The sequence below is a fragment of the Amphiprion ocellaris genome, chromosome 6, assembly GCF_022539595.1.
Source record: "Amphiprion ocellaris isolate individual 3 ecotype Okinawa chromosome 6, ASM2253959v1, whole genome shotgun sequence".
NCBI lineage: Eukaryota > Metazoa > Chordata > Actinopteri > Pomacentridae > Amphiprion > Amphiprion ocellaris.
This window is the reverse complement of record NC_072771.1, coordinates 12,113,315-12,257,493: the sequence shown is the minus strand read 5'-3', so window position 1 is coordinate 12,257,493 and position 144,179 is coordinate 12,113,315. Positions and strand designations below refer to the sequence as shown.

General features: G+C 39.8%; 7 protein-coding genes across 9 annotated transcripts in view; 1 reads left to right on the top strand and 6 right to left on the bottom strand.

Annotated features, from left to right (window-relative positions):
• The window catches only part of bicdl1 (BICD family like cargo adaptor 1), a 26,486-nt gene extending 26,222 nt beyond the window's left edge, over positions 1 to 264 (top strand). The window contains exon 10 of the mRNA XM_035947197.2: positions 1 to 264. This exon is cut by the window's left edge and continues 4,417 nt beyond it. The gene's annotated coding sequence lies outside the window, so the exon portion shown is untranslated.
• A 3,409-nt stretch (positions 265 to 3,673) lies between these two features.
• rab35b (RAB35, member RAS oncogene family b) lies at positions 3,674 to 15,041 on the bottom strand. The gene is made up of 6 exons (XM_023268110.3): positions 14,729 to 15,041; positions 12,375 to 12,425; positions 12,152 to 12,275; positions 7,168 to 7,292; positions 6,840 to 6,964; positions 3,674 to 6,048 (listed from the first exon to the last, which is right to left on the bottom strand). The coding sequence occupies exons 1-6, from the start codon at positions 14,778 to 14,780 to the stop codon at positions 5,920 to 5,922; spliced, it is 606 nt and encodes a 201-aa protein (XP_023123878.1). The 5' UTR covers positions 14,781 to 15,041; the 3' UTR covers positions 3,674 to 5,919.
• A 1,550-nt stretch (positions 15,042 to 16,591) lies between these two features.
• Positions 16,592 to 52,776, bottom strand: gcn1 (GCN1 activator of EIF2AK4). The gene is made up of 57 exons (XM_023268100.3): positions 52,722 to 52,776; positions 51,760 to 51,862; positions 51,603 to 51,666; positions 51,355 to 51,486; positions 50,942 to 51,050; positions 50,591 to 50,689; positions 50,201 to 50,335; positions 49,892 to 50,069; positions 49,725 to 49,799; positions 48,934 to 49,062; positions 48,801 to 48,851; positions 48,619 to 48,717; positions 48,275 to 48,448; positions 48,026 to 48,178; positions 47,836 to 47,928; positions 47,652 to 47,727; positions 45,290 to 45,449; positions 44,896 to 45,085; positions 44,648 to 44,772; positions 43,544 to 43,722; positions 43,332 to 43,425; positions 43,126 to 43,239; positions 42,832 to 43,030; positions 42,585 to 42,737; positions 40,085 to 40,266; positions 39,735 to 39,815; positions 38,855 to 38,998; positions 38,495 to 38,619; positions 37,934 to 38,123; positions 37,772 to 37,842; positions 37,184 to 37,349; positions 36,894 to 37,088; positions 36,451 to 36,697; positions 36,173 to 36,294; positions 35,806 to 35,920; positions 35,284 to 35,463; positions 34,399 to 34,619; positions 34,241 to 34,309; positions 34,018 to 34,156; positions 33,734 to 33,930; positions 33,129 to 33,271; positions 32,917 to 33,034; positions 32,559 to 32,774; positions 32,258 to 32,422; positions 29,513 to 29,674; positions 29,330 to 29,422; positions 29,093 to 29,236; positions 26,284 to 26,553; positions 25,968 to 26,081; positions 24,896 to 25,126; positions 24,563 to 24,756; positions 23,759 to 23,873; positions 23,280 to 23,376; positions 22,780 to 22,928; positions 21,567 to 21,677; positions 20,250 to 20,468; positions 16,592 to 17,237 (listed from the first exon to the last, which is right to left on the bottom strand). The coding sequence occupies exons 1-57, from the start codon at positions 52,737 to 52,739 to the stop codon at positions 17,112 to 17,114; spliced, it is 8,013 nt and encodes a 2,670-aa protein (XP_023123868.2). The 5' UTR covers positions 52,740 to 52,776; the 3' UTR covers positions 16,592 to 17,111.
• An 8,160-nt stretch (positions 52,777 to 60,936) lies between these two features.
• vamp5 (vesicle-associated membrane protein 5) lies at positions 60,937 to 68,221 on the bottom strand. Its single transcript, XM_023268107.3, has 3 exons — positions 67,951 to 68,221; positions 65,073 to 65,216; positions 60,937 to 62,677 (listed from the first exon to the last, which is right to left on the bottom strand). Exons 1-3 carry the CDS (start codon positions 67,951 to 67,953, stop codon positions 62,531 to 62,533), a joined length of 294 nt encoding a protein of 97 aa, XP_023123875.1. The 5' UTR covers positions 67,954 to 68,221; the 3' UTR covers positions 60,937 to 62,530.
• A 21,044-nt stretch (positions 68,222 to 89,265) lies between these two features.
• On the bottom strand, positions 89,266 to 99,864 carry LOC118470511 (uncharacterized). The gene is made up of 3 exons (XM_035949679.2): positions 99,447 to 99,864; positions 93,680 to 93,847; positions 89,266 to 91,617 (listed from the first exon to the last, which is right to left on the bottom strand). The coding sequence occupies exons 1-3, from the start codon at positions 99,462 to 99,464 to the stop codon at positions 91,435 to 91,437; spliced, it is 369 nt and encodes a 122-aa protein (XP_035805572.1). The 5' UTR covers positions 99,465 to 99,864; the 3' UTR covers positions 89,266 to 91,434.
• A 1,435-nt stretch (positions 99,865 to 101,299) lies between these two features.
• On the bottom strand, positions 101,300 to 115,480 carry vamp8 (vesicle-associated membrane protein 8 (endobrevin)). 2 transcript variants are annotated; one of them, XM_035949674.2, is made up of 4 exons: positions 115,294 to 115,480; positions 114,069 to 114,131; positions 107,869 to 108,036; positions 101,300 to 103,541 (listed from the first exon to the last, which is right to left on the bottom strand). In XM_035949674.2, exons 2-4 carry the CDS (start codon positions 114,075 to 114,077, stop codon positions 103,356 to 103,358), a joined length of 363 nt encoding a protein of 120 aa, XP_035805567.2. In that variant the 5' UTR covers positions 114,078 to 114,131; positions 115,294 to 115,480; the 3' UTR covers positions 101,300 to 103,355. The 2 variants fall into 2 exon arrangements, with proteins under 2 accessions (XP_035805567.2, XP_035805565.2); XM_035949672.2 differs by lacking the exon at positions 114,069 to 114,131 and having other exon boundaries at positions 115,294 to 115,476.
• A 2,737-nt stretch (positions 115,481 to 118,217) lies between these two features.
• Positions 118,218 to 132,090, bottom strand: ncaph (non-SMC condensin I complex, subunit H). Of its 2 annotated transcripts, none has more exons than XM_055011110.1 (18): positions 131,962 to 132,090; positions 129,525 to 129,747; positions 129,352 to 129,442; positions 129,043 to 129,135; positions 128,346 to 128,463; positions 128,084 to 128,235; positions 126,486 to 126,675; positions 126,244 to 126,326; positions 125,377 to 125,570; positions 124,585 to 124,730; positions 124,123 to 124,229; positions 123,060 to 123,179; positions 122,357 to 122,464; positions 121,028 to 121,171; positions 120,675 to 120,785; positions 120,411 to 120,487; positions 119,781 to 119,856; positions 118,218 to 118,581 (listed from the first exon to the last, which is right to left on the bottom strand). In XM_055011110.1, exons 2-18 carry the CDS (start codon positions 129,740 to 129,742, stop codon positions 118,522 to 118,524), a joined length of 2,088 nt encoding a protein of 695 aa, XP_054867085.1. In that variant the 5' UTR covers positions 129,743 to 129,747; positions 131,962 to 132,090; the 3' UTR covers positions 118,218 to 118,521. The 2 variants fall into 2 exon arrangements, with proteins under 2 accessions (XP_054867085.1, XP_054867086.1); XM_055011111.1 differs by having other exon boundaries at positions 131,957 to 132,079.
• Between the last annotated feature and the right edge of the window lie 12,089 nt (positions 132,091 to 144,179).

Sequence of the window (144,179 nt, the reverse complement as noted above, 5' to 3'; positions counted from 1 at the left end):
GCCGCCGTGGCTTGAGTTTGTGTCGCGGTGGCAGACAGACATGCCATTGAGTGTTCTTTTTGTTGCTTGTTTCTACTCAGTTGGACGTTGATTTGGAATTTAGTGCTCTTGGTGGGCTCATTGTGCTCCATGTGAGTGCTTCCATTCACCTCTGACAAACGGCACTGTTTCAGTGACAAAACGCTTCAAACTATTTAAAATATTTATCATGCAATTTTCTTAGGATTTTTTTTTCTTTTGTACAAATAAATACTTTGCAATCTGCTTGTCTCCATTGATTTTGCCAAGAAATACTTTGAGGTTCTCGCAGTCAGGCAAGCTGTGTAGAAATTGAAGATGTTTCTGCTGAAATATTAGGAAACTAATAATCTGATCAAGCATCTGAACAAGCAGAATTCACAGAGGCCCCAGAGGACAGACATTCATGGTTGCCAGGTGATGAATCATCATGACTATGGTGAGAACTGGCTTCTCTTCTCGGCCTGTATAAAGTTATTTGTGGTGTTGCGATAAATGTGTCAGGTTGGCATAAATTTGCTAAACATTAATTCTCTCCCCAGGATGAATTGTATTAACTGCTGTTAAATGTGTAATTTGTCCAACATTTTAACTTATGACCAAATACCTGCACAACTAGCCTCAGCTATAATTACTTGCAAATAAGCAAATGCTGGCATGCTAAATGAAAGAGCCCATATTGTTATGCTTTATTGGTTTTCCCATTTCCTTTAGTATGTCATATTATCTTTGTTTATAGGCATGTAAAATGTCTGCAAAGTTACAAAGCCCCATGGGTCTTAAAGAGAAGCTTAAAAGAGTTAAAGCACTGTTTTACAGCCTCAAAGAGCTTCTTGCTGCACAGTACACTCTTTATTCCTGTTTATACTCATTTTAGAAGTGATGACATTAAATATAATGCTTCTCCAGCCAACACTATAAAAGAAGTGTTAAATCCAGAAAATTAAAGTCACATTATTGTTTGATCAGATATTTCCTAATCCCAGTCAGGTTCCATCTCAGTCTTAACAGACAGAACACAACAAAAACATTAAATACTACTAATGAAAGTCAATGCACAATACAGCTATGGCCAAAAGTTTTGAGAATTACACCAATATTGGTTTTTACAAAATTTGCTGCTTCAGTGTTTTTAGATCTTTTTGTCAGATGTTACTATAATATACTGAAGTATAATTACAAGCATTTCATAAGGGTCAAAGGCTTTTATTGAAAATTACAGTAAGTTTATGCAAAGAGTCAATATTCGCAATGTTGACCTTCTTTTTCAAGACCTATGCAATTTGCCCTGGCATGCTGTCAATTAACTTCTGGGCCACATCTTGACTGATGGTAGCCCATTCTTGCATAATCAATGCTTGGAGTTGGTCAGAATTTATGGGTTTTTGTTTGTCCACCTGCCTCTTGAGGATTGACCACAAGTTCTCAATGGGATTAAGGTCTGGGGAGTTTCCTGGCCATGGACCCAAAATTTCGATGTGTTGTTACCCGAGCCACATAGTTATCACTTTGGCCTTATGGCAAGGCGCTCCATCATGCTGGAAAAGGCATTGTTCATCACCAAACTGTTCTTGGATGGTTGGGAGAAGTTGCTCTCAGAGGATGTTTTGGTGCCATTCTTTATTCATGGCTGTGTTCTTAGGCAAAATTGTGAGTGAGCCCAGTCCCTTGGCTGAAAAGCAACCCCACACATGGATAGTCTCAGGATGCTTTAGTGTTGGCATGACACAGGACTGATGGTAGCGCTCACCTTTTCTTCTCCAGACAAGCTTTTTTCCAGAAGCCCCAAACAATCGGAAAGGGGATTCATCAGAGAAAATGACTTTACCCCAGTCCTCAGCAGTCCAATCCCTGTACTTTTTGCAGAATATCAGTCTGTCCCTGATGTTTTTCCTGGAGAGAAGTGGCTTCTTTGCTGCCTTTCTTGACACCAGGCTATCCTCCAAAAGTCTTCGCCTCACTGTGCGTGCAGATGCACTCACACCTACCTGCTGCCATTCCTGAGCAAGCTCTGCACTGGTGGTGTCCCGATCCCGCAGCTGAATCAACTTTAGGAGACCGTCCTGGCGTTTGCTGGACCTTCTTGGGCGCCCTGAAGCCTTCTTCACAACAATTGAACCTCTCTCCTTGAAGTTCTTGATGATCCGATAAATGGTTGGTTTAGGTGTAATCTTAGTAGCAGCAATATTCTTGCCTGTAAAGCCCTTTTTGTACAAAGCAATGATGGCTGCACGTGTTTCCATGCAGGTAACCATGGTTAAGAGGAAGAACAATGATTTCAAGCACCACCCTCTTTTAAGCTTCCAGTCTGTTATTCTAACTCAATCAGCATGACAAAGTGATCTCCACCTTGTCCTCATCAGCACTGTCACCTGTGTTAACGAGAGAATCACTGACATGATGTCAGCTGGTCCTTCTGTGGCAGGACTGAAATGCATTGGAAATGTTTTTGGGGGGATTAAGTTCATTTTCATGGCAAAGAGGGACTTTGCAATTAATTGCAATTCATCTGATCACTCTTCATAACATTCTGGAGTACATGCAAATTGCAGACATAAAAATGAGGCAGTAGACTTTATGAAAATGAATATTTGTGTGATTCTCCAAACTTTTGGCCATGGCTGTACACAGGTACTGAACTAACATTCTGAGAAGGATGACCCATGCATTTCTTTGTCACTATGCTGTCATTACTGCTCTCAAATACATAATTTCTTGCCATTTTTTAGATCAGAAACTTTGACTTGGAGTAAAATCACATGTGAAACTAATACCATTAAATGTAACTCTGAATGCAGCAACTAATGTGATCAGCTACAACTATGTTTGACAAGTCAAACTGTCAGCTGTGAGTACAGTCTCTTTGAAATCCAAGGTGCTTCGGTTAGAAGATAAGTGGCTTATTTTTGCTTTGGAAGATGTTTCTTTTATCCAAGAGTCTTCCTCAGTTCTAACAAGTGGGGAGCTCTAGGTATTTACTGTCACCCTCAAATCAAATGACCTGGTAACTACCCCAGAATCACACAATCCAACGTGTTACTGGTTGTGAACCTGCCTAGGGATCCTATCACATCTAAGTACTTGAAAATTTGTATCCTTGGCTCCATTTTCTGTTTAGAACTGGAACAGCCCTTTCTAAAAAAAAAAAAAAAAAAAAAAAAGTGGGGGGTCGACGGTGTCACTTATCAGGTGCTTATAAAGCAGCCTTGTGATCTGTCCCCAGACAGTTCCACCACCATTAACCCCAAGTCACACGAGTTTAAGATAAGATAAAGTTCTTTATTTCTCCCCACTCCAGGGGAAGTTTCACAGCAATTCACACCTTAAGAAGTGATTTAGAACTGAAGAAGCCTCTTGAGTAAATAAAACATTTTGAAGAAACTGAAAAGAAGCACAGTCGCTCTCTACTGAAGCTCTTAGGATTAATCTAGTTTCTTTGAAATGTTCAAATGACACTCAGCTATGCTGACAATGCCAAACCAACCAGGGATGAGGTTACCAGTGATTTGTGGAAACTGCTTAGTTCAGGATGAGATTTGTTCCCTTTTACTGTGAAGGACTCGTGGCTGCTTATGAAGTAAATGAACCTTCTTCTCATAAAACACAATTAACTATATATGACCAAAACAGGAGCAAGAGATTTTTCAGACCAGTGCACACTTCCTCCCATACAATTTTATTCACAGAAAGCCAAAAATAAAAAGACACAGGTTTAAAAATGAAATTAGGACCAAGTCTTAAATCACTGACAAATAAGCTCAGTCATTATGTGTCAAATATTTATTCCTTTAAAACGTTTATTACTGATTAAATTCATGTAGGGAAAAATGAATAGTACATCTTTTTCTCCAGTGTACAGCAAACCACAGCTGACGAGTGTGTTTCAACCCTAGCACACGGCGCATGTTGAACACATGCACAGTTTGGTGTGCTATTTTTGTGTGTATGTTCTATATTGAATATAAACACACAAATATATTTATATATACATACACATAATGAAGAGAAATCATAAAGTGTGAGATTTGATACCATTTTTTAGGCCCTTGAACTCACAGTTACCTCTTGAAGCATATCAGGATCCCAAACTGGCTGCCAGAATGTGCCCAGAGGATGAAAACTAAGTATTTCCAACAGAAGTTTATGTAATCCTCTCCATTTACTACTCTCCCAATTCAAAATAAAGGATAAAAAAAATGTCAGTAAAAGACACCGTGTGCTGCTTCAGCCTCTATGACAAACTCTGGCGGTGCTCATGGAGAGGGAGAGGAGGCCAAGACCAAACACGCTGGGATCCAGTGCTGCAGTTCATCCCAGTTTGTTCTTACATTAATAGTCCGACTGTCTGCCACGCTCTCATCACGGATGCCAGAAACACTGTCCAGTAACACTTCAGTTTGAACAGGTAGTGGGGGTCATCACAGAGAAAAGCAAAAGAAAAGAAAAAAAAACACAACATAAGACTTTAAACATCAGTCAACTGTTGAGAATATTCTGCAAATTTAAAAAAATTGCAGCAAATCCACGACAGTTTGGATACTGAATGCACCTTTTAAACACCCCTTCAAACAAAGTGTTACATGCACAAAAACAAAGGCAAAAACCACAGTTTGCTATTGATCAGGGGACATGGCCACCGATGATTACAAGAAGCCACTTTCCAGAGTAGGAACTTCCTTGCGGCCCTTGATGCAGGAGGTGAGTCTGTTGCTGTGAGAGGTGGTGGTATGTGGGTGTTGAGGAGAGAAGACTAGATAAAGAGAAAGGAAGCACATCCTGAGGACTCAGTAGGATCCAATCCGACCCTGATTCACACTGCCTCTTAGCCAATTAGGGACCAGTATGGCAACAGTCCAATGAGAGGCGCCGCTGAGCTCCTGATATTTTTTTTTATTCAATAATACTGGCAGTATCATTGTTTCAAAAAAAAAAAAAAAAAAAGGAGGAGGAAAAAGTTCAAAAGCAAATTCTGAAAGCGTAGTAAGACTGCAGTGAATGGCACAGTCACAGCTTGATGTCCCAGAGCTCCAAGAGGGATTCAACTGTTCCGCTGCACTTACAACAAAAAAAAAAAAAAAAATCAATTAATGTTGGCTCAGCACTACTGGGAGTTAGGAGAGAGAGGGTGCAAAGCTTGGCAAAAATATAGACAAAGAAAAACATTACATGAGAAGTCACCAGTTCAGTCCATCGGATTAGTTGCTAAAGGTTGTCTACCAATCATCATCATCCGTGTGATTCCTTTCCCATCAAGTCAAATAAAACAAAATCTAGCAGTTCATGATCGGTTGGGGTGAGCCGTGGCAACACAGGTGTCTGAAATGTTGAAACTGCAGAGAGGTGGTGAGACCTCCACTCTCACTCAGATGCCCGTTCCTTTAACCAATTCCCAACCACACAAACACCCCCTCCCCCTACTCCACCCCCCAAAAAAATACAACTAGAAAGAAACAAATCCAGAAAGTGAGCCCTCCTCCTCAGGCGCAGAGTCAGACTCGACTCTGAATGTCCCATGTGCAGTGGAATGAGAAGGAGAGATGAGACACTGGTGGATGAATATGGGGATTATGTGGTTATAAATCTGAGCATCATGGCGGTCAGTTGTCGGCTTACAGATCCTTTAACAAAGGAGGACCCCAGGTCAATAGTGCCCATCTGCTGAATTCCAAATAAAACTTGATCTGACATCTAATAAAATCTGTACATTTTTTTTTAAAGTCTTCATGATTAGTTTGTCCAAAAGGGACATTTTATCCATTATTTTTTTCTTTAAATCTTTCACCGTATATTTATTAAATCTTTATCTGCTCTTTAATTTAGATGCTCTGAGTCCCATCGTGTGTGTGTATGCATTTGTGAAGAAAAGAGGCAGTCAGCCTTTTGTGGATGGCTTCGAGTTTGCTAGCAGCACTTTTTCTTTCGTTTACTGTTCCGGGTGAGTTTGACCACGTCGTTTTGTTGCTGCTGCTGCTGCTTGGCTAGCACCTCCTTCTTGGCTCTTAGCACTAGCTCTGTGATGCAGTTGAACATCTGCAAAAATAGCACAAATCAACGATGAGCAGTGGTTGCATGTGAACATTGCGGTTTATGAAATGTATCAGTTTTTTAAACTCTTTTCAGACATGAGATATTTAACTGAGATATTGCTGCTTCATCAGTCTGTTCAAGTGACGACATTATTCATGCAGACATAAGTCACTTTTATGTTTATGTTACTCATGGCTGTATTCAGACAAACCCAGCACAGTGAGGAACACAGCCACAGTGACACTTGTGAGTACGTTGTTTCCAGTTTGTTTGGTAAGCTAAGCCAAATTGTAGCTCCAAATTAAAAAGACAGCTACATAAGTGAGGAATCAATCTTTCAAGCTGACTCTCAGAAAGTAAACAAAAGATACAAATCACATCAACCAGTCAACTAACATAACTCTAAGTCAACAAAACTCTAAAGATGACCTACTTCCAGCTTTTCAACATTCATGATGTTAAATTGGGCATAATTTGAGAAATCGTTGTATTTTAGATGGCTTATAGACCAGTCATCTCATTCATTAATTGAGAAAACAATTTGCAAATTTATTGATAATGAAAGTATGCTACAGTAGCAGGGTTAAAATTTATTCCTCATGAATGTTTTGTGCAATGAGCAGCTGTATGTTCAGCATGCTGACAGCCTGTTGATCAGCATCCAGACATGCTGCCTAATTTAAGCCTTCAGCTTAACTTCTCTGCATACCTGGCATGTCCAACAAACTACTCAAACTACAAATGCATCAGTCTGCAAGCAGCCTGAGGCTGGAGGTATTGGAACAATGATTTACCTCTTCAACGTTGATGTTCTCTTTTGCACTCGTCTCAAACAGGCTGATTCCCATCTGCTCTGCAAATTTCTGTGCATCAGTCGTCTCAACCACCTTGGAGTTGGGGTCGTCGTTCTTATTTCCCACTGAAAAGAAAAAATATTGCCAATGTGATGCAACCGGGCTGCCTTGTGTCAAAACAGAGCAAGGACGGATTCTTCACACTGCTTGCAAATAAAAAAAAAAAGAGTGCATTGGAGAGAAGTAAAGAGGTTGTTTTAAAGCCAAAGCAGCCAAGGTGAAAAGACTATCTGGACTTTTTAAACACATGGCAACGGAGCAAACTCACCTAATATTCGGCACACGTCGTCACAGTTCTGGTTGATTTCATGTAACCATCGTTTAACGTTGACAAAGGACTCCGCACTCGTGACATCATATACCACTATGACCCCATGCGTTCCCCTGTAGTATCTAAAGATGAAAAAAGAGAAACACAGTCAGTCTTTCATATTAGTGCTTCAATAAGTCAAAGAAATTACAATTTTATTAAAAACTATAACCACATATTGCTTCAGCTGGAACATCTTAACACTACATGTTGAGATTCTGAGTGCACAAAAAAGCAGAGAATTTGAAACCGATAGTTAAAAGTAATGCAGAAACAGCTGAAATAGCTGAATGCAAAAGATAAATAGTAATTAGATAAGTCATTTATAAATAGCTGAAACTATCCCAATTTTTACCTACAACTAAAATCAACAAATAAATAGTTGAAATAGCTAAAGCAATATAATGCCTAATGAATACATAGTAAAAATAGCAAACCAGTAGTAATAGATTAATCACAGAAATAATTTGCTAAAAGGAATGGATAAAGGAAACAGTTGGATAAACATAACAGATGAGTACTAGAAATAGCTGAAAGTAACTGAAAAATAGTGGAAATAGGTAAATAAAAAGTATAAAGTGAAGATAGTAAGCTAAGTGAAGGTACAACCAGAACCATTTTAATCCATCTGATTACAGTTTACTTATCCATTAATATATCATCAACAGCGATTGGATACTGACTGTAAAATCAGTTGAAATTAAGACATCTGAAACATGACAAGTAATGCTATTGAAGGGGCAGTTGAGTGCACCCTGACAATGCTGTTGGATACCACTGAAGTAACTAATGCTGATGTCCAGCAAGAGGAGACAGATCTCAGGTTAGAGGACACACAACTTAATCATCTCAAATGTGCAGATATATATTTAACTATCCAAACTGAACCAATGAACTGTATCAAAAGGTAACATTGTTGCCAAGTAAAATGATTGCTACAATTACGCAAAACTGAAATACATCAGCACAGAGCGTGTGACTGAAGAAAAGGAGGGAAAGCCCACAAAACCAACATCTGCCCCACACAGACAACTAAACCAACTTCAAACAGTGGCCAGACCCCAGAAAGGGAGCATCCCCACTGTAGCTACACTGTGCCAAACAAACACAAAGAACCTTTTGTCGGGCTCACTATGTGTGTGCGTGTGTGCGTCAGTGTTTCTGCCTGGCGTGACAGTGTGGGGATACAGTGCTGTTTGGACATGTCCCCAATGTGCAGCATTAATGGGCCACCAGGCAGCAGGGGAGGATGGCTGTGTGTGTGTGTCTGCTCAGTGCACATGAAGAGAAAACATTTAACTGCCAAACACACACAGCAGGCATGTGGGGCCCCACCTGATGGCACCTTTTCTGCAGTAAAACTCTGCAAAAACAGGGCAGTAAAATGTTAATATGCTGGACTTTTCACTGCAAAATCATCATTCAAGGGGCTCCCTGGTGGCCTCAGGGTTTGACCATGTAATCATGATGCTGTTGGCATGAGTCTGACTGGGGAGCTTTGATGCACAACCTTGTGTTCCCCTCACCTCATTTCTTTTCTGTCGCTATAGTCTACCGTAGCCAACTGTGATTTTCCATAATTTTATTATAAATTCTTTTGATCACAACCTGAAAGCAACACATTCTTTTGACTTTTGCGAATGAAAATGATAATAAAAATCCTTTGAAGCTAACTAGAAGAACACTAAACTGATGATTTAAGAGGTGGATTTTGTTGTGTTGTGACTTCAGTAGTCCTGATGTAGACATGAGGCTGATAGCTGTAGGCCTGCCAGAGGTGCAGGGTCTGACTATGTCTACTACCCAAGGCTAGGCCTGAGCAGACTGAGCAGGTCACTGCACATTAACCATCTCCACTCTGAAAGTCGTTTAGACCTAATAAGGCACCACGCCACTCTACTTCAGCAGAGCGAACAAACAGCCTAAACAGGCTGCCTGCTTGGTGGAGGGATTCCTGCAGAACAACTGGCAGCACATTTTTAAACTAGGGTGGAAAAAACACTCCCCAGGGGCTGAAGCAGCAGCATTGCCAAGGATTTTACACTTTCTGCATGATTTGGGTGTTCTGATTGTCCTTGCCATGGTAGTGCTGGTACACAATAACAACTGTCAATCATGCCCTCCTGGTCTTGTTTGGGACAATACTCTCAAGGCTTGGATAGTGACGTTTGAATAAGCGGAGCCGCTGTCTGCTCCAGTGAAAGTCAAAAAGAGGTGAGTAGGTAACATGACTGCAGTCTGAGCTGTAGGTCACATCAGTGTTGTTTCCCTCAGTGCTGCTCAGATACTTTCTTCTCTACCTGGTGACTGACTGCATATTTATACACACCTCTTACTGTACTCTGATGTCGACACGCTCCATGTAAACGGCATGATAACTCAAACTTAAAGACCACATTACAGGAATGGACTACATAAAGAAGGGGAGTGAAGTCTCAATGTCCAAGTACCTTAAATTGACCATTCTTTCTATTGGCCAGCAGGAGGCAATTAAACTGGCTGCAAAAAAATGTACCCTGTGAACTTGTAGATAACCTTTTCCTAATGATTTCTTATTCCCAATCACTAGTTCCATGTCTCCTTCAATACAGTATGATCCTTTTAGAGTAAAACTGACAATAACGTAAGGTATGCTCTATGGTGGGGCTACCTCGTGATTGAGAAGTTGCTACCATGGGGAAATGTCTATCAGGATAGCGGTGTAGCAATTTGTATTCATGCACTTGATACGATTTAAATAGCCCTGCACTTGCTTTCAGGTGTTGTCTGTGTTTTTGTACCTAAAACCCTAAAAGCCTGCAGTTTTTCTTGTAGGTACATATTGATTTCAGTCTGTTATTTTCACTAGCCAAAATTAGCATCCTAATCAATATCACAATGAATGTACAGCTGCACCCTGCTGAGCAAATTAGCTAGCTAGTGTTAGCATTAGTTAAAAATTTAGCGTTTTCTTTATCACCAGTGTCTGACCCTGCTTGGCTGCTAACCTGTGTGGGATTTAATCCATGTCGTAAGGTATTGGTAGCTTTTCAGTTTGTTTTGTTGTTCTGATACATCTCCTCCCTACATCCACCCTCTTGTCTAATTATAGTCACTTTTGGCTCCAAAAACCAGGACAGCCAAAATGCCAAGCTGGAGGCTTTCAAACAGTAACTGACAAATTAATGGGTGAAGTCAGCGCTTACGTCTGCTTCTGTTATGCAGTATTTGATTCCAGCTGGGGACTTTTGACGTAGTGAAGGACACGGGTGGACAACAACACACTTCAACACCTGGAGAAACCCTACACTGAACACAGCAAAGGACATGCCATTTGTTATCATTGCTACTATTATTTAAAATAATATACAGTTTGTCTATTGTGTCAGTGAAGTTTAAAAAAAGACAGATTTTAAGTTGTTCTAATAATATTTTCATATTAACAAAAAAGAAAATGACTGAGTTACCAATCCACAGAGACTACATCAACCTATGCAGCTGTGGATGCAATGGTAGTGACTATCTGGTGAACACTGTGCATCGTGCAGCTGCTAAACCCTCAGATAAAGGTAGACAACACAAAAAGCAAGCTTGTACTGCATTTACATTTTTCAGATGGAATGAAATATAACTCTAATTGAATGTTATCTGTTTGCTGTGTAGGAAACTATTATGTAGCCATGCAGAAAGTACTGAGCTTGAAATATCTCTGTCAAAGATAGACCATACAGTTTGTCTATCCAGAAATGTCTCAGATACTCAGGGCAATCTAAAAACATCAGTGAGTCTCATGACTAAGACGGCAAAAGACATAAACATAGATACCATTTAATGCTGAGAATGTTTTTGAAAATTTGAGGATCACATTCATTTTGCATAAACTGCCTTTCCTCAGCCAGCAATCTAAAAACTGGCCCCTGGAGGTATCTACTGCTGCGTCTTTAAACCTTACACAAATCTAATCCAGAGTCGTATTCATTAGCATTATGCTGCAAGCTGTATGAGTCAAAGAAAATGCAGTGAGCTTTGAAAACTTGTCCAAAATGGAAAATATTTCCATTGAAGAGCAGTGAGCAGTTGCTGGTTGGATTTGTGTTGCGACTTAGATGAGGACAAACTGAACAGATAGTTTAAAAAAATCACTTGGTAGCCAGATTTAGCTCACGGGCCTTGTGTTGAACACATTTGACATCTGTATTCCTATTAGTGGGCACGCTTGGTGTTGTACTGCAACCTAAAACAACAATATTGTCAGTTGATTAAGTCTTAATGCCAGTGTGAGAAAATCCACTATGTCTGAATCCCAGATTTAGAGGATAAAACCAGTCAGTTTTAATGTTTTTATTGACATTTTCAAAAAAAAACAACAATAAAATGATCCTACTAACAAGTATTGTTTATATACCATGATATGCTTGTGTCTATGTGTCATAAAATTGCCTATTTATGCACTGTAATACTTTTTGTGGAGCAATGGAGGTCTATGGCAAAGACAGTCAGATAATATTCATTGTGTTTAGTGTATTTAGGTGAGTCGTTGAGAAAAGATAAGGATTAAGAGCAGTGTTTTCTTTTACAAAGGCATGGAAGCTGTAAGGCACATGGATGCTATGCAACACTGGACAGCAGTGTGACATTCACTACAAATATAAGAGGGCAAAGACGCCAAGCCGCCTCCGTCATGTGTCACTACAGTATGCGACCAGGAACCTCCCTCTCACATCTGTAATTAAGATCTGTGGGGAATTCCACCCAGTTTCATAGAGCAGCACTGGCTTACTCTAGCTGTCTGCAAACTGCTTCCTCAAATAATACCTAATCTGAGGACCGCAATAAGCTTTTCTTGGTTTCAGAATTGATTGTTGAAATGAAAAAAAAAGAGCTTCAGCTGAGAACCTCACATGAATGTGTGTGTGTGTGTGTGTGTGTGTGTGTGTGTGTGTGTGTGTGTAGATCTACTTACGTGGAGGTGATGGTGCGAAACCGCTCCTGCCCTGCTGTATCCCAGATCTGTAGCTTCACCTTCTCCCCATTGATCTCCACTGTCCGGATCTTAAAGTCCACACCAATCGTGGTGATATAGCTACCTGTAAACACATGTAAAACAACACCAAAAAAAATCAGCTTTAGTGAGCAGCAACTGAAATGCAGAAAGTCTTGGATTTAGCTGATATAGAAACACGCACCTGAAAATGTGTTGTCTGCAAATCGCAGGAGGAGACTGCTCTTTCCCACTCCTGAGGAGGAAACAAGCACACAGTATGAGATTTACAGTAGAACAGGTTTTCAAAATGAAAAATATATACAGCCAGAAACAAATGGGCATTGCTTGTGACACTTGACTTTTAGCTTTCAAACTACATTTGACTGAGGAGTTTTGGGGGGTTTTGTGCATGACGATAAAGCCACTTTCCACAGGGTTTTCGTTTCACACGTTCTATTCCAGTTAACCCCGAGCAAGATGTGATGTCTACAACCAAGGAAGGGGACTTCAACCTGAACAGTTGCTCTAATCCTTGTGTACCTAAAGATTTAGTACTTCAAGTGATGCAAAGTTATACCTGTTGCACAGTGCATGGTAAGGGATTTAAGGTAATCAAGGCTACATCCTGCATGGTCATTTGGATGACGCTTGTAGCAGCAGAACAAATAACAGCAACTGAGAAGGCAAGGGTGACAGCCAGAGAGGGAAGGTCACAAGTGGAACAATTAGATCTATCTGGGTTCCTAACATAATCACATTCACTAGTCACAAAACAGACAAAAGAAGAGTACAAGAAAGAGACACAGCGAATGGAACTGAAAAGGAGGATAGTTGAGAGGGATCAGTAAGATGTCTTCAACTGATTGGCTGTCAGGGTACAACTGCAAGTTAGGAAGTGATTGCTGCCTGGCCTGGGTGGGACTCAACCTGCTGTCCTGTTACTTAGCTTACCTATTGTGTTATTGTCATCTCATGTTTGATTGGTCCCTACATGAAAAGCTCTTAGGCTCCTGTGATCTCCACACTACAGTTTTGTTCAAACAAACAATAACCAAAGCTTCAAAGCAGAAGACAGATCATCAGCATTAATACGCCATGCCATCCAGGAGCTCAGCCAATAATCACGTCTTTAAGAAACTAGAACACTCACAGTATCAGTGAGAAAATCCAGGACACCTCCACTGTCAGCCTTTGCTACCTGAAGCTCGAGTGAGTACGTATCAATGCTACAAGATTCTTTACAGGCCTCATCGAGGAGTGGCAGTAAACATCTGATGCGTTTAATGAAATGCTTAACAGAGTTTCATGTTACACAATTGAGCCTATGTCAAAACCACTTTACATGAGCAGACGTGCTATTGTGACATGGCTTGGAGAACCAGCGTGAGGAAGAGAATGATTCTTAGCAGCAGATCTACATGCAGTTGAAGAGGGGAAGAAGGTCAGTGCATCTTTCCCAAACAACCTCTCTGCAGCAATGCAGGCAGTTGTACTTCCATGCTGCAGCTGAAGGGACACAGCTCCCTGTGTGAGATGCAGTGAAGGGCTTGCTGTGCTGCCTTGTCCTCTACTGTGAGCAGCCAGCTGATGGGTAGTGCCAGGATTGGGGCTGTCAATGAATGCAAAGATCATTGCTCACAAAGACTGAGGGTGGAGTAGCATCAAAAAGGCACAGTTTCAATTAGATACAAGAGGAGCAGCTCTTATCACGTCTACACAGATCTCTGTTATGCATCTACCTGTAGCTGTGACATTGCTGAAGGTAACCACGTAGTCAATAGCCTTGAACCTCAACAGCTGACAGACACATGCACAAAATTAGGTGATACGTCAGCTGGTATTACTATTTTGTTAGTCTTACTTTAGTATAGTTTGAATGGTGGGTCTCAAACCAGTGTCTGCAGTGCAGCATTCCTCCACTAACAAGCAGCTAGGACTTTCATGCTAGACAGCTAACTGAATAACAAATTCCACTGCAATAACTTCACCTATTTTAGCTAACACAACGGACTTAAAATCTTTATCTTACTTAGACAGGCGTCTTACAATACGAGCTTCTCGGTCCAGCAACCGATAAGTATCAGTTTCTACATAGCCAAGCCTGAAAGTCTACTGTTAGCCTAGCTTTCAGCTAGCCAGCATAACATAGCTAACAGGGGACACAAACAAGAGGCTAAAATTACAAGAGTACTGGTACCCCGGTAATGCTAATGAGGTTATAGCGTGTGTTTTGTTATGGACCAATGACTAGCTGCTCGAGCAAAACAACAACAAGATCTTGAAAAGGCAAATGCTGAAGCTCTGGAGGCGGTATCCGGCCTCATCGGCTGACATGCCCAGCCCGACACACAACCTCCGCCCTGTCACTGACTCCGAAATATGGCGGTGTGTACATTTCACTAATATTTCCCGTGCATATAATAAAAATTAATACTCAATAAACGCGGCAGGGTAGTACACAGCGGGGCTAGGGGTGTACTTCTACTTCTCCCCTTGTAAAGAAAAAAAAACACGACAAGGCCCACTTCCCGTCCCGCATCCCCGGCGTCGGCTTACCGCTGTCACCGATGATGAGCAGCTTGAAGAGGTAATCGTAGTCCCTGGCCATGCCGGTAGCTGGTGGCTCTCCCCCGCCGTGTGCCGCTTCTTTGCTCGGTTTGCTGTCCGACTCCCTCGGCCCGTAAAAAAAAACTCACCAGCCCCCAAAACCCCTTGTATGAATGAAACGACCACTACCGATGCTAGAAACTGTTAGCCACCCGAGCCGGCGGCGTTTTTTCTCGGGGTTTTGCGGCGTCAGCAATCCTCTCCCTCCGCTGCAAACAGCCGGAAACTCCGCTTCCTTCTCTAGTGGAGCTGCACCCAACTGTGACCCGGCCTCACTGCGCAGGCTCCGGCTACAGCATCGCCGGCCCGTCCCATTGATGAACACTGCGCTCAGGCTGCTAGAGGGGCAGCAGACCTGTGGCAGCCCGCTGATTCACAACATCCACAACACAGGATCCTTCACATTTACTTAGGAACCACTCTGCACAAGCTAGGAAACACTACACTACACACTGATAACCTCCAGCCATGTAGCATGGTAATTTATCCTTTTATTACCACTAATAGCTCTAACAGTACTTCAAAGGTAATTACAAAAGGGTCCCTCAAGGGTCTATTTTAGGGCCGTTTTTGTTTAGTATCTATATTAATCTTTTTCCAGTGTGTCCAATGTCCAAATGTGCACTGATGTCTTAATAGTTTTAGTAGAAAGCAACTGGAATTCTTTTTGATTCTTGAAGACTGTTCATCTCTTATCGATGACGGTTCTTTACCTCTGTAGACACTTTATTTGTTAGTCACCTAGTTTAAATGAATTCATTAGATTTAGATATTACTGGGGCATATTTACAGCTTCTTCTTTAAGTGTGTTTTGCCCAGGTTTAATGCTGTGGCCCAACAGTATTTTCCTGATAAGGTATTTATGTGTGGGTTTTTGGCCTTCCAAGGGGTCTCTTGGATGAGACAAACTATCTTCAAGAATCAACAAGAGAAGTCCAGTTGCTTTTTACCGAAGCTCTTAGGATGGCCTGTAAGACTGAGAATCTACACAGACATATGCTAATATACTGTCATTTTTACCAATGAACAATCTGAAGACCATGATGCAGCCAAAAAACAGCAGAGTAAAGGTGTGGAATTGGTTGGCTGATTCATGTTTGAGACTTAATAAGAAAAACAGTGTGCATATATTTTAAAGTGAGGGACAATAATTCAGCCATCCTGACATCTTAAACATTGGTGAGGCTATCGCACCTGTGATATTTGATAAACATCTAGGCATTACCTTTGACACAATCCTGTCTTTCAAAAACAAGCCAGTAGGGTCATTAGTAATGTTAAATTTAATCTAAATGATCTCAAGAGCGCGAGGCACCAGTTGTCCTTTCTGCTGCAAACTTTTTGGTACACAAGGTGCTTTTCCCCATCTGTCTAACTGCATTACAGCCTACTCACAGGCTGGTGTGAATCAAGGTGCTTAAGCTTGTGTACCCTTTAAACAAATCCTTAAAGTACTACACAGAAAGCCAAGAGATCAATACATTTGTGTAATCTTCCATTTAACTTTGACACTTGCGATGGATAAATAGAGCATGTTAAAAAAGAAGTGAAACATTAGCAACATTAAAAAAAAATCCTTCAGAATTTCGGGGTCAAATGCTGTTTTTTTATAAAACAACTATTTGACACTGCATGAGGTCTGACACAAATGTGTGGTTTATCTGTATATAATCTGCACATTTCTATCAGCCTAAGACTCAAATACCAGAAGGTAATCACAAAGTTAGAGTAACGAAGTAATGATGAGTGATGAAGTTTCAGTGAATCTTGACCCAATCCTTAAGAAAATATCTTTCCAATAGTTCACACACATTATGAAATCAAGATCTTTTTATTTTGTACTGCCTTTTTACAACTGTATCACTGACATAAGAATGATTTGTATTCTTATAAGAGGTTGCTTTCCCCAAACAACTAGCTCTCGCACACAAGGTTGAAATAAAAGTTAAAGAGAGGAATACTCTTTCATTACAGAGGCAATGCTTGAAATCAGCTTGGTAAAATAAGTAGCAAAACATTGAAATATCAAAACAAATTTGGCATTCCTAATGTAGCTCAATGCAGGAGAATAACCTGCACATCGCAAGATAAAATAAAACAAATTATAAATTGGGCTTAAAGGCTGCTAAAACAAAGATGTAGAATGAGAAAGAAAACAAAAAGAAATTTGTTGGGGAATACAGTATGTAGGAAAACCAGTCAAAACACTACTCATTTCAGCCTCAGCTGTGCTGAGTGTGTCTGGGGTTCTCATACACGGGAGATTTGTTTAATGTCAGTCAAGCTTCTGTTGACTTCTGCAGATGCCATTTTACTTTTTAGTCCCACTCCATCATGTTAAGATGGTGTCATCGATCTCTTCATTGGAGTCTGGAAGGCTGGCGATTTTCTTCAAAGACCGACGGTGACACTCTGACAGCAAGTCGTTACTTGCAGAGTCCAGAATGGCAGTGATAGTCTGCAGAGTAGAGGTAAAAGTGAGAAACAATATCTTATGAAAACACATATTTGTGAGCTTTTCAGAAATACTTTTCTTAAATGCTGGTGCAATGCCATGTGTATTTATGGAACCAGCATGCTGATTTGACATGGACAGTTTTGACAAAGCATTTTTATCTTAAGCCAACTTTTTATACAGATTAATGATCGGTATAAAAAGTTCTATAATGAACGATCACACGAGTACTTTTAAATCACAAACCCGGTGAGTCTGATGTCGGTACTTCAGCAGTGACTGTTGCTCCCGGCAAACGAGTTTTGAGTTTCAGAGATGACAGCAACTCTATGGGTCTGACTCGTGGCGTGGCAGCACTTTTTTGCTGCTAGTTGCGTGCATGAGTTTTTTTTAAACACATGGTACAAAGGCAAGCACCAGGCTCCTTCAGTTTTTTGCACCAGCAACCAAAGGGCTTGTCATCTCTCTTTAACTCTTCCAACCACGCGAAACACCATTTATTTTTACTCCTCCAAGGAACACGGCGGAATTATGTGACAATCAGCGTACGTTTGTCCTTCCATCTATTTGTCGGTACACAACATTACTCAAAAAAGCTGAATAACGGATTTGTATGAAATCTTCAGGGAAGGTCAATGATGCGGCTTATTGTCTGGATCCATGGATTTGTTAAAGATTTCTGTATCACTGTCTCACTATAACCATGACAACAATGGACTCACTTGCAGCTGGATCTCAATGTCTTTCTAAGACCCGCCCCCATCCTAGTTCCCATTGGCTAGTGATAGTAGTTTGGTTGAGAGCAAAGGCTGCGTTCCCCTCATTCGATTGGTAGACGAATCTCGACTGGCAATGTAGTTCTATCTTTCTTTTTTTCGAGCCAAACGCCGGCGTCGCATGCTGGAAATCTGGCATGGTTGTTTACACGCTTCATGACGCAGTTTGATGATGTGATCATTTGCGCGCCGGTAAATGTCGGCCGGATCCAGGCATTATTTTATCGGTTTTCATGATAGGCAAAAAAACAACAACAACAGAACGATATTGCCCGATAATACATTTTTATGCCAATATCAGGCCGATAATATTGGCCCACCGATATTATCGGCCTGATATTGGCATAAAAATCCCTAATTTTAAGTTTAGTCTATCTATCAGCTGTATTTATTGAGAGGTTTAAACTAATGTGCAGATCTCCAAAACACACAAAATTATTCTTACGGTGGGACGCAATCTAAAAAATGATCTACTTAATTAGAGGCTTTGTAATTAATTAATTGCGATTAAACACATTTTTGTCAATAGTAATATTTGACACAATAAACAAAGTTTTTCAGTTCAAATAAATTTTAGTTGATGACTGAATCGATGATTAGACATATACATAAACTTAAACAAAAAAAAGTTTATGTATCATTTATATTTTTCTGTGCATTTTTCATCTGTGTACTACATTCACAGGTTACTACAAACTCAAAGTGTAATTATAACATTTTAAGACTTTTTGTAAACTCAAGCACTTTCAATGCCTTGAAAAGTGGTCTGTTATGGAATGTCTACACCGTTTGCAGGTAGCAGGACTGTCGTAGCTAACGTTAGCTCTGGTGCTAACAGCAACATGTTTTACATTGAGGTGATATTGTAGGCTTGAAGTCCTGTGGGGATAAGAAAGCTCAAAAAACCTAGAAAACTCCCTCAGAACAGAAACATAAGCGGTAAAATAGAACTCAGTAATGAGGAGCTCCACAGTTCTTGTGGATCACTTCAAAATTTCTTTTAGGCATGCTTGATGCGAGGTGTTTCCAGGAGGGTGGTGGGAACGTTGCTCCAAGTGGTGAAGTAGGGTTCATGAAGGGCATCCTCTGTCTGGAACTGATGTCCATTTCTGTACACTTCCTTTGCCATCCATCCCCAAATGTTCCCAGTTAGATTTAGATCAGAGGAACACACAGAATGGTCCAAAAGAGTAATGCTATTCTCCTGGAAGAAGTCCTTTGTCAGGCTGGCATTGTGAACTGCAGTATTGTCCTGTTGAAAGACCCATTCATTACTGCACAGACGAGGCCCTCAGTCATGAGGGATGCCTGATGCAACATCTCCACATAGCCAGCCACCGTTTGGCGCCCCTGCACACCTGAAGCTCCATTGTTCCACTGAAGGAAAAAGCACCCCAGATCATGATGGAGCCACATGGAACACATCTCCAGTGGGATCTCCTTGTCATCCAGTAACGGTAGAAGCCATCAGGACTGTCAAGGTAACATTTTTTCTGGTCAGAGAATAAAACTTTCTTCCACCTTTCAATGTCCCATGTTTGGTGCTCCGTCCAAAGGGGCAATTTCGTGGCGTTGAAGGAGATATGGACATTGAGGACATTTTTTGTTTTTTAAGCCCTTTCCTCGTAGATGCCGTCTGATGGTTATTGGGCTGCAGTTTGCACCAGTAAGGGCCTTAATTTGGGTTGAGGATCATCCCACGTCTTGACGGACAGTCAAATGGATCCTCCAGCTCGGTGCTGGTGAAAATTTTTTGGGTCCACCACTTGACTTTTTGTTCATAACAATCAGGACCTTCAAGAAATTCAAAATGACTTCCTTACTGAGTCCAACCTCAGCAGAGATGGCACGTTGTGAGAGGCCTTGCTTATGCAGCTCAACAATCCTGCCACGTTCAAAGACAGAAAGCTAGGTCATGACAGTGTGAGCACCTGACAGGAAATGACATGGAATCCAAACTTTTGCGCAGATTTTGGCTTTTAAACGCTGTGGTCTTAAACTTTTGATCAGCTGACAATAGCATCCTTAAATGCAGTTTTCAATAAATTGCCTGCTCCATTTTTTTTCCCCTCTCGCTCCCATTTCTTCTTTTTGCATTTTGAAGCTCTACTGAGAACCTTCTCAAGAACCACCAGTGCAAAATGCAATTTCTTGCAATTTTTCAACTGGTCTTAAGATTTTGATCAGGAGGGTATATAATGTCCACGTTGAAATGAGAGCAGAGAGTCTGTAGCCTCACCTGCATAGTGTCCTCTCCCTGGCGCAGTCGTAGCAGGTTAACGATTGTGTGTTCGCTCTGGGCTCTGACACTGGTGTTCTTGTCCTTGGTGTTGTCCAGCAGGCTCTTCAGCAGCGGCTTGATGAGACTGGCCTCCATGGACGGCGATGGGTCTTTAAATACCCACCACAGCACCCGCTCAGACACCAGTCTGATGTCACTGGACTGATTCTGAAGACACTGCAGGGTCACAAAGACAACACAAATCACAACACAACACCTCCACCTCCTACTCATAGTTTAAAGAGGTTCTTATTAGGGGTTGGCCAATATTGTTTTTCAGGGCCAATACAGATTAATAATAGTAAAGGAGACTGATTATGGACATCTGGAAGGGATATACATCTGCACCACAGGTTTGCTGAAATACCTTTACTTATGTTTTATATGTGTTTAATTAAAAGAGAACTTTTCAACATCTATCCCTTATTCTATTACTTGTGGCATGTACTGAGACAGCGCCGTGGGTAGGGCAGTGCTCGAGACCACAGATTGATGACTACAGAAAAAGAGAGGCGGCTGCATTAGAATCAAAACAGCATATTCCTCAATAAATTAATTTTATTGGAAATCAATCAGGACACAGTTTCTACAACTATTGCAAATTTATGACTACATCTGAGTGAGACATCTATATGGACTCACTGAGCCGTGTCTTATATGGTTTCTGCTGCCCCAATCACAAGAGAGGTGATATCTGTGGTGTATAACACCTCAGAGTGCAGGTGTCACATTGATGCAACAATATAATTTCTCCCTATAGGCTCGAATGTGTTTTTACTATCTTGAACTTGAATATAGATTGAGTAAAAGTGAGTTGATTAAATGTTTTTTTTTGTTATTGCCAAACTTTCTGGACTACTGACCTTGAATAAAAAATCTGATAATGACCTGAGAGTATTACATTTGAGAACCTCTGATGTACTGTACTCACTGGCTAGACAGTTACTTTGTCTTTCTGCCCTTTTGTGCTCGACTTGTAACTATTATACCTTCATCAGAAGACAAGATTGAAGAGAGCTGTGAGTGAAACTGCGATATAGCCAAAACAAGCTGCAAGACACTGAAACATTCCAGAGTTAAACACATTTGAGGATTTAATTAATGAATTTTAACTCCTCTGCATAAACCTTAAGTATGTAAAAATTGAAATCATGTTTCAACACTATGATATGCAATATCAGATACAATGAGTGCTGAGATCTTTTCAGTGACTTATTGATACCCACTCCCTCTCCTGTACAAATACATTCAATGAAACTGAATGCAGTAGTTTACCTTAACAAACTGTGTGATGATGCGTTGGGAAACACTGCTGCCTCCCTCTGTTCTGAACTGATGCCTCAGCAGGAATCCCATACCTCTGATCCCACTGGTAGCAATAGGAATCTGAAAGAGGAACAGAATCTGAATTTGTACTCACATGGAGGACAACGCAAGAGAACAGAGGAAAACATGGGACTGTAGTCTATAGTATATATGCTACATACATATGTACATCATAAACATTGGACAAAATACTCCAAGATTACTTTCATTTTTAATTTCTTATAAATTTTAGGCTACACCCACATTGACAGATGATTTTCAAACTTTTTGAAATGTAAACAATTAGTGTGGGTCTCTGTCAAAATAACGTTTTTTATTTAGTATGTCAGAAATAATCTCTGTCCATACAAGCAGGCCTGTAAGTACATATCACATGAAGTAGAACCTTTACTGAGATTCACACAGGTTGATGTCTTTGTTGTGGTCTGGAAAAGAGTAACGTGATATGGGTATGACGAATCAGTGAAGGAAAAGTAGCGACTAATACGAGACAATCATAAAGTCTACATATTTTTTTTTAACCAGAAGCCTCACTTTCAGCCTGTTCAGACAAAAATGCAATTCCAAACGTGGTCATGGTGTTCCCCAAAGTTGTAAGGGTCCGAAAACATTTGTGTGGCCTGAATGGTTGACGTAAACATATCGAAAGTTATGAGTTTTAAAAAGAAGGACCGTATTAGTAAGGACATAGCCTTAGATAGATTAATAAGAGAAGGATAATAGTGAACAGTATCTGCTGCACTTTTTTTGGTCACAATGGTGTTTGTGACCACAATGGTGTCTGCAGCATAAATACAAAGGCAACAGTCTGCTATCTTAGCTTTGCATATTGACAAACAGGGAAAAACAGCCAGTCTGCCAATGTCCAAAGGCAAAAAATCTACTTACCAGCACTTTTAAAGTTCAAATATTATTATGTTTGTTTAATTGTAAAAACATACACATTGTAGTTTAACAGTGTCTTGAATTATTTCATGGCCAGGAGTTGTGACTTCCTGAAGGGTTAGTCTTACTCTGATGTTGCTGTGCAACCAACAGAAACTCCAGGAAGTCAAAACTCCAACAACACAACTTGCCATAAAACCACAACACAATTCCCAAAATGTCAAACTATTCCTTTAAAAGCAAGTTTTAATGTGTTATGAAGACACTTTCTGCTCACCCTGTCAGCAGTGGCACTGGCCAAAATTGTCTCTGTCACGGTGTCATAGTAGTCCTTCTCACACAGTTTCTCAGGAGCTGATTTGACAGCTATGGCAAGAGCCAAACTACGACCATGACGCACCATCCAGTCCACACCAGACACATCCGCTAAAAGCAGGTAGAAAATTCATTAGCTCACTGTCACTGATGCACAAAGAGCAGCAGACAATGCAAAACATATCACTGACAGGAAAAGAGATGCTTTCATCACATTAAGTTGCACAAATATATAATGTGAAGTGTGCTTACAAAACATGTTTGGAAAATGGACATGAAAAATAAGGTTTGTGTTTAAACTGAGCAAAAACATATACATTAAAGAGCTAGTGTGTAATCAGGTCATTTGCTGTAATAAGTAGCAATTAGGTGTACTAATGACATTAAAACTTACAAGGCAACAATATACACACATAATTGGCTGAACTCAGAAAAGCGACAACTTTCCAGATAACTACTAACCCAAGACATGGTGAAGTAACACACTCTTCAGCTCCTCCTCTGACAGGAAGGCACACAGCTCACCAACACAGCCGGCGGAGGCCATACGGGTTGCATCCTGCATGCACAGACACACAGACACACACAGACACACAGACACACACACACACGTTACACGCAGACACACCAATCAGACAGCGACAGGTTCTGTGTCATTTATTCTCAAATTGACAGGCAGGCTCAAAACCATCTTTTTAGAAAACCACATCCTCTCTGCCTGACTTCCGTTTTTTTCTACTGTGATCACAGAGGAAACTACACTTCTGAACAACTCTCTGTGACATCTTCAAATGGCAATAAATGTATGCTGTATTTCCGTGGTAAATATTTAATGTATTCACTTGCAACTGTAGACCCTGGGGTGGGAAAATTGGTGTGTTACTGCCTATATAAAAGAAGATGTTTCAGCTCTACTTGATGCTGAAAGCCATCTGTCATACCTCATCATGTCCCAGCATGCCTAGTAATGTGGTGGTGATGCTTTTGCGAATGGCTGGGTCCACCTTTGATCCGGCCCCCTGGATGACAAACCTTAAGGCTTGGAGCATAGTCTCCCTGAAAACACAATCATAAGAATGACAACCAGACACCCTAAAAACACATTTCATGGATTTGAAGAAAAAAAAAACCTAATCTTATGCTAGATTTTTGAGACAAAATAAATTTTTATTTTTGAATGTTAAAAAAAAGATCAACAGATGAAACATTTTTGGGGTCAATTATCTCCCTAAACACAACCTTGCAGAACTGACAGGTAGCAATTAAAAACTAAATTTGTCAGTGCTCTCTGCTGGACAGCTGAAGTAATGGAAATACTATTTTAGATGAACCAAAACATATTTATCAGCTGTTTGCCTGTTTTTGCTTCTGAACATTTTTACTTATTACATTCAAATTTCCATTTAACATTATGGGGTTCATATTTGCATCCTTTTTTTCTCCCTGTGAGTGGACAAATTAGCTGACTTCATACTCACATCCTGCAGACTACTGGCTGACACCTTTTTGTTGCTTGTGACATTTAAAACAAAGTAATGTCTGATACTGTAATTTTAAGCTGGAACAGACTTTAATTTGCCTTGTCAACTATTGGTCCTGTGTCTTTAACTGTGGATATAAAATGATGTTGCTATCACTATCCCACTCTCAAACAGAGAACGCATATTGAATCCCATTCTGAATTGCCATTTGGGATGATTGCTGTTGCTTATTTCACACTGAATTGTAATGGATTGAGTGCACACCTGACTCCAGAGTCCTCGGCATTGCGAATCGCTGACAGTTGCTCTGTGAAGAGTGGGTCGACCTTGGTGTGGATGGAAACCAGCTGACCCAGAGCCTCGGCGGCCCTCAGTCTCACTGCACGGCTTGAATCCTGCAGGGCCTTCAGGAAGGTGGTCTGCAGTTGTGGCAGGAAGGGCTTCAGAGCGATGCCCACCTGGAGGAGGAGTACAGCCCAGAGTTCAGAGCCACACAACATGACATGGCCTCCCATCTGCCATTTTGATCATTTGTGGAGAGAAATGATGGTGTGTTTGATAATTCAGGTGTTCCATTAGAAATGTGCAGCTATAGACCTTTGCCAGCAGCAGGGTGAGAGTCTCCAGCAACGCGGTTTTCACTGTCCAGGCAAAACGGTCTCCCAAGATACGAATAAGAGGTCCAGTAATGTTGACAACAGACGGTCGGAGAGCCTCAGGAGAGGTCAGTTTAATCACACCACCTAATGCTTTTGCTGCCTCTTCTTTCTGCTCAGGGCTGCCAGTGAGGACACCTTCTCTCAGGACCGGCAGGATACATGTTACACCCTATACAAACAAAGAAAAGAACATAAAATGACCAATAGGGCTGCAACAAATTGTTATTTCCATTACTGTAACATGCCAACGTTGTATGTACATCAATACTGGTGTAAAAATGCCTGCTATGAATTCACAGGGCCCAAGGCAATGTATTCAAATTAAACACACACAAACCCAAACATACTACATTTACAGTGGTATGCACCAGACATTAGCAGCATAGCCACATATTTGTGAAGCTGGATCCACAAATGGCTTTAACAATTGATTGATTATAAAAAAAAAAAAAAAATAAAAATTTTAAAAAACTGCTGTTGATTAAATGTGTTGCTAATGAGGCCTTTGTCAAGGCCCTGGGAATCCTCAGTTTTGACTGATTGTGGGGTAACATTAGTGAATACATTTAAACAAAAGAAATTAGCAAAGGAGATGTGTTGGACACTCAATTCAGCTGAATATAGAAGGATGTAGGAGAGGACTGTTGCTGGCATTCTTTGCCTCTGCATCATTCATTATAGATATGGAACATTCCTGTTATCAGGTATCAAGCAAAGCTGTAGTAGAGCTCATGTCAAGGCCTTTGAACAAACAAACTGAAAGGCCTCAGCATGATTATTTACTATTGAACTATGGTTCCCTAAAATGTGAACCCAACTACAGTCACATACTGTATGTATTCTTTTCACAGTATTGCAGTATTGTCAAAGTAAAGTTGTAGTCATTTGACTCAGGAGCTCAGAAAGAGAAAGGGGTGTCAAAGGTCAAAATACGAGAGAGCGTTCACCATCCTGCAGTAAGGTTACTGTGTTTATAGTGTATAGTGCAGTGGTTATAGCTGCCTTCGTACCTTCTTGGGTAGACAAAAGCCAGGCAGATGCTGACCCTTCACGTCTGCAGCTGCTGATCTAATGTCTCGATGCAGATCATCGATGAGAGCCAGCTGGCTGCTCGCATCCAGCTTCTATAGAAGAGATCAAAACAATACTTACTTCACAATCATCCTTCAGTAAAGAAAGAAACAATCAATCATTCAATGTCCTAAACTTTACCGCTCTCTTTGCACCATATCTTGCATTTATGAACAGTGAAACGATGGTATCTTTACAGTAATGATACAATCAAGACAAATTTGTGTAGAGTTACTAATTTTAATATCAGCACACCTTGGTGATGGAGTTGATGGTGTCCCAGCTCTGTGACAGCACCTCTGGGTTGGAGTCATTAAGAAGGCGAATGAGGCCTGACAACAAGGTGCGTGTGTGGGCACTGTAGTCCAGGCGGGTGCGAGCAAAATAGGCGTTGAGAATGGTAGCAGCAGCCTGTCTAAGGCCAGGGTCGGCTCCTCGTGTAGCCTCCAGCAGGTCCTCTATGATGATCCGCTGGCCCACTTCATCCTCCACAGAAAGGATCACGGTCTGACAGCTGCACAACTCCTGAAGTGAAGGTAACACAGTATCTCAATAAAATCATGAAAACACAACAGCAGTACACACAGAGCAGATGAATAAAAACAGACCTCATGATGACTCTTAAGAGGCAAAAAAAAAAATAAAAGAATGTTTAGCCTTGCTTTGAAGACATCAACTGGATGCAGACAATCTCATACTGAGTGGGAAAGTATTCCACAGTTTAGAGTCAACAACGAGCAGGAGTGAGGAACAGTGACTAGCCAGCAGACGGGAGAAGGGGTGTCATGAGAACAGATAATTCAATACCAAATTGACGCCAAAATTCAGAAAATGTGATGATACTTGTTTATCTCTTGTCAGTACTAGACAATAACAATAATATGATGAATCAGGCAGCAGATGCAGCAGCATGTCTTCAGTAACAATTAGTGACTCAGATGGTCAAGGACACATTACAGAGAACAAAAAATAAAATAAAGTCTGTAGGACAGCATTCTTTCATGTAAGTAATATAATAAAAAAATCAGGAATACAGCCATGTATCATCATTACATATCACTAAGTCTGTGTTTCCCCTGAGGTCCTGGAGCTATACTTCTCTGATCTGCAGGTGCTGGCCTCACCAACCTCCAAAATGTTTATTTTTGTTTGTATTGTTCATCTGCTCTCCATCTGCTATCCTCCTATTCCCACCCCAACCACTCCTGCTACCCGCCTCCCCTTGCCCCCTCATCTCCACTCTCACCCTAACCGGTCGAGCCAGTATCGAGAATCATGGAAACTCAGTCTTGGTGTTTGTAATTCAAAATGCAACAAGCTACTGCTAACAACTGCTGGGTCAATTCATTCATCGATTTTTGACACCAAGATTTCATGTATGGGAAGTTTTTCGTGACATGAAGTCCAAGGCAGTTGATTGTAGTGTAGGAGTACTTTGCTGAGCAGAAGATTAGGAGCAAGAGGCTTTTTGGCATTCGGCATGAAGTTCAGAAGGGAGTTAAAACAGCATTGATAATAAAATTTCAGTCAAAGTTTGAGTATCAATGGAGGGAGATCATATATTTTGCAAACCCAGATCCCAAAGGAAACATACACTATATTGCCATAAGTATTCGCTCACCCATCCAAATAATCAGAATCAGGTGTTCCAATCACTTCCATGGCCACAGGTGTATAAAATCAAGCACCTAGGCATACAGACTGTTTTTACAAACATTTGTGAAAGAATGGGTCGCTCTCAGGAGCTCAGTGAATTCCAGCATGGAACTGTGACAGGATGCCACCTGTGCAACAAATCCAGTCGTGACATTTCCTCGTTCCTAAATATTCCACAGTCAACTGTCAGCTGTATTATAAGAAAGTGGAAATGTGTGGGAACGACAGCAACTCAGCCACCAAGTGGTAGGCCACGTAAACTGAAGGAGTGGGGTCAGCCGATGCTGAGGCACATAGTGCGAAGAGGTCGCCAACTTTCTGCAGTCAAACGCTACAAACCTTCAAACTTCATGTGGCCTTCAGATTAGCTCAAGAACAGTGCTTCAGCAGAGAGCTTCATGGAATGGGTTTCCATGGCCGAGCAGCTGCATCCAAGCCATACATCACCAAGTGCAATGCAAAGCATGGGATGCAGTGCTGTAAAGCAGCCGCCACTGGACTCTAGAGCAGTGGAGACGCGTTCTCTGGAGTGATGAATCGCGCTTCTCCATCTGGCAATCTGATGGACCAGTCTGGGTTTGGCGGTTGCCAGGAGAACCGTACTTGTCGGACTGCATTGTGCCAAGTGTAAAGTTTGGTGGAGGGGGGATTATGGTGTGGGGTTGTTTTTCAGGAGCTGGGCTTGGCCCCTTACTTCCAGTGAAAGGAATTCTGAATGTGAAGTATATCAAGACATTTTGGACAATTCCATGCTCCCAACTTTGTGGGAACAGTTTGGATCTGGCCCCTTCCTCTTCCAACATGACTGTGCACCAGTGCACAAAGCAAGGTCTATAAAGACATGGATGACAGAGTCTGGTGTGGATGAACTTGACTCGCCTGCACAGAGTCCTGACCTCAACCCGATAGAACACCTTTGGGGTGAATTAGAATGGAGACTGAGAGCCAGGCCTTCTGGTCCAACATCATTGTGTGACCTCACAAATGCGCTTCTGGAAGAATGGTCAAAAATTCCCATAAACACACTCCTAAACCTTGTGGACAGCCTTCCCAGAAGAGCTGAAGCTGTTATAGCTGCAAAGGGTGGACCGACATCATATTGAACCCAATAGATTAGGAATGGGATGTCACTTACGTTCATATGCGAGTCAAAGCGAAAGTGAGCGAATACTTTTGGCAATATAGTGTATATAGGAAAAATTAAACATGATCTAATATGGAGCATTGCTATACACCACACCAGTGTGGAAGGCAGCAAAGAGGTGTAAAAGAATTGTGTGTTTTCACCAAAATACAATCACGAGACGTTTGTTCAGCACGCTAATAAAGGTCAATAGAGCATGAGGAGAGAATAAAAACTCAAACCAACAGAAGCAGTAGTAATTACGGTTGTGAATGCTGGTTTTACCTGTGCCTCATCCTCTGCTCCCAGCTTTCCTTTAAGGGAGGACAGCAGGGCAGGCAGGATGACCCCTAGGTGGCGTGTCAGAGCGTCTCCAGCCACAGCAGACAGGAAGGCCAACACTCGGGTGTTCACAGGAGGAGCAGTCAGCTGGTAGGGCCACAGCAGATATTTACTTTAGAGACACAGCTAGACACAATGAAGATCTAAAAAAGACAGACACGACTAAAGTTGAAGTGTTACCTTTGGAACCAGATAAGGTAGCACAGAGCGGCTCTTCACCGCCATGACTTGCTTCAAACCATCCAAAGCAAACTCAGCTGTGTCCTCATCATCCTGTAAAACACATTCAAAGTGTTATAGCCGAGATTGGAAACTTGAAGTCCAATATGGATTTTATTCTATGTTGTATCCTCATTCCCTCACCAGCTGTTTGAGCAGGGTCGGCAGGATGTCATCCAGGGCCTGGTGGCCGATTGTTGCATGGAGCTGCTCAAAGGTCTTGGCTGCAGCCTCTCGAACCTCCTCGAGAGGGTCACAGAGAGCCTTCCTCACTGTAGGGACCAGTGACTCAGAGAACACAAGCACCTACAATACAAATATAGCAGGCGTTGACAAAGTTTGAAGTCTGTTACAATTCTCCGACTTCTGCCCTAAAAAAGGTCTAATCATGATGCCACGAGACTCGTTACTTCTGACTTGCTAGAAAAACTGAAAAATTTAACAGACATTTTGTACCTAAATTTAAACCTCAACACCCAATATTTTTACCCAATACTAACATTTGAGATTTTCAAATTACAAGATTGATGTAGAAGTTAGATACAGGGTAATCAACAAAGTAGCCAGAAGTTTTGCCTCACTTTTAAGACATTGTGTGTGGCATTTATATTCAAAAAGTCTAAAGTAAAATATAAGATTTATTTTAAATGGCCTGAAAACCGGAGAAATTCTGTTCTATAAAAAAAAATCAAAAAACTGAGATAAATTTTAAGTAGGGATGTGCGATATTGGCTTTTTTGCCGAAAACCGAAATGCCGATATGGTCCAACTCTCAATTTCCAAATCCGATATCAACCGATACCGATATATGTGGACTTGGAAATAATTCCAAACCACAGACATACTGTTAGTCAGGCACAGCAAGCTTGTTACTGCAGCCACACTTGCAGGGCTTAAAGTGAAAAATAATCCAAAATCTGAACTTTTTTGCTTCTGAGTAGGGGTCAGGGTACAATCTAGGTAATTAATAAGAAATAAAGATATTTGCCTTCAGAAACTCATAATGCAGATTATAGTAATACTAAAAAGGTCAGTAGGTGGTGGTAGGTACTCCATCTGACTACAGCATGGTCCAAATATACTATTTAGCAACTAACCAGTAAACGACATGGAAAATGGACATTGATTCACCTTGTTACAATATGTGCACCACTTATTCTGAAATATAACTATGTAAACAGCTACAGCGCAAAACAATAAAAATAAATAAAAATATAGTTTGTAACAGCAAACTATATTTCAGTTCAAACAATAACAAAAACAAAACAAACTAGTAAAATAGTAACAAAAACAAAAAACATTAAAGTGCTCTAAGAACTGGTAACCTAAATAATCAGACATAAATAAGAAAATACAAAATGAACAAATACAGTTTACTACAGACAACTACAATTTCATTTTTTAAAAAAATCATCACAAAAAAAAGGAACAAGCAAATGAAGAAAAATGTCCATGCTCTGACTAGTGGCTTCATCAATATCCAATGAAAACACACAATTTTTTGAGCTTTTCAGAAATACTTTTCTTAAATGCTGGTGCAATGCCATGTGTATTTATGGAACCAGCATGCTGATTTGACATGGACAGTTTTGACAAAGCATTTTAATCTTAAGCCAACTTTTTATACAGATTAACGAATGGCTGACATCTGGCGAACGACAAGCCGTGTTCTGTAATGAATGAGCACATGCGTACTTTTAAATCACAAACCCTGTCAGTCTGATGTCGGTACGTCAGCGGTGACTGTTGCTCCCGACAAACGAGTTTTGAGTTTCAGAGCTGACAGCAACTCTATGGGTCTGACACGTGGCGTGGCAGCACTTATTTGCCGCTAGCTGCGTGCATGAGTTTTTTTTAAACACACGGTACAGAAGTAAGCACCAGGCTCCTTCAGTTTTTTGCACCAGCAACCAAAGGGCTTGCCGTCTCTCGTTAACTCTTCCAACCACACGAAACACCATTTACTTTTACTCCTCCAAAGAACGCAGTGGAGTTACGTGACGATCAGCGTACGTTTGTCCTTCCGTCTATTTGTCAGTACACAACATTACCCAAAAAAGCTTAATAACGGATTTGTATGAAATTTTCAAGGAAGGTCAGAAATGACACAAGGACCAACGGATTAGATTTTGGCAGTGATGCGGCTTATTGTCTGCATCCATGGATTTGTTAAAGATTTCTGTATCACTGCCTCACTATAACCATGACAACAATGGACTCACCTGCAGCTGGATCTCAATGTCTTTCTAAGACCCGCCCCCACTCTACTTCCCATTGGCTAGTGATATTAGTTTGGTTGAGAGCAAAGGCTGCGTTCCCCTCATTCCATTGGTAGACGAACTCGATTGGCAATGTAGTTCTTTCTTTTTTCGAGCCAAACACCAGCGTCACATGCTGGAAATCTGGCATGGTTGCTTACACACTTCATGACGCAGTTTGATGATGTGATCATTTGCGTGCTGGTAAATGCCAGTGAAATGCAGACATTATTTTATCGGTTTTCATGATAGGCAAAAAAAAAAAAACAAACATAACGATACTGCCCGATAATGCATTTTTATGCCAATATCAGGCCGATAATATCGGTAGGCCGATATTATCCGACATCCCTAATTTTAAGTTTAGTCTATCTATCAGCTGTACTTATTGAGAGGTTTAAACTAATGTGCAGATGTCCAAAACACACAAAATTATTCTTAATTACATGATTGCAGATTTGAATTGTGTGAGCAGCATTAGGCTTCTGCTTCTTAATAAAGAAAATAATTAAGTATTTAGAGTATCTCCTCTGTAGTGGGAACTATTGTTATTCTCATTTAGTCACACTTGTTATAATCACTAACCCCAAAGTGAAAACAGAAATGCCGTTTCAGCATCTGCATGACTCACTGCATCTTTGCTGGTGGACTTCATGATCTCACTGAGGCCAATGCAGACACCCTGCCTTTCATCACTTTTATCAGAGCGCAGTCCCTCCTCCAGGATGGGAATGATCTCAGGGAGAATCTTCTCTCCCAGCTTCCTCACCAGATCACCCAGTGTCCGAGCAGCGATCTGAAACCATGGCGGCATACAATGTCAATATAAGGCTCTGAGTGGGTACTCACATCAACAGGACAAAACAAACATTGCTGCTGCAAACCAGGGATCATAAAAAGAAAGTGGGTTACAAAGTGGAAAGAAGTAATACCGTTCTCTTGTCAGGGCAGGTAGAAGCCAGGAAGCCTAACAGGAGAGTGAAGAGGGTTGGGAGGATCTCTCTCAGAGTTCTGGGAGTGTTGGACACCACGATCTTCCAGACGTGGAGGGAAGCCTGTCGAACCACCAGCTGAGTATCTGAACGGCCCATATAGAGGCCTGAGAGGACTCGGTTGCGACGCTCAGCACCCAGAGCAGAAATAATAGCCTTTGAAGGGTGAAAGTCAAAGCTCAGCAACATATAAATACTTTTCAAAAGCAGACCACAACAGTGTGGTCTGCTTATGAAAATTAGAATACAGAAAATTAATTATAAAAGGATTTCTTGAAGAATAGAAGTGCATTTATACTTTATTGGATGCAGCAGTTCCAAAGTTGTCATCCTCTGAGGCGGTCTCTGTGGTCATCTTTCCTGTTACTCCAGAGATATGGAACAGCAGATCTCCAAGCAGCTGTACAGAGCTGAACCTGAAAATCAAGCAGTATGAATCCACAGTTAGTTAATTTAAGAGTGGTATTTTTATTCAATTGTAAATATAATACTGTTCATCTCTTATCTGACCTGATTCTCCACAGGTCATCAAACAGGCCTTGTTCTAGCTCAGGAAGGAGCAGTGCAATGGCAGTCTCAGCGTACATGCTGATGATTCTCTGTCCAGCTCGCAGTGCCGTGTCTCTGACATACTCATTCTCATCAGCCAGAGCCTGGTGTACAGGACACACAGTAAGGAGTTAAACCCAACTTTCAGATAATGATGTGTTTAAAACCGCCTTTTGCGCAACGAATACCCAACATTTTGACATTTCAGTGGTGATCAGCATGAAAAAAACATTGACAATGCTAATAATGTTTAGCTATGGACAGTAGTGGTTTTAACCAGTGCAGTGAGCGGTGTGGAATACACAAAAGAGATAACTTTGTGTAGTCTCAGTTGGCAGTAAAAAATTGTCCATACAGCATAGGGAAGAGAAAAACTCTTTGGTGTGGTGTTTCACGTGGACCAGAGCAGCTATATAATAGACTACAGGAAAGGGAAGCTCCCAAAAAGCATAATAAGGACTCTTGAAAATGCATGCCTATAATAGAGATGCACTGGTTTTATACGTCATGTTAAGACTGAAAGCTAAATGGCAAAAAACAGCAACACCATTGTGAGGCACGAGTACCTTGAGAATGCAAGGGATGATGGGTCCAACGTAGGGAGTAAATTTATCTCCAAAGGTGAGAGGCAGGTAGATGAACATCATGATGTAGCCATCTCTGACGTGGGAAGCAATGTCTACTTTGCTGGCAGTCTGCACTACATCTGGCATCAGCTTATCCAGCTTCTCTACTCCCAGTCCAGCCATCACCTCAGCCAGACCTGAAAAGACCAAAACACAAATCAGCGTGTCAGTTGTTGGATGATATTAAGCACAAGTCAGACAGGACAAAGTGGAGAGGAACAGACCTTGTGCAGCTCCAGAGCGGTCCACAGAGCTCTGCTCAGAAGCCAGCGTCTCCATGAGCCATGGCAGCAGGTCGTCAAAGCAGGATTCACCCATCCCCTTCACCATGGCACCCAGAGCTTTGGCTGAGACTGTACGTACCTGGAGAGGGGAAGGAGGATGTGCAGTTTCAGCTTTAAACACACATATTACTACTGCGGCACTGTTTATCACCAATAAACACACCTCAGGCACTGGGTCCAACAGGGAGGCCTTTAGTCCAGGAATAACACTAGGCAGGTAGGGTGACAGATCCTATAAGTAATAAAACAAAAAACACCATTTAAAAAAGGCAAGTCTTTGGTATACACTGGTTAGAAGAATACTTAGCTAGCTCTGATTACCTTCTGGTCAGTAAGGGAGTACATGTTGCCAATGATTTGAGCGGCCATCTTGCGAGTGTCAGTGGAGCGGTCTTGGAAGGCTCTCTGAACAATTGGCATGATAAGGGCCAGGGAGGGAGCATCGATGAAGTGTACAAACTTGGTGTCCAGCAACGTCTGCAGGCACGTCTGGGTCTTCTTGGACGGATCGGTGAGAGCGTCCAGCAGGATGGGGGTGATGGCTGAGAGAAGACCAAAGACAGCTGTTCAAATACAACTATACCAAAGAAGAACATGGTGTGAATAATGCCTGGCATTGTCTAGATATATAAATTTCTGGAAACCCTGCATCTAGACATTTACAGAATTTTTCTCAAAATTAATACCGATTTAATAAAGATGTGAATTTTTACTGCTTTCCATTATATAGTACAGACGATCACTTTAAAATTTGTGAGTATTAACAGAAAAATTACAAAGATAGGGAAAACAAGCCTTTCTCTGGCTGAATATCTTAGTGTTAAAAAGAGTACACAAATTTAGCAAACACAGATATCATGCGATTTTGGCATGAGATTCTGGTAAGTTAAACCAGTAGCAGCTAGCTGAAAGCAGACATGAATAGTGGTAAAGTGACACCATGTGAGAACATTTATCAGACTTAGATTTGTAAAAATGGTGAAGTTCCTCTTTTTTTCTACAACTGACAAATATGAACATTGTAGATATAATTCTGTAAGAATTAGAAATATGCATACAGTCCCCTAAAATAAAAATAAAAATAGAAATAAAGCATAATCGCAATAAAACACATTTAGCTTGTTTTCAAACCCCCTTGAGTCGATAATAGATGACAGTTTATGTGCAACAAGCCTTCTGTGGGGGCCCTATGATTGAGTTACTTACCCAGGATTTCAGGGTTGCGGATGACGGAGCCAATCTGCCGGAGGGCCTGCTGGCCGGCTTTCTGCACCTTCACATGGGAGTCAGTCAGTACCTCAGTCAGTTTTGGCACGATGCTGGGCAGACAGGAGGACAACTGCTTGGGTGCACAGTAAGCCATGGCACCTAACAACTCCACCGAGCCTGGAAGAAAGAGAGGGGTGAGTCACAAAGAAGCTATAGTATGATGGGAAAAGTGCTTTGATCGTGATTGCCATCAATTCTGTATATAAATGAAAAAAAAAGAATTAACAAGCTCCACACAGCTGTTGCAACAGCTCTAAATTTGACATCTATAAACTATTCTTCAATCAGTAGGTATGTAGAACATATAATATTAAATAGTGCACATACTAGGGCATTATTTTCCTTAGCTTTCTAAACAATACCCCAACATGCCAAAGAACTGGTATGACCAAATAATTTTCCATCCATCACCACATTTGAGAGCTGCCTGGGAAGCCTGTGCTTAAAGGTGTTCCTCACCTGCTTTAGTTCTCCAGGACTCCTCCTCCAGGGCTACCAGCAGAGAAGGGAGGACCAGCTTCACTCCGTGGGCACTCAGGTTCCTCATAACAGCTTTGGCACAGTCGTCTGCAGCCTGGTGTGAAGAGCAAGCAGTGGGTTAAACTTAACATGAGGACCTTACTCATTTTTATACTGAAATTCTAGGATTAAATACATGTTACACTAACCCAGCTATGTTTTAAGGTGCATAGAACAAACACTGGATTTTATAAAAAGGCTTTCAGCAAAACATTACATTTCTTATAAAATGCATTTTACCCTCTAATGAAAGTGAGATATTGGCACAGGAGAGGCAGTGGATGTGGGATATAAGCTGTCCGCATACCTCTCTGACATATTGGTTTCCATCTCCAAAGCAGAGCAAAAGGTGTGGCAGCACATGGACCACGTATGGCTCAAACAGCTTCCCCAACATGTTACACAGCATCTCAAAGGCAAACAGTGCCCCTGCAAGAGGAAAAACAGCTGGTCAGCAGCTTCACATTTTTTGACCACCCTCAAAAATGACTTCCTGTAGCTGAAATTTTGAGTGTGGTCTCTTGTAGGTCACGTAGTCTCACAAACGCAGTATCTCCATTAACAGGTAGATTATTCCTCACTGACCCTCCCTCCGTCTGAAGTTTTTCTTATCCTGGATGGCGTCCGTTAGTGTGGTCATGATGTCCTGCTGTTTGAGTGCCAAGATTCCGAGACCTTTGACCAATCCAGCCAGTCCATACGCTGCTCCCTTTCTCTCTGCATATTTGTCGCTCTCCAGCAGCAGCTGCAGCAGGTTTCTTACAATCCCTGCAGCATCCTCCTTGATGGCAGGGACTAAAGGAGGCAAGCAGCTGGCCACAGACTCCTGGACCTATTTGGGAATGACAGAGAACATAAAATATTGTAGGAAATTGTTCATGTCTGTCCAATCAAAGGGATGAGAGAATAGTAATGTAAATGTCACAACATAGATCTGTACAAACAAGGTTATAACAATAATTCAATCTATCAAACGCTGAGCACTCACAAGGTGACTACGTAGTGGGGAAGCAGGATGAGTTTCTTACCTGCTGTGAAGGTGTAGAGAGTGCAGTGATGAGCTTGGCCACAATGGGTTTTACTTTGGGGTCATTTTTGTCCAGATGTTTGGCCAAGGAGCCCATGAGAATAACCACACTCTGACGAACAGAGTCGTAGCTGGCATCCTGCGGTGCATTCTTCAGAAACTCCTCAAACACTGGCAGCAGAGAGCTGACATTGTCCTGACACAGAAGAGCAGAGGTACATAAGGCACAGGTGCAAGTTAAAAATGACAGCTGGTCGAAAAAAACAAAACAAATAAAGAAGCGAGTAGTACCTTTCCATGTGTGTTGAGTGCTGAGAGGGCAGCATCCAGCATGCAACGCCGCACCTCAGTGTGGCGGTCATTCAGAGCATCAGGAACAAAGAAGAGGAAGAGAGGGGTGACCTGGGATTCATCCAGGTACTGCGACAGCTTGTTCAGAGCTAGAGCAATGCCACACCTGACAAAAAAGTGTGGAAAAAAAAAAGAGTTCAGTGCACAGGAAGGAACACATGCAGCCATATTTTATTTATAAATACACAAAGTTGATGTATCTGGTATTTCCTGCAACAATATTTCAAAACAATATCTGATTTTGAAACAAAACATCGAACGTATTGCCTAGACTATCTGAACTGTATAACGTAGTTAAAAATTACACATTAAAGTAGCAAGATACCTCTCTGAAAAACACCTTCCAGGCTTTTGCTGTCACCAATATTCCAGTTTTTCAGCATCTTACGACTTCTTGTTCAAACTAATCCTGATGTTATGTAGTTAACTCTGCTGAGGCCTACAGAGTAACTTTAGAGACTCCTTCGTGGCAGGTAAAATAAAAGAATGTGATGTATTTAGAATTCTCTCAGACCAAATCTCTCTTACCTGGCCTCCCACTGATCAGGTGGCGCTTCAGAGATAACTCTGCCCAAGGCATCCAGCACAGGGGGTGGCCTCTTTAGAAGAAAAAACATTCTTTGCTTATGAAGCTAAAATTCATGAAGTAGCAGGAATCTATTTAAAACTGAGCACAGTACACAATCTTACATAAAGTTTCTGATGGTAGAGTTCAGTGAGCTGGCCGAGCACTGTGGCAGACTGGTCTCTGTACTGGGACACGGCACTTGACAGAGCATCTGCTGCAGCAGAACGAATAGCCTCCTCGTGGTGAGTGACATCTCCAATCAGCAGGGAGCAGAGCTCAGGGACCAACTCCAGACCCAGAGACTCCCAGAGCCTGAGGAGGAAGGGCAAGACAAGACATCGGTTCATCTGCTGACATAATGATACTATTTTTGTTCTTCAAAGCGCAAAAATTAAAAGAAAAAAAACAAACAAAATAGAACAGTTAAAATTTCAATATTTAAAAAAATGACATGGTTGGACAGTGTCATGGTGACGAGTGAGACTGGGAACATAAATGTGTTCTGAAGAACAACAACAAGAAGCTGGGAACCTGGAATGTGCTGCAGGTAAGGATCTGATCAATGTAAAGAGACACACAAAGGAAAGAGATTTTCAGACACACATATAGTGACCAGTGAGTTTTAGTACTAAGTGAGGACTTAACAAGAGGAAGAAGGGAGTAAGAGATCCCATATTACATACTTTTCAGCCAAAGCTCGTCCCTCCTCCTCAACATCAAACCTGGAAACCCAAAGTCTGCGCAGTAAACTCATTCCGCTCGCCTCTGTGCTGTCTGTAGGAAGGGCAAACTCCATCTCCAACAGCCCCTGAGCACAAATAAGACTGGGTGTTATTATACATGACAGAGCAGGTCATGTATAGTCTATACACATTTTTGTGAGTTTATTAAAATAGTTTTTAGTTCATAAAACCTGTAGAGAAAACGGTCTAAAAAAACACACAAAATGTGCTGAGTTGTCCTGTCTGGAGAACATCTGTTTAATTATCTGTGGGATTGGTCAAGCTTCAAAAAATGTCAAAATTAAACGATGCAAGGCTCACCCTGAGGGCAGCATCCCGAACAGAGAAGCAGGGAGACAGCAGGGCGTCGAGCAGGGCGTCAATCTCTAGCTGCTCTGCTACAGTGCAGCCATCTCCTCCTCCAGCACTGGCAGACAGAGCTGTCAGGCACTGAGATGCCAACACCTGAAACACAGTGTGAAAAGTCTCACATCACAGGGCTAAGCAGCAGATCTGTCATCAGTGTGACTATATGCAGTTGTTTTAGGTGGGGGACAGAAAAACAGAGGGAGAGAGAGAACCAGACTAAAAACTGATTAGGAGGGTGAAAAACCAGCACAACAGTAAAGAAGTCTCAAAGAAATTACTAGGGCTCTATAGTCTCCTGGTTAACGGGTTGTCAATGTGTGGTCACCTGACCAAAATTCTCAATGGTCGGACTAACCGTGGTGTTATTTCTTTATGTCCTTGCAGGATTAATGTGTTATTTTTGGCAATGGGTTGAACTGACCGTCTGTATATTTTCTGAGTCTGTTATTAGAATTTCATAGAACAAAACAGCCAAATATAACGTTATCAGATTTAGATGATTTTAGATGCTACAAATACTGGCTTTGTAAATTCACAATTGATTTACGCTAATAAAGCTAGCATGGAGAGTGCACTCAGTACACATATGTAGACAACGTCCAGATTTTTCTTGCCATGCAACTGATCGATTGGTTGAAGACAAGGCGCAGTTTCAGTCAACCAAGAAGTAAATAGAGAGAAAGGATTTATTTAACATAAGAAAGTAAGGATGATGCATTAACATATGCAAACAGTATTTGTACAAGCATACATAGGCTGCAATTAATCTGCAAATTCACTCAATCAGGCCAACAGCAAAGAAAACCAAATGTCTGTCAACTCTGTAGTTTACCTGGAGCCTCGGCGTGGCTGTTGAAATAACTCTGGTCAGTAGCAGCAGCATGTTGACACGTGGAAGCAGCTCTGGTCCATTCTAAGACAAGAAAACAAACAGTAGATGAAGTAAACTACTAAATAAAAGGGAAGTCATCTCTAATTTCAATGTAATTTCTTCTGGCACCCAAGAGCTGGGCTTAAGAGCCGTCAATCAGATGTGAAAACACAAATGACAGGTGTTTAAATGATTCATGAGAAAACTAATTTTAAGACTACAGAAAGCCCTCCAACTACAACAGCATAAATAATGCATTTTACATCTTTATAGGAAAGTCGCAGACAGAAAATGGAGATGGTTGTCTGTACCTCATCTATGACAAGGTCATCACTGTCTGTGTCGGCCCGAAGCTGGGAGTGTTCGTTGATGACCTGCAATGCTCTGATCATCAAGTTCTCCGTCTCCTCTGTGCTGCCTGAAGACTCCCTGAGTGTTGCGTTGAGAAGAGGAAAGCAGAAGGAAAAAGCAGGAGCCGAGAGTGTGGCCACATCTAAAAAAAAAAAAAAAAGGTAAAAACCACAAAGACAGTGGAGAGCGGTGAGTAAGCCTGCACTGACACCAATATTTTTATCGTAGTGACCTGCATCATTTCTGACTTGAGACTTAAGTTAATTTTCAGTGTCAAGCTATTAACATGTCCTCTTCTGTTCCTTCTGCACAGCAAAAAAAGAAAATCTCACAACATCTTCAGGGTCATATTGCCTCAAAGTTTTCACCCGACATATTGAAGAGATATTAGGTGAACACAGTTTTTTACATATTCTTTATAGTGAGTGATTATATTTGTCCTTGCCTTTACTGTGACTCGTATTTTTTCTGCTTTTATTTGTATTCCATGGATTTTTCTCTCATCAATTGTTGTGGAATTGTGACTGGTATTTGAGATTTGGCTACAATTTTTTGAATGGCTACTTGTAGCTTTCAAACATGTTAGGGCTGCACATTTAATTGAATATAAGCCAGTACCTCCAGGAATTTGCGATGCTGCGATCGCACCAATTCAGGCAAATTCAACCAATCTCCGCAAAATTCTGTGCGACCTTGCAATTTTGTCCAATCACCACAACTTTTCCGGAATATTGACCAGCCTCCCATGAGTTCCAACAATCATAGTAGTCCTCAGCGCAAACACAATGCACGTACATCACCGAATTCACGTCCTTGTTTTTGGTCTGAAGATGCAGACATGTCCCATTCTAATGTCTCTTATTTACCAACAAAAATTACTGCTGAAGACCGTGCAAAACAATTAATTCCCTGATGTTCTTCACCAAAGCGGAGGTAAACTGTTTTGCACCTATGTAAAATTGTGGTGGAATCCAATAAATAAATAAATAAATAAATAATCGATTGATTAACACTTTTTTACCATGAAACATATTAGGAGAATGGCTGAAACAAGCGGACCACAGACCAGACAAATCACCGTCACGGAAGCTGTTGCATTCAGCTCTGTTGGAGCACTGAAAGAATGAAAGTGAGTTACATTAATTACTCCACCAAGGAACGCAGTGGAGTGACGATCGGCGGATGTGAATCATTTCCCTGTTAGCGACATTACTCCAAAACGGACAAACAGATTTGGATGAAATTTTCAGGGATGGTCAGCAATGACACAAGAACCAAGTGATTACATTTCGTCAGCGATGCGGCTTATAGTGTAGATCCACAGCTTTGTTAAGGATTTCCCATTGAGGTAGCAGCACAGCGTCTGATAGCGGCATGGTAACCATGACAACAAGTGAACACTACCTCAGCGGCCTGCTGATGATCACATGATTGGATCCTACTACAAGTCCACCGTTGTGGACTTATCGGAAATGATACAGGGAACAATTGATTAAATCGTGGGGGGGTTTCTGAGTCCCATCAATTTTCCTTAGCACAAGGTCAGGTAATGAACAGTCTTGGTGGAGTACTGCGTTCTCTGAGTGCTTTTCTTGTTAACTGACGTGACAAGCCGTGAATGTGTGTGTGAATACGTGTGTGCAAGGATGTGAAATTAACTTTTTAAGCCACTCACAGATATGTTCAAATATGATACATTCAATAGCAAATGATCATTTTTTGTCTTAAATCTACGAACCACTTCATATTAAACCAGTATCCGGCTGCTGCTAATTTCCCACCATGGTATGCCAGCTTATGGGTAAATGGGTGGGAGCCTTAAAGAACTAATTTCGGAATAAATATTGTCAAATATAATGTTAAAACATGTTCTAAAAGCTGAAAAAAAATGCAACTTTTTAGAAATTGTTACTGTCTCCTGCAATGTCATCGCAACTTTCATCGCAATTTTTTAGAAAAGCTACCACGAATTCAGGCATTTTGGCCGCAACAGTCTCAAAAAACGCCTGTAAAATCCTGGAGGGACTGATAAGCCATACTCAAGATATTAGCTTACAATTAAAAAATTAACATGACTGGTTGTAATGTTGCTGTTTAAAATGCCCATCTCATAGAAACATGTGTAAAATATAATATATACTTTACCACTAGGAGATTCTCAGGTGAAGAAGAACCTTTTTAAAGTTTTAATTCTTTTACTGGCATCTAGGTCACTTCAGTTTCAACCTATTCTTTTCCATGATTCCATTTCATATGCAACTTTCTACCAGGTGTACTTAAGAACAGATAACCCTTTAATTCTATTTTTCTTAAAGTGGGAAAAAACAAACAATGGAAAATATGTCATCATTAGCAAGACATTGGTAAACCATTCAAAAAAAGAGACATAAAATGCATGAAGCAAAACCGTCTTTGCTGCTACAGTTGATATAAACTGTCCAAATCCATAACTGTGCTCACCGCCAGCTTTGCCCTCTCTTTGTGGGACAGTGTGGTTATGCAGCAGCATCACAGTGCGGTGGGCTGCTGTGTCCAGGTCCTCCTGTTCCCAGGCCTTGTCCAAGTCACACTCAGGCTTCAGTAACCGTAAAGTCACATGACCCACAAGTACAGCTGGAAGGGAAACAAAATAGACAGAGATATTGAGTTGAGATGCCAGAACTACAGCTATGTTGGTAAATAAAATACATCAAGAAAAGCCTTGTACCAAGATGTTGCAGGTGTTTGGGCATGAGGCACACGCCGATATCCAAGAAGACCTGCTGGACGCACGGAGCAGCCAGAGGGGAGTGGAGCAGCGGCATTAAGACCTGGAGGACCGCGGGGAGCTCCCTGGTGATTTCAGCTGGTCTCTCTATCAGGATGGCTTCCAGCAAACCCACCACGCTCTGCAGCTCTACATCCAGCTTAAGACAGCAGGAGGTCAACAAAGAGAAATTAAAAACATCCCATATCACGCACTCCATTTTAAAGAATTGATTTTGTGGACTTGGTTTTATACCCCTTGAAGTCTTTTGCGAATAGCAGATTCCTTCTCCAGCTGGATTTGCATCATTTCCTTTTGTTTGCTGGTCAGCTGCACCTCATCTTTGATGCCTTTTTTCTTCTTCATCTCCTGTGAGATTAAATAGAAGGCAAAATATATTAAAATGTATTCTAGACATTAAAACCACTAAAAAAACAATTATTCTGACAACTTCAATCTACCTCCTGTAGCTCCAGTTCAATGATTTGTTCCTTGTAGGAGTAGGCCTTGTTCTCTCTCTTCATGTTTACTTTCTTGGTGTTTTCTTTCTGGGCACTGCAGCAAGTTTACAGGAGAGAAACAGAAGTAAATAAATGACAAACGGACAACAGAAAGTTCTGGAGATTGCTGCTGAGTTTGGAGGTCCACACAGGTAAAAGTAGCAATAGGTTACCTCTGGATGATGCTGTTGTCATACAGTTGTCCCTCGGGTGTCAGCATGATAGCGTACTCCTCCCTAGTGACCTGAAGCATAGCAGGTCGGGAAAGCCCTTCGATGACATGACTGATCACCCGTGGTAACAGCTTGTTGGGGGAAAGGCCAGAGAGGGCACCGACTGCATTCTTTACCGCCTGAGGAGGAACAAGTCATCACTAAATATTCAGAGCTGTTTTCAGACACTGAATATGTAACACTGGTGCTGCTTGTGCGTTGCTTGTTCTGATCAACTGTAACATTTGTTTCATTCAGTTGGGTAAGAGTTGACGGAATAAAGAGTGAGACACCTGGTATGATTGTAATATTGCGACTAAATTCAAATTTTTTTTTAAACCCTTTTGCACATTTAAAGTATTTTTATACTGACCTAATATAAAAAAGCAAAATCAGTTCATTTGCAGTTTTTCATCAAAAAACGTATTTTCTTTTAGTGTAAGACAGATGCATTTAATTTCTCTCTTGGCATATTTAACCATGTTTTGTTGTAGTCTTTTAGTTATTATGTTGGTACTTAATTCAAAGAGCTAGCATGTTGCAGTGCAGAAATGCAATTTGTGTATCTAAGTTTATTCAGACATGGGACCAGTTTTTAAAAGTGCTAACTCATTTTTACATCTGGCAGGTACATCAAGCTAGATGTTTTGTTTTATTTAAGGGGGGACACTGCAGGTAAAGAGGGCAACATTTTTGAATAATAGATATCAGCACAAGACTTCTCCAGTTGGTTACTTATATTAAGGCAGTTATTTTTTGCATGACAACATTTTTGAATATTGGTAATGCCTAAATAACCATGTGTTTATGTGCATTAATGTCCAGTAGATCGTATTTTAGACATTTGCCTTCTCTTCATTTGACAGAGGACATGTTATGAATGAAAAATCTCAAAAGTGGCTAGTGCATGAGAAAAATATTCTTGCCTGTAGTGTCTCACTAGAAGCCTAATTTGTTTCTACTAATTTTCTATAAATAGCCACAGATTCTTTAGGGGTGTCAACAAAGTACATAGTGTGAATATTCTGTAACTACAAAAAATGAGGCTGTGTGTTATTTTCAGACCTGATTGTCAGCATTGACCTCCAGCAGATGTGGCAAAATCACCTCCAGATTCTTTTCTATGAATTCTTCAGCTTTTATGTTCATGGAGGAGAGCAGAATAGGCCAGAGGCCTGAGCGAGCTTCAACTGAAAAAGATACTAATGGAGTGAGTAAAATATCAAACATTATACAATACAAGCAACACACTATTCCAACAAACCCCAGGGTTAATACAACTATTAAAACCCTGGACTCATGTGTTTTCCTACCTATAGATGGATGATGAGTGACTATGAGGGTCTCCATGGCCAAATTCTCAGCTTCCACAGGATCGCCCCACTGACTGGCAGAGGAGCAAACAACACACAGTGCATCCAGCAGGACACGAGGGTGAGCGTAGCTACGACCGATTTCAGTCAGCTCTCCTGACTCTGACACCAGGACGTCCTGGGGTAAGACCTGACAGTTTTCAGACAAACAGAGAAAGCAATGAACTCATTCTTTCATTCTGAAAATGTATCATCTGCAGTTACTTGCAAAAGAAACTAAGAGAAACTTAGCAACTGGCCCTCAAGACTGGATATGCACTAAACACTACAAAGTACAATATGCTACAGTGTTTCAGTAGATGTAGAGGGCCTGAACTGAAAAAGCAGTCAGTACTTTGTGTTTGTTGATAACCACACGGAGTTCTCCCAGAAGGCCGTGGGCAAGACTGGATCCTCCCAGGGAGGAGAGCAGCTTCCTGATCATCTGCTGTGCTCTCTTTCTCACCCGCCAGCTCCGAGACAACAGAACTGCAACCGTGGCGTGATGATATATCCTACAGAGTGAAAAATGGAACAGTCATTAAATCACATCTGATAATTAGAAGAATCTGTAATAAATACGCAAACTGTGTGCTTCCTGCACAAAAAGTACACTAGAGGCTTTTAAGTTGAAACTTTAGCCCTCAGCAGTGCACATGTGTAACTACCCAGTAAACATTACAGTTCTCCCTTCATTTCAATTTTCTTGTGTTCTCTCCTAGGACAGAACCTTCTATTCACAAATATACAGGATATTAGAAATCTACAATATATAAAATAAATCCACAATATACAATAGACCAATAGTAGAAATCACAACATATACAGTTGATACACTGATTTTAGCTCTATCACACAGCAAACATTTAAACATACAGTACAGAAGTTTCAAATCACACAATAATCAATGTATTGTATTTATATTGAATATAAGGACATTTTCACCAGCATTGTTATTTCATGTATTCCAGCTTATTTATACAATGAACACAATGCTTCAGGTATTAGCTACAGGACCATTTACAAATATGACAACCTGACGTCATGATCTGACCAATAGATTGAGAAAAGTATAATGGTGTCAAAACTGTCACTCCTATTATACGCCCTATAGGCCTGGAAAAATGACCAACGCTCAGAGCATAAAAGACGATGCACAGCTCCGTATCTTCAGTTTTTCTCGGGGTGTTATCACTGCTAAGAATTACTCCTGGATTATTGTTGACAAATAAATCCTGCTGTCCTCCGAATGCTGACTTCTCTTGGTGATTTTTTTTGATCTTCAAAGAAACTTTTTAGACGTTTGAACACGGTCAAGTCATAGACTCTGGCCTTGATTTATAACTTAGTTTACACTTTATCAGCAGAAGATTCCGAACAAACATTAATATTTGTAGAATGTTTTTCCGAAGAAGCAATTCATGATAGCTCATCTGCTACTGTGAGGTAGTAAGTACACAGAGACCTAAGTTTACATTAAATTATAAGTGACAGTAAGATATTCTAGTGTTGAGCAGTTTATTGGAGATGAGCAGCTGCTGGTGTGCAAAGTGTTTAACTTGAAAATATGTGTGCTAAGATACACTATATTACCAAGAGTATTCGCTCACCCATCCAGATAATCAGAATCAGGTGTTCCAATCACTTCCATGGCCACAGGTGTATAAAATCAAGCACCTAGGCATGCAGACTGCTTTTACAAACATTTGTGAAAGAATGGGTCGCTCTCAGGAGCTCAGTGAATTCCAGCGTGGAACTGTGATAGGATGCCACCTGTGCAACAAATCCAGTCGTGACATTTCCTCACTCATAAATATTCCATAGTCAACTGTCAGCTGTATTATAAGAAAGTGGAAATGTGTGGGAACGACAGCAACTCAGCCACCAAGTGGTAGGCCATGTAAACTGACGGAGCGGGGTCAGTGGATGCTGAGGAGCAGAGTGCGAAGAGGTCGCCAACTTTCTGCAGATTCAATCACTACAGACTTTCAATCGTCATGTGGCCTTCAGATTATCTCAAGAACACTGCTTCAGCAGAGAGCTTCATGGAATGGGTTTCCATGGCCGAGCAGCTGCATCCAAGCCATACATCACCAAGTGCAATGCAAAGCGTGGGATGCAGTGGTGTAAAGCACGCCGCCACTGGACTCTAGAGCAGTGGACACGCCTTCTCTGGAGTGATGAATCACGCTTCTCCATCTGGCAATCTGATGGATGACTGCTCCCAACTTTGTGGGAACAGTTTGGAGCTGGCCCCTTCCTCTTCCAACATGACTGTGCACCAGTGCACAAAGCAAGGTCCATAAAGACATGGATGACAGAGTCTGGTGTGGATGAACTTGACTGGCCTGCACAGAGTCCTGACCTCAATCTGCTAGAACACCTTTGGGATGAATTAGAGCGGAGACTGAGAGCCAGGCCTTCTGGTCCAACATCAGTGTGTGACCTCACAAATGCGCTTCTGGAATAATGGTCAAAAATTCCCATAAACACACTCTTAAACCTTGTGGACAGCCTTCCCAGAAGAGTTGAAGCTGTTATAGCTGCAAAGGGTGGACCGACGTCATACTGAACCCTATGAATTACGAATGGGATGTCACTTACATTCATATGCGAGTCAAGGCAGGTGAGCGAATACTTCTGGCAATATAATGTATGTTCAGAGCCAAGAGTTCTATATAGGTTTTCTGTGTAGATTCACAGAAAAATACACTCACTGTGATTTGCTGGTAGTAAGCCGGTGCGCATGGTCCAAAAACAGCCGTTCACAGAGCTGCAGCACAGTGAGCAGAGCTATAGACAGAATGCAACAGAAACAAGCCATCATTTCCTGTCTTGACATTTTAAACCACTCATGTGCATTTAAATTACAACAATCCTGAATATTTGAAGTGGTCTTACTTTCGTCACTGCCCTGAGAGAGGAACTTCTCTGTAGTGAACAGTGGTTTCTTTTCATCTAAGATCAGGCTCCAAAAGCTGGTGAATTTTGTCTCTGCAGAAGGAAAAACAGAAAGCCCTATAAATTCCTATTTTTTAACATTTTTCTCACAATAAGTGAGAACAAGACATTACTGCAATGAAAGCCTCACCTGTTTGTGTCTCCAACATAGCCAGTCGACTCAAAAGAACAGAAGCCGCCACACCTTCAGCAAGCAAAGCATGTTGGGAGTTCTGTGCTGCAGCCTTCTCAAGTGTTTGGAGGAGAAGGGGCATGAGGTCTGAGGCTTGGGCCAGAGTGTCACCTAAGCAAAAGGGTAATGAAAGGTGAAAGGTTTAAATTCAAGTAAAGGATCTCCACATCTGACAATGAAGCGTAATGTTCTGTCTGCTGGACTGACCTTTGAAGGTTCCCAGCATGGCCTGAAGGTAGGCGTGTCGAACCAGAGAGGTGGAGGTCTTGAGGGTGAAAGCTTTCTTCAACCAGTCCAGCAGAGCAGTGGGAACCTCCACTGTGAGGCGACTGCTCCACTGAGAGAGCACAGACACTGCATGCACCAAGGTGCCCTCATGAACTAAAGAAAATCAAGAAAGGTTGGCAGAGTTAGAGACAGAAATATTACACTGTGGAGTTTCTACTACCAAAGCACACACTTTTGGGATCACAAAGACAGTTGTGAGTAAGTAATAGATCGGTAAAAGATTCTGACATTTGGGAGAGGAATTAAAAACAGAGCAGTGATACCTTCTTGTTGTAGATAAGGAATGAACATCACAGCAACAGCAGAGCTCAGAGTCTGGCTGGAAGTTCCTGACATGGCATGATGGCTGCAGCTGGCAACACCTACAACAATTGTAAAAACTGCTTAAAATTCTGTCTTGCTGACAGATAGGTGAAAAATTGTGAGGTGTTTAAATGCCTCTTACCTGACAACACACTCATCTTTTGGGCAACAATTGTGAGCTTTCCCTCAGACCCTGCAACAAGATTTATGCTTCAGGTCAGCAAAACTTAAGATTAAGACAACATTCCAGTCTAATGGGGAAATCATTTGTTCACCTCCAAGGATCTTGAAGAGGTGTGTGACAACATCTTGCACAGCAGTGGGATCACTGCACTGCTGGGCCAGATTCTGCATGGCCTGCACCGCTTCCTCCATGAGCTGGGCATTATTAGCTTTCAGCTGGCCTGAAACACAAACCATACCACTAATTAAGTCCACATGATTATACTAAATAGAGTTGTCTTTTATTCTATATTTCCCCTGTGACAAAGAATACTGTCTTGACCAAGATTGTTTCATAAACGAGGGACATCACCCACTGGTTTATGGAGTACCATTCTGAAGCAATGAGTTTTGGAATTTGGTCATTGCCATCTAGGTTTTTTAAATACAGCTATGACGAGTGAGGAATGACTTTAAATGAGAACTAGGAGGAAAGTATGCATGTCCATAAGGCAGAAATTTGTCAATCACAATGTAGCCATGCTCCAAAGCATACCCTATTTATTGTTACTTTTACTCTAAATGGGACCAAAATCTGCCAAATTAACATCAAGCTCTATTAAAGGAGACTTGAAACTAGTGATTGAAATCATAAACATGTTAGGAAAATGTTTATTACAAATCAAGTGAGAAGTACAGTCATTTTCTCATACACTGCCATACAATCACACTTATCTTTTTCAACCAGAGGAGTTGCCCCCCAGTCGGCAGGTTTAAGGCACCTCTGCATTGACTTCACTGTTCAGACAGATATGTCCCTTATATACAGTGTATCATTGTGACAGGTGAGTGTATACTTTTAAATATGCTGCATACAGCTAAATCAACAGATTTGAGTTCTTACTTGCTATGGCCTTTCCGATATCCACGGCATACTGACTGAGGTCGAGGGTTACAGCTGACAGCAGGCAGGAAACAGCTGAAAAGAGATCAAACAGTATTTTATTTGACTGCAAGAGCCTTTAACAGGTAAGGATTAAACACGATCATCTTAACATAAAAGTGCCTCACTCTGCATAGCGTTCTCTGGGCTGCGTAGCATTGTTTTCTGCAGGGCAGGAAGCAGCAGTTCCTTGAACTCAGAGTGGGACACATGGCGCAGTAGGGAGCTGCTTTTGTCCAAAATGTGCTGTTGTGGTTTTGTCTTGCTCATGAGGACTGATTTTATGTACAGGCCCAACAGTGCACTCTGAAAAACAAGAGACAGCAAGTTGCTCACTCTCTAAAAAGAGCTGAATGCAGAGCAAGTTACAACAACATCATCAGGGTAAAAATCCAAACAGAACTACCATTTAAAAAAAAAAAAAAAAAACCCCATACCTTATGCTTCTCTATTGTAGCTTTGTCTTTCTGAGCAGTGCAGAAGTCTAAACACACCCCCAGCATGACCAGAGTTGTAGAGCTCTGGTCCAGAGTCAGCAGAGTACTGATGTATTGATCAACCAGCCCAGGGCTCTGGTAAAGACAGACAAAATGTCAGACCTATCCTTCATTTCTGTGTGTTTTACAGTTATTTTCGTGCCACAGACTAGTTAAATATTTTTTCAATTATCAATATTCTTTGTTTTTTTTGGTAGAAATTCCCCATAAAACAACTTAAAAATGAGCTTGGATGCAGCCGCCTCTCTGAGGCTGAACCTTATCAGGTGAGATTATCCTCTCCAACAAGATCAACATGTGTCTTTTACCATCAGTGTGTTTGACACTCACCTCCTCCCAGAGGTGACACAGTTTCTTAAGGCTTGACTTCTGAGCCCTGTTCTGAGCTCCACCCACCACCTCAGCCATAAGAAGGCTCTGAACCTCCACCTGACAGAGCGCACAACAGCTCACAGGTTAAACCAACATCCAAAACAAAACAGTGATCCTAGTCAGATGCTGATAAATCCTGTACCACATATTTGTGAACTCCATGAGGCATTTCAGTTTGCAACCAACTCACAAACCAACATTTAGTGTCTCAGTAAGAACTGTACAACTGACTGTAAACTATCAGAGTGACAAACATAGCTTGTACAAGATTTCAGTTCAAAAAGGTTTTCTAAATGCACTTTCACTGACCATTTTCTTCCAGATGGTTCCTTCTCTTTTCTCTGGGGCAGAAAACACACTGGGGACTAAAAGGCAGGTCCAAGACAAGCCAATGAAGGCAGCAGAGCCCGTGCTTTTACTGCAAATATGAGGAAATTACAAGAGGCAAGAAACAACCAGAATAATATGCAACCACACATTTGTTTTTAATGTTTTAACCTGTGTTTTTATCTAAATAATAAATGCATTTTTTAACTTCTTGCTGATTTAAATGATTCTGTTTCTCATGACAAAATAGCATTTAATTTGAGATGTCTAACGCAGTCGGTTGTATGATGTAGCATCCATTCTCTTCTGTAATTCCATAAATGCAGAAACTGATATAACGGCACCTCAGAAAACTTGACAGATAAAAGCCTACGAAAAAAAACGCAGATCAGTACCTGGGCTCTCCATTTTTGCTGATGACTCCACAGTTCAGCAGGCAGTGGAGGAGGTTGGTTACCAGGATGTCAGGCTGATTCTCAGCCAACTGGCCAATGACAGAGAGCAGCTCTCTGCGTGATGCAGCATCCCTGACAGACACAGACATGCATGTAAAAACAAAGGATACAAACAATGAAAGCAAAAACAATGTGAAAAAATATTACTGTTTGTTTGGTATGTTTTCCAAGTGACTACATGAACGGACCGATATCTGTGTGGAGTGAGACAGAAGAGCTTGCATAGTCCTTTGATGACAGGCTCTGGCAACTCTAAAAGAAAAAGTTTTTGAAGTCATTATTGATGACTGAAGTAAATACTTCAACCTAACATATTACAGTGGAGAAAACCACAAAAACCCTCACCTTTGCCCTTTATACATTGTTTTAGGTCTCCGAATATCTCCTTGCGCTCTTTCACACTGGCTGTAGTCACTCTCACAGCAAATTTCTTCAGTATATCTGAAACCTGTAAGAACAGTCACATTTAGAATGAGGGCTGTCTTATCAGTTCAGCTAAGCAAATAACTGCAGGGAAGTCGTCATTTTTATAATCTAGAAGTAAAATATGTTGAGTTTATGATCATGTGTGAGAGAAGGCTTATCAATATATGGATATAGTAACAAAGTAAAAAAAAACAAAAAACTTGGATTTTGCCTCAGGGGGACATTAAGACAAGGCTGTAATCAAAGATAAATGAATTCCGTATAAAATGCTTTTAACTCCATAAAAGTAAATAACAAAACAGTAAATGGGATTCAACAGTGACAGCACTGCTTCTGAATCAACTGGTGTTGGACAACGAAATTTTCAGAAGAGGCACTGCTATCATTGTCACCACCTAGCTGGCATACTGTGTTTTATTACACTGAGAAAGTCTTAATGATATAATAGCTCTCTACTTGAGGAGGGCGTGGCTTAGTTCGCTCATCATCACATTACTTGCTTATCTGTGTAACTATCTGAGATTCAGACCAAATAAACTCGGAGACAGTAAGTTAAAGTCTCTGAAGAGTTAGTAAATAAGACGGTGAGTTAACGTTAATGTGTTCCTCCTGTGTGTACAGAGCAGTGCTGGATCAGTGAGAGCCGGTTACCGTCAGCTGCCACAGCTCGGTCTCATCCAGGCACACTGAGGCTACGTAGCACTGAGCTAACAGCCTGCTAACCCGCTGCTGCTGCTTCCTGCCGCAGTTTTTCGTCGAAGACCAAAACACATCGATATATTTACAAAAGCGGTGCTCAAGATACCGCGAATTTGGCTCCTACGCTACTTATTTACCATTCTCAGAGTGGACCGCACAGTTATAAACCCAGTCACACAAACCTGCGTGTCCGCTGCCATCTTGCCGGTCTCGCTGCAGGAAGGACTTGTACACGTCACTACCGGGTCATAGCACCTACGTGCTACCGCTTTACCTTTCTGCATAAATAGGTTCAACAGGAGTTTAATAAAGAGGGTCAGTTGTCTACTTATAATGAATTTTTGTTAGAATATGAAAATCCCGTACTCCCAAGAGAATTTGCCATTGTTTTTGATGCTATTCCTTCAGGTTTAAAAACTTTGCTATCATCTACTACCAGACCTTGACGATGGGCTACACGCATACACAAACATTCGGACTCATGAACTGAGGACTGAGCTAAACATTCGCACACACTTTTTGCCATTTCTAAACCAGCCAGAGTTTTTGGAAAGACACAACTCACACATATTGTTTGTTTTGCCCAGATCGGATCCCTTCCATTTTTATTTAACATTGTCAGCGGTTAACGTGCTCTGAAATGACGGTTAGGACGGAGGACTGAACGTGTTTTATTGTTTTCTGAGTGACTAGTTTTGACAACACGGTCTCAGTTTGTTCTGATGTATTTTATCAGATCCAGCTGATGTTCTGCTGCGTGATGTTCTGATGTATTTTATCAGATCATCAGAACATCATCTGTTGCCCTCCTGGATTCTGTTTCTCCCCACCAAGCCTGCCACCTCTGGACTGCTTCAGCCCCATGGACTCTGTTGCTCTCCCCCTTCCTGGATTTCCCCTTCTGGCACTCCATGTGCTCTGACCTGTTCATGGATTTTCCCCAGGATGTTTTCCCCCTCGGTTTTCAGTTTCCCCATCTCGTGAGTACCCCTACCCTGCTTAGTTTTGTTAATTCAGTTCAGTTTTGTAAACTTCCGTTTTTTTGTATTCATAGAGTTAGTGGTAGTTGTAGTAGTTGCTTTAGTTCTGTTCCCCGAGTTCAGTTCCCCATTAATGTATTGGTTCAGTTGTTGTTTAAATAAATCTCTTTCTGTTATTCACCTGTCGGCCAGTTCTATGTGTCTGCGCTTGGGTTCTCCTGCTTCCCTCGCCGTAACATAATGTGTTGCTAACAGTGAAATGTAAAAACCGTACAGTCACAAGACAAGTTGTATTATCAAGAGAGGAGCTGAAGCTGCAGCATTATTGTTATTACTGGAAGAATGAGGAGGGCATCAGTGCTGCTCTTCCTCACAGTAATGAAGGAGAAAAGACTTCACCTCAGACAACCACAGCTGGATCTCCAAGGTTCTTTCATTCTAACTGCTGGAACATTAAATATCAGGGTGAACACATCAAGATATGAACGGAATACAATACAGTGTTCTGTTTTTGTTCTATTTTTTTAATCTTATGGAAATTTTTGTTTTCCTGGTTGAGGCTAAAGATCATTTTACTGCCTTAGATGGACAATAAAGTTCATTCTGTTTTATTATTATGTATCATTAGCATTAACATGAGCTCCACAGTTATCTGACCATACACTGTTGTAGAGAAAAAAACTGAAGCAAAGAACAGAAATATTAACTCAGAACTGAACTGAGAGATTAACATTCATCAGTAACAGTTCTGTGGAGGAACATAAACGTAGATTTATTTATATCTGCTGATCATTCAAACAGCACTTATCGATCCATTTTGATTGATCAGCTGTGACCTACAGGACACTTAGCTACAGTTAACTAGTTTATGACACTGACTAACCTGATTTAGCATCAGTGCTAACACTAAATCAGGAAACATAACCTCAGATTTACACAACAATTTTAAAACAAGATGTTAGAACATGTTTATATCAGAGGTTACAGTCTGATGTTAACTTACAGTAACTTCACTGCTTTATATGTGATATTGTCCAGATGTGGAGAAGAGTACGACTAGTTACAAAGATGACTTACCTGTAGAGTTTATCTTCACTTTTGGAGGCTAACGTTGTTAGCAGCAGCTTAGGTAAACAGCAAAAACCAGTAAATGTGGGCGGGACGGACCTGTCAATCATTCCAGACCAGACTGTCAATCAAGTAACCCTGCCCCCTGGCTTCGTTCAACTTTAACTAGAAAAAATTTAATATTGATTTATTTTAAGATCGGCCACGTGATCTCTCATTTTGACCATGAAAACTAACGAAAAAAAATTATATACAGTCTATGCACTGTACTCTGTTTGGCTCCACACTTGCTGATGACCACATCCGGTCTCAGGAAATGAAAAAACGGACCTTTTTTCGTTCTGTCTCTTACTGATTTTATTTTTTGTTATTCTAAATATGAAATGAAAATCAAAGCATTATAACAAAATTCGTATAGCCCTTTTTGATCATGAAAAGGAAAAACACCTTGTATCTCAATTAGAATTTTTATATTTTAACACGAAAATCAAATAACCAGTCGTATTTTATTTTTCAATACCCATTTCAGAACGGAAAATCCAATTGCCAAAATATGCATGGACCATACACGGACCATAAAGGCTTTATGTAACGTAAAAGATCTAGGACTCTTTGCCTCTTTTAAGAATCTTTTCTCGATGTGATACAGAGAGCTCAGATTTGTTAGATAAAACTGCAGTATGTTACAAAACAGGTTCAATAAATGATGCCTCTATTTCTGTAAGGTCAGAAAGGTCAGACTTGAACGAATATCTGTTTGTCACAATTAATTTCAATGTCTGGAGTTAGAAGACTGCTGAAAACATTATTCCTTCTCAAGCCACTGTACCACAAAAAACGTAAAAGACGGATACTGTTGCTGGAATAGACTGATTTTGGTCCTTTGGAGTTATGAGTGTAATTTTTCAATTTTCTGAGCGCCACAAACTAAACTCCTTTATATAATGGAAGTGCCATTTATATGGGTAGAGACATTTTCAAGACAGACATCTCTGACTCTGTAACAAATAAACCCAAAACTATTTGCACAGCTTTCAAAGCATCTACATATTTAACATATAAAATTATAGACTGAAGTAAGACAAAGTATCAAAGTGAACTTATTTCTTCTCAAAACATTAGTTACACTATTTTTTTTCCAATTCAATTTTATTTATATAGCACCAATTACAGTCAAATTGTCTCGAGACGCTTTACAGAACCCATATGCCTGACCCCCACTACCGATCAAAAGTTTTAGAAAGCCCCAATTTTTCCATTTTTGTTATTGAAATTCAAGTAGTTCAACTCCAATGAATAGCTTGAAATGGTACAAAGGCAAGTGGTGAACTGCCAGAGGTTAAAAAAAAGGTAAGATTATCCAACACTGAAAAATAATGTACATTGCAGAATTAAACAAAAAGGGCTTTTTTTTAGGGAACAAGAAATGGGTCAATAACTTAAAGCTGTTCTGCAGCAATTGAGGTTGATGAAGCCTTGAAAGTTGGTGCTACCAAATGCTACAGGTGTCCCAACTTTTCTTGATTCCTTCCAAGGTCCTCTGCCTGCATAAAAGTCGTGTTGGAACATACCATGGCACCATACCCTCCAGAGCGCTATTTGAACAGTATTGTACTGCAGAAAGTAGTGTGTTGCTATACTCCAAGACTGTTTTAACACCACAGACTGGGAGAACCTCTGTGGGCCGCATGGACAGGACATTGACAGTTTAACAGACTGCATCACGGGATACATAAACTTCTGCGTAGAAACCACCGTGCCCACTAGGAGGGTACAGTGTTTCTCAGACAACAAGGCATGGGTGACTCCTGAGCTGAGAGCCTTGCTGCTGGAGAAAATGAGAGCCTTTAAGCCTGGTGACAGAGAAGATCTGAGGAGGGTACAGAGGGACCTTAAAAGAAAGATCAGAGAGTATAAGGCCAGCTACAGGAATAAAATGGAGGATCAGCTGCAGAACAACAACACAAGAGAGGTCTGGAGAGGACTCCAGACCATATCAGGAAAGGGCAAGGGCAGAAAAGGGGAGCCTGAACCTGGGGACAGAGACTGGGCCAAGTGAAACCTGTTTTTCAACAAGTTTGATACTGGTCTCATCCCCTTCCCCTCCAGCCTGAGCCTTGTCCAGCCGGCCTCCAGCTCCTCCTGCCTGCTAGCTCCCTCCCCCTCACCTCCTTCACCACCACCATCTCTGGGGCTCTCCTCTCTCCCCCCATCTCCACCTCCTCCTCCTCTCTTCACACCAACAGTGGATCAGGAGAGAATGCAGCTCAGGAAGACCAGAGCCAGGAAAGCCATGGGTCCTGATGGCATCAGCTCCAGACTTCTCAGGGACTGTGCAGGCCAGCTCTGTCAGGTGGTCTGCTACATCTTCGACCTAAGCCTGAGACTGGAAAGAGTTCCTGCCATGTGGAAGGCTTCTTGTGTGGTCCCGGTACCAAAGACCTCGTGCCCCAAGGAGCCCAACCACTACAGACCCGTGGCCTTAACTTCTCATCTGATGAAGGTACTGGAGAGGATCATCCTGAACCATCTTCACCCCCTGGTGAGCCCAAACATGGATCCCCTGCAGTTTGTGTACCAGCCAGGGACTGGGACGGATGACGCCATCCTCTACCTGCTGCAGAGATCCCAGTCTCACCTGGAGGACACTAGAAACACCGTGAGGATGACGTTCTTCAACTTCTCCAGTGCCTTCAATACAATACAACCCTCACTGCTTAGGGTGAAGATGGAGAGAGTGAGGGTCAGTGACCAGCTGGCTGCATGGACCAAGGACTACCTAACAGACAGACCACAGTATGTGAGGCTACAGGACTGTGTGTCTGATGTGGTGGTCTGCAGCACAGGAGCCCCTCAGGGTACAGTACTCTCACCTTTCGTCTTCACCCTCTATACATCGGACTTCTGCTACTCCACAGACAGTTGTCATCTCCAGAAGTTCTCCGATGACACTGCCATCATAGGCGTGTCAGAGGGGAACGACTGTGAGTACAGGAAGGTCATCATGGACTTTGTCTACTGGTGTGAGTAGAACCACCTCCAAATAAATGCCAGCAAGACCACGGAGATGGTGATTGATTTCCACAGGAAACCCTCATACACTCCACAGCTGAACATCCAGGGACTTGAAATTGAGAGAGTGAGGACCTACAAGTACCTGGGTGTTCACCTAAATAACAAACTGGACTGGACAGATAACACTGACTCTCTGTATAAGAAGGGTCAGTGTCGACCTGCTAAGGAGACTCGCATCACTTGGTGTGAGCAGGACACTGCTGAGGACCTTTTATGACACTGTGGGGGCATCAGTGGTCTTCTATGCAGTGGTGTGCTGGGGAGGGGGATGCTGTGAGTGTGATAAGAACAGACTAAACAGACTGATAAAAAGAGCCAGCTCAGTCTGTGGCTGCCCCCTGGACTCCATTGAGGGGGAGGGAGAGAGGAGGGCTCTGGCCAAACTGTCTTCTATCATCGTAAACTCCTCCCACTCTCTCCATCAGACTGTGAACTCCTTAAGAAGCGCCTTCAGCAACAGACTGGTACACCCTAGGTGTAAGAAGGAACACTTCCGCAGGTGGTTTATTCCAGCATCTGTCAGACTGTACAATGCCACATTATAAACTTCACTGTGTACTGTTTACTGCTGCACTTTTTTCTTCCCCCAATTTACACATGCATCCACCTACTTATGTGCAATAACTGATACCTCATCCTCCTGTATATAGTCTTCTACATGGTATTTAAAAAAAAAAAAAAAATTGTACATAATGTTATGTTATTTTTGCACCGTTTTTTTTTTTTCCTTATTTATTCTTAAACTGCCTTTATACTTTTTCTTTGGAACTGCTGTAACGGTGAACTTTCCCCACTGTGGGATCAATAAAGTTTATCCTTATAAAAATGGAGGGAAAAAGGCAATTAACAATAGAAGAGAGACAGACCATCATAACAATTAAAAATGTAGGTCTTTCCTACAGAGAAATTGTGAAGAAAGTCAAGGTGTCAGTGAGAACAGTTTACTTCACCATCAAAAGGCTCAGAAATTGGAAGAAATTCTGAGAGGAAGAGGTCTGGAAGACCCAAAGCCACAACAGAATCAAAACACAAGTTTGTGAGTGTCAACAGCTTGGTGATAGGTGGCTCAGAGGACAACAGTTTCAAGCACAGCTGAATAGTGGTTGTAGTAAGAAGTCTCAGTTTCAACTGTGAAGAGAAGACTCGGAGTTGCAGTTTGACAGATGGAGTTGCAGCAAGAAAGTCATTGCTAAGACATCAGAATAAGAAGAGAGGCTTGCCTGGACCATGAAACACCACCGATGGATTACTGAAGACTGGAAGAAGGTATTATGGGCTTGTTTGAATTTTATTTATTTATTTTTTTTTTAAACTTTATGTCACACGCAGTGGTGAACCCAGGCAGAGAACACACAGACTCATAGCTGGATCAGGCAGAAATTAATTTTATTTTGCTACAAATTAGGTATGCCAATAGAACTAAGGGGGGAGTGAGTGACTGAAACTAAAGACTAAATCAACGTGAAACTAAAGCCAGGAAAAACTCTAAGGAACTCACTACAGACTGGAAGGGGGGCAGACAGGCTACTGGAGACCGGCGGTCCAGGTTAGTTCTCCGCTGGGGTGGGCGAGCAGCAGAGAGTGGTTGTGGCAGTCCGGGAGATCCAGAGGCTGGGACAGCGGGGACGGGATGAGGCAGGCGGGGACGAGACACCTCCTCCTCCAGAGGTGAACGCCAGTTCAGTTTTTGGTGGTGGACAGGAGTGACAGGGGAGCCCGGGCAGCATGACCAGCGGAGACTGCAGGTACAGGGGAAAAAGATTAGTTCAGAGTTTGCAGGTGAACACAAACCAAACGTGCTGAGGCCAACCTAACAGCTTGGAGCTGAAGCAACTATCTGGCAGGGTATCGAGTGTGGAGCTGGCTTTTATGGAGGGAGATGGAGAACAGGTGTGCTGCATCACAGCTGCCCAGAGTTCTGATGACCATGATGGGTTATTGCAGCCAGCTGCTGCAGGGAGTAAGTGGAGGACAGGTGAGGAGGAGGTGATCAGGAGGGAGCTGAGGTAGGGACTGAGGAGGGAGCCTTGACACTTTATTTGTTCTATGCTTTCATTTCAGAGTACAATGAGACATTAACATGCATAATTTCCAATAAAAAAACAGGAAAAACTAGGCACCTGTATAGCTCAACTTGTTGAGCAGGTGACCCATAAACAGGGGCTATAGGTCCTGATGCAACTGCCTGGGTTCGATTCCTGCTCACAGCCCTTTACTGCATGTCTTCCCACTTTCCTGTCTGTCTTCAGTGATGTATTGAATAAAGCCACAAAGGCCAAAAGAAAACAGGAAAAATTGGGGCATTCTACAAGTTTTGGCCAGTATTGTATGTGATTAATATAAGTAAAAATGTTTATTTTAATTTTGGGAAAGTTACAGTTAATCTGCATATTGTATAAAAATGAAAACAGACACTTTAAATACAATTCTGAGTACATTCTACATTATGCTGCATTTGTCTCCTTTAAAATGATTGACCTCTCCCCCACCTGATAGTGTGATACTTTAAATTAAAGCCTATTGCAAACATTAACTCAGTAAATGGCTCCATCCAATAAAACTGCATTACAAAGTCCCTCTGGGCCCCTTTACATTGGTATTTTAAATAAATAATGAGAGGAAGTCATCATGAACAAAATGACTCAATATAACAAAAAAAAAAATGACAACCCTCTCCCCCAAAAACTAATGCTACAACACTAAAACCGCTTGCTAAATATTGTGCAGGTCCTCCTCATACTGCCAAAACAGCTCTGTTTTGTTTTATTTTGTTTTTGGACGTGGGACTTTTGGTGTGTCTTGTGGTGTAGGATGTTGGCAGGGGGTCCTCTTTATCCAGTGGGGCCTCTTGGATCAGGCTTGGTCAAGTGCATCCTATGGCTATTGTTTTTATCTGGGGAGTTTGGAAGCTGTGTGGTGGGACATACTGTGCTGCTGGGGGCTGGTACTGCCGATAGTTAACAACTGTTGCCATTGAGTTGTGTGCTTAGTGTAAAACAATGTTTAGGTGGGTACTACATGAATAGCAGGATCCCTGGTCTCTAAGCAGAACACTGCATGGGAACAAGATGATCGTTGTTTATTTCACCTGTCAGTGGTTAATGTTGTGGCAGATTACTTCTAGGATCTGCAGATGGAATACCAGGGACAGACAATACCAGACAAAAGGTAGAAAGTATGGGCCTTTCTGTAATTTTGATGAACGGGCTTTTTAATTTAGTTGGGTTTGGCCCACCACATGTAAGCTATTACACACTGTTTCAACACAATAAAACATGGAACAGACATTCAATTTATTGCAAACTCATAGCACGCTAAAAACTCTGCAAATTTTCAAACAAAGGCAGACCTTATCACCATAGTAACAACAAAATCATTTAAATCAACATGTTAAATCACCATAACAATCCACTTTATCTGGACAGCCCTGTTGTTTGGCTTTACTGCATAGCATCTCTAGGTGTAAATACTTTTGTAATTTTAAACTAGAGTGCAAAGGTGACACAACACACATTCTGAAGCAGTCGGCTGAAATCAGCATAACATGACAATCCTAACAGATCCTTTCATTAAATGTTCATGTACAATATAGAGTATGCCTGTTAACTGCAATATTTTAATTGGGTTTACATTATCTGAAGAGATTCACATGGTTGGTTTAACAGCAGTAGACACTGATGGTTCTGATTTGAGACCAAACAGACCACCTGCACCTCATATTAACTGTCGTCCTACAATATTTGAGGCCAAATTACATTTTAAAGTTTCACACAATTAGCAAACAGTAAGTGTCCATGATAACACAGAAGTGAACTGTTTAAACTGATTACACAATAGACATATAGCTGCGAGGCATTTTGCACTCTATATATTTCTCTGAAGTACAAACATTCACCACCAGGAGTCACTGGTTATTCTCAACAGAAACATTTGAATTCACTACTGACAGTCCCAGGTCCAAACATTCGTGTAGACTGGTAATTTGCCAAAAATAACCCAGAATGTGAGAAGTTGAAGACATTAATTTCCATTAACTTCTTCCACATTGATGTGATATATGGACCAGCTCAAAATTAGAAGACCTTATAATCTGTGTTTTAGGGAATAATATGAACAAAAAAATGAGACTGCAGCTATAAAAAATCTGGAATAACAAAATTAAAATAAAAAACACACATATTAATGATTTAAGGACAATCATTCTCTGAAATATTGTGTTTCAGTACAATTGTTCATTCCTTCCTATCTGAAGTGATCTGAAGCTGGCACATGTTAACAAAGTTTGGCATGTTGTCTTTCCTGTCATCAACTTAATCATTAAATGAATTTTGAGGGGTGAATGTGAACTACTGTACAAATTACAACAGCAGCAACCTAATGGTTTTTGCATAAAATTGTTTGAAATTAATAGTTGTACTTAAAGAGGTGGGTAGCACCACAGCACTTGATATTTAGGTGCAATTTTAACAAATTGTCATGACAGTAAGATATAACAGGAAGGACAGCAGACTGGTTTGATTCTGTGGATGTTCATTTAACAGACTTTTAAGAATTTTAATTTCCATGTGAACTTCTGTGTCATTCCAATGTGGGCTGTGCAGACACGACCTTTGAAAAGTAAAGAAAGACAACAGAAGAAGCAGCCGAGCAATCAATGGTACCATATCAACTGAAGACTTACACAAATGAAGACTGGGAACGATACTCCCATAAATATCTCAAAACACAGAAATATCACAGACCTAGCAGTTCAGGCAAAATGCTGGAGTTCAACAATAAAAACTCATTTTTTTCCAGGACCTCTTATCTTAATTCACATCATGCCCTTCAGTCCCAACACCTTTTTCCTTTCATCAACAGCGAAGCCATTATCCTTGTATGCTGGCAAAGATGATAAGTGCCACAATGACAAGTCCTGCTACTACTCCAATGACAATAAACACCACCCTCATCTTCTTGCTCTCCCATCTTTTCTTTTGCTTCACCTGGTTGGCGGTCTTTTCAAAGGCTTTACTCTGCAGAAAAAAAAAACACACAATTAAAAGTTGCTACATCATGTTCTGGCTTTTAAATGTCTGATTGTAGGCTAAGATAGGGAAGGACAAATCCAGAATGGGCCCACTGACTTCCATGATGCTTAAAAAATGGCTAAGAAAACATATCCAGGTCAGAAAATGCATCTGTCTACATTAAAATATCTGCATCTTTAGCGATTGTAAACTATACACTGAATTGAAGGTTTGAAAGTTTGTTTCTCACATGTATGCAAGAGGAACTCTTTGTTGTAGCTGTTTTCTACTTGGTCTTCTTTCAAAAGGCTATAGTCAATGGTTTGATAGTAACAATGCATCAAATCAAACGTTAGCGGGTCAGCAAATAGTTGACATCGTTCCCACACTTCCAGTTGCTCTGTAACATCACAATGTTTTCAGAGGTATCAAAAAATGCAAACACACCTCAACAATCAACGTCACAATCAATCAGCAGATCACATTTATTTGGCACAGCAATCGACAAATGCACCTACTAAGCTGAGTTTCAGCGCTGGAGGAAGTTCTCTGGAAAAAGACACCAGACTTAACCTAAAGCTGCACATCAACACTGTATCAAAGGACTGCTCGTGATTTGAAAGGGGATTTTTGCAAAGTTGAATCCACATTTATCACCATACTCAGCACTTCCTCTCAGCTCTCAGAGTTGTAGTTTCTCACGGCTAATTGTTTTGATTTATATTCCACAAATGAATTGTTTTCACTGCTACGAGGAGCATCATTTTTGGCTGCTGTTTAAGCAGGCAAAGAGTCTGATATATTACTCAAGAATTATCAGAGAACAAAATCGAGGTACAACTAGTGAGTATCAGACCTACATTCAGCAGAAGCACACAAACACGCTGGATGTGTAAATAAACGACTACTAACAAGTTATATCTAACATATTTTCTTAAAGGTGCCACCAAATAGCCTAAAAGTTACTGTTTGTTAAAGCTGCGTTTTTGGTAACGTTGGGGCACGTAAAAGGCTGTAATGGCAACAATAACACATATAATCACTGTATACAATTGTTTTTAAAAACACACTTGTGAATGGCCCCTCAAGTCCTCTGACATGAGTCTGTTAGTAACAGACTGGACTTAAACCTTTAGTGAGGTGCTTTATAGCCAGTCTGTCTGAGCACTTGAGGGCAGCTGAAGTGTTGGAATCTTTAAAGTTAACATAAAACCTGCTTCTTCAGCCTGGCTTGTATAGCACATGGGCATTACTATGTTTATTCTATTGATTTATCCTACTGATTTTATGCTGATTAAACTCTTAAAAACTCATTTCCGTTTCAAAGTTACATATATAAGTTTATTTTCTCATGAAAAAAAAATCCTTCCTGTCTTAAAATAGTACAGATGTAAGTCTACACTGTTGCTTCCTCTAGAATATGCAGGATCTGTGAAGTTCCTGACTCTCTCTCCTCTCACTGCAGCTTCAGTACACCAGCTCACATACAATTCTGCACAAACAGTGTAAAGCTCCTCAAAGCTGCACAATCACAAGTTAGAATAATGGAGGTGTTGAGTTGTACATGTTTGAACCAGAAACTGATTCTGAGTTTCACAGAAATTTGAATTAAAAATTCAATTAAAATTTTAATATTTTAATTGAATTTTTATGCTTTGTTGTTTAAACTAATTAATCAATGTTATAATTGAGCTTCATTTCATTCTTTACTTATTCTGTCTTATTATTGATTTATCAGTACTGTACTACACTGTGGGAAGGCTGCTGCACAAATGCAGTTTGACTGATTGATTAATATATTGGATTACATGGATCCAGCAGATACAACATTAGGGTTCATGTTTCTGGCCACCTGGTGAGCGTGAGGATCCTTCTACTCCTTTTAGTCTGTTATTTGCAGCTATGTGGGCAATGTACAGAGGGTTTATCTTGGCTTTTTTGCTCATAAACAGCCGCTTGCAGGGCAATGTGGGAACGATGTGACCTGCTTGTCGACCCCCGGACGGACATTCGCCTCCTGGCATGTCCTGGACTCACTCAGTCATACCCAGGGAGACCAGCTTGCTTCATTCATCTTAGGAAACAATAGGAAATACCTTTCTAAATATAGCACCATAAAACACAATCAGGATGTAAATTGTACATTTGTTTTCCTCCCCAGCTCCACCTAAGGTGTATTTATAGACATCAATATGACATTTGGTAGTTTTAATTCCAGGATGTCTGTAGGTTGGGAGTCTGTATGGCATTTGCTACAGTTATTCACCTTCTGCATACAACCCAGGCACTTCCACAAAAAAACACAAAAAATAGACTGTAAAAAGAGTAAAAATAGGGTGATGTGATGTTAGTTAATGATGTTTTTCCACTTGGAAAGCTTCTCTAAACTCTCTCTGCTTACCTTTTCCAGCAGAACATCAGCCCGGTCCTCCAGCTCACCCAGTTTGCCGCTTCTCTCTTCAGCTTTATTCAGGTTGTCCAGCATGATGACCTTCACCTCCTCCACGTCATCCTGGGTCTGCTGCAGGCGGGTCTTTCCATTCTCCTGTATGATCAACACACACAGTCAGGTTTAAGGGTGAGATGTACTGTGAATTAATCCAGTCATCTGAGACTTTTGTTTGAACTCTCTTATAGTGTGATAGAGACGGATAATGGTACTTTCTTGTTAGAAATATTCAGTGTAAGATGGTACAGAAGATGTGATGCTTTTCATGCTTTGGGATAAACAGAGGATCTCAGTTGTCATGAGGAGTTACCAAGTCCAGGCACCAACACCATGAAAGTTATCTATAGCCATGTTTTGTTTAGTTAAATATTGGCTAAATTCAAACTTATTCAAAAAAGATGTTTCCATCTCATCCATTCAGCAGGTTCAAAACTAATCTCAAGCAGGTGTAAAAATGTGTCGTGAAATAGGGATTTTTTTTTCTGATTTTGACGTTTCAATAAACTTTTTCTAACCTGGTACTCTAAGATGTGCACAAAAATGCATCATGGAAACATGGATTATGTAGATTGCAGCCCAGAAATACATAACAGTGCATATGCATCATTTACAACTAAAACCAACTGCGTGACCTGAAAATCAAGTGGTGAGGGTGCATGCCACATGGGTGCCAATGCCCAGAGGAATAAATGCCCACTTTCAATGCCAAGTCCAGGATACAAGCTTTGGCCAATAATGGGGGAAATAGCATTAGATCAATAATGTAAGGTGTTGCATTAGATTCCCCATGATAGCAGTTACTTAAGTCTCAAAGTTGTTCTTATAATTTTGGTTGACATCTAGCTTTAATTGCTACTGATCTTGAATACACTTATTGCAGGCCACTTTGGAATAACTAATTAAACTTGCTATAACTGCACTATTGCAATGGGTTCAAACAAACCATTGTGAAAGAGTTTCTTTTTGTTACTTTCCCACAGAGAATAATTGGTCTTAAGCAATGGCACTTAAAATGTGATTATCACATCTCTATTTCCTCCATGCTTGTTTGGTAAACATTCTTTTTTAGGCATTTGCCTGTATTTAGACAGTGTAGTTGAGAGAGACAGGAAATGTTGGAAAGGGAGCAGGGGAATGACATGCAGCGAAGGTCCAGTCGGCCAGGAATTGAAGCAGGGACTCTCCATTTGATGACATCTGTGTTCATGTGGAATGTAGCCTAACAAGTCAGCTATCAAGTCGCTCTTACAATTTTTTAAAGGAAACAAAATGAACATTGTGCATTATGCAGACATTAAGCTGGCAACTGAAGAAAAAACAAAACAAAACAGCAACTGCCTGCCAGATACAGATCAGACTGGCTTGCTGTTTTATAAACAGCGACAGTCTTGCTATGAATTTTAGCAGAACAAATCCTCCTGCTGTGACATGTTTTCATGTAGACTAAAGCTAAAGTAAACAGCTAAGTACATGAATTTGTAACTTTCCGACTAAAAGAGTTAATTCTGAAGCAAGCGCTAAAACATTATTGACAGTAACTATCAACAGCACTGAGTGAAATTTTACGGCTTCAAAGAAAACAGGAACAAGATATAAGAAATGAAAGTACTAAAATGAAGCAGGGCAGGTTTTCCTAGATAGTGAAGCCATTAGAGGACTGTAACGAGCAAAACAACAAGAGGACCGTAGCAGGATATTCAATTGAAGTTTTACATCAGAGTAATTTGCATCCTGACAACTTTCTTCTTCACCTCTGCCCTCTGAGCCATGAGAGGAAACCCGCATTTTGTAACTCGTCATGAACAGGAAACCAACAGACAGAGCAAAACAAGTCCATGCTCAGCATCTTGAGTCGCTTCACTGTCATTATGTTGTAGGTACAGTTTCCCTGTCAGCTCAGGAATCTGACTAAAACAGACCAAGCCTGCATCTTATCAGTGAAAATTGATTTATGCCTACCCTGAAAGCCAGGTTATCTCATTCGGGCACACCAAACAGCTGAACAATAGTCTGTGTTTAAAATTCAGCCAACAACGTCTTAACACAGGAACTGCTGCCCGTTCCCCTCCTTGCTTCCTTCCTTCCTTCACTCCCTCCCTCCTGCCAGCATTAATGTACCTGGTATTAATCCTGGGAAACCACACCTACGCCAGTCCAGTTAGTGGGGACATTCATCGTACTTGAAACCATGTGCTGTGGTCATACCTTGTAACAACAGCCTTGTGTTTCAGTCAGTAGCACCAAATAACACAATCCTGCCTGACTGAGACCCTATACAAACACCAAATAAGAGTTCATTCATACTTAAAGCGAGCAGTGGTGGGAGAGTCCTGCTGTTGACTGCCCCAAAACCCTTAATAAACTAAATAACACTAAATTGTTTGACTGAATCTTTAAGAGATGAGAAATACAAGACAACAGGCTGTTTTATGTTTTTTCATCAGCTTTGTTTACATCTATCGCTCACTTCACACTAGTACTTCCCCTTGGTGTAACCTGCTAAGACTCACCAACTTACATTATTGACAACATCATATATATGTGTGTGTTTCTCTATTTGTATTTAGTTTAGTTCCTTTCTTTTGTCTCACTAGTTAATGAGTAATATTTAGTTAATCAAATGGAAGACGGTTCAGTTGACAGCAGCTAGTGTCCGAACACCACGGTAGGGGACTTTGCCCACAGATAACGAAAGGTCATGGCTTACTTTAAAAAAAACAAACAAAAGAACATGCAGCAGAAACTTTCCCTCACTTCTCTCTTCTTTTATCCACGTTGTTAGACGTTATAACAAAGCAGTGGAGTCCATGGGAGGCTGGTGTTCACTTACCATGTCTGTAGCGTGTCTGTCCGTGTCTCCGTCGAAGCTGTCAGTGGACTCAGCGCATTCAAAGTGCGACTCAAGACGACTTTATAGCAACAGGAAGCAAAGCAAACCAGTTCTGCGGCTTTGGACTTCTTCCTGTCATAACACACGTCGGTGTTACGTTCAGCGGTTTTCTATCCGTCTCTCTGTCCCCGTGCATCGGTGTGAACTCCCGCTGTCACTTTCACTTCTCTCCGGCTGCACTTTGTTTGCGCTCATTAAGAGGCGTTCACCGTTCCCGGAAACCTCACCATTTCTAAAACTGCTCACGTGACTGCCCCGACGAATGCCGAATCGATAAGCTCCGGATTTCCCCGAGTCCACCGACGATACTGAGCACGATGTGTCGGATAGTCCCCAGTTTCCCACATCACAGTCTGGACAGGCTGGCCACAGTAACTAGCCTTTACTTTATGTAAGTACTGCAGTACAGTACAATGTAGACATGGTTGCACTTGGATTAAGATAAAGATAAAGATAAAGATAAAGATCTTTATTTCTCCCCACTCCAGGGGAAATTTACATTGTTACAGCAGCTTATGTAACAGTAGACGTAGTGATAAGAATAAAATAATAATAGAACAATAGTAATAATATTTACAATATATACAAGGGTGAGAGATGAGGATAAAGTGGCTTAACAGAAAAAATAAAAATAAAGTTTAAAAGTGCAAAGATGTGCAGTGCAAGAATGTCAGTGCAAATTTTATGGTTTGGGGTGGTAATGATATATTATGATATTATTTTCATGTAATACTACTTTATAATCTCCATTCTACTAATTTCAGAGGGAAACACCACTTTTTGCCACACTGTATTTGTTGAAATCTCGAATTTAATGAAATTTATTAAAGTTTTCTGGTATAAGTTGTGCACTGATCAGTTACAATAAAGCCACTGACAGGTGTAGTGAGTGACACCGAACATTTGGTGGGGGGGGGTGTGACTGTACCAGGAACCGGTGGCCCGGTTGGCTTTCCTCATGGTGGGGGTTGGTTGGCAGTGGAGAGCGGGCAGGAGTGCCTAGTTCCGGGGGGGGGGGGGGGGGGGCGGCAGGCAGGATGTTTCCAGGGACGAGTGGGGAGCACGGCAGGCAGAGACCCTTCAAGACGGGTCGGAGTTCCAGGAGCAAATGGAGGGCAGCGAGTCCAAAGGCGGGGGGGAAGTCTGGTCGGGGCTGAATCCAGAGTGCAGGAGATGGGGGGCAGGACTGGTAGGACCGGGCAGCTGGGCCAGTAGACAAGAAAAACAGGATTAGACATGGCAAACTTTCACAGAGAACTCAGTAAGGTGCAGAGGCAAGATAAACTGACTGCATGAGCAGAGTTTACTATCTGGCAGGGTGTGGTGTGTGAGACCGGCTTTTATGGAGGAGATGGATCACAGGTGTGCTGCACCACAGCTGCCCGGAGTTCCCTTGATGGGTGATTAGAGATGCACAGTAGCTGGGCTGAGCAGCTCTGCCAGGCTTCAGCAGGCAGGAGGAGAGAGGGAGAGGAGGAAAGAGGAGGATGAGGGAGGTCAGATGGGGGCTGAAGCTGGAACAGAGGAGGGGGCCCTGACAATTTGAGTCTTAAGATGATCAAAAATGGTTGTTTTATTTTTATGTGTTTAAATTTGCTAACTTTAGTTGATATCTATATAATATAGTCTGCATAAGATCATGATAAAAATCCTCCTTAATACTTAAATACAATGTAAACTCTCATCCTCGACATTGTTGTTCAGCATTACAACAAGCATCAAGCTAGAACATATCATTCCTAAGAATTCATGGAACATTAAGGTCTAGGCCTAGCTGATGGTCTACATTGTAGACGGGGGGAGAATAATAAATATGGAAGTAAGGGTGCATGCCATGTGTTATTTCTCATACTGATCAAAGGATATGAAACACATCTGTGGTTAGTTGTTATATGAGGTGATGTCTGTAACTTTCCTTGCATACAGTTTTTTGTTGTTCTTCTGTTAATATTGAATGACCAGCAGCACAAGAATGCAGCACTCGTTGCAGCCCTTTCTTTATCTCCTTCATGCAGCAGGGAATCTCCAAAGAACTGCACAACAGATGCACCATAAACAAACTCATATGCTGTTTGTTGTCTGTTCACTGAGGGTCTGGCAGTATCTCACTCTTCCTCTCAAACATGTCATGAAGTTGTCCAGCACTGGAGGCCTTTGCAGACTGACTGCAGAGCGCTGTGTGCAGCTCGGAAACTTATGGGTGTTTGCCTTCTTATGGGCTGCATAAGATTGTAAGAAGGTGACAGCTTGTCCTCCCTTTAAGAAATATGCCTAACATTCATATAATATCCCCACAGGGATGTGTCTGTGCTACTCAGTGATGCATTTACATTGACATTGCTGCTCTTTATGGTACTCAGTTGTACAATGGAATTCATATTTTTTTAAACTCTTGTGGGTTTTTTCTGTGAGGGCAAAACAATGGTGCTCTTGTCTGGCCATAGAGTCTATGCTGGGACATAAATGTGATATAGTTACACATAAGTCCCTGCTGTTACGTACCGTATGCTGGGTCATAGGGATTTAAGTGTCTTTCTTCCTACAGTACGACAGTTAGTCACTTCACAGGCTGTTAATTGTGAGAGCTTCCTTGTGTGTGTTGCTGCCATGCTTATGATAAGGAGCTGACAAGCAGACAACACAACCCTATTGTAGCTCAACTGCGTCACTCGTGGACAATTAAAATTCTCAGCAACAGTCTTCAATTCATCCAGTGTAAATTATATGTCAGACAAAACAAACTATCAGACCATTTCCGTTTATGGAAAAAATCCAGATACAAGTCAGAGATCAGGACTTAATTTGAATTATGAGAAATATATCCCATTACATTCCTTGTAACTTGTATGAACAAAGAATGCAAAAAGAGGATGCAAACAAATACAGGACAAAAGCTTCAAAAGGGCACAAAAGTTTGAAAGGAAAGAAGTACTAGAAATGGGAAGTGGTATAAGTCACAAATTCCCCCCTAAAAGTTTAAAATCACCTTCTTCTTGTTAATTTTGTAAAAATCCCCCAAGTTTCAATGTGGTGGCTCAATAAAACTTTGGCTGAGATAGGCCATCACATGTTGCTGTGGCCAAAGTAAGTATGGCATATACTGGCATTACGAGAGAAAAAATTTTTTAAAAATTCATGCTCATCTTTGAAAGATTTTGTATAGGTTTCTTTGCACCCACGTATAACTGCATTAACCATTTTGTCACATATTGGTTAAAGGTTTGACATCATTCTTTTGAAACACTGTGATGCTGAACAGCAAATAATGTGAGAATAGAGACCAGAGGCCAGTAGAGAAATGAAACTCAATAAAGAGTACAAAATATGAGAAAGTGCTGTGGGAGGAATAATATGCAATTGTAATGTGTTGTGGATTTCCCCAAGAATGTTTAGATGTTTAATTGGAATTGCGAACATAAATATGGGCCTTTAAGTACTATATTCTTAAAATTCTATATTGTCTTTAACAGTGGGCTTCCTTGAATGGTTTGAGGGGAATCAATTATTCAGCAGTCTTCATTATGACACGAGGTTTTGTATTGGAAAATATGAATGATTGAATTCTTTAAACACTAAAGAGAAAATAATCTGGTCTGTGTGTAAGTCCAAGGCTCCACCTCTCGTCAATGCAGTCTTATTGTTAACCATGTATAAATGTGATTAGTCTTTTTTAGAAAAACAAACATTTAATGCTATGTTTAGTATTAGATAGAAATCAGCTTGGACCTGTGGCTACTTGTATTACCTTAACACAAGTGACTGGCACACCCAAGCTGATGAAAGAAACTGTCATGGTAAAATCAGTGGAATGAAGTGATGACTCTTACAGTTCTATTACTTTATGAGGCCACTTGCATTTTTACTACAATCGTTTACAGCTACAATTACAAGAAATACCACAGCAATGACATTCATATAGTTTAACAGTCAGTATGGACTGGAATGCCATAGTGGATATATAGTTCACTTTAGTATCCCATAATGTAGTCTCATAAATAGTTTCAAGAACAGAATGTAGTCTAATCTTGTCTAGCCTAGAATAGATTTATTATAGTACTGTCTTTGAAATGTAACACTGTATTGTAGTATAACAGCATTTTTCCATAGTGTAGTTTTATAGTAGTATAGTATAGTATAGTATAGTATAGTATAGTATAGTATAGTATAGTATAGTATAGTATAGTATAGTATAGTATAGTATAGTATAGTATAGTGCAATACAGTACAGTATAGTACAGTGTTGTGTAGTATAGTCTTGTGTAGTATTGTATTGCAAGGTGTTGGTAGAGTATAGCAGAGTGTCATGTAACATATAGTAGTTATACTTGTATTGTATACTGCTAGAGGAGTATAGTGTTGTTTTGCATACTTAATATAGTATGGACTGCTTTGTATAGCAAAGAACAGTATGATAGTGTAGTGTACTAGTAATATACATTTCCACTATACTGTAGTAGTGCAGTATATTATGATAAAGTTATAGCATAGTATTTATTGTCTAGGAGTTACCATACGGTACTGTACAATACTATACTATGCTATAGGATATGATGCAATATACTGTGCTATATTGTACTATATGAAACAAACTATACTATACTATACTATACTATACTATACTATACTATACTATACTATACTATACTATACTATACTATACTATACTATACTATACTATACTATACTATATGATATGACACAATAACAGATGTTACAATATGATAAAAATACAATATGATTACAATATGATAATTATACAATACGATAAGATACTGTATACTATACTATACTACACTACACTACACTACACTACACTATACTATACTATACTATACTAGTACTAGTACTGGTATAGAGTAGTGTACTACAGTATAGTAGTCTATACTATAGTACACTACACTATACTGTGAAAGTTGCTGTGAAACGGCCTCTGGGAAGCAGTCACAGTCATTTTGGCTGAATTTAGTTTTGTTAGTTTTTCTTGTAAACAATAAACAAAAAAAATCATTTGTATTTGTTTTTGTCTGTCTAATGCAGCCACACCCTTTGAAACACAAAAAAGATTTTTCCACAAATATTTCATGGATAATATTTGAGATTGTGTCAAATTTTATGGGTGTCCGAAAACTTTTCTCCACCACTGTAGTATAGTATAGTATGGTATAGCATAGCACAGCGTAGTAGCATAGCATAGCATAGCATATTACATATCTGTTATAGTATGGTAACTATCTAGTATGATATAATGAAGGTGATCTGTCAGCACTAACCTTGAGGAGGCTTCAATCAGCTGCTAATATCTTTATATTTCACTACCACATCGTCAGAATGACCAAATACACACATCAACAAAATTTTTGGTACCCCTCCGCTAATGAAAGAAAAACCCACAATGGTCACAGAAATAATTTGAATCTGACAAAAGTAATAATAAATAAAAAATTCTATGAAAATTAACCAATGAATATCAGACATTGCTTTTGAACCGTGGTTCAACAGAATTATTTGAAAAAATAAACTCAAGAAACAGGCCTGGACAAAAATGATGGTACCCCTAGTAAAGACTGAAAATAATGTGACCATAGGGACATGTTCAAACAAGGTGTGTCCTCTAATTAGCATCACAGGTGTCTACAAACTTGTAATCAGTCAGTCAGCCTATGTATAGGGTTACAGTAGTCACTGTGCTGTTTGGTGACATGGTGTGTACCACACTAAACATGGACCAGAGGAAGCAAAGGAGAGAGTTGTCTCAGGAGATTAGAAAGAAAATTATAGACAAGCATCTTAAAGGTAAAGGCTGTAAGACCATCTCCAAGCAGCTTGATGTTCCTGTGACTACAGTTGCACATATTATTCAGAAATTTAAGATCCATGGGACTGTAGCCAACCTCCCTGGATGTGGCCGCAGGAGGAAAATTGATGACAAATGGAAGAGACGGATAATACGAATGGAAACAAAAGAGCCCAGAAAAACCTCTAAAGACAATAAAGGTGCCTTAAAGGTGGGAGAATGCCCTATGGACAGATGAGACAAAACTGGAACTTTTTGGCAAGGCACATCAGCTCTATGTTCACAGACGCAAAAATGAAGCATCTCAAGAAAAGAACACTGTCCCTACTGTGAAACATGGAGGAGGCTCTGTTATGTTCTGGGGCTGCTTTGCTGCATCTGGTACAGGGTGTCTTGAATCTATGCAGGGTACAATGAAATCTCATGACTATCAAGGTATTCTAGAGAGAAATGTGCTGCCCAGTGTCAGAAAGCTTGGTCTCAGTTGCAGGTCATGGGTCTTGCAACAGGATAATGACCCAAAACACACACAACTAAAAACAGCCAAGAATGGTTAAGAGGAAAACATTGGACTATTCTGAAGTGGTTTTCTATGAGCCCTGATCTAAATCCTATTGAACATCTGTGGAAGGAGCTGAAACATGCCGTCTGGAGAAGGAACCCTTCAAACCTGAGACAACTGGAGAAGTCTGTTCATGAGGAGTGGACCAGAATACCTGCTGAGAGGTGCAGAAGTCTCACTGACAGTTACAGAAATCATTTGATTGCAGTGATTGCCTCAAAAGGTTGCACAACAAAATATTAAGTTAAGGGTACCATCAGTTTTGTTCAGGCCTGTTTTATGCATTTATTTTTAAAAATAATTCCGTTAAACCACGGTTCAAAAGCAATGTCTGATTTTCATTGGTTAATTTTCATAGAATTTTTATTTATTATTACTTTTGTCAGATTCAAATTATTTCTGTGACCATTGTGGGTTTTTCTTTCATTAACCGAGGGGTACCAACAATTTTGTCCACGTGTGTAATCACTGCTCTGCTGACCTACACAGTAAAATCGCCAGTGTACATATAACACTCAAGAGTTAATTTCAACACTAAGTTAGTGAACATATGGTCCCAACCCACAGTGTTAGTTACACTGAAGATAGTTGTACTGTCCTCACTGAGGCGTGTGTGTTTCAACTAGACAGCTAGCTAAACTTTGACTCAAAAGACAAGACGTGTCCTAGTTGTGGCTTTAATTACACACTTGCCATCTTGAGCACAAACAATAGTGAAACTGCAAAACACAGAAACACAAAAAGATAGAATTAGATATTTTTCCTTGTTAATCCCAGTGCCTGAAACAAGCTAGAAATGGCTGCTGCACAACTGCAGGCAAACCAAAGAAAATGCCCAAAAGAGGCTTATTTAGCTTGTCTTTTTAACCTAGCATGAATTAACTTATTATTTTAACAGTAGGCTCTTAGTATTTAACTTATGGCTCCTAACACAAAGATTCTGACAACGTATCTCTCAACACAGCATTTACAATGCCCTTTTACAAAGTTTCCAAGTTCGTTTTTAGCAGTAACCATGAATTACCATCACAAAACTGAAAAGAGTGTTAAACCTGCTTAACACACAGTGTTGATTATGAAATTATTTCAAATACAGTGTTGATTTTTAACTGCATCCTGTGAGTGGTAAAAATTATTTACTTCATAGTGTTACTCAAAGTGTTATTCTTACCCAACACTTAGTTGACTTATTAGTGAAATGTACTCAACAGAGTTACACATTAAATTGTACTTTATTTTCTTTATTTACTACTATTAAAACTAGTATAACTTTGGAAGAAAATACAAACAACATTATATCCATGTCTGGAAAGTGTTTATTAAAACAAAAACATAACAACCTCCTGTCTGAGCACATTTTAGGCAAAGTGATTTACCAGCACAGAAACCATGAATCAATCGTATATGCCTCACAAGCATGCTGGTAGTCACAAAATGAGACTGGCAAATAAAACAACTCATTCCCATGGTATCATCTAAGACCAGGTGAACAAAATAAATCATCACTCAAAGTCGCTCTGCTGGATGACCTTTTCCTTAAATGTAGTAGGCCACCTATGATCCAAAACCAGAGAAGTCCAAACACCAAAAGCTGTAATAGAAATTAAAATCTAATAATAATCATTGATAAAAAGAAAAAACAACAACAAGACACCCCCTAATAGAGAGTTGGGACTAACCTCTCCAAAAATTTGGCAGCTACATCTTGTCCAAACAGCAGGACAAAGTCTTGCTCATTCTGAAATTGATTAAACAAGAAAGAGTTTTGAAAGAAATTGTAAAGCAGTTAACCATTAGAGGACAGATGTGCTGACGTCAACACTAACTGGTGTATGGCCTAATGCAATTTTTTTCTGTAAAATATTCAGTTACCAGGCCTTTAGCATCTTTGAAATGTCATCTTCATTTTCTGCTTGATAGTAGTCTCATTAGTGGAATATTTCATGAAGGATATGGCCTCCTTGCATTGGTCTTTACTCAGGGTCACCTCAGGACAAAATGACACATCTGTTCTGGCTGTTGGCCCTCCACCAGTCAGCTGATGTGACAACCTTCTGCTCTCTGATGAAGCACTTCTTCTTTGTATGGTCTTGAGCCTCCAGGCTAAGTAGCCAGTGCCACTTTCACCATCATAAAAATGACCTTGAACAATTCCAGAAAAAGATGCTGCCACAAATTAACTTACACGTTTGGCATCTTTATCTCTCGTCTGCCGTTTTCTTGGAGTGTTCTGATTAGGGCTGCAACTAACGATTATTTTAATAATCGATTAATCAGCCGATTATTTTTTCGATTAATCGATGAATCGGATAAAAAAAACAACACATTTTTAATTTCTGCCGCTTTATTCAGAAAGAGAAGATTTGGACTGACAGAGCAAATAAGATCAATGAAGCGAAGCCTTCGTCTTCAACCATCGACAGAGGTCTCATGTCAGTGACCATCATGTTGAGGATGCTCTCAGTCAGGACAGCTGCTTGCTGTGGTGGACATGATGTCTTGCTCATCATGAAGCCTGTCATTTTTTGCTGTTCATGAAATGAGAAAGATAGTATGAGTATGTATTACAGCACAATTTACAACAACTCAGTAATTATCTTTTTTTATTTGCAGTATTAGGTTAAGGCAGTGGTTCTCAAATTTTTTCTGTCGGGCCCCCCTTTGGAGGACAAAAAACTTTCGTGCCCCCTCAATAACTTTGTGTGTGTGTGTGTATATATATATATATATATATGTATATATATATATATATATATATATATATATATATATATATATATATATATATATATATATATATATATGTATATATGTATATATGTATATGTATATATATATATATATATATATATATATATATATATATATATATATATATATATACATATATATATATATATATACATAAGGGCTGCACAGTGGCGTAGTGGTTAGCACTTTCGCCTTGCAGCAAGAAGATCCCTGGTTCGCATCCCGGCTTTCTCGGGATCTTTCTGCATGGAGTTTGCATGTTCTCCCTGTGCATGCGTGGGTTCTCTCCGGGTACTCCGGCTTCCTCCCACAGTCCAAAAATATGCTGAGGTTAACTGATTATTCTAAATTGCCCGTAGGTGTGAATGTGAGAGTGCTTGTTTGTCTTTGTATGTGGCCCTGCGACAGACTGGCGACCTGTCTAGGGTGTCCCCTGCCTTCGCCCGAGTCAGCTGGGATAGGCTCCAGCCCCCCCCGCGACCCTAGTGAGGATTAAGCGGTGTATAGATAATGGATGGATATATATATATATATATATATATATATATATATATATATATATATATATATATATATGAAACTGTGAAAACATGAATATGCAGGGCTGTGTTATTTTATCTGATTCCATTTTGTTGTTTTTCACAGTAAAGATCAGGGGTGTCAAACTCATTTTAGTCCAGGGACCACATAAATCCAATCTGATCTCCAGTGGGCCCCACCAGTAAAATCACAGCATAATAACCTATAAATAACCACAGCTCCAACTTTCCCCTTTGTTTTAGTTCAAAAAAGTACATTCTGAAAATATTCACATTTAATGAACTATCTTTTTACAAAATATTATGAACCTGAAATTTCTTAAGGAAAACAAGTTCAGTTTCAACAGTAGCCTATTATGCCTCAGTTCATCATTTACACATGCATTGTAACTGCCAGATAACAGCTTATCTACAAAAACACAAAACATTCAGTCACAGGTATCTGCAACTGAACAATCTAGTATTTTACTTCATGATCAGAACAACTTGTCAAGTTCTAGAAATTATTTTAAATTTACAGCTTTACAAATTTACAGTTAATGTTGTTGTAATTTTTATCATTTGTAAAGTCGTCCCGCGGGCCAAAATGGACCGTCTGGTGGGCCGGTTTTGGCCCACAGGCCGTATGTTTGAAATTGCTGGTAAAAATAATCGGAGGAGATGAGCCAAGTACGTGACTTGATCAAGTACGCTGGTGTTCCGACTGCACATTAACGATGCGTTCTCCCGTTCTCAGGAGTCTGTACTTCAGAGTCTGAACGGCCAGTGCATATACCATAGATATATACAGAAGATCATTATTATTATTATTATTTATATCCATGGCATATACAGTCTATGGGGCCAGCACAATTTCAGTATTGTTGTACGCCGCGAAAAACAGGCCGACTTTAAAACAATAGTTCAGCTAACTAGTTGCGTGTTGAAGGACCTTTTCCTCCAAGTCGCCCGCGCCCCCCCTGACATGCTTCTGCGCCCCCCCAGGGGGGCGCGCCCCACTATTTGAGAAACACTGGGTTAAGGCAAGTAAGTAGTCCAAAGAGCAAAACATAAAGTACGCACACACATATAGATAGATAGATAGATAGATAGATAGATAGATAGATAGATAGATAGATAGATAGATAGATAGATAGATAGATAGATAGATAGATAGATAGACAGACAGACAGATAGATAGATAGATAGATAGATAGATAGATAGATAGGACAAGCACCATAAAAAATACTAAATAAGTTACTTTAACCCCTGTTTGGTCTAAATGCAGTTCATCCTGCCTCACTCCAACACAGACCAGTGTCTTCACTCAGACTTTGTGAGAAAATTAAAACTTGAGGCTTCATTTTTAAATTATTATCACCATTGTGGGCAAGTTACATTTATTTATAAAGCATATTCAAACCCTGCATAAGCTGATTAAAGTGAAATAAAAAGTTTCACACGTGCGCACACACACACACACACACACACACACACACACACACACACACACACACACACACTGTACATTATGTTGCATGTTATTTTGCACGTTGGTTTCCCTTTTTGTCTTGAATGCAACATGTGTAACTCACAATTTGAACAAAATGATTCAATATTTGTGTAATATGTCTCAAAATTATTCTAAAATACTGTTAGAATATCCATAATTAGTCAAACCTTGCCCAAATAGACTCAAAACTGTTCAGAAGGACTCAAAATTTGTCCAAAATTTCTCAAAGCTGTTGACCAAATGACAAAAAATTTTCCCAAAACAACTAAAAATGTGTCCAAAAAAAATGTGACTCAATATTTGTCCAAAACAAGCCAAATCTTGTCCAAATAAACTCAAATCTGTTCAGGATATCTCGAAAAATTGTACAAAATGACTCAATATTTGTCCAAAATGTCTCAAAACTGTTTCATACTAACCCCCAAAAATCTAAAGTGCCTCAAAATTTGACAAAAACTACTCAAAACATGTACAAGTGACTCAAGAAAAGTCAAGTATGACTCAAAACGTGCAAAATGACATACAAACTGTCTAAAAATGATGAGGACTTGTGTCTCTTTACATTAACTTGTGTTCATTCCTAGTAGAGACACAACTTTAACACAAACTAACCTAAAACTAAAATGGACAATTTTATTTTCAGGTCCAATAATCTCCTTTAAGTTTTTTTTTTTATTATTATTTTTATTTAAAATATTTATTTTGCATGTGTTGATCTACACACAATGATGACTAAACCATGAGGAGTGTGTGTGTGTGTGTGTGTGTGTGTGTGTGTGTGTGTGTGTGTGTGTGTGTGTGTGTGTGTGTGTGTGTGTGTGTGTGTGTGTGTGTGTGTGTGTGTGTGTGATGTCATAAGAGGCCAGTTTGTGATTTCACATGATGTCACAAAGGGCTGCATTGTACATGCTCAGATTCTAAATGATGTCATCTGTGATGTCATCAGTGATGTCCCAAGGTCTATAAATTCGGAACGACGTCTGGATTCCAATCACATTCTCCTCCAGAACAACTCAGCTGACTTCAAGAGAAAACCTTGAACCGATGCATCTTAGTGGAAGAAGAACTTTCTACCATCGACAAGTTTGATTTACCGAAAGACACGAACTTTGAAGAAATGGCTGCATTGAGGCTGATTGACTATATGACCAACTCTGAATCAGAGGATACCCTTGCAATGAACATCGATGATAAGGACAAATGTAAAATACCGGTGACCGACACTCTCGGAAAAGTGTTCTTTGTGAATCTGGACGAACCAGAACCACCGACAGAACAGACATCGGCTAAACCTCCCATTCACAAAACATTTTCCAAAGATCCATCTCCGCTGGTCCAGCCAGAACCACCAATGGATCCAGTGGACCAGACTGAGCCACCAGTGGAAACCATCACTCTCTCCAGAGAGGAGATCTTGCCAATAGTGACCAGATGCATTCAGAAGATCTCTGAGCTTCAGTGGAACATGTTAGCAACAGAGACGCTGGACGTTTCAACGGTCGCTGTTCTGATCGACGTGTTCACCAACATAATTCAGAGTCTTGCTGCCGAGACCCTGAAAATTACCCTTAAAATCCTTGAAGAGTCCAGGACTGCTGACAGCGGGCACTTCTACATTTCCCTGGGAGACTCCCTCTTCGGCAGCATCGCCTGGGCTCTCGGTGTCCCGTCGGAAAAGTGTGAAAGTGCCGAACAGCTGACTGAGCTGGTGGAGATGGAGGTTTCAGAGAGGGTTAACTCTGCTCTGGCTCTGGCCAACAACAGTCCAGTTCTGCCTCCAGAACCTGCCGTTTACGTCAGCGGCACCAAGTTCAGCATTGAAACCCTTCGTCGGATAGTGTCTCACTCTGCCGCATGTCTGAGAAGATGTGCGGTGAGGCTGAGCGGATTGTGCTGCAGACAGCCGTACAGGTACAGTCACCTGTTCGAAAGCATCGAAAGCATAAAGTCCAAAATCTCTGTTCCTTCAGTGACCAACTCTATGAAGGGCATTCTGGAGAAATGGTCCTCAGTGTCAGATGTGGTCTCAGGAGAGGCTCAGGGGGTTCCCCTGGCCCTCAGCAGCACTCCCTCGGCTGAACGTGTTGCAGCTGATATTCTGACAACTATACTCCATGACATGCACATATGTGAGTCTGGAAGTGGAGCTGCATCTCCTAAAAAATCTCCCAGAACTCATTTTAACATGGGCCTGATCGCCAGGAAGGTCCAAAACTTTTTTTCGTCGGCCGGCACCAAAATAACTGCTCGCGAAAAACAACACGGTCACTTTTCCAAGGCTGCTAAAAGGCAGTTTGAAAAAATGATTTCAGACCTGAAGAATGCCTGGAAGAAAAAAGATTCAGAGTTCCTCGTGGATCTGAAACAGAGGTCCGATCAGTCTCTGATCCAAAGCACTGACGAAGAATTAACTTTACCTGGAAGTGTTCCACAGTCTCCCAGGTTGACTCCAAGGGCAACACCTTCACCGAGCTACCTGGTCGTCACACCAACACAGTCCAGTAAAGATCAGGCTTCAGTGGAGTTTGACTCCATCGAACCTGCTCTTGACAAACTGTACGACATTTTTGACAAGACAGGCGAAGCTGGAAAACAGAGAAAAGTGCAGGAAAGACTCAACGAACAGATCAGGAAGTTAACAAGGGAACTGACTGATAAAATATACAGTCATCTGATGGTTGGTCGTACATATTACATGCCCGTCGCTCCTCCAAGAAGATGTCTGTCAGACACCGTCCTGTCCAAGATCAATAAGCCGGTGGTCGGCACTCAGCTTCCCTCTTCCCCTGAAGTCCTGTACGCCATGACAGAAGACGTCGTGGGAAAATACCTCCAAAATATCTTATTTTGTGTTCAAGAGCTGTCGCTGGAAACGGCTCACAGTGAGGCAGTGGCCGGAGCTCTAGAGGACATCTCAGAGCTCTTCATCACAATCACGACCCCACCTGAAGAACCACAGATTCCTGCAGCCCAACCGAGTCCTGGTCCAGGTCCCAGCGATGCTGCAGGTTCTGCATCAATCTGCAGGGATGATGAGGCTGTTGTTTCTACACCAGTTGTAGCCCTCAGACCCTCAGAGTCTCTCTGCAGCTTGACATCAGTGTATGAAGAGTCAGAACCAATGACCAACTTCATCGCTGCTCCTCAACCTGAGTCTAAAACATCAGATCTTCAGTCTGAGGTTGAGGCTGAAACGTCAAGTCTTCATCCTGTCATCAGCGCTCTGCTTCAGATGGTGATCACTAAATCCCTGGCCAAATCCAGAAAGCTGTTCACCATAGACGACCTCCAGGCCGTCCTGAAGCGCCTAAAAAAGCTGCCGCTGGACGACATCAAGATCCCAGGCGACGGAAGAATCAAGAAGATAGACAAAATACCCAAAGCCATTGTGAAAGATCTTCACAGGGTGTTTGGCTCAGCAGACAAGCTGATGGAAGCAGCACTGACACCAGAAGATCCGTCTTTTGATCACATTGTTGTGAATATTTTTAAAAAGCATGTGAACGCGATGGCTCATCCAAAAAAGAAACCTGCAGTCGCCCGGTTCTTGTCAGCGGTGGGAAGAGCCTTCACAAGAGCCTTCAAATGATTTACAGGATGCAATCTCCACCTTTCCTCCTTGTAGTTTGAAGGAAAAAAATTAGCAGCTCAAGAAGCATCGAAAACATGTTTCCTTCAAAATGTAGGCCCACTTAGATGAACAGACCTCCTCACAGCGCTCATGTGATTCACCTGAAGCCAACATGAGCTCTGTGAGAAAACAAGCCAATTTGAAAGTTAGAAAACGTTAAACAAAAAATTTTATAGTAAAATAACGAAATTTTATAGTAAAATAACAAAACTAATTAAATTCATAGAAAAAAGCTAAAAAAAATAAAACAATCAAATTTTAAAAAATAACTTGAGAAAAAAATCAATAAATGAACTCAAAATAAAAAAACAACAAAATACATGTCGGTTTCTATCAAATGTTTTGTGCCACACGTCCTGTTATATTTTATGTAAATATTATTTTCTACTTTCACTGAGTAAATGTTTTAACCAACAACAGTCCTGATCATAATGACCAAATATTCAATCATTTTCAGGATTTTAAATACCAGTTTGGTCACATGATGCTGCGGTGGTTGTTTTTTAAAATGTGATTATTTTCAACATACTAAAGGTTTTTGTTTTTTTTTATTTTCATTATCACAGTCTGGGATTTGTCAATGATTAGCAGCAACATTAATTCTGATGAAAGATTATGTTATGTCAGATCTTAAAGACAAAAATGCGTTAGAAATGTGTCCAAATAGACTCAAAACTGTTCAGAATGTCTCGAAAATTGTGCAAAATGATTCAATATTCGTCCAACATGTCTCAAAACTATTCCAAAATTATCAAAAAATGTCTATAATTACTCAAAAGCATGCCCAGAACAACAACAAAAATTGCCCAAATGGACTCAAAACTAGTGCAAAATGACTTATTAGTCCAGTGTTTGTCAGAACTGTTAACAAAAGAACCAAAAAATATCCAAAATGACTCAAAATTTGCCCCCAAACAACTCAAAACCTGTTCAAATAGAATCAAAACTGTTCAGAATAACTCGAAAATTGTGCAAAATGATTCAATATTTTTCCCAAACAGTCTCAAAACTATTCCAGAATTATTTTAAAATGTCCACAATCACTCAAAAATCTGCACAAGACAACTAAAAATTGCACTAATAGATTTAAAACCGAAAAACTTTTAAGTGCCGAAAATGCCAAAAAACCTGTGCAAAATGCTTGATTATTTGCACACTATGTCTCAAAACTGTTCCAAAATGATTTGAGAAATTCTCAGAAATGCTTGAAATTTGTCTAAATAGACTCAAACGTGTTCAGGATGACTCAAAACTTGTGCAAAAATGATTCAATATTTGCCCAAAATGTCTCAAAACTATTTCCAAAATTATCAAAAAATGTCTATAATTACTCAAAAGCATGCCCAGAACAACTAAAATTGTCCTAATAGACTTAAAACTAGTGCAAATGCCACATTATTTGTGCAGTTTGTCTCAAAGCTATTCCAAAATAATTTGGAAAATGTCCGTAATTACTCGAAATTTGCCCAAATACACTCAAAACTGTTCAGAATTAATCAAAAAATTGTGCAAAATGATTCAGTATTTGTCTAAACAGTCTCTATTCCAAAATTATTTTAAAATGTCCACAATTACTCAAAAACCTACCAGAAACGAAAAAAATGTCCTAAAAGACTCAAAATTTGAGTAAAATGCCACAATATTTGACCAAAATGTCTCAAAACCTTTGACCAAATTACAAAAAAATACCCAAAATTACTAAAAATTTGCCCAGAAAGAAACTGTCCTAATAGACTCAAAACTGTCCAAAATGACAACAATTCATAAAACAACTCAACAATTTCAACAAATTACACCAAACTTATTGTTTAACCAACATCAGTCCTGATTTTAAAAACCAAATATTCATTAATTTTCTGGATTTTAACCCTTTAAAGGTCAGTTTGTTGACTTTTTCATTGGTCCTGAAGTGTCTGAAGTGCTGCTGTTGTGATCACACCGAACCATCCATGCATGCATTAGTCCTCTGACACACACACACACACACACACACACACACACACACACACACACACACACACACACACACACACACACACACACACACACACACACACTGTCACTAATCAGCTAACAAACAAACACTAGCATCAGGAGAGCTACCAGAGAGACTAACGTTACGTTTCCTCACTTAAAAATAGAACAAACGTAGGATACTGTAGTGACTTACCTGCTGTTGAGCTCCTTCATCCTCATCGGCGACTCCAACGTGTTTCTGTTTCAGGTGCTGCATCATCATCGTGGTACTCCCGTACATCATATCACTTTTGTAAAGCTTGCATGTTACGAATGTTTTTTGTTTTTTGAAGCGTGAAATGCTGCCACACTTTTGAGGATTTCGGTCTGACTGTTTTCTCTGTGTCGGTCATGTTTGGTTGAAATTACTCTGAATTTACTTTCGCTTTGCCGCCACCTCACTCTGTTCAACTCGCTCTACAGGTGGAGTTATTTTAAAAAAACAAACTTTATTTCAGTCAGCCAGCATTGACAAAGCTCTGCCGGTGAAGTAGACGCTCTGCGACATGGCGAGTGACGCACGAATCGCGTGACACAACGAATCGATAATGAAATTCGTTGCCAACGCTTTTAATAATCGATTATTATCGATTTTATCGATTCGTTGTTGCAGCCCTAGTTCTGATCCTGATCCAGGACTACGGTATCATCAGAGTTGCAGGATGAACAATCCAGCGCTGATTTGGTTACATGAATCTGTAGATTGGTAGAGGAAGTTGAGCCCTGGGAACAGCCAGATGAAGCTGTCTGCTGGGAATCTATATGTGGCTCAGGAGAGAGGGTGAAGAAAGAAAAAAGTTTAGCAGTTTTCACAAAGTTCACTAAAAATGCAACTGAGTCAGCATTCCATGGACTGTACCAAAAGAAACAGGAATCAAGAGATAATGCATTCACCATTGACAAATTTGGTAGTAAATACACCAGAATTTAGCTGAACATGATGGTATCTGAAAGAACAGCAAAACTGTATCAGCATTACGATCTACAACACAGTGGTACACAACAAACAACTGGCTCAATAATATGTTAGAAAAGGAACATTTTAATGTACTTTTTATTCTTTGAAATTAAAAACGTAAATCTCAAATCAACAAATACAATTTAACTTTACTCTCAAATTAAATTTCATATTTAAAGCCAAGGAAAAGAGTGGAGTCTCTGAAGTGTGAAAGCACAAACCTAAAGTCTAATGTTCATATAACTTATCTAAAGTGTTACTCACCATCAGAGTACCATTGCACGCAACAGACAAATCTGAAAAATAATCGTATGCACAATAATTGATAATTTAAGAAATTGATACATCATTTCCATGAAAGTCTAAAGCAATATAAAGAAACCGCTGGCTAGCTTTTGAGCCTTTTGAGCAAGTCATGATAAATTACATCAAAAGGACAATAACTATGGAGCTAGTAAGCACTGCAGCCTATGGCCCCTTGCCCGTTTTCTACCACATTAACAAGGGACCACAGACACACTGAGATCATTCATAACACTAGCTGTATTAACATGACTTTATCTGAAACTTGATAATCGCGCATACAAACAAAAATTCGACAGGGCTAAAGCAATTTAACTGGACCTAACGTTACTCTGGAAGTCCCTCATTTAGGTTAGCCGAAGATAAAAGGATTATACAGCATAGCTAAATCATAGCAGACAACTGTATTAACGCTCCCCTCACATCTTCTAGTGTTCATGGAATAACTGCAGGACTTGACGGCAGCATACGGACGGCTATCCTAATGTAGCTAGCTACTCCCCGCTAATGTACTACTGCTACTTCACCTGGATTTCTAGACGTTAGAAAACATACAACAGAGTAACCCCATCACATTAATACCTTAATTGTCACCTCTTGCGGACACTGTCTAATTTTAAACGAGCTATGGAGCCTTAATTAGCTTCATGTTGCTGACGCATTTAAGCTAGCATCTACTCGGTCACGTTAGCCAGTTTGCTCAATTCAGTGTTTAAGGAAATAATTATTTTTAAGATGGTGCTTCTGCAGTACCAAAAATGTCTAATATGAGATTATGAGAAACTTACCTTAGCTTTTCGAGGACAAGACAAGGCTGCAGAGCAGTGGTTCTTAACCTGGGTTCGATCGAACCCTAGGGGTTTGGTGAGTCAGTCTCAGGGGTTCAACGGAGGTCAAGACACAGAGCCAACTCATATGATTGGTGATGACACGCCCTGCTTGGCCATCACTGGCTATAGGTGATCACGCTACGTTGCTTGGCCAGTCTGTGCTGCAGGGAATTTGGTGCGCTCAGTAGTCGACTTGTGACTGTCATGATGGTACGTCGTGTGACTTCTTTCTTAATATTTTAATCCATACTAACTATGTTGAGCAAAAAAAGAAAGTGGTCAGACGAATATGTACAACATGGATTCACATGTATAACAGAACGTGATGGGAGTCAGCGTCCTATCTGCATGATTTGCAATGCCAAGTTAAGCAATTCTAGTCTAGCACCGGCAAAACTAAAGGAACACTTCCTTAAGCTGCATGGAGATGGGGAATACAAGAACACAAGTGATGTTAATGCACGGTTCATTTTGTGCACCAGTAAAACATATAACTAAAATAAAATCACATTTTATTTTTCAGTAAAGAAGGGTTCGGTGAATGCGCATATGAAACTGGTGGGGTTCAGTACCTCCAACAAGGTTAAGAACCACTGCTGTAGAGAGAGTTCAAGTCCATCGAGGAAGGAAGTGGGCGGAGTTGACTCTGACCCGTGCGCTCACTTTCGGTGTCGCGAATAAAAAGGTAGTACCAGAAACAACAAAAACCGGAATTTACATCTGGGATACTGAGCCTGGCAATAATGAAACACAAAACAATAAACTATCAAATAATTAAAATAATCCATGAAATAAGATTGAAGACACAAGATAAATAAACACTAAAATAATAAACAAAATAAAGTAAATGTAAATGAACATAATCAGACATAAATCCAATGCTACAACACTAACACTGGGTGTCATCTCACCCAGTTGTACTCTGACTGGTGTTGTAGTAACTCTGATCAAGTGAACCTACTTTGACACCGCGTATTTTACTCTGGAGAATTTACTGTGCACTTACTCAATATATTGAACATTATTCAAATTAAGACTTTGTCAGGTCAGAGCTGCCAGGGTCAGAGACCAGGCCAACAAAAGCCCTCTTCTGGGAAAAGCTGCACCAATACAAAGCCCATATTCAGCATGCTGACTGCGCTGCCTTCACAATGATGGCTGACACCCATGCATAGATTGCAGACTTACATCCGCATGACTACGGTCTGAGCCCGGGCTGATTTCCCATCAGAAACAAATGGGCTTTGTGTTTGTCTCCGAAGCTATTGTTCCAAAAACTCATTAGGCCTTTTGTCATGGCGACAAAACCTTAAAATTTTAGTCACCACTTGTTGACTAAACAGCGCATTTACACTGCTAGAATGCTGAGGTTTACTGCTGTTGAATCAACAGGTGAGGTGAGCCTGTTACAACCTGTTCATGAGTCTGGCAGAGTTTTTGTTTTGCTCAGTCTTTCAGGTTTGAATACAGTTTGGAATGTTTGTGTTTGAAATGTTCATGGTCCATGATTCACTTTTGATCTTGACAGATATTTTAAAAATAGATTAAAGGGATATTTCACCATTATTTAGAAGAAGCATTTGATGACTGTATGCAATTTTGAGACCCTGAAGTTCCATCTTCGCTTATGTAAAAACATCTACAAACACTGTAGGCATTCTGCCGATCGGCCTCACCACCTGGATCTGATTTGTAGCATAACTCCTTTCCTTCTCACTGCATTCTTAAAGTACCACTATGACCCACTTTAACATTTTTGTTTGCAGTGTTAAATGCGATTATTACAGTATTTCAGACACTACGCAATTTGTTTTTGCTTTTTTGCTATTCCTTCATTGCATTTGCATCACTAAAGCCTTCGAAAAACTAAAAAAAACAACAAAAGTGTGACAAGATGTGCCACGACGCCCTTCATAGTTTCACCAAGAGCAAATGTGAAGCATCAGAGGCTGTGGGGGAATCCCCTCTGATTTAAATCCTCCAGTCTCTGATCAGTCAGACTCCCTGACTCCATCTTGTGGCAAATTAACAAAGTTCAAAGAAATACAAGTAAACACTGAATATGCATTGCATAACAGACTTGTAATATCACCAAGATCCTTAGTATTTAGAATAAAATGAGTAATGCCATCATAAAGACAGTGGGAAATGCCTGTTACACAATAATAGATATGCTGCAGCTGGAGCCTGCATGAACAGAACATGATCTTTGCACAGCAAGAACCAGCACAGTATGAGTGTGTCAAAACCCAGAGAGAAGAATGAGATGAAGACTACCACAGAGCAATGTATACCGAAAACACATGCAGTTTTAATTGGCGCATTTTTCAACAAACAATGAAAGAACATAACATAAATAAGGCATTAATAATTATTGGATTCTTTTGTTAAGCCACATTTTAAAGACTGTTGCATGTACAGGTGAGGATATGTTGAATATGTACAGTTCGAAATGAGAATAAGTTTGGCCTCTTTGAAGCTAAAGCAGTGCTGTAACAGCAGAAACAGTGTGTGGGGTGAGAGACACAAGATCTTATCTGTAGGAGCTTTATTTTTAAAAAGTGGGTGCATGTTTTTAAATTTAATTTTCCAGTCATAGGCTGTGACTGTGAGGGCCTATTGGTTGACATGGGCCCGGCAGGGGGAACCTTGTAGGGGCTGTAAATGATCGCTCCCAGCTGGAAGAACCTGATCCTCCTACACTAGCAGTGTGTGAAAGGACATGAGTCTGAAAACTGACCCTAAGTAGCTCAAACAGGCCGTGTGTTTATTGAATCAAAGTGCCAAAGGCAGAACGCAAACTGTAGAGGAGCCATATGGGGAGCCTGGTTCCTCTTAACAAGACATGAATCTCCAGAAAACATTGTGTCTCTAAACAATTGACTATGTGCTACACTGTCAAAAAACAAAACAAAACTGTAATTTTACAGAATTGATTCTTTTAGTTTTACTGATTTCTTCTAAATATTGACACAATTACACAAATAGACTATGACTGTCCAATGTAAAATACCGTTATCACCCCGTAACTGTGAATACCCATACAATTTCCATTTTTAAAAGAACTGTGTTTTTTAATGTAAAAAGAGTATAACATCTGCAAATTTATTGCAATTCCACAAATATTTTACTTTCAATGAATAGATGAAACTGTTAATTTCAAGTTTAACACTGTCAATATATTTCTAAAATTAGATAAAATTAATTCCCATCATCAAAAAAAGGAGTATTTGCCAGAAAATATTGGAACTATGGTCAATTACTGTATCTATATGAATCACAATTGCCAGAATATCACAAGTTTCTTTTACCGTATATGTTTGTCGTGCATTTCTCTTTAGCTGTATCTTTATCTTCACATATCAAGTGTAAAATTATTGCTATTGATGTATGATTTGTGCATTAGGTCGATTTATCTTTAGTTCACTTCAGTGAAGACTCCAACATGCCGGCTGTTCTTGCCATCACTACTGAAGCATGGTGCCAAAATGTCAAAAACTTAACTCACTTTAACTCAGAGATCACAAAGAAACCTACATGCTTTTTCTTCAATGGTTTTTAAAAAAAAGAAACCAGGGTACTGTCACGGTTCCTGCCTGGCCTTCCTTCCTTTCCTCTTCTCTCCCCTCTTCTCCTTCTTTTCCTCTCCCTCTACCTCCTTTTCTCCTTGCTTCTCTCTTTCTCTTTTCCTCTCTTCACCTCCTCTCCCTCACTTCTACCTGCCTCTCTCCTCCTCGGCCTTGGTCCCTCCCCCCTCAGTGTTGCACACCTGACTGCAGAGTTAATCAGAGCATATGGGAGACAGCTGCGAGAGCAGCTCAGTCCTGCACTCCTGGCCAGATCGTAGCCTCGGCTACACATGCCTGCCAGACCATCTGCTCCCTGGCTGGGCCTTTCTGTTGAGCTGCCAGAGCCGGCTCCTCTTTGTTCCAGCCTGCCTCCCCCACGCCTAGCTACCTGCGTCTGTGAGTCTGGCCGATTAGTGGATTTCGTTTAGTTTGTGTAATTGGGGGTTTTGGTTCTCTGTCTGTGATTAGTTTTTGAGCTTATTATTAGTTTGCTGAGTCCTTAGTTTTGTCAGTGCAGTTTTGTTACTCAGTCCCCCTTACCTCCTGATTGCCTTTTTCTGTGATCGGCTCTGCTTTATTATCAATAAAGGAGTCTTTGCGACCTGACATGTCTTGCCTGTTACTGAGTGCTTGCATCCTAGGTTCAGACCTCCTAACCCGTGACAGCACAGAATAAATATGTTCCCGTTTGTTCTGTGGATTGCTACTTGGATTAAACATTTTGTAGTTTTTAGATATGGATTATGTGCATAGCTGGTTTTATGCATATCTGTTGATGATCTATGCTGACTTGTTTTTGCATATAATGGTAGTTTCTGTAATTTCTGTCTACAATGATTTTCATGATGTTAGAAGTAAGTAAGTGTCTTTGTAAGGACTACTGGGATTCTTGTAGTGCTTTGCATGCTGTGCAATAGGAGCATATTTATTTATGACCTGTTTGATCTATTTGTACTTTATATGTATGTTTGTACGTGTTTAAGGCTTGGTGGTGGGAGTGACTATAGGAGGCAAGGGGGCACTGATAGGGATGACTCCGGTGGCCAGCAGGACGATGATGAGCATGATGATGATGATCACCATGATGAATATGTTCAAGCTGATGTTCTTCCACCTGTAGGAGTTTTCCACTTTCTTAGTTGTCCTATCAAGACTTTGAGCCTGAGCAGAAAGAAAGACAAAACAGACTGCTAAATAAACACGTTCAGCACTGCTGATATACTGATCCATGTTTGTATTAGCTTGTCTTCTAAAAATACATGAGTCACTGCTGACGGCATGGTAGTGAAAGCATACACTGATCAGCCACAACACTGAAATCACCTGAATGATATTGTGGAGATTCACATTATGCCGCTAGAACAGCTCTGAGCTGTCGAGGCCTGGACTCCACAGACCTCTGAAAGTGTCCTGTGGATTCACATTCAACATCCCAGCACATCCCACAGATGCTCGTTCACACAGAAATTTGGGGGAATTTGGGGGCCAAGTAAACACCTTCAAGTCTTTGTCATTTCCCTTTAACCATTCCTAAATCAGGCTGCACAGTGGCTTGCTGGTTAGCACTGTTGCCTGGCAGCTAGAAAATCCCCGATTTTCTTCCCAGCCTGGACATGCACTCTCCACACAGTGGAGAGTGCATGTTCTCCCTGTGCATGCGTGAGTTTTCTCCAGGTATTCCAGCAAAACATGCTGAGGTTAATTAGTGATTCTAAATTGTCTGTAGGTGTGAATGTGTCTCTATATGTAGCCCTGTGATAGACTGGTGACATGTCCAGGTGTCCAGGTGTCCCCTGCCTTCACCCTCAGTCGACTGGGATAGACTCCAACCCCCCCATTGAGGATTAAGGGGTGTATAGATAATGGATGGATGGCATTCCTAAATCAGTGTTTGCAGTGTGGCAGGAGGGATTATCCTGCTGAAAGAGGATATTGCCATCAGGGACTACCCTTGCCGTAGGGAGGTGTATGTGGTCAAAGTAACATCCATCATCTATACATATACTGCTTCATACTCATTAGGGTCGCTGGAGACTATCGCAGGGTTACATATACAATCACACTCGCATTCACACCTACGGACAATTTAGAATCACCAATTAACCTCAGCATGTTTTTGGACTGTGGGAGGAAGCTGGAGTAACTGGAGAAATCCCATGCATGCACAGGGAGAACATGCAAACTCCATGCAGAAAGATCTCAGGAAGGCTGGAACGTGAACTGGGGATCTTCTAGCTGCAAGATGACAGTGCTAACCACCAAGGCCCTGTGCAACATTGCTCAGAGCATCACACTGTCTCCACTGGCTTTGTTTTCCATCTTCCCATAGTGCATCCCGCTTCCATCTGTTCTCCAGGTAAACAATAAACACACACACACGGCCATCCACATGATGCCAACTAAAGCCTGATCCAACAGATCAGGCCACCAGCATTGTGGTTTTCAGACATTTTTTTTAACAGTTGCTCTGCTGCGTGATCAGACCACATGGGCTAAAATTCACTCCCCACACAAACCTCATTAAGCTGTGGGTGTCCATGACTCTGAAACCGATTGTCCTTCCTTTCTTGGACAGTTTTGATAGTTTCTAAGTTGGAGGAACATCCTACAAGGCCTGCTGCTTCAGAGATACTCTGACTCAGTAGTGTAGTCAGCACAGTTTGGTCCTTGTCACAACCTCTTAGATTCTTATCTTTTCCATTATTCCTGCTTCCAATACATCAGTTTCAAGAATTGACTGTTCACTTGCTGCCTGATATATCTAAGCCCTTCATTGGCACCGGTGTAACAAGATACTCAATGTTACTGACTTTAGTGGTTTTTATGTAGTGGCTGATCGATGTATGACAACTTTTACCACCTTTTTGACAGAGTAACTATATCAACAACACCATAGACTAACATGAAAACCACAAGCAACAGACATGTTGTAAAAGCAGCCTCTGCCTGATGAGATTAGTGACTGTATTCCAGTCATTCCTCGTGTCAATGACTAGCTGACATGTCGGGGAAAGATGAACACTGCATTCATTAATAGTATTGTATGCTTTTGTGGGTATGACAAATCTAAATGTCCCAGTTTGACAACCTCTATTTGACCTCACATCTTACTTGAACTGCACAGTAGGCCAAACATACACAAGTATATGAATCCCAGACTCTCGACAGCACCCGCTTTTACACAAATCACAGTAAAAAGATGAACTCCCACAGTAAGACTGACCGCTTTTTCCACCTCCTCTGATTTTGTCAATAGGTTATCTGCCATTAGTTGTCCTTTAAGTTTGTTTTCCAAATTGTTCTTCATTATGTCGATGACATCATCTGCCTGTTTCTTCAAGACTGACATCTTGTCCTGTGGTGCTGGTTCTGCTGAGACTCCTCCCTGCTCCTGTTACAGGAAAAAGGAAAAAGGAGTGTACTTATTTGTTAGTTATAAGTGGCATTACACAGGAGAATTAAATGCGATAACACGGTTTCTATTTTAAAGAGATCTTTACTTTACACACACTGCATCACTGCAACCATTGAGGGCTCTGGGCAGTGGCTCCGGACAGTAACTAAGAACTTTTACACAACCACTGCATTGTGCACCTATCTTACTCTAATTTTTCCGTATTTGTTACTTTTCAGAAGAAATATGTAAATTAATAAAAGGTTTTAAGGTGCAAACAAGGTGAACCACTTCCAATGTCTGAAAATGTTACATGTCTGGACATGCAGTGGTGTTAAGGAGGTGCAGGTAAAACTGCAGCTCTAAAAACATTTGATGCATCAGTCAAAGATAGATTTGAAGAGTGACAGAAAGTTGTCTGGGTCCACTAGTTTCATTGAACATTGCAAATCTTAACCTTCACTGTTTTCAGTTCACGTCACAGATAAGTCAACTCCATTGTTATGCTGACAATACACAGATATATTTACACTGAGACTGTGTAAAACATTTTCTACTGTCTTTGAATCTATACACGCCTCATGAAACTAGAAATATAGTGGAACTCTTTAATTTGTAATTAAATCTCTCCAAATATTCCATCTCCAAACAGGAACAAATTATATTTTCCATCTAATAACACATAATCTATATATACACTTTTGTCTAGAGGCATTTATTAGTCACTCATTATTTGCTTTTTAATAGTTATTTTTGTAAACTAGCTTGTTTTTATTCTTAATTTTGTTCTCTTTCTTTTCTTTCACATTTTTATTATTTTATTCTACTTGTTGTGATGATACTGTGTTTGTTCCTTTTTTTTGGAACTGCAGTGCATATTTTGATAAGATTATTTTTCTGTTTGTCTGTGACACACACTTGTATAAATGCAAGATGTTACTATTGGTTTATTGTTATCTGTTAAAGAGAAGGACTTGAAAGCTGCAAAGTAAACCCTGCACGCAGATGAACTGTCTGTATGTAAGCTGAGAAAAGCTGACAGCAGTTCAATGACAGTTTAACTTATTGGTAGAACATCATATATTACATATAACTAACATTTTAACAGTGGCCGTGCTGCATAATGACAGTTTCTATATCTGATATTTTGAGTACATTTTAGGTATTTTCGCAAAAAAATATTCGGGATAATCATAATAGTGTGTTTTTATGGTGTCAGACTGTAAATGCTTTGAATACTTCTTCCACCACTGCTGAACACTCTAGTTTTTGGAAACATTAATCACAGTCACTTCATTTTTCTCTAGACCTTGCCAATGTGTTTTTGGGCCAAAACCTCAAAACCTTAACCACAGTTTTGTGACACTGTAAAAGAGTTGTGTGTTTTTATTCTGTGATTATTAACAGTTCGTCTTCATATCAGAAAGTGGGGACCCTTATCCTCCTTTGGGTTGGAGCATTTACTAATAATTTGTCATTAAGTTGCAGTCCACGTACTTCTTCATGTCATATCCACAAATACAAGATATATATACACTGCCGGTCAAAAGTTTTAGAACTCTCCAAATGATGCATGTTAATGTCTCATTGTACTCTGAAATGAAAGCATAGAACAAATAAATTAATTTTAGAAACCAAAATGTATTCTAAACTTTTCACTCATCAAAGTATCACCTTCAGCAGATATAATACCTGAACACACTCGTGGCATTCTTTCCACAATGAAAATCAAATATTCTTCAGAAAATTCTTCCCAACTCAGAAGTTCCCGTAAATGTGTGGAACTTGTAGGTTGCTTTGCTTTCACTCTTCTGTCCAGTTCATCCCAAATCAGCTCCATGGAGTATAAATCTGGCGACTTATGTTTTGGGTCATTTTCTTGCTGTAGATGAACCCCTGACCAACTAGGAACATACCAGAGGATACTGCATGGTGCTGCAGAATGCTGTGGTAGCCGTTTTGGTTCAGGGTTCCTCTCACTCTGTACAAGTCACTGATCCTGGATCCAGCAGAACAGCCCCAAACCATCATGCTTCCTCCTCCATGTTTGACAATTGATGTCACACACTGAAGAACCATCCTTTCTCCGACTTGACAGCGTACAAAAATCCTGCGTGATGAACTAAAGATTTCAAATTTTGATTGATCAGTCCATAATACCTTCTTTCAGTCTTCAGTAGTCTGTTGGTGGGGTTTCATGGTCCAGGCAAGCCTCTTTTTCTTATTCTGATGTCTTAACAATAGCTTTCTTGCTGCAACTCCACCTGTCAAACCTGCAACTCCAAGTCTTCTCTTCACAGTTGAAACTGACACTTCTTACTACAACCACTATGAAGTTGTCCTTGAAGCTGTTGTCCTGTCAGCCGCCTATCATCAAGGTGTTGACTCTCACAAACTTGTCTTTTGATTCTGTTGTGGTTTTGGGTCTTCCAGACCTCTTCCTGGCAGAGTTTCCTCTAATTTCTGAGCCTTTTGATGGTGAAGTAAACTGTACTCACTGACACCTTGACTTTCTTCACAATTTCTCTGTAGGAAAGACCTATATTTTTAAGTGTTCTGATGATCCGTCTCTCTTCTATTGTTAATTGCCTTTTCCTCTCCATTCTTATAGCAACATACTATTTTCTGCAGTGCGATACTGTTTTGATAATGCTCTGGAGGGTATGGTGCCCCGGTGTGTTCCAACACTGCTTTTATGCAGACAGAGGGGCTTGGAAGTAATCTAGAAAAGTTGGGACTCCTGTAGGATTTGGTAGCACCAACTTTCAAGGCTTGATCAACCTCCATTGCTGCAGAACAGCTTTAAGCTGGTAACCCATTTCTTGTTATCTGAAAAAGGCCTTTTTGTATAATTCTGAAATGTACAAAATTTTTCAGCTTTGGGTAACCTTACATTTTTTTAACCCTTGGCAGTTCACCACTTGCCTTGGTATCATTTCGAGCTATTCATTGGAGTTGAACTACTTGAATTTCAACAACAAAAATAGAAAAATTGGGGTGTTCTACAACTTTTGACCAGTAGTGTATATATTCATATATAGGAGATATGATCCCTCTAAATCAACACACTTCCATGAATTTAGTAGTCCTGTATGATCCCAACCTGAAATCTGAGCACTTACCTGAACCTATAATTCTTTATAAATATGTGCACAGCCAGCCGAGACTGATATTCCTGATGAAATCTGGGATATATTTCATGCACTGAGACAGTAAAGCCTACTGACTTTGGCTATCAACCGCTTTTCATCATGTGCCTTCATGATTTTATGGCGCAGGGTGACTCTTATTGACAAAGACAGATGGATTGGTCGGGAGGATGAATGGCATTGTGCTAGCTTTTTGTAACCAGTGACACTTGGTGGTACTCTGCTGTCTGCCTCTGATTGGGGCAGGCAGTGATAAAGTATGTCAGGTGAGTAGGCAGGTGCAGGTGATTTTCTGTGAGGGGCCAGACCGACATGACGTGTCACCGGTAACTCGTGGTAAGATGCCTGTTATTCTATCTTTGAGGGGTAAATCTTAAGATGTGCCTTTTTAAATAGTTGTTTTTTTAAATATTGCAGTGTGACCACTGCTTTATGGGGTGAGGGAGCTCTTGCTGGGCTGAGATGCCGGTATAGCAGGTATGTGGTTTTAAAAAGCTGTTTATTAAATGGAGTTTTATTCAGCTTGGACCTGTTTAATTATTCATTTAATTAATAAACTGCGTTTTTATTGTTTGTTTTGCAGCGGCGGTTCATCGAGGTTAAACTGTCTCCTGCTGTCCTTTTTTAGGGTTTTTGTTTGTAGGTTTTGTTTCGTTTAGTTAGTCCGCTCGGCCTTGCAGGGCCGTACACTACAAGACCTGGGTGCATTGTGTGAGCGCGAACTAACTTTTCTATTTTGTCAATTCTTTTTTTGGGTTTGTTTCATTTCACTTCCCTATTTAGATCTGATTAAGATAATGATCAGCCTTGACCTGATTACTGTGAAACCCAACATCAAGTGTGATGGTGTTTAGACATTTTAGAGTGCAGTGATTTGTTTTTCATTTTTGGTTCAATGGGCTCATATGTGATCGGCCTCAAGGGGAGAAGATTGGACTCTGTTCGGACAAAGGGCATTGTGATCTTATATTTATATCGTGAATAATAAAAATTAATATTAACCATATATATTCCCGGTTGTCTGTTTTTCTGTGAAGCTTGACTGGGGGTGTCAGGTTTTACATTTTCATTTTGCACCATGATCACAGTAACCATCATCATGACAACATGATAAATTAAGAAAATCAAGTTTTTTGTTAACATGTCCATATGCTGTTTTGATATGTTGGAAGACAAGTATTGAGACAGATTACAGCCTCAAAAACATTGATTCAGATGAGAGAGGTAGGGACTTTATAGATCTGCCCATTCTAGAGGAAGCAATTGTATAGTGTTACAACTATGCCATATCAAGACATGAATAACATGAGGAGCTCAGATGGTCTTTTCTTTTAAATATCTTTTTAGTATATAGTGCATCATCATGGTGAGTCATTTATTCTTTACCTTCGACACTCACTGAATGAGCCCCACATGATGCACTCTATGATCAAATTAAAAGTACAGTTATTTGTATTTTCTAAAAATCATGTAACAGAATACCATTACAAATGAAAGCAGATTTCCTCAGCATTTAAATGGAAGTTTTACACTTTATTAGGCTGAGAAGTAGTGAGACTTGAAATATGTAGTCAGGCAGGTTTTCTCAGATCATGAAGATGCTTACGACAATCTCTGTCTGCTGTGAGGAGAAAAGGCAACACCTGAGTGCCACAACAGCAAACAAACAGTGACTGCAGCTTGAAGAAAACCCCACAGCAGGACATTTAGGGAGTGCTTTAAGCTCAGAGTAATTTGTATCCTGACAGCTTTGTCCTTCAACTTCACCCTCTGGGCCATGACAGGAAACATATTTTATAAGATGGGCACAAGTCCAACAGATGTACAGGAACACACAGCACATTGTCAGCATCTTGGCTTGGTTCTAACAGTAGTAGGTAACACTTTATGAGCCCATTAGCAACAGCTAATACATTTCATTCTTAGTGGACTAACGTATGAATGAATGAGTGGTGTTTTTGGGATGCCATAAATGCCTGTTGGATCACTTGTCAGAGTGTCCAGATAAACTGCTTCATCTTGAACATCTTGAACATTATAACAGAAGAGAAGGCAGGGATGTTTCTTGATATTTACTTGTTGAAATTTTTAAAAAATCTTAATTAATTTTCATGTTTTGTCTCCCTCCTGCCACTTCTCTCCTGCTGCTACCTGGTTTGAAATGTCAGTGGTTCAGCTCATTTCATTATAATAAATTATTTCATATCAACAGTGTGCAGATGTCATGCTGTTACTTTGAATTTCAACTAGGCTAACAGCATATTTACTGTCTTTCATTATAATTTGTCATTTAAATACATTCACTTTGTACATAAATTTCATTTCCTATTTTTAGAAATTTGCCAAAACAAACTTTCACTCTTTCTGTCTGTTTCTCTCTCTTTAAAATTTATTTTTTTAAAAATAGCAATTTTCTCATGAAAATGAATGTAACGCTGTTCACTTACCATGTCTGTCTTTTCCATATACTGTTTCCTGCTGTTCTTGCCAGCCTGTCACGCGTTTACTGCATTAAAGGATCCTTGGTATCTTGAATTTCTGGATAAGCAGGGCATCAGTGGTGATGTCGCCTATAAGAGTGGTGAGACAAAAGAAAATTAAACCGACTGCTCTCATTATTGATGCACCTCTTTCTAAAGATCTGAAGTTCATTTATACATTTGAAGAAGTTTGAAAAAGAGTTTAAATATATGTTGACTTGTCAGATAATGAATTATTAGAGTCAAGAAAAGGCTGGAAACCAGCATTTTAGTTATAAGATACAGTTCTTCTTAGATATGTTGGATCATGAAGATAGTGTTAGGTCACTTACTTTCAGTATTTGGACAGTGACACAATTTTTGTAATTTTGCTTCTGTACCACAATAGATTAGAAATGAAGCACTGAAGATGTGAATTAATACTCTCAGCTTTATTTAAGGGCTTTAACTATAAAATTAATAACATCAACATTTTAGGAATTCACTACATTCACTTTACATGCTATTTTGCACGATTTAAAAACTTTAGTTACTTTGCAGGTTTTGTTTATTAATACAAAATATAATCAACAAATAAATGGTTGTACTATTATGGAATAAGATAAAGCTTTACTGACCCCTGAGGATACATTTACAAGCTAAAACAGCTGAACTTTGTTAAGTAGGGAAATCACTTTTACCAACTATAATAATAAAGTGATAAACACATTAATGGAAAACAAATTCCAATCTGCAAGACTACTTTTCCTTGTGATATTTTAAGTATATTTTGATGCAAAAACGTTTGTAGTTTTATGCAAGTAAACATTTAAAGGCATGAATTTTACCTGTAACACATTATTTATGCTCTGTGGTATCGCTCATCTTACCTGACTTTATTTTCCACCTCAGACCAAATCAACAAGGCCAGGACGTCCCTGGATTTGCTGACTCATGGTAAGTTATGCTCCAATGTGGGCTTTAATCAGCCTGTGAGAATCTAACAAAGTATTTTTTGGTATTTTTAAAAAATCCCATCCTTTCTGCAGAGTTTGCAGGGGTATTCCTTTAAGAGAGATTTCCTGTGAGAAATCTTATTTCCATCAATTAACTGAAATGACTTTTGTGTTGTGTTTGTCATTCTTAGTTTACTACTACTAAGAAGTTTGTACTCTGTTAAATGCTCTTTTCTGTGACATCTTTTCTAAGTCACCATAATAAAGGTAGAAATTGAGTTAAGTTTCAACTGAATTGGCCTCTTCTTTATTTGGATCCAGCAATTCAAATCAATTTAACACATATTTTCTTTAATCTGAAATAAAGTAATTATTTCTCAGATGATATCAATCCAGGGCTGCACAGTGGCGTAGTGGTTAGCACTTTCGCCTTGCAGCAAGAAGGTCCCTGGTTCGCGTCCCGGCTTTCCCGGGATCTTTCTGCATGGAGTTTGCATGTTCTCCCTGTGCATGCGTGGGTTTTCTCCGGGTACTCCGGCTTCCTCCCACAGTCCAAAAATATGCTGAGGTTAATTGATCATTCTAAATTGCCCGTAGGTGTGAATGTGAGAGTGCTTGTTTGTCTTTGTATGTGGCCCTGCGACAGACTGGCGACCTGTCTAGGGTGTCCCCTGCCTTCGCCCGAGTCAGCTGGGATAGACTCCAGCCCCCCCCGCGACCCTAGTGAGGATTAAGCGGTGTATAGATAATGGATGGATGGATATCAATCCATTTTCACCTTACTTATTTGCTATTTACATCTGAAAAAGAAATCAGGTTTTAGACCAACGAAACTCTGTCACCATCTTGTGGCAACCGAGCAAACAACAAAGGAGGGCACACACAGCAGAGGTAAATACTATTTATTTCATGTCAGACCATTAAAACCATTAAATACCATAAGTCATATGAATATGAATTCTGCTAATCAAATATTGAGCTACATCACAGAGCAGGAGTCTTTTATCTGTGTTAAGAATGCATGTTCCAAAAACAGGGGAAAATGCTTCTGACACTGCGACAAACCTGCTGTAGCTGGAGCTTGTATGAATACAAATCAGACTGTGGCCCTGCTGCAGTATTGATCCGACCAGCAGGAGGCTTGAACATATTAGTGACTACTGCATCCCAGGAGAACGTTAAAAAAATACAACAAACACTACAGACACACATGAGAATTTGCTCCAAAACAATCTCCCTTTTACCCTAGTCTAAAAAACACGATCGACAGCGGACTAATTGATCTGTACCATTAATCACATTTAGCATCCATTGGTCCATTTTTTTAATTAAAAAGTTAATCATTAACTTAACAGCCTCTTAAGAATAGACACATTTATTAACACGTTGGTTAAGAGCTGTAGCAAATATATATACAGGTGACAATATCACTATATACAGATCAGAACTGGAAGCTTTTTGACCTCTTTGAAGCTAAACTGGTCTGTAACATCTGAAAGAGGTGGGAGGAGAGACACACAAGATCCTTTGACTTGTATTCTGAAAAAAAGGCCACATTTTGGAATTTCATTTTCCAGTTATGAGCCGAAACTGTGAGGGCCTCTTGGTTGACACAAGCCCAGCTGGAGGAGCTTTGTAGGGGCTCTAAACGATGTCTCCCAGCTGGGTGGCAGGAAGATCCTCCAACACTAGAAGTGTGTGAACAGACATGAGCATGGCGGTGCGTTTATTAAATCAAGGATCAAAGTGGAATGTTAGAAAAAAAAAAATACACACTCTATGGAAATAATTAACATGATCATATTAAAAAGGCTGATGATGCTGCACAGCACTAATGACATCTTTCACTCTAAAGACCATGTATTGCTGCATTTCACAATCACAAAACTGCATGTCTCGTCATTAGTTGAGTTTTACGGCTTAACTAAAAGTCAGATGTACTATAAAGACACTCCTGGTTTTAGAGGTATTCTACTCACTGCAGATATTCTGAATCCCAACACACTTCACTCCTGTCCTGTAACAGATGTTTCTCTGTGCATAAAATAGCTTCATAACCGTCTCCTCAAACACAGATTATTGTGTTACAGAACTAAAGCAGTGCTAAGTGCAAACATTGAACTCACAATTGTTTTCCAAGATTGTCTGTATCTATGACTGTGTGATTGAAGAAACTAGAGGCACTTTGAATGAAATAAGCCCACATATGGTAATATACAATTCTGATACACATTTTAACCTCCCATTAAATATACTGTGACCTCAGTGTGTTAGTTCAGAGTGCATTTTTTCAATGTTCAAAAAAAGGTGCCTGGGTTCCTTTAGACAGTTTCTCATGCTTTAAACTGCACAGTCTGTCCTTGGCAAAGATGCATATAACCAAAAACTTTTCACATAGTGCAAATTAAGAAACTGAAGGAACCGGCATTCATTATTTCTATGCAGAAACATTCAAGGTACTTGCTCTTGGTCAGAATGAAATAATTGTTGGTGGTAAATCAGTGGAACAAAGAGGAGCTGGCAGAGGTGGAATGAAGCATCCTTTGAGAGCAGTGACAGTGTGCTTGCTGCTGTCAGGTGAAAATCTCAGACCCTCCACATAATCGTGTATAAATTCTCACTAATTTAAAAATGATTGAGCTTCAGTTGTTTGAAAGGGTTTCAAAAGCGTGTGTCATTAAAGTGCCTTAAACCAAAGAAGGAAATATCTGAATTCCTGAAAGTTACCACTAGACAGTAAGTAATAAATGTTTTACCCAACAGCAGTGATTGGCCGGAGTCTATATGTAACATTGTGCAACAGGAATGTGTTTGCTTATGGTTTAATCGTGTCTGTGTGTGCATGATGTGTGTGTGTGTGTGTGTGTGTGTGTGTGTGTGTGTGTGTGTGTGTGTGTGTGTGTGTGTGTGTGTGTGTGTGTGTGTGTGTGTCAGTGTGTGTTTAAGGCTTGGTGGTGGGAGTGACTATAGGAGGCACGGGGGCACTGACGGGGATGACTCCGGTGGCCAGCAGGACGATGATGAGCACGATGATGAGGACGATCACCACGATGATCACAACCAGCTTGACGTTCTTCCACCAGTAGGAGCGAGCCACTTTCTGAGACGTCTGCTTGAAGTGCTGAGCCTGAGCAAGGAGGGAGAAAAAGGAAATCCAGTGAAGCAACACAACCACATCAATTGGGCAAATCCACTATGTACAGTGAGTATGGAAAGTATTCAGACCTCCTTAAATTTGTCACTCTTTGTTATATTGCAGACATTTGCTAAAGTAATTAATTTTTTTCCTTATTAATGTACACACAGAAACCACATATTGACAGAAAGCCAGATTTGTAGACATTTTTTGCAGATTTATCAAAAAGAAAAACTGAAATATAACATGGCCATAAGTATTCAGACCCTTTGCTGTGACACTCATATTTAACTCAGGTGCTGTCCATTTCTTCTGATCATCCTTCAGATGGTTCTACACCTTCACTGGAGTCCGGCTGTGTATAATTACACTGACTGGACTTAAACTATCTGACTACTACCGACTTAAACCCAATTGAGCATCTCCGGAGAGACCTGAAAATGGCCGTCGACCAACGTTCACCATCCAACCTGATGACAGAGCTGGAGAGGATCTGCAAGGAAGGATGCAGAGGATCCTCAAATCCAGGTGTGAAAAACTTGTTGCATCATTCCCAAGAAGACTCGTGGCTGTATTAGCTCAAAAGGATGCTTCTACTCAGTACTGAGCTAAGGGTATGAATAGTTATGGCCAATATTTCAGTATTTCTTTTTTTTTTCAATATGGGGTGCTGTGTGTACATTAATAAGGACAAAAATGAACTTAAATGATTTTAGCAAATGGCTGCAATATAGCAAAGACTAAAAAATTTAAGGGGTCTGAATACTTCCTGCACCCACTGTATGAGATTTCTTGTTTGGAGGGCTGTTACACGCGTGGACAAAATTGTTGGTACCCCTCGGTTAATGAAAGAAATACCAACAATGGTCACAGAAATCATTTGAATCTGACAAAAGTAATAATAAATAAAAATTCTATGAAAATGAACCAATGAAAATCAGACATTGCTTTTGAACTGTGGTTTAACAGAATTATTTTAAAAATAAACGCATAAAACAGGCCTGAACAAAACTGATGGTACCCTTAACTTAATATTTTGTTGCACAACCTTTTGAGGCCATCACTGCAATCAAACGATTTCTGTAACTGTCAATGAGACTTCTGCACCTCTCAGCAGGTATTCTGGTCCACTCCTCATGAACAGACTGCTCCAGTTGTCTCAGGTTTGAAGGTTCCTTCTCCAGACGGCATGTTTCAGCTCCTTCCACAGATGTTCAATAGGATTTAGATCAGGGCTCATAGAAAACCACTTCAGAATAGTCCAATGTTTTCCTCCTAGCCATTCTTGGCCATTTTTAGCTGTGTGTTTTGGGTCATTATCCTGTTGACTGAGACCAAGCTTTCTGACACTGGGCAGCACATTTCTCTCTAGAATACCTTGATAGTCATGAGATTTCATTGTACCCTGCATAGATTCAAGACACCCTGTACCAGATGCAGCAAAGCAGCCCCAGAACATAACAGAGCCTCCTCCATGTTTCACAGTAGGGACAGTGTTCTTTTCTTGATATGCTTCATTTTTGCGTCTGTGAACATAGAGCTGATGTGCCTCGCCAAAAAGTTCCCGTTTTGTCTCGTCTGTCCATAGGACATTCTCCCAGAAGCTTTGTGGCTTGTCAACATGCAGTTTGGCAAATTCCAGTCTGGCTTTTTTATGTTTTGTTTTCAAAAATGGTGTCCTCCTTGGTCGTCTCCCATGAAGTCCACTTTGGCTCAAACAACGACGGATGGTGCAATCTGACACTGATGTACCTTGGCCTTGGAGTTCACCTTTAATGTCTTTAGAGGTTGTTCTGGGTTCTTTTCTTACCCTTCGTATTATCCGTCTCTTCCATTTGTCATCATTTTTCCTCCTGTGGCCACATCCAGGGAAGTTGGCTACAGTCCCATTGATCTTAAATTTCTGAATAATATGTGCAGCTGTAGTCACAGGAACATCAAACTGCTTGGAGATGGTCTTGTAGCCTTTACCTTTAACATGCTTGTCTATAATTTTCTTTCTAATCTCCTCAGACAACTCTCTCCTTCACTTCCTCTGGTCCATGTTTAGTGTGGTACACACCATGTCACCAAACAGCACAGTGACGACTTGTAACCCTATAAATAGGCTGACTGACTGATTACAAGTTTGTAGACACCTGTGATGCTAATTAGAGGACACATCTTGATTGAACATGTCCCTATGGTCACATTATTTTCAGTCTTTTCTAGGAGTACCATCATTTTTGTCCAGGCCTGTTTCATGAGTTTATTTTTTTAAATAATTCTGTTGAACCACAGTTCAAAAGCAATGTGTGATTTTCATTGGTTAATTTTCATAGAATTTTTATTAATTATTACTTTTGTCAGATTCAAATTGTTTCTGTGACCATTTTGGGTTTTTCTTTCATTAACCGAGGGCTACCAACAATTTTGTCCACGTGTGTATCTTTAACTTGTTATTTTTGTAGCCTTTACTTGTACGTTATCTCTGTGTAGCAAGAGACAGGAAACAATGGGAGAGAGAAAAGGGATTGACTTGTAACAGAGGTCTGCTGGCTGAGAATCAATCTGTGGCATCATTGGGTAGTGCTATATAATCTGTGTCCATGTGCAGCCAAGAATTTGTCTGTGCTCCAACCACACTGCAATTACAACAGTGTGCATGCTTGGCAGTAGTTTGCATGGGCAGAATGCACAGAGAAAGGAACAGAGTCCTCCAAGACAACTCCTACAGACTATCAAAGTAGAATAACAACAACTACATGTCTGTGGTATCTGCAGGTGTTCATGTGCACGTCTTTAAGGGAGTAAAATCAAGGCCTAGAAGTCATGAAATCAATCTGACTATGTATTAGGTTGAGCAACATTTATGTGTCCCTTTTGATATGCCACAGGTCTGAGCTGCAAGGAGACGATTTAACAAATAAGCACATAGATTCAATGAGCAGCGCGGTTTTGGTAGTTATTTTAATGATTAGAGAGGGTGTGTTTTATAGATGTGTAGTTATGGGAACACATTCCTGGGAGCAGTTATTAGGCCACGACTGCAAGTATCCTGTTGTGAGGCTGTAAAACTGAAAAATTGCTATGATGAACAAAAACTTTAAAATATTTGCTTTAGTAAATTTATCTAACAAATGATTGAACTGTAGCCTATAAAAACTGTGACTCTGTGTGACAATCCAACTGTCTGAGGTGCACGAAAGTACACAGAGTCATTTCCCCTAAGATCCTTGTTATTAGTTTAGGTTTAATCCTATTTATTAGTAGCTGCGTGAGCCTTGATGTATGGTTCAATCTTGAGTGTGTGGCAAATATCGTGTGCATGCTGTGGCTCTCTATGTCACTGTGGTGGTTCTGTCTGAAGGAAATTGTGATCAACATCAACATAAAAGTGATTTATGTTTGAATAACAGCCAGTCTGATGGAGACAAAAATATATTCCATATCGGAAAAAGGCTTAAATATATAGTTGTAGTCAGCAGCCAGTTAGCTTAGCTTAATGACCAGGGACAGCTTGGCTCGGTCCAAAGACAGCTACCAGTTTCTGTACAATTTAAACAAACAATATAAAATAACATTAGCTAAGGAATTGTTGTCATATATGTAATAAGGCAGGTAGCTTTCAATGGAGGAAGTCTTCTTTTTTTAAAATCTTTGTCTAAATTTTATCTTGCAAACTCCACAGAGAGAGGCCATGTGGGGAGAGGGAGAGGGTGTGAGAGAGAGAGAGAGAAATGCAAAACTAGAATGAAGCATTGTGTACTTTTACAGAAAGGCTTCAATTCATTCGCTGTGATGAAAAGGTACAGCTGGCATGTGGCATGTCTCTGCAGAAAATTGACAGGCGTACCTAATGACATTATGACTGCGTTCCATTTAAACTGATCAGTTTCAGGCATCTGGCTTTGTGAATGATGGCTGATTCGTGTGGCTCCTTGAGACACATCTGCCAGTGGTAGTGTTATCAGTTACACCTGTACTTTTTCTGATATGATCAAATCAAAATGTCAACCACAAAGCAGATCTATAGAACCTATGCAGTGAGGCCTCTGATCCTCACATAAGAGATTGTTGAGTTAATGAACCTAATCACAAAAGTACAGCAGGAACAAAGTCCTACCAACAAGCACTACATTGCAAATTTTGTTCACAGAGATAAAGGCCGCACGTCATTTATGTTCTGTAAAATCTTGTTATACTGGTTTGCCTGAAGAGTATCACTCAGATCACAGCTTACCAACCTCTTCAGTTACAATCATGTGCCTAAATGAGTATAGGTCACATCTTAACCCACTTTTACACAACTGAAAGTAAACGCCCTGATATCACTGACCCCTGCTTGCAGATCCTCTGACTTGCCCATGAGGTCGTCCAGCCTCTCTCCTCGGGCCAGGATCCGGTCCACATTCTGTGTCATGATGTCTTTCACTCCATCTACCTGGTCCTTCAACGCCTGCACTTTGTCCTTGGGCTCCGGTGCTGTCTGCACTCCTCCCTGCTCCTGGGATGGTGTAAAGAGAGGTGATTAAAGACAAGGAATTGCCTCCAAAGCATGTAAATGCATCATATCGTAGTTTTTAATAGAGTAAAAAGGTTAAAAACTTGAATCAAACACAGAAAACAATGTTGGAATTCAGCTGCAAAAAGGAATTTTACTCCAGTGATAATAAATTTAGAAACATTACAATATTTTAGGGTTTACATAACTGTTACTTGTACTAAAATAAATCCTTACTTACCAAAGTTTTAGACTGTCACAGTAATTCAATTCAATTCAATTCAATTCAATTTTATTTATATAGCGCCAATTACAGTCAAATTGTCTCGAGACGCTTTACAGAACCCATATGCCTGATCCCCAGAGCAAGCCAAAAGGCGACAGTGGCAAGGAAAACACCCTTTTAACAGGGAAAAAAACCTCGAGCAGAACCCGGCTCTAATGTGGGGGGACCCATCTGCCTGCTGGCCGGGCGGGTTGAGAGGGACAGAAGAAGTAGAGAGGTAGAGATAGAGGGGTAGAGATAGAGGGATACAGATAGAGGGGTAGAGATAGAGAGGTGGGGGGGGGACACAAGGACCATAAAACACAGCCACACATCTGAAGCATCCAGCATCCAGCTCTGGGACCAGGGACACTCGGAGAAAGGACACAGAAAGAAACAGAGTGAATGTAATGCAATAATGGTATATATAGTAAATACATAGGTAGTTAGAGAAGGGCTCAGTGCATCCAGAGAGGTTCCCCAGCAGCCTAGGCCTATAGCAGCATAACTAGGGGCAAACTAAAGGGACGTCAAGAGGGGAAGTCAGTTGTGCAAATGAAAACACCAGCTCACCCCGTCAGGGTCACCCAGTCAGCCCTAACTATAAGCTTTGTCGAAAAGGAAGGTTTTAAGCCTGGTCTTAAAAGTAGAGAGGGTGTCCGCCTCCCGAACCCAAACTGGGAGCTGGTTCCACAGGAGAGGTGCCTGATAACTGAAGGCTCTGCCTCCCATTCTACTTTTAGAGATTCTAGGAACAAGTACATTTATTAGAGCGTCTGGAGTAATAACATTTCTGATAGAACTGTTCTTTTTTCTGCCATTAGTTGACTAATGAAACTGCACGACAACAATCTTAATGACAGGCTGAGGCATGTCTTTTCAACACATTTTAAGGAGCTCAGGTGTCATTTTGAGATGAGCTATAAATCCTATTGACACTTTAAAATCAAACAACTGCAAAATTAAATATCATTACTTGTACAGACAACTTTCCCTTTGTGCATCTCATCTCTGATTGACAACTGAAATGTTAAGTTTTCCTTCACAAGCCATGCAGAAGTTGAAAAATTCCTCTTTGTTTATGTTTTAACATGAACTGAAGAGACCAAGCTACTTGACCTCGGGCTGAATGATCTTGGTGTAAATATCCAGTCTGGTGGATATTGCGTTGATGCTCTGTTTACCTTTTAAATCTTTAAACTCAATCTTTAGTTTAATATTCACTCTGTAATACATTCAAAACATGTGACCATATAAGATAAATTAAAAAACAGGATTGTCACACAAGGAAGATGGCAGGAATTTTTAAAACCACTGACAAGACAAGATTAAACCCTGACATGCCTCATAACATATATCCAGAATTGCAGCCATTTACTAATTACACAGTTTCAAAATGCAGTTTTGATCTGAAATTGAAAAACTGTTCATCCCTACTTCAGAGTTCTTACAGCAACTTTGCTTGGTTTCCAGGTAGGTTACAAGTTGATTTTAATGCTTTAGAGACCACGTCTAACTCCACTGAAGTTCTGTTCTACTTTCTTTTCAAGATCAAGATCTTTTCATTTTAGAGATGTAGAAGTTGAGCAAGTAGACTGCTTGCCACAGTCTTTCAGAGGCCAGTTAATGGTTTTTCACATCCTTGTGTGCTGATGCGACCAATGTGGACGTGGACATGCACAGTTTTATACGTACTACAACCTTCATACTAAAGGATAACCGTTGCAGTTAGATTGTCCCTCACATTACCCCTCAACAGTACACGTGGCAAAACCTAATTCATCCGTACACTTGGGGTCCAGCTGAACCCCCAGTACTATTCCATCCGTTTCATATTGCTGTACCTGTCCATATCCTCTCAATGTATATTTTCCTAAAATGTGTCATCTATATATACAAATATGAAAGAAACTGTGAAATTACTATTGATGATTACGAATGTGTATTGCTTACAGTATTAGTGTAAGACCTCCTGAATTGAAATGAAACACAGTGCAACTGAAGCAGCAACAAGAGCAACATAACACAAACATACATAAATAAAAGATGCACAGTCCTGCTGGGGTCTGGCTGGGGTCGCCATGTACCCCAAATGATTTTTCTATATATACACCACAAATCTGGTTGGAATCAAATAAGCTTTGGTATATGTGATGGCAACTATGTGGGTGACAACTACCTAAAGGGACTTAAAAATCCAACTTGTAAATAAAAAAATATGACAAGATATGGACCCCAGGTGTACTGATGAGGGTTAAACACAGAAAAGCACGAGGTTCCCGTGGATGTTTCTGAAAAGCTCACTGTGACTTTTCACAGGATATAGCAGTTAGTCACAGGGCTGAGGTGTGCTGAGCACAATGAAAAAGCTTGTAGCTTCCTGTGATGATCTTAGTGGTTGGACATAACAGAGGATTTCTGAAGATTTTGGATTTCACCGTGCTTGGGTGACACTGATGTATGCATGTACAACTCAAAGCACTTCCAAAGTTTGACAGTAACTACTTTAAGTTCTTCTGGTGGTAAATTATGAAGGTGTGGATGACAGTAAACCTTCTCTTAAAAACAAGCCTTTGTTTTGAGAACCATTTGCTTGCCCGGTACATGTGCAGTCAGCGAGGTAACAAATTTTGGGCTGCACATGACCCCTTGTTGACAAGGAAAGCATAAAATGTTGTTAACAGCTATAAATCAGAAATGAATCAACAGACATCAGTTAGTACAGAATGCTCTGCTAGGCTTATAATGCCACTTTAAGCATCAATACACTAGCTACCAACTTGTTATGAGATTGACCTTAAGATTTTATCGATTACTTTTAAGGCTCTTTATGGCTCGGCTCCATAATATATTTCAGAGTTTCAGAGTCTAAACTCCATGCCAGGACCTGCTGACTGTTCCTGAGTCCAGATTTAACACTACAGAGAATGACACTTTTCCTATCGGGACACCTACACTCAGGAATCATCTGAATGAGGAGCTCAGGCTTGCCACTAAAACACTACCTTCTTTTAATCACTCTGTGATTAATCTGATTAATTTTTTAAATTGTTTGACAGCACTACAATAAACTAAATATCTTTGGTCCATGGACAAAAACACTTAAGAGTTTTGGACTTTGGGAAACACAGACCAGCATTCATCATGATTTTCTGACATATTTTGGAACATACAAAAACAATGAAGTTATTCATTAGTTGCTGACCAACTTGTAAGTCCCCCAACTTTATGGCAGCACAGATATTAATTGCTGGAGTTTCCCTTTAAGTATTCTGTAAATATGTCCTTTTAAACTTTAATTTCTTCATGACTGTTTACTCAAGAGACCTCGAACGGTAACTCTGGCAGAAGTGGTAAATATATTTGTCTGACAAATCTTTATCATCAGGCTGCCAGAGGTTAAAGACAGAAGTCAAATCATTCACTTTCAGACTTTTCTGTATTTTCAGAAAACTGCTGCTGGCTTTGAGAGTGCTTACAGTTTCTTGAGCTGCTGCTGCACATGACAGCACAGTCTGCTAGCTGTCAAACGTTTGTTTTTAGATCTTTGGGAGCGCCTGCTACAGCGTGTCAGCGTTCAACAGAAAGACGAGCTTCCATCTCACTGTTGTAGGTGTGATTTTTAAAGCAGAAAGGTTTTATGTAGTGTGCCATCTGTGTGAGTATACATTCGGGCCTTCCATGTCCCATGAGGCAGCAAAGGACGGTAAACAAAGCTGTCTCTAAGAAACAGAACAGGCTTTCCAGTGTCACCTCCTCTCTACCTTCTCTCCTTTTAACCTGCCCCCCCCCACTGTATTCCTTTTCTTCCTGTTTTTTCTCTTTCTTTTGATGCACTATCTTGAAACTTTTACAGAGCTGCTTTTAAGTAGTTGCTTTTGATCATGTCTGACTTTTCTTATTTTTGTTTAATTTTACATATATTTTTGCTTAATCTCCACATTAAATCATTCACTCTTCTCAGATGTGATACTATGCAGCCTGTTGAACATTTAATTATTTGCCATGTAAGCTAAGTTTATTCTCTTTCTCATCCCTCTCTACCACTGCTAGCAGCTCAGTGAGGCCCACTGAATGGCTGATGGCTCTCAAGTATCAATACTCACAGAAAGAGAGAGACAGAAACACGTAGCCAGACACCAACTGTCCCATTAAGCATAATCAAATATTTGAAATGTTTTAAACCAAAAATATGCTACTCTGCTGTACATGCAAAGTGGTTTCATTTTGAAAACTTGGCAACTCACACAAAAGCTTGACAAACAAGGCACCTTGTAACTTTTCAGCTAATACATGATAGTGGTAGAAGAAGGAAGTGTTCTCTAAAATGTAAATGCGATTAGTCAAGTCTTTCCTGTGAAAATGTTTGACTGTGGGCGTGAATGCAAAGAATGGATTACATTTGTCTTGGTATGCCACACGAAATCCTTATTGCTCACGTCCTAATCTAGTCAAATGTGAAATTACTCCAATCTGTGTATGCAAGATTTGAATATACCACATGCAGATGCTCTATGTGCAGTGAGTGCTGCTATACAGACCATCCCTAATAAATGCTGCAGGCTACAGGCAAACACTGTTGATTTAGGTTTTCTCCTCTGCACAGCTGGCTGAGTGTATCCGGTTAAAGATTTGAGTGGAAGTTTATAATTGCGTAACAGAGAAAGTGACACTAATAACCACTCATTTAGACCTTCACTGGTGAAGCCTTTGTTAGCGATGGCTAAGACTGAACAATATGCCAGAAATAATCAGATTGCAATATGAGTCAACATTTTTGAGTGGGAATGGTCATTTCTTTTCCACTGAATAAAAAGTACAATGACAATGTGATTTTTGCGGCACTCTGTCCCAAACAAGCTTACAGCTGGAGATAATAATTTGGAGGCCAGGTCATCTCTGTGGTGCCACAATGCTTCATTTATAGCTACACTACCAATCAAAAGTTTGGACACGCCTTCTCATTCAACGGTTTTTATTTCATTATGTTCTATATGGTAGATTAATACTGAAGACATCAAAACTATAAAAAAAAAAAATACATATGGAAGTATGTTGTAAACAAAAAAGTAAAAGTCTTCAGTATTAATCTACAATATAGAAAATAATATAAATAAATAAAAAGCATTGGATGAGAAGGTCCAAATTTTTGACTGGTAGTGTATATATGCATTTTTTAAAAACACTGCTGTGATCTGGATATTGTACTTGGACATACTGTGTTTTCAATTATACTGTGTTTGACTGTTGAGCCCTAATGACAGCTGTCTAACAGGGTTTGTGATGAAGATCAAGTTGAAAAATAACCACAACAGTTTACAGCAAATTAAGGAGGTGACAGAGGGAAATATTAATATTTAATTGCATTATTCCTTGTAGTTAGGTACCTTGCCATTAAAAAACAACAGCCTGTATGATACTGAACTTGTTTTAATTTTACTCCTTGAGGAGCGGAGACTACCATAGTCACAAAGAATTTTCGAAAACCTCTTTTGAATTCAGGATAGCATGTGAACAAAGCAAGCCTTAATTTCATTACAATGTTGCTTCTCTTAGCATTTTTGCTCCAATGAAATGTTAAAAGCAGTTTGTGCCTCTCCTGTGTTAGCATCCATGTAATGCTAACACTGGAATACCTGGGGCTAGCAAAACATACATTTGAAGTCTTCCTGTAAACGTTGAAATTTCTCTCAACAAAAATCTAGCACTGTGTAAAATATTTATGCAGAGCTAATAAGAGAGAAATGCGGCACATGAAAATGTCACGAACCTGTGCCATGTCAGGGGTGTCAAACTGGTTTTAGTTCAGGTTCCACAATCAGCCTAATTTGATCTCCAGTGGGCCGGAGCAGTAAAATCAGACCATAATAGAGAAACAAAATGACAAACAATGAGTCAAAATGACAAGAAATGAAACAAAAAAAAGCAGAAAAAATGGACAAAAAAAAATCACACAAATGACACAAGCGAGACAAAAAAAGACAAAATACAACAAAAGCAAGACAAAATATGTAAAAATGAGGCACAAAGCTACAAAATTGAGAAATAAAATGACAACAAATGAGACAGATGACACAAAAAAAGAGGCAAAAAATTCAAAAGTTACAAAGCAACAAAAAAGTGGACAAAAACAGGACAAAAAATTACACAAATGACACAAATGAGACAAAAATGACAAAAAAGAAAGAAAACAATACAAAATAGTCAAACTACACAAGCGAGACAAATAAACACCAAAAGACAAAAATGACAGACAAAACAACAAATAAAGCAAAACACAAAATGACAAAAATAAGACAAAAAACACAGCGAGACAAAAAGGAAACAGAAAAAGACAAAAACGAGAAACAAAACGACAAAACATGAGAGAAACCACAAAAGTCAGACCAAAAAAAAAAAACCAACAAAAAGACAAAATATTAGACACACAAATGAACAATGAGCAATCTAGTATTTTACTTTATGATCAAAACAACTTTTAATGGTCTAGAAATTATTTTAAATTTTACAATCTGCAGTTAATGTCTTCTCTGAAATTTTTACATTTTGAGGGCCGGATTGGACCCTCTGGAGGACCGGTTTTGGCCCGCGGGCCGCATGTTTGACACCCTTCGTGACTGATATAAAAAAAAAAAAAAAACTCAAAATGTAGCCTATACTATACCATAAAGCTTTCATGTGAAGTGTCTGGCTTGGCCTAAGAGAAAAACTACATGTTCACTCCACGGAAAACATCATTTTCAGCACACACAGTACAGCTCAGCTCAGCAGCGGGTGTAATTAGGCCATTTTGTTAGTCTACTCTGGAACTTCCTCCTTCAACCATGAAACGTTAATGCGCTAAATGGTGTCAAGTCATTTCCAGAACCAGGTACGACAAGTTTTCACTCAAATGTAACTTAAATGTGGAAACACACTTGCTGCGTGTCTGACAATGGTGACGGAGAGGCTTTTTAGTCAACACAAACACAAGCTAGAGCCACATTATCACCTACCGGATCAGTGTCCATCTTGTTGGAAACAAAACCCTCCGACGGCTGCTCGATGGATCAACCTGGCCTAAAGTTGACGCTATTATTTAAAATGTTTTAAAAGCTGTTTATAAGTCTTCAAAGTCTGATGCGCCTCCGGACTCAGATTTCCTCCTCCGCTGAACTTCCTGGTTTGTTTTTTTCTTTCAAACTGAATTCCTTCGCTCCAGGTGTCAAGTTAACTCCAACACAACCGCAGCTTCCCGACGTGCTTTACAATAAGCCCTGACATTTTGAAAGAATACTTAAGTAGGTTATGAAAAATAATCCTGAGCGTATAAAATATACTTTTATTGAAACGTGTGTTGAACTTACATACTATAATGAGAAATGCTTCTGAAAAAAATCGGCCTCGATATTTTACATGGAATACTGAAATTTTACTCATATTATTTGTATTTAGTTTCTTACTTTTTAATTCAAATAGTACTACATTTTCACTGTACATTCATTCTATAATAAATGTAATGATTCTGAATTTTGCCTTCCCCTTTTACCCTTAGAGGAGGGACTGCGGCCAATCCTGAGATCTCATTGGCCGCTCCTGTTTCTACCTCAGATCTGATTGGTCAGGTTCATTAACTAAAACCCCATTATCCAATTGAATGCAATCATGTTCTCTTAAAGCGGGGTGTCAAAGATATTGTAGTACAGGGCCCACATGCAGCCCAATTTGATCTTAAGTGGGCAAGGGCAGTAAATTAACTGCTGTGAGCGCCGACGTCAGTGTATGCATGGATGCGTTATGGCACATGATGTCTTTGATCATTAAAGTATGACCCAAAATATGGCGACAAATAGCTGAGTGAGACTGAAAACACATTAACTGCTTCTCTTGGACTATTTTAAACATTGGTCTAACTGTATCTGTATTAGTCTATGCACATTCAGCATAACATTAACTGTAAAATAAGAAACCATCAGTATTATCAGTAGTAGATTCCTCAACTTTCATATTGGCATGCATTTATTCAACAACCGCATAACTCCTGGAATCACTGCCTTTACTCGTTGATAACTGCGTGCTTTTATTTTGAAGGCCTTTACATACCTTATTGTTGTGAAATAACCTTTTTGTACATGTCTTGTCTGCATCCAAACAAGGTGTTCCCAGCAAATACTGGCTGTGAGCCTATCGACTGAATCGTTAGAGATAAAGCTGGCAAACTCTTTGATAACATTTTGTATTCTGTCTGACTGCACTCAAAGGTGTGAGCTGGGTGTTAAATCATCTTTTGTGTTTAGAATTGAACAAATGGACTGAGCAAAGGAGTGCTAAGAAAGACATAATATACCATATTTGCAGTGAGCTTGAAACAAGCACGCCTATTACCAAGAAACAATAAAAATGATTTTATAAAACACCCACCAAATCAGTTGCATTCTTTTACCAGAAAAAAACTGTTCTCCATGAAGAACAGCTGAGCAAAAATCATTCCTAAAAAAATATATTACATAGGTAACAGAAATGGGTTTAGTTGTTAGTGCACTGCTCTTTGAACTGCTGGAGCGTGTTCTTCAAGTTAGCAGGACTTTTTCCATTTCTACCTATACTGAACTATAAATTTAAAATAATTTCTAGACCATGACAAGTTGTTTTGATCATAAAGTAAAATATTAGATTGTTCATTGTTCTTTTGGCATTGTCTCATTTTTGTAATATTTTGTCTTTGTTTTTTGTCTGACTTCTTGTCTCACATTTTTGTTTTCTGTTTCCTTTATGCTTTGCTTTTTTGTCATTTTGTTCTGCTTTATTCATAGTTTTGTGTATTTTGTCATTTTGTGCTTTTGTCTCACTTGTGTTGCCTCATTTTTTTGTCGCTTTGTAACTTTGTCTAATTTTTGTCTTTTATTTCATGTCTCATTTTTGTAATATTTTGTCTTGTTTTTGTAATTTTTAAAGTAAAATACTATATCATTCAGTTCCAGATACCTGTGACTAAACATTTTATGCCTTTGTAGATACACTGTGATCTGGAAGTTGTAATGTATAAATGATAGACTGAGGCTTGGTTAAAAATGTGTCATTTTTCTTAACAAATTTTAGTTTATTCATAATGTTTTGTAAAATCATAGTTCCTGAAATGTATTTCAGAATGTATTTTTTTTGCACTAAAACAAAGGGAAAAACTTGGGAGTTGTGTTGATTCATAAGTTAATTATGCTCTGATTGTACTGGTCCGGGCCACTTGAGATCAAACTGGGCTGAATGTGTCCCCAGACCTGAAATGAGTTTGACACCACTGTCTGACAGAGTCCAAAACCTTTTCAGTCTATCACTAGGAAGTCATGCTACAGTACAATATGAAATCTGAGCCCCATCAGTCTTTTGCAGCTCCCTCCATAAATAACTGTTTTCATTAGAAGATATGAACTACCATATGGAAGATGTCACTTAAATAAAGATCTTTCAGTGTAATGATCCATATGACAAAGCGATAGCTATGAGTGCAGTTTGTCACTCCTATTAATTTTCCAAATAAATCAGAGACAGTAGGACACGTAACTAGCCCTCTTCACACCACAGGACTGAAAGTTAGTCTGTCAGCTCAGTCACTCCTCCCTGTCCTGCAGCTTCTTGTGTACTGACGTCACACTCTCTCACCCAGCCAGCGGCTCCGGCCTCGACCAACCGGTTCCACCTCTATCCAGCGAGGCAGTGACGGGACTTAAATGCTGTTCATTACCTGCTGTCATGTCTGACAACTGCTGCCCTGAATCACAAGCAGCTAAAAATAACCAGAGCTATTATGTCCATTCGGGAAAACAATTTGCCTGTCAATCCTTTTGCAAGTGAGTAAAATACGGACCATTTCCTCTTTGGAAATGTGAATCATTAGAAAAAAAAAAACCCTGACATTTTGCCATTATCCTCTACGACACACATATGAGAAAAAAGAATTTATTTCTTTTGACAAAATACTTTTTTGTGCGGTGGTTGAGTAGTTAAATTATCTACACAAGACAGGCAATAGTACAGAATGAAAGGAAAGACAAATGCTTTGCTATAATTATAGGGAATAAAAGCAGAGACCACTTTTAAACAGTTCATCAGCACAAAAAAAGGACAAAAGCAGAAAATGTGAAGAGGAGAGTGTCATAGAGAAACAATAGACATACAAATTTAAGAAAGTTACAAAACTAAAGGATGAAAAAAAAAGAACACCGATGATTTTATATACAAGTGTCTTCTCATTGGCCTTGTTTGATGATAATATCTGACATGTCATCAACCTTCACCAGCTCCAAATTCTGTAAAAAAAAATAAATAAATAAATAAAAACAGTAAAAATGACAGCATGAATAACTCAGTGATGAATATGTCCCCATTTCTTAATCAAGAACAATTACTTTCTTAATTTCTAATTTTCTAATATGGTAATTTATGTCATGTCCACAGAAGTAAACTGATGTAGAGCATTACAATGTGTAGCAGAATATGCTATGATAATGAAAGTATTTTACATAATATTTTTACACAAGGACGCCTGCCAGACAATCAGAAATTAGTATTTAAAAGATAAATCTATCAAATGGGATTAAAAATAAATACATCAGCAGTTTGACATCTGGGAAATATGCTTATTCACTCTGTAGTAGAATGTTAGATGAAAAGCTCAATACCACTCTCATACCCAAATGCTACCTAATTAACTATGGGTAGCTGCCAGTTAACATAGCTTAGTGCCAGCAAATTAGTGCTTACAGTTAAGAAACTGACCAGTACTTATAGGTACAAGATTGTAAACAACTATTGAGCAGTAAACCTGATCTGCTGCGTAAAGTTATAGTCAAGTAATGGTAACCTTAGCAGAGAATGAAGTCACATTCCCTTTGAGCTTCTCCATATCACGTTTTTGCATTTGGTTCAGGTGCACGTGTGTATTACTTTGTGTGTCTCTATTTGTGAGAGTGCTGTATTTTATTTATTTATTTGATATGGACAGTGCACATTTATGAACATCTATTTAGACAGCAATGGATGTAAATATGCCGGATTATAGCAACGATGCTAATTTACATCCGCAGTCCCTAGGCAGGAAAAAAAAAAACACAACAGTGAAACATACAGTGAAACACAGGATAATAGGTTACAATAAAAGGACAATAGGTCACAATAACAGAGCAAAGGAGACAAGTCAGGGCATTCGATGTATTTAGTAATGCTAGTGTAAGCTAATGGTTGTGGTTACTGCACCTTTAACCCTAGAAAAATGTCAAATTGGCAGAGCCTGTTTCCAGTCTTTATTCTCAGCTGACAGATAAGCACATGGTATCAACCTTGTCATCTAACTCTCACCAGGAAGTTGAATATACGTCTTTCCCAAAATATTGAACTATTGCTTTCAAACGTATGCATTTTGCTCAACATCCCCAGGAATTTAAGCAACAGAATATATTACACACTTACAGTATTTCCACTTAGGGTGATTAAAGTAAGCAACACTCACCTTTTCATTGGCAAGATGAAGCAGAGCAACAAATGCCAGCGGCACTGATAGATTCTGAGCCATAGTGTTTGGCAATCTGGACCACCACAGAGTGAGAGACAAGAGAAAGAAGTTCACAATAAATTTTACATTCCATTAATCATGATGTTTAAGCCTTTAATGGCTGTTATTTAGTACTGCTGCTTGCTGCTTCACAATAGGGTTCAAGTGATGATAATCTACTATGATGACTGGCATCAACCCACATATGAGCTTTGGTTCACAAAACTAAAAATAGAGGGTTCAGGCACAAGCTTAATCTAACATACACTGTCCTATTAAGTAAATATTTCTACATATGAGTTAAAAAATAAGACCAATATTCTATATCATTGTGCTTTAAGTGACTCCCCAATATAAAAATCTGACAAGCCATTGTGAATCTATAGGACATTATTTTACAGGAACACGGCCATTTTGGGGAAGACACTCCCATATTCTATTGTTTACCCTAACAACAGTGAGGTAAAACATCCTAGCATGCAGATACATATATTTACAAATAGTATTCCTTTGGTGAGTGTTATTCAGTCATTATTATTCCTCATTAGCAATGTGGCATGGAAGACATGACAGAAGGTCTGCTGGTACCTTTGAAGCAGCGTCTTTGTGGTCTGACTAAAGACTTTCTCCCCGCACACTTCTGGTTTCTCCACAGTCTCCGCCACCTACAGGGAACATGAAGACAAAACAAATAAACCAACAGAATCAAACAGATATACGCAGTTAAAACTGACCGTCGATCTGTCTCTTCTGCCCACCACATTTCAGCAATGACTGTTGACTAGTTTCAAAACCTAAAGCTGATTAATGTGCCATCTTTTGTACCTGCAGACAAAAGCAGATGCAATTTACCTCTGTGGGTTTTTCTGGGTTTTCAGTCAGAAGAGTCCACATGCTATTCTTGAGTCTCTTCATGTCCATTTTCTTTGCTGTCTTGGCATAGTTGATCTCAATCTTATTAACCTACAAAAAAAAACCAAGTACACATATGACTCTTTTGCAAAATGTGCACAAAACCTTCAGGTTTCTGAGTGCTTTGTTACACCAGGAGTTACAGACAGTAGGTGATGTCAGGTACTAGAATTCTACTGCCAGGAAGAACTTTTGAACTGTCAGAGATTGTAAAGCAGTTTTAGTTACGGTTACTATTGTGGAAAGTTGTCTAATGTGTCTCTATACAGAGGTTCTATTCATGCATTACTCACCCTATGTGGCTCAGGCACCAGATCCTCCTCTCCATAGGTGGATACACTCTCAAGGTCTTGTGAGGGCAGAGGTATACTGTCCCCTGATGGCTGTGTATCATCTGAACCGGCAAACCCTTCAACATCATCATCACTGTCACCTCCCTGAAATGGAAGAGATAACAAATAGAATGATCGTTTGGGATTAAGTTTGAGATGTGGTTCCTGATAACTGTTTTTGCTCTCCTGGGACTTATTGATAACATTCCGTCTCTTATAACTGAGGAAATTAAAACTTCTCACTTTTAGCTTCTTCTTCAGTATTTGAAGCAGAAGTGGTATAGTGTTTATGTAATGGCAATGACAGTGGAATCATTTAAATGTGAGACATGGTCTAAAAGCTAATAGGTTCATAGACAGCCATAAACCCCAGTAGACCCTCTCAGCTCTTCCACTCTCTCTGGTGGTGCTGTGTCATATCATTAATGATAAAACCACCTTACAGTGAGAGAAATGTTTACAATATTGTGGCATTTTGCATTTACATCATGACTCAGCAGAAAAAAGCATCGTTGAAAGAGACAGTAATGACACTTCTGGCTTGAGTGTACAGGCACATTAATTACACTTAGAGACAAGAGCAAAGGTGGTGCACCACTGAAAAAGACTGCATTCACAATCATCTAGAAACTACTTGGCTGGGATAGAAAAGCACACAAACATCAGATTTATCTGAGATTACAATATAATTCATATGAACTGAAAGTTTGTTAGTGGTAAGTTAGTAAGCTTGATATGGATTAGCTGGACTCAACAGGCTAATATCAGTACAGCAGGTCAGTTTGCATAAGCGACTTCTGACCTCAAAACAGTAATGCACAGTAGCACTTTTGCTGCTTATGTGCAATCTCCTGCCCATATGTATTCTATTTTATTGTTTTTTATTTAATTTTATTTACCTCCCTCACTGTAATGTATATATCTTGCCTTTTTTGCATATGTTGTAATTCTTAATACAGTCTTGTTTTATATGTACATTTGATTTTATTATTTATTGTTTTTAATTTAGCTTGTTATTATTGCACCGTCCAGTGGCAGCTATTTATATTTTCGTCATGTCCCCATGTATGATGACAATAAAGCTATTCTATTCTAATTAGTTATATTCACGTTTTCTCCCCACAAACACTCTGTGAATCCACCAGGCCTTAGACACCGAGCACTGTGCTACATTAGTCTGATCACTATGTAAAATACCCTCTAATGTCATGGCATAGTTTTTAGGCCACATCACCTACCAATTCACTCCATCGATACAAAAAAAGTCTGTTAAATACAGTGAAAACAGACCTGAAGACCTGGACAGAAGTTGGCTGTGTCGTTGGCATTGTTGTAGTCATAATCTCCGATGCCTTCTCCAAGCTCTCCAGACAGCCTTTTTTGGCCTTCTTGACTCAGCTAGAATAAACAAAACCAAACACAGTACATCTGTTTTAATACAGCACAAATGATCTGTTTAAAATCACTGTGGACATGCTGATAATTTTGTGAATTATTTCGCAACAGTGCTGTACATTTTTTCTGATGTTCATGTGGAATATCAGTTAATTAATGCATTAGTTTGACTGTAAAATCCATCTAAAATTCTTTGCTAGTATAAGTTAGCCTTAAATTAGTCACTTATTAATGCAATTTGCACCAGATTTGGTTAAATCTGAAATGTCTTAGCTAGTAAAGATTTATGCATATATTAGTTGGTAGAAAACATCTCGAGTGCTGTTCAATTAAGAGCGACAAATTATGTAAACACAAAGTCACAGTAACATCATAAGCTATTATCAGACAATATTTTATTTTATTTATGTCCGTATATGAGTTCCAGAGTTAACTGTATTTAGTAAAGTTCAGTGAATATCCAATTAAATTACCCTAACTGACTCAACAATTTCCTAATTTCAGTTATGTTGATATTTCCTGATTCAACAAACAAGCACAAAAGTCAGTTCTTAACATCTGTACTTTCACCCAGCTGACAGGATTAGTGACATCTCACCGAGCTGGAGGGTTTGAGGCTGAGCTGGGAGAGTGTCTCTGGGGGAAACTGGAAGTCTGCTGGCAGAGTAGTTTTCTTATATCTGGCACTGAGGGCAGACTTGCTGTTAGTGGTGGCAGCCTGAGAAGGGAAAGAAGAATATGTTTGATTAAGGCCACATATAGAGAGACTTTGGATATCCGATGTATATACTGTTAACAAGTTTAAAATTACAACTCTTTATAGAGAAGGTGTTTTATTGTGCAAAATGAATTATTCGAGCTACTTGTATCATCAGTACTGGTACTGTGGAGATTTGTTGTGAGGCTCAAATATCAAAGAACATGTATTCAGTTCTTAAAATGTCCTGAAATGTTCATGACAGATGATTTAAAGCAAAAATGGTATTTGAGAAATTATAGAGTAGTTTTAAGTTCTGAAATGCTGGCATTAATGTGATACTAAATTCGGCTATTCATGCTGCTTAACCAACATTTACAAATATATTTCGAGAGTTGAGACATAAAAGACTTCTAGACAGGATATCTGTGACACCAGCTGCATCAAAAATAGTTCCTTAAGTGCTGAATGCTTTGTTGCCATGGCTACAACACCAGAAAGAGCCACGTTACAGCCTTAATGCCTCCATATTTCAAGAGATGAGACATGCGGAGACCAATCACCTCTGTCTCTGTTGTTAGGCATTAAAGCACTGATCTAAACTGCACAACATAAACACTGTCACAGCTCCATTCCATAATAAAACCACCATTATTTACACAAAGTGAAAAGAACTAAATGTGAAAAATACAGATCACTCAAAATCAACAGAGCCATTAATATGAAATGGATATCATAAATTTCATTATAACCTAGCTATTCACAAAGACATAAGGAATTGTGCTGATTGCATACTTGTATTGACTATAGAACTGATCATTTCTGTCTAGAAAATAGGAAAATCAGCTTGAATGTGACTTTTGACCACACTACATAAATACAGTCTGTTACCGTGGTTTATATAGACGGATAAACAGAGCACTTCTAGAGTTTCAGTTAATGCATAATGTTTCAAAGTTTTTACCCTTGTGGTGCGGAAGTAGGTGTCAAAGTTGACATCATCATTGAAGTCTATTTCAAAGGTCTTTCTGGGCTTTCTTCTACGTGTCTCCTTGTCAGGCAAATGATCCACTACAGGAGACAAAGTACATAAATACAGGCATTAGAAAATCATCTCCACTAATTTGTTCACATATCACTTAATGGCTGATGAGTAAAACTTAACAACTTAACTCAACAAACACCTTGTTAAGTTTGACATAAAGATAACATGAGGAAGAACTGCGGTAGACAGAGGATACAATAACCCTCATCAAAGCAAGAAAGAGCAAAAACCCCTTTTTTCAAAGTTTTCAACCAACATTGATCAATATAATACATGTCTTATTAAAAAGACGTGCTATGTATCATATGGATTGTTTCTTTAATTTCTACCATGGCATCACAGTAAACTCTAATAATTTGGTAAACCAATAGTTTAACTCACACTTGTGCTTTGGTTTGAACTGCCAGTATCCAGGTCCAGCCCATGTGGCCATGGTCCTGGGGCTGAAGTATGAATACTCCCTGGGCTGAGAGGACAGCTGTAGACACATAGTGGCAATGTCTCCCTCTCCAATGGGAATCACATCCCTGTATGATCATCACAGCAACAGACAAATGAAAATCAGTCGTCCATGAACAGAGGCAGTGAGTGTTGGATTTTGAACCATTTGCTACATACTGTATGTTCGAATGAATTAAATGTCTTAACTTACATTGACAACTGGCAGTGCTGTTACTTTAGCCCATGAATAAGTAAGTTAATTATTTTAAACTTTCAAGTTTGAAGAGGCAATGAGGAGATGAGGCTCTTCTTTTGTAAAGAACTTTAATTCATTTTAACACAAACTGCATTTCAAACTATTCAGAACGAGATGAAAAAGCGCAGAAAAATACAAAAAAAGACTCATGCCTAGAACCTTTTTTTAAGTTATTTTTGGGGACCTTGCAAGCCTTTATTATAGAAGACAGTGGAGAGAGAGACAGGAACTGATGGCCGTTGCATTGGGGACTATAGCCCCTGTTTATGGGTTGCCCGCTCAACCAGTTGAGCTACCGGGGCACCGTCTACAAACTTTTAGTAAATTTCCCAGTTAGGATATAAAAATGGTTAAACAAAAACAGAAGCATAGAAAAATGTGAAGGTCTGTGGTAAAATGTTGAGTTCTTTTTCTTCTTCACCTCTCAGCAGAAGACATACATCACCTTTGAACTGCTGTAAAATCCATGATCTTACCTTCCTTTGCTGGAACCAGAGGCCTCACAACCCTCCTTGTGCTCCTTGGATCCCTCCTCACAGTCACCTGGTCCCTCCTCATAGTCGGCATCAAAGTCAGGGCAGTCATCTTCCTCTGGCTCAAGCTCTGGCTCAGCATTCATGTCGAACACGTGTTCGCCCTGCTTCATTTTCTCTAAGAGTTGATTCATGGTCTGAGTGAAGATGCAGTCAGACAGGGGGCATGTTAAACTGCGCATCATTGTCATCTTGCACAAAGATAAAGTGCACGTTTAACAGGAGATATGATGAAATACATCACACACTTTGATACTTTTTGAGGCTTTCTGTGAGGAAACTAAAGTCAGTACTTTTCAAGCCTGTATAATGACTTTTAATGCTAAAATGGCAGCACACAATACAGATGTATAGTAAAATTATATTTTGAATCAGTGTGAGCAAAGGGTAGCACAAAATCTATTAATATAGACAGGTTAACAAAGGGGTGATGTCAGACCTGCAGGAATACTGAGCACACATGATGGTTCTAATCTTACACACCCAGGAGTCTTTCTCTAGCTCCTTAAACCACATGCTGAAATCACTTCATGCAGAGGATTTTACATCTCTGCCACCCCACACAATATACCTCAGGCCAACACTTAGGTACTATACAGAGTTATACAGCCTCTCTGTCATATTACAAGTGGTAACATTAACAGAATAAACTAAACAGAGAGTCAAACAACCCTGTAAGGTTGGCAATTTGTTTTTTTCTACACCAAAGATTTGAGAAGAACACAATGACAATTTAATATAACAGATATGGAAGAATTCCACCAGAAATATTTATAAAATTAGATTTGGTGGTTAGATAGTCTCTCTGACCTGCTCAGGGTTCCAGCTAGTGAAGGAGAAGTCCTGCAGCGAGGGGCAGATGGAACTTTTCTCCTGTGAACGCTGCAGTCCAGCTAGCAGAAACATAGCACAGAAAGATGGGGTTTAGTATTTCCACTAAAGAACAACTCAAACACAGGAGGAAGGAAGATTTGGATGATAAACTAAAGGCACAGTGTGTAATGGCTTGATGTAAATGAGCAAAAACTCCTGATTATGTAAATGGCTTTTACCCATGAAGGGGGATGCGGCAACTCCCTGTGGAGGCGGAGGAGAGTAGGAGGGTCTGGACTGCAGGAGGGTCATGTGGGAGGGAAACAGCAGCTCACAGCAACTATTCTCACTGAAGAGAACCGACAAGAAGACACCAGCTGTGCTGCTCTCATCGAAGGATGAGGCCATCCGCTGAAACATGGGGTCCACCTGAATGGCAGAGATGGACAGTTAACAATTTAGCAATTTAGTTTGATAACCTTGATGTTAACTCAAATAAGGACAGTAAAATATATTTCATTTATGCTATCAACTATGGGAGTGTAATGCAATCATGATGCAGACAAAAAAGAAAAAAGCAGAAATCTCTTAAAGTGTCTTCTAGTTTCTTTAATTAATTTCAATCAAACATAAACTTATCGGTCGTCAACTAGACATTCAGTGGATAGAAGCAGATTATATAGCTTTAATCAATGATAGAATGATATCCTCCAACTACAGTGATGTTGCCATGACTTAAAGTTAGGTAAAGTGACCTCTGGAAATACAGTAAGTAACCACAAAACTTTGGCTTTGTGGCTGATACTAACCCTTGGTTTGGTCCTTTCACACCCAACTTATTTTGTCCAGAATTTTGACCTTTTCAGTTTGATCCAAGCCAACAAGCTTTCAGCCACAATACAGGAACTTGAACTGACATATGATCTGATGGCATTACAAAAACTGGAAAGAAATGCGAACACTCCCCAGGTATTTTTGGAAAGGGTGAAACAGAGAGAATATGAGAGAACGGGAGAGCAATGTCACCTGAAGATTCCAAAACTGTCTGAGCAGTACAAAAAGGTAGCGATGTCATGCAGAGCTCCTCAGTGTGTGCATAATTGTGATGTGAAACCAAAACTAATTCATTCAAATGTGTACAATATGACAAAAATTTGCACATTGATTCTGACCTTCTTTATATTGGCTTCCTATGCCAAAGAATTGATTGTAAAATGCAGCTGTTTACAAATAAATGGTTTAGGCCGAAAATACATTTCTGATGGTGATACATTTTAAAATGTTTAAACCTCTCAGATCATTCAGAACATATTTGCTTGTTGATCCCAAAGTCAACACCAGTCCAGTACATCTGGAACAAGCTCCCAAAAAACCTTAGTTCTGCTCTAACTGTTGTTTGTTTTAAATCAAAACTGAATCACTTTCTGTTTGCTATTGCATTTTACTAAAACAAATTTGTATCTTTCTTAAACTCTTCACCTGTTATAGTACTGTCTTAAAGAAAAACTACCATCATTTTGTCTTTGGAGTGTTATTTAAACTTACACTACCGTTCAAAAGTTTGGGGTCACTTAGAAATGTCCTTATTTTTGAAAGAAAGGCATTTTTTTTTCAACGAAGATAACATTAAATGAATCAGAAATAGTCTAGACATTGTTAATGTGGTAAATGACTATTCTAGCTAGAAATGACTGATTTTTAATGGAATATCTACATAGGGGTAATTATGTTAGCACATGAATAAAAATGTGAGTTTTCATGGAAAACATGAAATTGCCTGGGTGACCCCAAACTTTTGAACGGTAATGTATATTTTTCAGTAAAGATGACATGATACCTCACATCTCCTCTCAGACTCTGCACTATTTATGTTGCTCAGGTTCTGCTCCACTGTCCTCTTAGTGGGCCTCTTTTTCTTTGGCTGTTTGGCAGGTACTTCACTTCCTGCAAGTCCATCATCATTTCCATCCTCCTCTTTTGGAGAATGGTCTGTACGAGAAGAGAAAAATGAAACAAAAAGGAAAACGTTTTCAGTAGCGGAGCAATGAAGGTAGGTCAAGTTTTATGCTCTGTAGGAAAAATATTGGTTAGGCCCCCACCCTCTCCAGGTTTGGTCTCAGCCCCGAGGCCACCCAGGACCCTGTAGGCATCAGCATGAACAGCATCTACTCTCACAGCATAGATCTTAGTACTGGCATCCAGAGTGCCAGCCGCCACCTGTAAGACACACACACACACACACACACACGCACGCACACAAAAATACATGATGACCAATATTCAATGTCATACTTCAATCATCCCCAATAATATTCACATTTTTTTAAATAATCAAATTACAATCTCTTCAGACTTTGTATCAGATTTTGCTGCAGACTTTCTCTGAAGTTGTGGATTGGTTTCTTGTGAGAAAAGACACTGTGGTAGACATAATTTAACATGAATGGTATACTTCACTGGATTAAGACCTTTAACATAAAATCACTTCTTCAGGACTTTGAAACGGTATACCCAACCAGATTTCTGGGTTCTTCAAAGAAAAACCAACCTGATGGTCATCATCTAGCCAATTTAAACTTTTAGAAAGAACCAAACACATCTTTCAGGCATCTGTCATACCTTTTTTTGTTGTTTTTTTTTTACTGATAACTTCAAAGTCTGTGTTTCTATGACTTAAATGACTATAGCAACAGCTAGTAAAAGACTAAACATGAAATTTTAGTTTCAACTTTAATTAATTCAGCAAATGTTGAAGGGCAAAATCAGATACTATGAAAAAATAATAAAAAGATATACCTTGAAGTTAGTGAGCTCAGAATCCTTCTGCTTGAGAATATCAGCCATGTAATCAATCAGATGAAGACCAAAGGCATTTTTGGTGGTGATTTTCTGTCAAAAAAAGCATCACTGATTTCCCTTTCAACTCTTAACAGTCCCTATAGCTATTTATCTTTAAGATGGGCAAAGGCAAAATAAAACACAAACAAAGAAAATAAGATTACCATTCTAATTATATTAATGCTTCAAAATGGACTGTGAGAACCACTGAATGATTTCTGTGTAATCCACAATCTGTGTACATGCATGCACACAGCAGAAACTTACGTTTTCAGTGGAGAGTTTTATGCAGGTGGAGTAATGCTCTGAGATCTGTGCATTCGACAACTTGGGCACGGCAGCAGGAGTCCCCACAGCACTGCATACAAAAATGAGATTGCTCTTAAGATACATAGCAGTTGGGCAGCATGGTTTGCTAAGTCTTTATTACTACAACTTACCTATGAGATGCAGAGTCACTGAAGGAGGTATCAGTGGCACTTTGAAGGTCAATGACTCTTGACCTCCTGCGCTGACGACGCTCCTGCTCGTCATCGTTGCCGGGGAAGGCTGCCAGCAGTGGGGTGCTGCAGGCTGCAGGGGACAGACCCTTGTTCTTCAAAGAGGACGACGTCCATCCAGGGCGAACCCGGGACGCAGGTGTGGAGGCTGCACTCATCTTAGCTGGAGACAGAGGAAGAAAGAATTCAGCAGAGAAACAAAAATATTTGGGATCATATTTTAATGCTCAGAAAGATAGCGATTAAAAAAAATAAATAGAAAAAGAGAGCACAAGGTCACACATGAAACACTTAAAATCAGTTGTACAGTGTCATACTTGTGCTGCACAACATTTCAAAGTCTCAAACTATAGACAGAAAATATTTATTATAATATAGTTCTTTTTTAATGAATTAATTTACTATGGAACACTTAAAGATGGGGAAGAAATGATACTAGAAGACCAGCACACAGTATTCTCAATGTACAGCACACTTAAGTCCAAAAATAATTTATTTCTGGGCCAAAGCTTGATTTCTAGTCAAATATTTCATTTGAGGAACGGGTTTGCTCTGACTGTAAATTACATAAACAAGTGACAAAAAACTGTCAGAGAAGTTAATAATACATTTCAACCGTATCTATTATTTTTTAAACATTTTTCTGAAAATACAATATCCAGATTATGTGTACCCTCACACCCTTTCTTGGTAATCAATGCCAAAGCCTTTATTTGCTACCCATCAATCAATGTTTCTTAATCAGCGTTCTGTATGCCTCTACTGGGATTTTGGACCATTCCTCTTTGTGACTATCTTCAGGTACTTTGAGATTGGAGGTCTTCTTTGCCGTCACTCTCCACAGATTCTTGATAGGTTTCAGGTCTGGGCTCCAGATGAGCATGTTGATATTGTTTCTGGTTAACCATTTCTTGTCCACATTGGCTGCATTTTTCACATAACTGTCTGGTTGGAAGGATCAATGCTGCATGAGGTTACCTGATATTTTCTTCCACAATCTTAATGTTGTCTTCCTTTCCCATGATGGCATTTCCATTAACAAGGATGTCTAACACCTTGGTTCAAAAACAGCCCCACAGCATTGCATGACATTACCACATCACTTGACCATGGGGGTAGTGTTCTTGAAGTTTAATACATATATTACAAAATATGAAAGCTACATTCCTGCTTCTAAACAACTCAATTTATGTCTCATCAGACCATAGAATTGTGACTGAAAGCTTTGTCTTAGTCCAGGTGAGTCTTGTGTGTTAGTCGTGTTAGTCCTCTTAGAATTGCTCGGATCCACCAGGATAGCATTTATGGAGAACCGTGGATTCTCAATGGCCTCTCATCCAACCATTCTTGCAGGGGTTGCTTTGGCTTCCTACCATGAGGTTAAAGATTTCCCACAATGTGAAACTCCTTACACTCTTTGATAAAGCTTTACATTGTGGCCATTGTCAGTCAAAAACACTCTGATATGGCTTTACAGTCTTTACCTATGGCAGCACCTCTTTCTCAGTGATGGACTCACAACAATAGCAATAATAGTATAATAATAAATAGTAAGCTCACTAAGCTCTTTGATTTTTGCCACAACTTGCAACTGACTAGTGACTAAATAATTTTGGACTTTGCAGTTTAAAAAAAATCCAGTAAGTTTTTATAAAAGTAAAAATAGGTACAATTCATTCATAACATTTCAATACAGTGGTTGACCGTCTTTTGTTACTTGTTTCTGTCATTCCTAACCAGAAGAAATATATTGGTCAAATAAAAACTCGCCAAAAACAGAATGGCACGGCTATGACTCATTTTGGCTTGACTGCATAACATGGTTTGCAATGTGAAGGATACGCATATTCAGAGAAGTGCGAAGCAAGTCTCCAAAGTCTTCACATTGCACATGAAACTTAATGCATTTCATTCTTCATCGGCGACCCTTCAAGACAATTCTAGTGGCATCAATCTAAAGATTATTTAAAGTACTGCTTTGTGGATTTATGCCTAGAAACTTGAGTGGTATTTTCGAGTTATATTAGCAGTCAACCCCAGTCTCACATAAACAAAAGGTCTGCATTTATATCGTATCGTTACTAAAAAGTAACATACGTTCACATTATTGAATCCTTCGAGAAATTTCATCTGAACACAACATATTTGGCAAGCTAAGTTATTTTACTAAAAACAAGCTGAACCCGAACAAAACAACCACATGAAAAATTGTTGTCCAGCCACAATTACATACTAACGCAGAAAATGCTAGCATGCAAAGCTAACTTAGCACAACAACGCTAGCTTCTGTGTGAACGTGTCCTACTCTCATTGTTAGCTAACTGGCTCACTGACACACGCGCTTTATCAGAAGACATTTTTAATTAACTCACCGTACCTCGAAAAGTAAAATCCGATGTGGCCTAATCGAGAGCCGTCAGAATGTTTAATATAACATACGAGAACAGACCAAACCGTAGTTATTCTTCCTACTCGGCGTTTGAATTTTTGCGCCGGACGGTTTACGTAACACAAATTACGTCATGACGCCAAGTCACGCCCACTTGCCTTTTTTTTTACAGGGAGGCTAAAAATGAAAATCCAGTTAAAATGTATTGTTTTTCTAAACAGATCTACAAAAATATATTAGAATACATTCAAATTATCTTCATTGTTTTATATTAATAAATTTACATTGCCTATAGTACTGTATTTATAATGTTTTATATTGTAGCATTGCTACATCTTTGTACTTTTTAAACTTATTGCTACATCTTTGTACTTTTTAACCTTTTTGTAAGCCACTTCATATTGCATTGTGTTACAGTGTGTCACTACTGCACTATTTCATCCTCATTTCTCATCCCTGTACATACTGTAAATATTATTACTACTTTTCTATTATTATTTTATTTCTATTACTACGTCTATTGCTACACAAGCTGCTGTAACAATGTGAATTTCCCCTGGCATGGGGAGAAATAAAGGACTTATTTTATTATAATATGCATTATGAATTTTATAATATGATATATTAATAGAATATAATCAATTACAATCTACTATGAAACATAATCTAGCATTAATATAGAATATTCATATATTTCCTTTTGGATTTTACTTTATATTATGTTGACCATTATATTTATATAATGCCTTAAATAACAGCATTGGAATATGCATTATAAATGTTATTTAAATACTTGGACTTTCCTAAGTATTCATAGCATTATATTTTAATTGTAAATGTGATAATATTATATACCATAAAATAAAAATATCATATTATAAATTGTTTTGTTATTTCATGATTTATATGTATCTTTTCGGATTTCACTTCATTACCATATTTTATAATGGTACATGATTATTTTCTAAATTATTTAAATCATACTTGAAATATAGGAGTGTTATATTCTGCTAAATATTTTGTATAACAAAGAAGTGTAGATGTAAAACACGACTGATGGCAGAGCTGTCCCTTGTTGTGACTATAAACACTTCATGTTGACATTATATTGCTGTGACACAATCACATGGTCTGCACACACATTCTCCCTCTCTTGTTTTGCACAGTCTTTTAATTGTGATGATCACTGACAGTTTGATGTGTCAGATGATGTCCAACTATTATATCGGGGCTGTTTGGAAGCATTAATTTTCCTTATAATGTGTAGACATACAGGATACTGAAGCAATGTTTGTTATAATCCTGGCAGATGATGCACAATATAATAGACTGGGGACTGCAGGGAACTCGGCTGTGACTTAGTAATACAAAACAAATTTTGTAGTTCACAGCCTAGTACTATAGAGCAAAACACACAAAAGCAACATTCTACCTATGGCAGATTTTCTTTTTGTTTCTGTAACATGAGAGTAAATGAGACTGACATGACTTTCCTTTCATCAGTAGCACAGTGAGATCCTTACATCCACTTCTAACAACATAAATTCACATTCATCAGTTAACAGTGAAAATCGGCTGATACTCAAAACTGCAGTGTATGATGACATACTGTTATTAAATATTATGCAAAGTGGAAAAAGATATATACATTTCTTAACAATGCTGTAATAACCACAGACTGATTTTTTCCCCCCAAATAGTAATAGTAAAGGAAAAATTAAGATGTAAAGCAAGATAGCAACAATGACAAAACTGTGGTTTCTCACTAGATGGCAGTAAAAATTAAGGTTCCCTTTCTGGCAAGTGACAGTGTATGCTACAGTATGTGTCTGGCATTTGGGTAAGAGACTGTTTGCTGATTTTCCCCCATTTGCTTTCAATGAAAAAATAATTCCCCTTGCTTTTATCCAAAATGACGTATATCTGGGAGTAGATTTTATGACTAATTTATGACTATACACCTTAAAAAATATCAACTCTTAAATGTTCCAAGGAGATGCTTAAATCTCTTTGGCCCTACTTTACTCTATACAAACTGTGTTGAGTCTATCATTGTGTAGTGATCCTTCTACTTTATGTCATAAGTTTTGTTTTAGAAGTGTGTGTGTGTGTGTGTGTGTGTGTGTGGGGGGGGGATAAATCAAGTAGAAATAAAGAAATTATGTAAATGACATTTCCAGCTTTTTAAATATCACTTTACATAACACTAGAAAATATCAAATTATTATGGCATTTCATTCTCTTTCATTCTCTATCTGATTTATTTCCAAATCAAAATGGTCTCATTAAAATGAGAAATGCTTTGCAAATTGCCTTATTACTGTAACATTTTTCATTTTTCACATTTTGATTTTTTTGATAGTGGCCTTGTCCTTTACCGTGAATTGATATATATATATATATATGTGCATCTTCACTAAAACTGCAATATGGAGAAAATTGAATGTAAAAAATAAACAGTAAATGTTTGCTGTATGCATGGGAGTTCCAGTGTTTTGAGCCCTGAGTTGTGTCTTCAGGTCTTCTCTCAGGCTGCAGCTATAGCATCCAACGATGAAATGATCTCAAAAGTCCAGAAGTCCATTAACCTTTACCACTGACAGTGACCACTGATTGTTCTGATGTGGACATAATAATTAAAGGTAACTCTGTCGCTCAATGTTTATTTCACCTCCTCTTTTCTCTCAGTTGGATTTTAACAGCTGGATTTAGGACGAGATAGGATCTTGCAAACTGAAGAAGATGTGCACTTCTGTCCATCTCCAGTAGAAATGCCCTTGCTTGTCAGCTACTCGCTGCAACATACTTGTCTTGCACTTCCCTTCTTTGATTTCAGTGTGACTCTCCACAAAGCACATCGCTCCACAGAGCAGGGATTCATGTGAGCACTTTGACTGGACTCTAATGTTGAACCCACTGAGACACGTGTATCACAGTGAAACAACCATCATTTCCCCTCTGGAGTCTGTGTGAGCTACGCTGATCTGCAAGAGTAGGAACAAATGTCTTTCTAGTATGCAGTTAATCTATTAAATTCTTAAAATTCACACTCTAATAATCTCCCTATGAAAGACTGTTACAGTATTTGGTCCTGATTGTGGTTTTAATGATAATAAAAGTGAAGCCCCTTGAGTGTGTTTGTGTGCAGTGAGATCTCTACTCCCTCCCTCCAGTGAGAAGCACTCAGATGAGTGTGTGTGTTTTGTGCATGCACTTTATTTGAACCGCATATACATACACACTCACTCACAGACACATATTCATGTCAACATGCAGCAGTGCCTAACAAATGAAAAGCATTTATCTCTTCAGCAGAAGCCTCAGCTTGTTTCATCCAGTCAAGGCCATTTGATTGATTTCCCCTATTTGGTCATTGATGGGAGAGGATGAGGACTATAAAACAACTCTATTTTTCACTACCCTTTCTGTTTTTTAGTATTCTTTTTATTCAGTGGCCACCACCACTGAACATTTGTAGCCTGCAGTTGTTTTCGACAATAGATCATGCTTACGGCCTTGTTCAAGTTAGTTTAACCCGTTCTAACAGTCACTCTGGTCTCTAACTCTATGTTAGTTCAGGATTAATGAGACATTTTTCTAACATTCAAACAATATGCAGTGCAACATGAGTCTATACATCCTGATAACCTAAGTCTGGCAGCAGAGGCGGGAACAGGCTGAGATCCAAGTCAATGAAGGAGATATATGTACTGTACTGGTCCAATGCTTTTAATGAAATTACAAAGCGGAAGAGTGCAGTAAATGGGTAGAGAGGGTTGTTAGGACCAGGGGAGAATGAGGCAGTCCAGCAGGCTCACAGAATAGCATGTTGGCAGTTTGTTATAACATGCTTGGAACATCAGGATCAGGACAATAAGTTAATAAAATAAAAACCAAATGGAAATACAGAATATGTATTTCCTTAGAAGCCTTGCATCAGTATTAGATGTCCTCAGCTGTGCAGTAATACCTGCCTTAAGCACTATTTAAAGTACTTTACTCTAATTTGATGTCTGAATAAAAATTCTTTACATATGTATTTACTGTGCTGTTGTTCAGCTACCTTGTCCCCTGGCAGATCTAATAGCATCATTCTCCTTGTTAATATATGTGTCTTTCATGGACACATATGCTTTTTGGAAAAAGATCTAACAGATGTAACACGTGTAGCTTTTCTTGCATTATTTTTTTTTTTACAAAATCAAGAGAATGGTTGTCAATGATTGCTAATTGTTTGTTTGCACCTCTAACATGTAAATCCAGAGTTTCCAAACACTGCAGGAGCTCAGCCTCCCAAAAATTACTTTCTTATACAACTAACCTGCATTCTGAGTTACATTTTGAGGAAAATGGATATTCTTCTGGATTACATTGGTTTGCAGCACATCACAAATATCTCTCTAATCATCATATCTTTTGCCATTTATTGTGCTGTTGCCCAACTGTCTCTCTTTTTCAGCCAACCAGTCATATATTAGATGGTGTGGGACTTGTCAACCTGGTAACCCAGAAAACCTTATAATTCTACAGTTTCATTTAGCAGATTATCCAAAACAATGAACATCTGAGAGTAGATACAACACAAGCAAGGATCTTGTCTTATTTTTTGAAAATGAACAATGCTTTAAATAAAAGCGTAGCAACTCACATATTCACAAAAACACAAGATCTGGGCTGCAGAATATTGGCTGTAGGGGTCTGGAGCCATTGTATCAGATTTCAGTACACGGTGACACATGGTGGAGGTTTTTTGCAGGTTTGAGGCTGCATGTCTGCAAATGGAGTTCTTAGTGGTGTCTATTTGGTCTCAAATTCATTCTGCAAAACCGTAGCATATAACATAGAATGAAATTGGAATGCTGTCAGTGATTTGATGAAGTGACAGAAGACACTAGGTGGAAATGTGGGGTCATCATGCAGCAGGAAAAAAAATGGAATCAATAAGGAACCTTCCCTGTTCAGCATTAGGTAGTGGAAAACTGAACTCTATGTGTAGAATTTATTGAATCCCCACACTTCTGAAACCAAAGGTATTTTTTGTGCATTGCTAGAGAAGATGGTGAGGGAAGATTCATTTGACCATATCACTTATTTGCACAATGGAATCCCTCTCTTTGTGGTTGTCTATCTATCTATCTATCTATCTATCTAGCTATCTATCTATCTATCTATCTATCTATCTATCTATCTATCTATCTATCTATCTATCTATCTATCTATCTATCTATCTATCTATCTATCTATCTATCTATCTATCTATCTATCTATCTATCTATCTATCTATCTATCTATCGATATACAATACCTAATATCTATCTATTGATGCAGCTGCAGATGTAATGTACCTAGAGTGTTGCTGCTGCCTCTGAGAAAGCTGCTTTCTGGGAGAGAGATGCTAATTTCCAATTCCCTTACTCCCACTGTGTCTGTGTCTTACAGTTTCTCACCTTTTCACCTGCACCAGCTGAGGCCTGGGATTTTCAAAGAACCAGCTGAGTAAGGATGGTTAACCCGGAGAGATGGAAACAGATAATATTTTTTGGCATCCCGTCTGTCTGTGTGTCTCATACATTCACAAAACACATATGCACCACAGAGACCCACAGAAATTACACTGACACACTCAAACATGCCAACAGACTCTGATGTGTGCCAACACTCTCTGGTATATATGTACACAGTATGTGCAACACATTTCCACATTAGCATTTGTGCCATTGTTTACTTTGGAATTGGACTAAATCCATAAAATTTGAATGACTTATATCATATTTATGATAGTGTTTTGCTATAGAAATTAAAGATAAATCAAACACACTGTGTAAGGGACGCACAGACTTCCATCACCTATCTAAAAAACCCCAAAGTGATTCCATGAATACTGATGACTCATATCAAGAAAGCAGGTGGTGCCAGTCTGAAAATTGATTTGATTTCTCGATCTACTGATTAAAGGAAAAAATTGTGATTATCAGACTGACATGAGCTTATTTACTGTTCAGGCCAGGGTTCTGCTTTATGGACTCACTGATGACATGGAAAGTCCAACTGTCACTGTGGTCGATTTTTATGACAGCCATGCAATTTGAATCAATGACTCATCTGTATGCATCTTAAAGCTCTTTAAATAGATCTTCTGCTGCCTGGAATTTATTGATGAGGTCATTTGTGTTTGCTTCCGAGGCATTTGACAAAGGACTCATGCAGCATATCTGAACCCCTTCATACTAGCACGTGTGAAGGAAATTTTCTTGTAATTTGTTGCCTTTCCAAAGACCAGGCTTGTTCCATTATTGTGATTACGAATAGTAATACTAAAAAAGAGATATGGAAAAATGAGTCGAGTGTAAAATAAAATGAACACAAAGGTAAAATGCATCCTATACAGCTCTTCCCTCTATGGAGTGTACAACAGAGGGAAGTTGCTGTTCCCAGGCAACAGAGCAAGATGAATAAAGGCCATTCCATTCATAAATGTGTGGGATAGGCAGCTGATGGACTCCTGCAATTTCACAACAGAGAGAAAAGCAGGGAAAGGAAGACAAGCCCTATAGCCACAGTCTTAGATGTAATGATGCGCACAAAAAAAGGCGACAAAACAACAGGGTTGCGTGCTGCAGCTTCCACTGGAAACATTTCAGGTCCTTTCTACTATTTGTCTTCCACTGCATGGTTTGCTTCTGAAGAATGAAGTAGCGGTGGAGTCCTTTCGGTTAAAAGATTAGCACGTCAACAAAAACACACTTCTGTCCACTGATTAAGACAAGCATGCATGAAACTGTTCAGGTGTGACTGTGTCTCCCAGCATGCTCTTTCCATTCAGAATGTGGTGCGCTAATCTGTCAGCCTTGGTGGGGAGTCTGCCTTGGCATTTGAAGGTAGATAGCACATGGAGAGAGAAAGGAGACAGAAGGAGGAGGAGAGAGGAGGCAAGCAGTAGCAACCATGGGAGCAAAATGGAAATAAATTAAATCACAGTAGTCAGGGAAGCGAAGATGCCAATCAGGAGCAGTGCACACTTGTCATGCATTTGTAATCAGTATGACAGGGCAAGATACTCAAGAAGATAGCTTTTTTTAAGTTTGAGCCCCGTGGCCACAGGAGAGGTCTAGAATTGTAATGACATAGGTGTTTCAATCAGTGACTGTCAGAAATAGCTCGAGCTACATTATTCTGTCATTCATTTTGGAGTTAACAAAGGAAATTACAATATTTGTACCTACATAAAAAACTTTGGGCCTAAGATGGATTACAAAAAACTGACCAACATCCCAAATTATCTTCAATCATGCTGTAATCTAGTGTGTATACTTCAGAAAAGTACTGTATACAAATTATTTGTGGGTGATTTATGTCTCAGTGTTGGTCTATGATTACACACACTTAAGCATCATTTGGCTGTAACAGACATTGGAGAACCCTTGCTTTCATTTTCAAAATTAAAGCAATGTAGGTACAACTGGGTTATTAAATCTGGGTTATTAAGTCTTCATAAATTAGTCAAGTTAAAAAACACCAGCTTTAACTGAAGGAAAATACATTTAATGAGAAGATCAATCTCATAATTCATGTTGATAAAATATGTCAAATATATTGCACCAGTTTGAATTGTGGTGAAAATGGAAATTAATACTAAAACCAAAATGAACATATTACAGTTTTTCGCAGTCACTTTGGTACATTTCTCAGGTCAGTATTGAAATTTTCAAAACTACTTGGTCAATCTTCACATTATTGTGTCACTTGTGCACATCAAAAAAGGAGTTTCTCATTTCTTTGAACAAGTTGCAAATGCTTTGGTACATCCATGTAAATGATTATGAACAATTCTCTGCTGTTTCCTACATTATCAATTGCTTATGTCATGTTGATCAAAATGTATCATAATGGGTCTGTGTTGAATAGTCTCACCCCCACAACATTTAGGCATTAGCTCATCGCATAAGTCTTTACATGGAAAATGGTTGAACAAGTTGTCATTATATGTCAAGGATATTTCTATACATTTCCATTAGATTTTTAAAAAAATTTTATCAATCTGCCCTGAATTGGTAAATTGCTCCCAAGTGAATCTGAAGGTGCATCTCATGAACCATCAACTTGCAAGTATATATACAGCCGGAGCACAACACAATGTTACAATGTCTGACAATGGAAGGACAAGGAATTGGACAGGATCAACAGCCAGAGAGAAGGAGGGGAGGAAGAGGAGTGAGGCTGCGTGGTGGAGGAGTTGAGAGGCAAAACAGAGGAAGAGGCAGAAGAGGCCGAGGACATATGCACATTCCTGATGAGATAAGAACCACACTTGTAGACCGTGTTCTCAATCATAGGCTTACAATGGCCGAAACTGGTCGAAGGGTGCAGCCAAATGTTGGGAAAACAACCGTGTCCTCAACCATTCAAACTTTTTGTCGACAGAACAGGTATGCAATCTCTCAATACGTACTGTACTGTAATACTGTATACTTTCTGTAATGCCTCATACAATATTACGGTATTCCACTTGCATTTTACAATATATACATTATATATATATATTTTATACAGTGACATTTTATCTTACTCAATTTTGTGTTTTGCATGACTGTATTTTCTACACATAGGACTAGAAGACAACTTCACAGGCATGGCAGAGGGCCTCTTTTCACACCCGAATAGGAGGAGGCTATTTGCACCATGGTTGTAGAAAACAATGTCACAAGAATAAGGGAGATAAAGAGGACAACATCTTTAAAAGCATCCAGTCAGCGTCTCAATCATTGACAGGGTGCTGAAAAGACACCAAATAAATATGAAGCAGCTGTACACTGTTTCATTTGAAAGAAATAGATTTATACTTAGGGGTATAAAACACTGATAAAAACTACTCCTGGGTTTTTTTGTCGGCTAATAAATCCTGCTGCCCTTGAATGCTGACTTCTCCTGGTGATTTTTATGGAGATTTTTAAAGAAGCTTTTTAGACATTTGAACATGGTCAAGTCTCAGGCTCTGGCCCATGACGTGCACTTAGTTTCCACATCAGTATAATATAATCTAACTAAGTTGAAAAAACTAATTGTTATGATCCTGCTCTAGCCCCTGCCCTTCTTTCTCTTTCTTCCTTTTTTCTTTCTTCTCCCTTCTTCCTCCTGTCTTTGTCATCTGTCTCTTTTGTATTTTTGTCACTCATCCTGTCATCTCTCTCCCTGTTGTCTCTCTGTCCTTGTCTTGTCCCTCTGGCTCCCTCTGTTTGTGTCTGTTGGTCTCTGCGTCTGTCTGTCTGCCTCACTTGTCTCACTCACCTGCCTGCACTTTACTGATTGCTGTAATGCACATCAGCTGCAGTAATTAGTTCACTCTGTTCACCTGTTCTCCACCTCACCTCCACCTATTTAAGCTCTGTGCATTCACTCGGTCCCCGTCGGATCATCGATTCTGTTTCTCCCCACCAAGCCTGCCAGTGCCGGACTGCTTCAGCCCCATGGACTCTGCTGCTCTTCCCCCCTCCTTGATTTCCCCTTTTTGGACTCCGTTTGCTCTGACCTGTTCATGGATTTTCCCCAGCCTGTTTTCCCCCTCGGTTTTCAGTTTCCCCATCTCGTGAGTACCCCTACCCTGCTTAGTTTTGGTAATTCAGTTCTGTAAACTTCTGTTTTTGTATTCATAGAGTTAGTAGTTGGTTTAGTTCAGTTCCCCATTAATGTATGGGTTCAGTTGTTGGGTTAAATAAATCTCTTTCTGTTTTTCACCCGTCGGCCAGTTCTGTGTGTCTGTGCTTGGGTTCTCCTGCTTCCCCCTTCCATAACACTAATGGTTTGGGCCAGAAAAAACAGGTGTTTCTTTGTTCTGCATGCATAGTGAAAACATATGTTGCTTAATTCATGGTTGGGGGTGTAGAAAACACACAATATGGTGCCCTGTATGACCACTGTGGTCTGCTGGAGCAGCAGCATCATGGCTGCCGACAGGAAGAGACAGAATAAACTGCTTAAGGCCAGCTCTGTCCTGGGCTGCCCCCCTTGATCCTTTGGAGGTGGTGGGAGACAGGAGGATGATGACAAAGCTTTTGTCTATCATGGAGGACACCTCTCACCCCCTGCAGGAAACGGTAACATCACTGGGAAGCTCCTTCAGTAACGGACTGCTTCACCTGTGGTGTCTAAAGGAGAGATACCACAGGTCCTTCCTTCCTGCTGTAGTCAGACTATTGAATCAAGTCTGCTCCCAGTAACGGCAATAAAATGTAAATAAGGACACTGTGCAATTTCACAGAAATTTTCTGTATGTATTTGTATTTCTTCAATAATGAGAAAATGACTATATCTGTGCTTTGTATGCTGTTCTATTCTTTGTACTGTTTCTGCTGCTGTAACACCAACAATTTCCCTGCTGCGGGATCAATAAATGATTTATCTATCTATAAAACCGCCTGCTGCTTGTCTCCCATTTTGAACTCGCCCACTCTGAAGACAGACTCAGGAGAGCTACCTGTCCTGCACCTTGTTGCTACTTACCTTGACGGACCATGTCTCCTGCTTCTTCTGCCTCAGATGAAACCACCGGTGTGTAATTGGCTAATGACCTGCCTTTTGTAGTGCTCCCCCAGGAGTCTCCCCTGCTCTATATACACCCGTGGACAAAATTGTTGGTACCCCTCGGTTAATGAAAGAAAACCCACAACGGTCACAGAAATAATTTGAATCTGACAAAAGTAATAATGAATAAAAATTCTATGAAAATTATGCAATGAAAATCAGACATTGCTTTTGAACCGTGGTTTAACAGAATTATTTTTAAAAATAAACTCATAAAACAGGCCTGGACAAAAATGATGGTATCCTTAACTTAATATTTTGTTGTGCAACCTTTTGATGCAATCACTGCAATCAAGCAATTTCTGTAACTGTCAATGAGACTTCTGCACCTCTCAGCAGGTATTCTGGTCCACTCCTCATGAACAGACTGCTCCAATTGTCTCAGGTTTGAAGGGTGCCTTCTCCAGACGGCATGTTTCAGCTCCTTCCACAGATGTTCAATAGGATTTAGATCAGGGCTCATAGAAGGTCACTTCAGAATAGTCCAATGTTTTCCTCTTAGCCATTCTTGGCTGTTTTTAGCTGTGGTGTTTTGGCTCATTATCCTGTTGCAAGACCCATGACCTGCGACTGAGACCAAGCTTTCTGACACTGGGCAGCACATTTCTCTCTAGAATACCTTGATAGTCATGAGATTTCATTGTACCCTGCACAGATTCAAGACACCCTGTACCAGATGCAGCAAAGCAGCCCCAGAACATAACAGAGCCTCCTCCATGTTTCACAGTAGGGACAGTGTTCTTTTCTTGATATGCTTCATTTTTGCGTCTGTGAACATAGAGCTGATGTGCCTCGCTAAAAAGTTCCACTTTTGTCTCATCCATCCATAGGACATTCTCCCAGAAGCTTTGTGGCTTGTCAACATGCAGTTTGGCAAATTTCAGTCTGGCTTTTTTTATGATTTGTTTTCAACAATGGTGTCCTCCTCGGTCGTCTCCCATGAAGTCCACTTTGGCTCAAACAACGATGGATGGTGCAATCTGACACTGATGTACCTTGACCTTGGAGTTCACCTTTAATGTCTTTAGAGGTTTTTCTGGGCTCTTTTGTTACCATTCGTATTATCCGTCTCTTCCATTTGTCATCAATTTTCCTCCTGCGGCCACATCCAGGGAAGTTGGCTACAGTCCCATGGATCTTAAATTTCTGAATAATATGTGCAAGTGTAGTCACAGGAACATCAAGCTGCTTGGAGATGGTCTTATAGCCTTTACCTTTAACATGCTTGTCTATAATTTTCTTTCTAATCTCCTCAGACAACTCTCTCCTTCACTTCCTCTGGTCCATGTTTAGTGTGGTACACACCATGTCACCAAACAGCACAGTGACTAATTTTCATAGAATTTTTATTTATTATTACTTTTGTCAGATTCAAATTGTTTCTGTGACCATTGTGGGTTTTTCTTTCATTAGCCGAGGGCTACCAACAATTTTGTCCATGTGTGTACACCAGCCAGCACTGATGAAGGAGGCTCTGGCTAGGTCCAAGCAATGGTATGAATAATAAACTGACCTTCGCTTCTCTACCTCACACTTTAGCAACAAGCAGAATCTTGTAATGTGGTTGTTTAACAGTTGATTGTTTGACATTGCTATTCGGCTGTCCTTGTCCACCTCCATAGTGAAGA

Coding starts and splice junctions, on each gene's coding strand:
- rab35b (XM_023268110.3), bottom strand. CDS start 14,780: ATGGCCAGGGACTACGATTACCTCTTCAAGCTGCTCATCATCGGTGAC. Junction 6,965..7,167: donor CGACGTGTGCCGAATATTAG/GTGAGTTTGCTC, acceptor TTTTCTTTTCAG/TGGGAAATAAGAACGACGAC. Junction 6,049..6,839: donor AGAACATCAACGTTGAAGAG/GTAAATCATTGT, acceptor CTATTTTTGCAG/ATGTTCAACTGCATCACAGA.
- gcn1 (XM_023268100.3), bottom strand. Junction 50,070..50,200: donor CTACAATAGAGAAGCATAAG/GTATGGGGTTTT, acceptor CTTGTTTTTCAG/AGTGCACTGTTGGGCCTGTA. Junction 23,874..24,562: donor GCCGAGGACTCTGGAGTCAG/GTGTGCACTCAA, acceptor TTGTGTTTTCAG/GGAGACTATGCTCCAAGCCT.
- vamp5 (XM_023268107.3), bottom strand. Junction 62,678..65,072: donor CTGATGTTCTGCTGGAAAAG/GTAAGCAGAGAG, acceptor TTTTTTCTGCAG/AGTAAAGCCTTTGAAAAGAC.
- LOC118470511 (XM_035949679.2), bottom strand. Junction 91,618..93,679: donor CAGAGGAGGTGGAAAAAGCG/GTCAGTCTTACT, acceptor CTTTCTGCTCAG/GCTCAAAGTCTTGATAGGAC.
- vamp8 (XM_035949672.2), bottom strand. Junction 103,542..107,868: donor CAGAGGATCTGCAAGCAGGG/GTCAGTGATATC, acceptor CTCCTTGCTCAG/GCTCAGCACTTCAAGCAGAC.
- ncaph (XM_055011110.1), bottom strand. CDS start 129,742: ATGAGTGCAGCCTCCACACCTGCGTCCCGGGTTCGCCCTGGATGGACG. Junction 129,443..129,524: donor AGTGACTCTGCATCTCATAG/GTAAGTTGTAGT, acceptor TTTTGTATGCAG/TGCTGTGGGGACTCCTGCTG. Junction 129,136..129,351: donor TAAAACTCTCCACTGAAAAC/GTAAGTTTCTGC, acceptor TTTTTTTGACAG/AAAATCACCACCAAAAATGC.